Source organism: Leptosomus discolor, chromosome 4, assembly GCF_034619465.1.
Source record: "Leptosomus discolor isolate bLepDis1 chromosome 4, bLepDis1.hap2, whole genome shotgun sequence".
Classification (NCBI taxonomy): domain Eukaryota; kingdom Metazoa; phylum Chordata; class Aves; order Leptosomiformes; family Leptosomidae; genus Leptosomus; species Leptosomus discolor.
Genome location: NC_141394.1, coordinates 26,604,988 through 26,749,166, shown reverse-complemented (window position 1 = coordinate 26,749,166; position 144,179 = coordinate 26,604,988). Strand labels below are relative to the sequence as shown.

Here is a 144,179-nt window from a genome sequence, read left to right as displayed (position 1 = left end):
TTTTCAGTAGCATTTTCTGTTGATTGGCAACATGTTCTTTTTTTGCTGCACAAGCCTTTGGACCTTTATACCAGCAGTGCTCATCCAAAACAACCCAGCAAATTAAATACTGTTTATCTCCTCAGGGGAGAAGGACGGCTTCTTGCACACTGCTTTGACTGCAGCACTGTTGAAACCCTCCACTCCAAAGAGGAAGGGTGCAGGAAAGAATGTTATCTCAGTTGTACTGGCACTACAGATGTCTCCATGCACCTCCAAACAAGCAAAATCTCACAATGAGCTAATTATAATTAAAAATAGTATGTTGTGTCAGTTAATTGCAGTGTGTGAAACAGAGTTGTGTAATGTGATTTCAATAAGTAGGTACTCCAATAACTCCCATTAACCTTTAATACCCTTGATTCTCCTATTCATTCAGGCAAGATTTCCCACAGTCTGCAAACTATTCCCGTACATCAGCTCCAACCTACCACACGACTCCTGTTTTGATCTGTTTTATCAATTAAAGGTTTGTCAGGGTTCACAAACCCTCGTGCTGGTATAATACTTGGTAGCAGAGCTCAAAGGAAAAAACAAACCAACCCAAAACTGACTTTAATTTGTTGTCAGAAATCTCTCTGCGGGAGACAGGATGCACAAACCTGTGCAGGTGACACCACCTTAGCAGCATTCACTGCTTTCTGTGCAACAGTCACCTCTTATCTCCTAGAGTTGGGGATAGTAAATTTTAATGTCCCCCTCTGGTCTTTGGGAGTTCCTTTTCTGTGGGTAGTCGTAACTCAGCCTGCCTGGTTTGGTGCTTAGTGCATTTAACCAGGAGCCTACCCTAAATAACTTCAGCACGTTCACAGACTCATGATACAATCCATGATGAAATGCATTTGGAAGTAAAATCCGATGGGTAATTTAGCTCATGCAGCGTCTCTGAATGCTGACAGAGGCAGCTGACCGTGAAGGACAGATGGATTTTTCCCTGCCATGTTTAGCGATCCGGCAGCGCTACAAACTACTTTGGAAAAAGATGGAGCGGGAGCGTTTTGACCAACTCCCTGGGTCGCTCCTCTCCCCACGCGGTTTGGAGGTTCAGCCGGCCAAGCCCCCACGTGGCTCGCGCGCACGTGGCCGCACTGTTTACAAACACCTTCCTGGGCGTCCCCAGGCACCCGTGACAGGCGAGAGGGTGCCACGCCGCAGGGCCGAGCTCCCTTCGTGCTGTTCTTCACCCGCGTTCACAGCTGTCCGTGGCAGTCGTGGCCGAGGGCAGGGCTGTGATGGGCTGGCGGAGCTCGCTAGCCCTTTCAGGTTTGCTCGTTTTACGTTTAAGCAACATTCAGGGCAGGGGTTTAGAGTTAGGTCATCCACGGCGAGTCGAAAATAGAAACTTCATTGCTCGATAGAGTTGTAGCGCTGGAGAGCGCTAGCTAGGCGTATATGCAGCAGCACAGAAGGTACTTTTCTGCTTTCCAGAGATGCTGTTAGGGAATTGGGTAACATTTACAGTAGGGCAGGATTTCAGAAAGCCTGTGGAAATGAATGGGCACAGGTTTTTTTATTTCCTACTAACAAACCAGGGACCACTTTTTGTCTGGGTTTGAGATGGGTCTCAACGAAACACAGGTAGCTTGCAGCAGCTAGTATTTGAAACCACAGTTGCGTTATCGCTCGGAGAAGACTACCTTGGTTTTGCTTTGTTTTAACAGGCCATTGGCATACAGCAAGAAAGAGGTTTGAACAGCTGTGTGTTGCTGCAGTAAATGACCTCCCATAGCTGAGGCCCAGAAAGACAAAGCATGCTTCTTTCCAGCTGCTCAGCTAAGATTTTATTGACTTACTTTTTGCTGCTCTCCTCACGAGTTCAGAGTTCAAGGATTCGTGTATCTACTGTACCTTGAGTTCAGACAACTAGATATAACTACATGGAGGGAAACAAACAGAAAAGTTCTTGTTCTTCAAAGATGAGCGTTTTTCTGTACTTGTTCCCCTGTTTTGTTTCGGGGTGTGCACTGTTTATTTTTCTCCCTTTTGTTTTACTCTCCCTCCCGCTCACCCTCTGCTGCGTGCACACCCTCTTCCAGCCGCCTCTCTGGCTGTCGTGGCGGAGAAGTGCAGACTCAGCAGGGACTGGTAACACTTTAACTCTTTGTCCTATTCTCAGCTCTCCCAGCAAAGGTCAAAGCAAATGAGACTTACAGCTGCACTTGAAACAGAGTCTGTATAGGAGGGAGGGACGGCGACCACAGACTGCTCCCCCCTTCCAGCATGTGTTTTTTTTTTTTTCTTGCAGCATATAAAATGCGTGTCCAGGGTCAGACAAAACTTTCCATAGGCTTTGGGTGGCTGTATCTGCTCATTTCTCGTTAAGAGGAAATGAAAGACTTGTGACTTTTGTTTGTACTGGCCATATCTAGCTTGATGCAACCCTTACCGATAAACAGAAATAATTTAGGAGCTACTTCCTCAAATGCCTGAAACGTGGTCTTAATTTCATCAGTGCAAAGCCAGCAAAAAGCTATTATAGACACAAAGTCTCAGTTATCTGTCTTTGAAGTCATTTTGGAAACTTTGGCAACATGCCCTTATACAATTCTTTTTCCCAATAGCCATAGTTTTGCATTGTGTTGTGGGACCATGCTGGCTCCAATTTCAGTGATTTAGAGCAGAAATGAGTTTTATTTTTCTTGAGAACAATTCAGCGCTGCCATTTGCTCGTGGCTGAGAGAAGGAACCTGCTTGGACGTCATCAACATTAGCACACATCCATGGGTGCCACGTACAGGTAAAGGTTCCCACTTGCCCCTCAAGTAACCCGCCGCAGCGTTGCACTGGGTTGTGAGGGGCGCGCGCCAGCGAGAGAGCTGGTGCGAGTTGGCTTAGCGGCATCGATGCTGGCGCCAAGGCTTACCTCTGCTCGGCGCTCCAGATCGTGCTGGTGTCTCGCCACGTGCTTACACGCACATGGCAGCAGTGTTTATAAACATGACCCCAGAACTCTTACGGGCAGTTATGAAAGAGCCAGCGAATGCCGCATCCCGCGCACCAGGGTGACCTAGATCACCAGTGCTGGGAGCGAACAGTGAGGCGCTTGTACCAAACGCAGGTTCTGACAGCACATCAGACGTTCAAGGCAGGTGATTCTGCTCCCAAACTGTTTTGAAATATCATTGCCACCATGAGAGAGTTTTCCACCGTAAACTAAAAATAGCTACTATTAACTAGCAGGAGAGGCGGGTAAGTGATTCAGCAACTCGGGGATAGAAGTGACTGTATTCTTCAGCACCGTAAGTCTGTTTCTGTGTTGAACTGACTCAGTGCATAAAATTTTCAAAGCAGGAAGGAACTGCAAAGCTTACTTTGGCTAAAAGAAAAGAACACTGCGTGATCGTGTGGTTCCTGATTGGCAGTCCCTTTTTTTATTCCTTTATTAACACTTGCACTTGGGCACTAACAAATGCGTTGTAGTCAGGTTGTGACTATCCACTTAGGAGAATGATGCCTTAGTAGTTTCAAGTGACACACCTGCATCTACAAAATACAAGTACCACTGTATGGCTGACTTGGTTTTTTGACATGGGCCTTAAGGGAAAAAAATGCATAGCTGAAACACCCCTTTAGTAAACCAGGAGTTGTGTGCTCAACTGTCAAATGTCCACATTCTATCTGCATATGGTTGTTGGGGTTTTTTTTTAATCACTTTTGGATGCAGTAGATGTCTACTTAAAAAAAAAAGTGTCCCTTCCTTACCCTTGAAGTTCTTCAAAGAAGTTTGTATTGTGCACCAAATTACTCTAAAGCAGTTTCCTTCCTAGAAGTTAGCAGTTTATTGTAAAATGGAAGTATGTGGTCAGACGATTATTTTTTGAGAGATTCTAGCGTTCTTGGAGTTTTCTCAGAAGTACACGTATATGGAGGAAGACAGGGTATGTAGTGGTTGCCAAAGATAAACAGAGCTTTCTTCAAAAAGCTGCTAAACTAGCAAAAATAACCCATGCTTGTTAATAAATCACTTCCCATTTTTACTTTTGGAATCAATGAATTTAATCCCAGCTTTGCAAAATCCTACTAAATGGTGAAGGATTTTTTTTTTTTTTTCCCCTTCCCAAATAGAAAGATTGACCTTTTGGAAGCAGATGAGATGGTAGAAAGATGGTAGTTCTACTTTGTATTAGTTGCTGTGATACATCTCAGTGTTTGTAAATATCATAATGACAGAGCCCTTAGGAAAGATACACTGCTTGCTTCACCATGCCTCTTCTCCAATGTGATTCAGTCCTGTTAGTGAATAAAACTTTTGTAAGTATAAAGCTAGTTCATAATCTTCAGCTTTTCCATCCATACCCATGGCAGCTCTGCAGTAGAGTTGTCAAAGCTCCTGCAGGGTTTTTTCACTATGTAAACAAAACGAGAGGCTGACATGTCTCCACTCTGGCCTGGTCACTAACTCATTTCACATGGTCAGATAGCTCTATCCTGAGCAGGTGAAGTGTTCTGCAGGTCAGCCGTTGACCCGTCGCTGGTTTTATCTAGTCTCCTAGCTGACTTTTAATGTTGCATTCGGAATGTGAGCATCTGTGCTTGCGTCAGTTACTGATATCTCTTTCACTGCTGAATGTTCATTACAGTGTTCATTACACTGTATATAATAGACCTAGAAATAAGAATGGAAGTACTGAAAATAGGTCACTGCTGTGTTCCTATTTTAAGAGTTCTTTGTGGCGTTTCTGCTGCCTGAGGAAAGCAAATTCACCTTACTGTGAAACCATACAAGTATGAGCAGACTTGGAGAAAGGAGAACTAGAGCCTTACTGTAAAATCTTCTCTAAATGTATATAGCTTTTTTTCCTGGGTACATCATTGTCTTTCTGGAGTCTTTCTCCAGAAGCCCTGAAGCACTTTTTAAAATGTTCTGCATCAGAAAGTGCTGAGGTTTACAAGGACTGGTTTATTAGTATTTATGATGTCTGTGGGCTTTACCAGTACATTTAACTTAAACAGTGTAAGATCTATACAGATACAGAAATTCTGTGTCTGGTGAATCTTTGACTCAGAATCATCTTATTGTTACCATTTATGTTATTTTCTTACATTATATGAAAAGCTTCTTTTAGTCACCCAATAAAGAGAATATAAGGAAAGACATGCTGCTTATGATGAAGATTATTTTATTCAATGCTTTTAGTTGGGAGCAGGATGGAAGTAAATAGTGTAAGATTACCATTGTATGCTACAGGGTGAATACCACTATTGTGTCAGTTTAGATGAGTATCTCAAAATAAATACAGACTCTGTCATGGGTTTGTCCTCTAGGTAAAAATGTAATGGAAATCTTGTTTAACAAGTTCAGCGAAAGGCACACCTAAAGTTTAATTATGTCTTCAGATGCATGGGTCCAATTCTTACTTAAGCGTTTTACCTAACTGCCAGAGAACAGACTTGGGACTTTTGATTTTTCTTATACTGAGAACATATGCTGACCAATAATCATGTCAGTGCATAGTTTGGGGAAAAGAATCCCTTGGCATAATAAACAGCTATCCCCAGCCATAGCTTTCTCTGCCACGTGTGTGTGTGAGTGAGAGATGATTCACCAATCTATAATTTTCTGCCAATCCCCTTCTCCCTCCATCCCTTCAAAAGCCAATCTACCAAAACAACAGGGGGAGGAGATGGAGAAGAGATGAAACGCCGCCTGTGGTATTTACCTGAGGAATTTTTCATTGGTGTCTCTTGGAGCTGGGAATCTTGGATGGGTTCTAAATCATGCTACCAAAACTTGCAACACTGAATGAGGCAGTGGGAGGACTCTGACCTGGGAGGTAGACAGACAGGGACCACAGCGTTCCTCTGTCTCTCTTACTCATTGCTTTCTCAGCAGAACACTGTTCCTTAACACACCAACTGCTTATTCTTTTTGTGCACAGAGAAGAAAACATACAGAACACCTGCTGGACAATACATTAAGGTACATTAACAACTGCCCAGAGCACTCAAAGGCAATGCAGGAACATGCAACAGGCCTGCAGAATCATCTGTTCAGCACAAACTGCAGGCAGAAAATGCTTCCCATCACACTACATCAAAACAAACCAAGTCCTGTTAGTTTGAGAGTCACAGGAACAACAATGTGTGCAAAAGAGAACAAAACCAATGAAAGGAACAAGGAGTGGTTTAGATTTTTACAGTACTAGAGGATGTATGGGGAAGAATGCCCAGGGATGTTCTTAGGAAAGCAAGAAAATCCCATGTTACAGAGTAAGTTTAAAAAAATAAAAGTTGGCTGAGCTGTGCCAGCCACGGCTGCTCTTCTTGCTCATAGGATTAAACCAGTGAGGTGCTGTTGTTTCTTCCCACATCTTTTAGTACTACAAAAAACACTACTGTGCTTTGCCCATCAGTCTGCCTTTGGCCATGGCCAACCTCCAAAGCTTCAAAATATGGTGAAATCCTCATTTCTAGAAGCCAAATTATACATTAATGAAAAAAAAACCCCAGCCTTTATTATGTAACAGGCAAACAGCAGAAACTCCGATTTATGAATTTAACAGAGACACATTAGAAGCAGCAAAATCAGGCCTCCTCTTCTACTTGTGTTCCACTATCCTGGCAGCTTTTTTTTTTTTCCTGATTATTTTTCCTTGCTGTAGGTCCACAGGTGTGGAGAGAATGGGTGTCTCAAGCACAGCAAGTATCATGAAACTCCATATAAAGGCATGTTGTGTTCTGGTGTAAAGTTTTGATGTGGAAAACTGGGGTTTGTTTAATTCTGGGGGGAAGAGTAGTCACCGTCTTGCCTTTTTGAGCCCCTTTATGGCCTGAGCAAATTTGCTTGCACCCTCGGCCAGGAAAATGCTCATCAGGATATACTAAATGGAGTTTCCCTGTACCAGTGCACAGCTGTGAGAGAGACAGACAAGTTGTTCCTAAAAGTTGTATGAAATAGCCGTGGAAGAATAGCCAATTAATCCTTCTCCCAAGCCAGATAAATCATAACTGTCACTTTTGACAAATACTTGGATAATCTGCTCTAGAAGACCTCTGCTAGTGGAGATTCTGTGTTCTTCCAAGTCTTTTTGCTTTGATCAACTTTTTTGGTTTTGGACAGGTATAGCATTCCAGCTGAGGGCTTGCCAAGGCTGAGAAGAAAGGTAATTTGATGCCTGACAAAGCCACACAAACAGGACTGTAGCCTGTGCAAAAATTGCCTTTTTTCTCAAAAGTATTGACATGAAGTGTTCATCTTGATAGTCACTGTAAGTCCAGGAACTGCTGTTCCTCATTCAGTGTTTGTGCTCACGATTGTTCCTGCCTTTTGAGAAATTGCCCTTGGGTTACCCATATGAGAAACCCCAGAAGAACTTCAGGGAAAAAAAGCTAGTGTGTGAAAACAGAAGTTGGTGTCATCAAGGAGGAGGAAATGCATACTGGAGGAATCTTAAAATAAGTATGCATTTTGTGAGGGTCTGTGATCCACTAGACTGTGAGTTTCCTGGACAAGGACTGTGCCCGTGTTACCTGGGCATACTGCCGCTATTCCGTGCATAATGCAAAGAGTTCTCTCCCACGGAAGAAGATTTGGACAATATCATGAACAGCTTAGTGTACGCACTTGCTCAATGTGGTGGTAGAAGTGGGGAAAAACAGATGCAATACAGTACGTAATTTTAGTAGTATGTGTCGTTTTGTTAAGTTGTAGTGGATGGAGACAGAAGTGTTTCAGAGAATGCAAAACACTAGAGAAGACTTCCCATGAGCTGCAGTGCCAGAGGTGTGTGGTTTTGCCATGGGAAGATCTGGATTCTCCTCCTCTTTTTCTAGTGAAATTTTCAGATGAAATTTGAAAATTACGAGCATTCCCATGTATTCTGACTCCAAATAAAATGCCCTGTGCTGGGTCAGGGCCTCAAAACAGGCAGCACAGAGCGAGGGAGCAGGAAGTAGAGCACAGTGAAAATAATGTTGGAGGGTGAGCTAGATACCATACGTTCAAGGCGGAGAAGGGCTCTCAGGAGCTTACCTTCAGTGCTCTAGCACAGTTTGAAGAGAGTATTTGAAGAGGTAACAGCCAACATATTTCAAATTGCTGAAAGGAAACAAATATGACTGGGTGTGCTGAATCTAAGGACCTCGCTGTCATAACCTGTTGGTGATGCAGGTTCTTTTTTAAGTAGCAGGCAATTCTGTGAATTAGGACAACATCTAGGCTCCTGCTCCTTCGACTACAATCTATAGGGGGTTTTAAGTCTCATGGTTTTGGCTGTAAGCTGGAGGTTGGCTGAATGCATTACTGAGTGTTATACCTTTCTCTGAGGCATCTGCCCTTTAGCAGACTATGATAAAAGCAGACAGTTGTTTGCTCCAGTGTGGCACTTCTCAGCTGCTGCTGGCTGTTGCCCTGTGTGCTCCCTCCTCTAAAGGCTTTGTCACAGCACATTTGAGAGTACTGCTATGAGAACAGGATCAAGAAAACCTGTTATTAGGAGGAACATATACAAAGTGACCACCTACCCCAAGAAGGTATTTTCTTCATTTGTTTGTTTTTGCAACACCCAGAAAGTTGTGGTTTAAGCCAGCAGCAGCTAGTGTGGTCACAAACAGTTCTTTCTAAAGCAGTGGCACGAACTGTTAAACTATCTAAAAAGAGCAAACGAGTGTTGGGGCTTTTTTTAATGATTAGATTGAAGGAATAGGAAAAAGCTCTCTCCTGTAGTTCTCTCCTTTTGTTTCTCATTTTAATATTTAATAAACATGTGACAATGTTTTAAGCTAGTCCTGATGGTCTTGTGAAGTTAATATTTAAAGCAGATGGCTCTAGTGTTTTAATAAGATGGTTACTATAGAAACACAGCACTGTGAAAGCAATAGTTTCTGTAACGCATGGTCTCCTCACTAAACATTTTGAAGGCTTTTGATCTACACGTAGCAAGCCCAAAGAGGACTAACCAAGAAATGGAAAAGAAAGATAGTGTGCCTGTGTGGAGTATTTACTTCAGTTGGGGTCCACTTAAACCTAGCTGGATAGCTAACATTTTTGTGGCTTGCTAAAGAGCTGCTTGAAACAACATGAAACATGAGAAGATAGATAAGGAAAAATATTGATGGAGGAGATGACTGTGGGCAGGAGACAGATCATTTCAGTTATCTTTTTTTGGAAGGTGAGTTGGATTCGAACATTAATACAAACAAATATAAAAGCACAAAACACCCACAAACAGTTAGCTAATACACCCAAATATTTACTTTGCAGTCCTCAGGCTTTCTGTTTACTTCATCCTTGCATATCTAACGTTGCCTGTCAACACACTTGTTGCAGACTATTGCGTGGAGAAGGATATATCATGTACTTTCGGGGATCTGGGCTTTTAGTTACTACTTCTAGTTTTCTTTATTCTGTCAAAACTGTTCTAACCTGAAGGTACCTAAATTCCTCTTCATGTGCCAAAGAATTTTATAGGCTATGACACAGACTTTAGAAATCATTTTAAAATGTTAATTATGTATATGAATATGAGTTTGCACTAAATCAGGATATTTAGGAGGGTAAATGGCAGTCTTTTTGGCAGGGTGTGCAGAACTGGGCAGGAAAGTGCTGCCTCATCTGCCTGTGTCTCACCCTCCAGGGAATTAAGAAGTAGTTTTCAGCAGTCACAGAGATATTGGTTATAGAACCGTAGAAACTATGAAGCAAAGAATGTTTCAAAGCAACAGTAACCTGATGTAAAGATAGCACTTGTGAGAAATACCCATCCTTTCATAAAATCTGGGCATCTTGCTGGAACTCTTATCTTGTGTTATAGCTAGCAACAGTAGTGACCTGGACTAGGTTCAGAGGGAACTGGAGACAACCCAGGCATTTTCTTTGCTTCATCCTTTCTCTTGTTTCTTTCTGTTCTCCTAAACTCAGTAGGTGTTTGTGCTTGCATGTTTTTTGCTCCTCCTTGCACTTTAAAGCACCTAAGCTGGGCAAGCCCAGTTTCACGGTTTGCCTCTTTTACCAAGCTGGACACATCATCATTTAAATTTAAAAAAAAAAAAAAAAAAAGGCGGGGGGGCGGAAGTGTGAGAAACACTCAACTAATAGGGTTTTCCTCTACCCTGAGACTTAATTTGTTTCATTGGTTCCTGTTTCTGTATTGTCATATCTGATTCCTCTACAGGCTTTTTCTATGACTTAAGACTTTCAGAGGAGGAAAACCACATATGATCTAAAATGCCTCCCACCTTTCTGTTTTGTCACCATGGTCCTCACCACTATCATCCTCTACACGCCAGTCAAAGTACGTCTTGCCTTCTTTGCACTGTTGTTTAGTTTCTTTCCTTGGAAACATTCAAATATTATACCTTGTCTCACTCATGAGGCTTAGCCTGCCTCATTCCTGGTTGTATTTTTCTCTCTGACCCCTGTGAAGTATTACTGTGTGCAGCACTGCCCACAGCTTTGCAAATTTAGCAAGTCTAGAAGTCAGAGGTACTCCCTGCCCTGTTTTACATATTGTCTGCTTTGGTTTAGATGTATTTATAGTGCAGCAGTAGAGCTATAGACAAATACTCTGAAACAAATATCAAGCCCGTATTCATGAGGCTCACTGTTTTAGATAAATCTTCAGTACAGCATTCACGCTCTGTGGATGACGAAGCTCACCCTCAGACTTACTTGACATGCACTTATGCGTACACTAAACAGGCACAGCACACAAAAACAGACATAGTATCTCTGTCTCTATTTTCATAACAGGAATATTTTTAGGCATGACAGATATTATGAAGGAACTCTGCCCAGCTGCACTCAGGATGGATGGGGCAGGCTATTTTAGGTTATTACATAGCAGTTCTCAAAAAAGAAAGCTTTGTAGCATGCAGGGAAATCTGTCCCTGGGACACCAGCAAAAGGAGCCCTAGGGGAACGGGTAACCCTGAGGTCTATGTGTAGATTTAGCCCTGGAGCCACTTGGTGGCCTCAGGAGGGCTTGCTTGATGCATGAGCACCTGTTTCCAGTCCTGGTCTTTGACTGCTGCTCAGTGTAGGATTGTAGTCCCGGCACTGAAAAGCTTTTTCCCCCTTTTCCCTTCATTAACTACAGACCTGAACATGGGCGTTTTTTCACAGTGATGATTAGTTACTGCAGTCAATGACATTATTTGTGAGATTAAGATCACATGTGGTTTTAACTGCATCCATACAAGAAACTCACAATATAGCCCTTTGGGAAGAAATAGATAACAATGAGGGGAATCAAAAGCACATTGTATACCCTTACAGAGTCTAACAGAAGGAGGCCCCTAGCTCAGCTGAGGCCTGAAGACATTGCTGTGGTAGATGAATAGCACCTAAATATTTTTTTTGTATAATCTGCTAATTATTTATAAGTGCAAATAATGGGTAGAGGTGCAAAACTTAGGACCCCACCATGACAGACAGTGTAAAGCCAAGAAAATCCTTGCACTCTAGAGCTTAAAATACTGCTTTTATAGTAGAATACAAGAGTCAGAAGAGGCAGCGAGCTCTTTGTAGGAAGATAACAATGGCAAAAAACAAACCCAGGCTTAGCACGGCTTGCAATAGTAACATTTTGCCACTTGTCTGTGATGCAGTGGCTTATCGTTCACATGAGCAGAAGCAGCAAAAAAGTCTGGTGATCACAACCTCTGGGAGTACTGCTGTTGTGGTTATCTCATAGCGCTATCTGTGTTAGTCCTATAGGGCTGGCTGGAAATCTTTTACATTGATGCAGTCGTAATAAATGTGATCCCATTGCAGTCAGTGGAGCTGTTTGTGGAATTAACTAATCACCGGTATGAGTAAGGGGCTCATAGTCAGCCAGTAGTTACTGTGGGAAACCTCTGTGGGTTAAACTGAAAGCTGTCGAGAAATGTTGATATTTAAATGGCAGACACAGCAGCTCAAGAACATGGGGAATAAGAAACTCTGCTTCTAACATTTCCTGGCATATGACAGTCTTGATAAGGGGATTACTCTAAACAAAATTCTCAGTCTCAAGTATGTTCATAGCTTTAATTAGACCAAGAGTAGATGGAAATTTACAGTCTGCTTAACCTTCTATTTAAATCTCTGATATGTTCCCTTTGCACACCTGTTTGAAATAAAGTGTGAGTGGAAAGAATAAACTCGTGGTGCTCTTTCAGGCTTTCCTTGTATAAGATAGGTGGCTGTGTCTGGGTAAGTTGTCTTAGTTACTTAGTATGTAGAGTGGTTTGTTTTTTTTTTTTTTACTAGACAACTGGGATCTGTGTGTGGTGAATGCTTGTTAGTGGATGCAGCGGGCAACTTCAAGTAAGGGGCTATAAGAGGATACCGTAACTTAAGTAGCGTGGAGACTCTACACTAGCTGTCTCATAAGTTGCCATGATAATATGCAACTAATATATAATGCTGTCCCAGTTCTGTCTGTAAATTGTATTTTCTTGAGTAAAAGTATACTGTTCACTCTTCTAAAACCACAAATTTGAATGTTACAAGCTAAGGGGGTTACTTCTGATAGGCAGGACCTACCCTGCTAGGTGAAAGTATGACTCTCGAGTCTTTAAATGCAATTTCACATTAACTTTGCAATATGTTCTGTGTTTGCTAAAGGGCATCTTAAGTTTGTTTAATGTTGCAAAAAAACTATATGCAAGGGGGCTGAAGATCCTTACTACAAAATTAAAAATTCGCTGTTGTGTGGTAAAATTAAAGGCCTGGAGTGACAGATGAGAGATTACAGCATCGCAAGGATTACGCAGCTGTACCCACCACACCTCCTAGCCTGACCGAGGAGACCACAACCTGCAAGCTATGTTCTAAATTACAGGCATTGCATATGTGCTGACGCTCTTTTTGTACATAAATTCTAAAAAGACCTTCTCACAAGAAGATGTAACCACATGAGAAGACTCTTGATTTATTAAAAAAAAAAAAAAAGTGTGCTCCTTAAACGCCCCCACCGCACTCCCATAAACATGGTGCTTTTTTGAATTTAATCCCAAACCCACTGAAGTGACTGAACCAAATCTGATTTCAGTGATCTTGGGATCAAATCGTTAAGTTTGATTAAGCAAGTGGCACCCCAGTGTAAGGATATGAAGAACTTCATTGATTTTTCATTAGAAAGCTCCCATTAAAATCCCACCTGAATTGTGTTTCTAATGAGCCCACCAACCTTTCAGATCAAATTTTCTGATGATCTGTGTGTTAGCAGCAAACTTGCCTGGACAAGTGGACAGAGTATTCTCTTTTCTCTGCCTGCTGACTTCCCTTCTCCCCCTTCTCCCTCCCCCTTATTTACTCTGTTCTTTTCCTATCAGTACGTGCCACTGTACTGTACATTGTGCAGTTACGTTACCATTTATCTGATGGAGCTGAAAGCCTAGATCTTTCTCTGTAACTTTTGTGAGCCAAACTTTAAAAGCTTCTCCTTCTCCTCCCCCTCCCAGATCCCTTCAGGGAAGAAGCAATATGAACAAGAATACGCACAGATCTCTCAAGAATACAAATCATGTTCTGAACAGAAAGTTGGCTCATGCATATCAATTACTTGTTATAAAGAATAAAACATTCACCTATAGTTAACCTTTAGAGAGAATGGAAAAAATAAAGTTATTGCTTGCTGTATGCTATTTACTAAAGTGGCAACTGGCAGGATGAGCTGTAGAGGGGAAAAAAAAGTTGCTCTAGAGGATTCTGGGAGAGCAATTTTGAGCCAGTAGGGAGAGAGAAAGTCTCTCAGCAAAAGACAAAATTGATTTGTTGCCAGGGTGTGCAACATGGGAAGAAGAGACATGCTCAGCAGTGGTGCTTAATTGTCCTTTTTATACTCGCTGCACTGTCTGCAGTCAGGCAAAAATGAAGCCCAGTCCTGAGTCAACTAATGTGAATGCAGAGTTTTGGCCTGCCTGATCCAATGCCCTGCTTCAGCTCATGGCCTATGTGTGTTAATAAAACAGCTGTGGTTTTGCTCACTGGGGGATGTGCTGTGGATTATTTACTTCAGAGGAAGCTTGTTTATGGTGTATCTGTTAGTATGTGCCTTTTCAAAACGCTCTTGCTTTTTCATTGAAGAGGATCCCTCCCCTTGTATTAATGCAAGTAGTGTTTGAGGGTTGCTTTATTTATTTATTTATTGTGGATTTTTTGCCCTCTATTGCACGTTCACAAAGCAGTAATATCTTCAGGAGATTGCATTGGCCTATAGTGGCACAACTGTAAATCTGCCACTCTCATTAGATAGGATTAGCATACTCCATGACTTACTAGTGTAAACATCTGGAAAAGGAATAATTAGGAAGGCAGAGGGAACAGAAATTGCCTGGCTAGTAGTAAAAGTATCAGAGCTGTTGGGCAACGTAGTGAAACATGCTGCCAACAGAAATCAGATAAACATTTTTTTGTGAAGATGCATAAGTAGCATTAGAGTACCTAAGTCTAAACTTTTTTTGCCCAATGTTCATGAGAAACTGAACCTTGCTCCGTTCTCCCCTTGACTTCAACCCATGCTGCTCCACAGTGCCAAGGAGAACAGACTCACACCCTTTGCACTGAAGTGTTGTACTGTAAACCTCTTCGTACATGGCAAGGGGTAAAACATCCACTACAGTTTAGTGGGTAAAATAAACCTCTCAGGACACACTATAAGGTACAAATGAGTAGTGATTTTTTTTTATTTTTTTTTTTAGAACAGAAATATTTTTTGCTTGGGATCTGTCTGGTATCTGTGTACAGGTATAAAGCCTGGCTCAATAACAGAGGCCAAAGGCTTCTCTGTTCACAGTTCAGACCCAAGTGGGAAGTTGACGTGTGAAGTTATTTAGTAGTCTAGATCCTGACCTGATGATGTGTGCCTCAAAAGGCACGAGGAGTAGTTCAGTCCCACACTTGCTCCAGGCACTCACATTCCTGAGAGAGAGAGGCTGGCAAATAACTGTAATACTACCCATGGTGACAGTCAGATGATGGGGATGTGGCTGGGATTGCTCAGATCTTTATATTACTCTTGACTTCTGGTCACCTTCTGGAGGTGAAAGCAGAGCATTTGAGCCAGTCATCCAGCTAGACCACTGTGATACCAAGGGATGCAGAAACTGCGATAAGTCATTCCTGATTTGTTTGGGGTGGAAGGTGTTAAACAAGGGCATTTCCTTCTTCGGGAAATGGGTACTTGCAATAGAAAGTTATTTTTAGTCACTCTGTGCTCCAGGAGCTGATACATAGAGCCCTGACCTGTCTGCTGATAACACATTACCTCATTTGCAGCTCCACTGTTGACGTGTGCTCCACTATGTCCTTGCTTGAACCTGGCAGGCACCGTGTGGTACAGTTGTCATGGCATTGTTTGAAGGATTAAACTGCAGCAACGAAGTTGCTACCTGTTCAAACTGACCCAGAAACTCCAAACAAGCTCTCAGCACCAACCTATCTTAGCAGTCACGCATGAGGGGACAGGCTTACATCTGTGTTGTGCCAGAAATAGGTGGAATGGTACCGTTTTACAGCAGAGTAGCTAACACAGTCTCAGTGTGCTAATACCATTGTTCAGACCTTGAGCCAAAACTCAACTAGTATGGCTCTGCTAAAATCAGTGGAGCCACCCCCATCTACAGCAGTGCAACACCTGCCCTTGTCTCCTCCATTTCTTGCAAAATTACCAGATTATTTTGATCAAAGCACACAGGGCATCTTCGGCAAGTGTTCAGTCTCCTTAGAAAGCTGGTCACGAACGGCCAGCGACTACTCAACAGACTCCCTTCCTCCTCTCCACCAGGCTTTCACTGCTGCCAGCACAGCGCCGCATCCATCTGGACAGCCAGACGAGTCCCTCCCTTTGGAGGCAGCCCGGTTGCCTTTCCATGAATTGGCGCAGGGATGGCGTGGCGGCGTGCCGATCGGCTGGAAGCCTTCCGCCGGGAGTACGCGCGTCACCTCTGTGGCACGCTCGACATCCCTTGGCCTGAGGCCCATGGCCTGCAATCCCGAGTCAATGCTCAAACTAGGTTTGTCACCCAGCTGACAGTGTAGTGACCTTACTCCGTGACACAGATTCGGTTCCATGGGTCACAAGAAAGATAGCGTAGAAGCCATTTGATCGTTTTGAATGGGATGTTCATAGCAGCTATTACGAACTAGCTAGATGGGTAAATTCATCCTCATGTGTATTTTTGCCTGTATAGTCACTAGGGACCTTTCTCTCATCATGTCTGGCACTGTTACCATTTGGTAACACCGTGCTAGCTCTAGAAGTAGGTAAGAGCAACAATCATCATCTACAGAAAACTGAACCTTCCAATTTTGTTAGTGGCTTTAAAAGGAAGATAATCAGAAGGTCTTATTTCTTTATCATCTCCTTTCTTGACTATATAAACTTTGCTTCACCTCTTGCTTGCTCTGTTCAATTTCTACAAGCTGAAAAGCATCGCTGCTTTATTTCAAAACTTGCTTTCATAAGCTTTTTCTTCCACTATATCCAGAACCTCTTCTTACACATCTAGCCTTCCCCATTTCGCATTCTCACTCATCTATTCTTGCCCTCCTTCAAGATCCTTCCTTTTATCTCATTGCTGCTTTTTTTTTTTTTTTTTTCCCAAAGAAGGCCAGACATCTGATTTCTCTAATCTACCAAGGTCTGCATCTGTATCTGGATACATACAGCACTCTCCTTACTTAATTCTTTGCAGCCTGCTTGCTCCCAAAGCACCTACACATTTTCTGCTTGTGTGACTACCCTGCTTCCCTTCACATCCTTCAAACTGCTCTCTTCAGTTTCTGCCACCAAACTTTGTAACTACCTTCAACTGTTTCCGAAATAGTTTCCTTCCTAAATTAAAAATTAGGAAGGGACTTCTAACCTGCTCCCAGTTTCCTGCCCCTTTTGGTTCTGAGGCTCTCCAGCCTTTCACATGTGTGTTGCTTTAATGTGTATGAAATTATTCTCTGGGAGAAATTGTTGACTAGCACAAAATACCTACCCTGCAGTTGAGTGACTTACCATTCATTAAAACAACCCAGAATTTTTCTAAACTGCACCACCTCTGTCCTGCACCTTTGAAGCACTGCTCTGGGTGCACTGTCAAACACTTCTGATTTGCTTTCCCCAAAACGTTACCCAGTTTCCCTCCATAGAAGACAAGAAAGCTGTCAATCCAAAGTACTGTCCTCTAGCCAGTCCCAAATTACAGTAAGTCTATTGCCTGAAAAAGGCTTGCTTGGTTTTACTTCTTACCGTCTCACCTCTCTGAGTCCAAGACACTGAGTGCCTTCCATGAACCAGTACCAGCTGCCTCCAGAGGAGCTCCCCACATAATCCCTGCTGAGGCTGCAGGGTCCAGGAGTCAACTACCATCCAGGCTTGTTTAAAAGTTACCCTTCTCTGTTGTCTCCTCTCCACTTCCAGTTCTTACAGATAGTGTTCCCTGGTGTCCTCTGACTCGTGGTTAAGGTGGTACGTCTGACAGCTTTCTGCACTCTGGTTTGAACGTACTTCCCTTACCCATTAATACTATTCTGCTCACTACCACAAGCGACTGCTGTCATATGTCCCTCTTGTGACTAGAAAAATATATATTAAACTAGTTTTCCATAAAAATTAATAATATGGGATGATACTGTGCGTATTCACCTGTCCATCCCACACAAAGAGAGTTTGAGTCAACTCACTGGTTTCAGCTATGAGTGATAGATCTAGTACTCCAACTGCTGTGAAGATCGGAAGTTGGGTAGAGGAGAAAAACCCTGTAAACATCCCAAGTGAGGGAACAACAAATGTATAACTTCACATGTTATTAAATGCCAGAGAACCCTCATGTGAGACAGCCCTTATACATGTTATGGCCACAGGAGAAGCTTCTGCTGAAACTCAGTCGTGCAAGAAAAGCAAACCCATGGGACTCTCAGGCTTCCTGAGGCTTGCTGCTCCCAGAACTACCTGCTTGAAAAGCATGACCTGGGTCCCAATAAGGCATAGCTCCGACTCCAGTTAGAATCATTTAGCCATTGCATTTCAGCTCAGGAGTAACAAATACTAGTTGACAGCATTGTGTTCTTAGATCTCAAAATACAAGTAAGTAACAGTACTGAAACTCCTTGTGTGATTGCATGGCCTGGAAAGATGTTATTTCTTAGGTTAGTGTTCAGGTCTGAAAAGCTCTGTAAGTAATTCAGGGTAACAATGGGTATGTGCCAGTTCTGGAGAAATCATCAGGCTGCTGGGGTTATTGATCTACTGACTCTCAATGTCATAGCAATTCTCCAATGATGAGTTTTTTGTATCATCTGCTCACTGTAGAATAACTTACTCCGGTGGGATAGAGATAGAGCTTTACAAGATCCAATAAAGGTGTTTATTCAGTAGAAACTGCAAGACAAACTGGGAGGTTTTGAGGAGGGCTCAAACTACATAGTATTCATACAGAAATGACTACTGTACAAGGCAAGAAATAATTATTTTAGATAATGCTAAAGTGATTTAGAATAACCTGTGCAATTCTAGAGGGGGGAAGAAAAGCACATGGCTGAAAACACTTGGGAATACTCCGGCTTGCACACAGCATCACGCGCACCAATACAATTGCTCACATTTCTGTATACAGATCTGTGTAGCCCAAAGATGGTTAAAGTGTTCTGTATAGTTCATCGAAATAAAAACCCAAAGTGTAAAGATCACTCCTTTCACTCCCTGCCTTCTCCTTACTCTAAACAAAAATGTAGTTAACTGTTTCAGAGGAAGACAGCTTTTTGTGCCTGTAAATCAAGCTACTCTGTCTTTCTGTGAGGAGGGTTTGGTGCTAACATAAGGGGAAAGCGGTTTTATGTATGGAAATATGAGTCCTACTTCCTGCAGCACTTGGCTTTTCTTGTGATTGAGTTAATTTACCTGCTTAGCAAGGGAGGTCCAGTATCACGGCTCAAGGTGGAATTGCTGCTGCACTTTTTTTGGATAACACTTTGACCTCAGCTTCATAAGGCTGATTCTGGCCGATGTCCACATATTGACAGGATCTCGCAGAGGTCAGCAGCAGTTCCACAAACTACATATGAGACTGCTGATCGAATGCCAGAGGCAGGTGTTTTGGAGAGCTGGCTACCAAAACACCAGCAGCACACAGCAGGAGAGGTGTGTTCGTAAGCATCTGATCCCTGTGTACTGTGATCACCAAACCTGCATAGTTGCCTTCTGGTAAAACGGGCCCTCCAGGGGCACTTAGATGTCTAGAGAGTCAGATAGGTACTTCTGGCAGGGGGGTTGGAACGAGATGATCTTTAAGGTCCCTTCCAACCCAAACCATTCTATGATTCTGTAATTCCCATGCAGTTTCTAACTACATTAACTACCAAAATGATTCTGTAAACCCCTGTGAGGTGCCCATCTGCATATCTTTGTGCTTAAACACCGCGGCATGTTTTGGCCCATCTTTTGCTCATTCTTCAGTCTTGTACTCAAGATTTGTTGAGGTTTCCCAAGCAGTTGCTGGCAAGAACAACGCCCACCAGCCACCAAGGGTCGGCCCTGTGCCACGCTGTTGTCCCTTCCTAGCCTCGGCAGGAATAAACACAGCTTCCCCTCCGTATCCCTGTGCATTGCGGGCGCTCAACCAGCAGCCTGGCTGCACGTGGAGCGGCGAGCTGCTTCCTCAGCATGTTCCTATCGGGCAGCTGGCTCAGGCCCAGCAAGGAGGCTCCTCCAAAGCACGTGGATGCGCATGCAGCTTTTTCCAGCACAGCAAAGCTGTTCCTCTCCAAGTCTAGAGATCAAGGTCCTCACAAGGAGCCAACTTCTTTCTCCCTTGGGGATTTGTCCGCTCTGCCTACAGGAAAACTCTTACGTACTTGAAAGTTTCACAGCAATTATTCCCAAGTTTAGACAACAATGAACACGCTGCAGTGGAGTAGCAGTGAAAGCAGTTCCTCGGTGTTTCATGTACGCACAGAGCTTGTGTTAGTCATGTACAACAGCTAGATAAAAATCCAGTGTGTTGCTTCATAATCTCCGATCAATGTGGAAATTGTACTGTTGCCTGCTTTGCAGCAGTCACCTCACCATTGCGTTCTTCTCCTGCATTTGCTGGTTTTCCCCATTACACAACCCAGTTAGCTATTTTTCCTGAATTAAAGCTACTCCCATTCCTTGCATGTTTCCGTGATTACACCATGGTTATCTATGATGTAATTAAGAGCTCTGCCCATTTGGCATCATGTGTGCTTTCTGGAGTAACACAGCACTCTGCGCTCCTACTTGGTGCCTTCTGGTTTTCAAGCGAGGCCGTGGGAGGACAAATGCTCAGCTGAGCAGCAGAACCAGAAGGGTTTCCTTGCAGAGACCTAACTTTCCCGGCTTCACAGAAAATCTGTTTATTCTCATATCGCATACCCAAAGTACTTTGGGGGCAATAGAAACAGAACTGTTATGCTAAAGCATATTTCCTCCTTTTTCACTATAATTAAAGTTGCCTGGAATGACCCACCTTTCCCCATACACCTCCTCTTGCACTACTTCCTCCTGGTTTGTACCTTCCCCGCAACACAGGCAGCCATCAGGGTGTGGAGGAAGAAAGGGACAACCACCCCTAGTATTTTCTTCAGACAAAACTGTTCCTGAAGTGCTCTTTCCTTAGCGTGTTCATTATTGTTGTCCATAAAATAATGAAAGGAAGAACGTGCCTATGTTAACTTGTTGAGGGAAGGAAGCAGGGCAAGAGACTTGTTTTTAATTAGTCATTTGTGAACATTTGTACAAGGACAGAGTCTGCTGCCAAACAGCATCTCAATTAGCATGTCCCCGTGGGCAGACCTGGCTTGGGCTGATGTGTGGCTTACAAAGGTGGCAGAGGGAGAAGATGCAGAAAGGATTTGTTCGCTTTTTATATTCCTCCCCCCCTTCTTTTTGTGTTGCTAGGAGTGGAGACTGGTACAGTGGGTGGTGTCTAACTGGGAGCAATGACCCAGTTCAATAAGCCTGGCTTGGCTTCTGTGGGACTGGAGCGGGGCTGTGCGAAAGAGCAGGCTGGGACCCCAGCAGGCACGGAGCAAGAAGCTGTTTCTAGTGCTTTGTTAGAGAAAAGAGTTGAAACGTGAAGCCGTAAGACAAGGACACTGAGCAAAGACATGCCAACCCAGCCAGCAGTTTGTGTCACTTTTCGGTATTTCTTTGCAAAGACCACTGTATTTATCAAGTTCTCCAAACTTGGAGGGGATACTGCTGGGGGGATGAGTGGGGGGAGGGAGAAGAATTGAAGGAAAGGAATATTTTTTTCTTCAGAAAAAGTTCCCCAAGAGTATTTTTTCCTGGTGAAATCGAAGTGTGCATCCAGGCTTCAAAAAACACAGGATATTTTAAAGGTTTTGGCATTTTTATCACACAGCAAAACAGTGTTTTGCGTTGCTGAAACTCCCTGAGGAGTGCAGTAGCATTTTTCAGCATGTTAATTGTCAGATAATGCAGCCAGTAGCTTCTGCTCAGGAGAGGGGGGTGGCAGTGAAGAGATTAAAATGATGATTCAATCAGGAGACTCTCAGAAATCTGCCTAGTGATAACTTTTTTTTTTTTTAAAGGCTCAGGCTCTGTGGCGTAGTTACAAAGGAGGAGTCTTAATTAAAATTAGCAGGCAGATGAAGCATTTGAATGGACATCTTTCAATTCTCTTCTCTTTCAGCTCGCAGTAAACCCTCTTCTGTCTTTTCTCACAGCTTAAGTTTGCTTCAACAGTTTTGCTTGTCCGTTTTCTTTCCATCACAAAAAAAATCCCTTAAATTATACTCTGTCTAGAATGTGATGCAAATAACTTGCATTTCTATTATTCCATTCAGCCAGGAGCAATTTAAGAGGCAGTTATGCTTCTTATCAGCCTGTGAGTTAGTCTGTATATCACTCACTATCCCCTGTTACAGCTTGTGAAACAGGCACAGAAATTAACTTAGGGTCTGCATCACGATTAGCTTTTGCTGAGCATCCATAACAGAAGTTACATGTGGTTTATTTGCAAGTTTATCAGATCAGAACAGAAATGTTGTTCAGCTGTGGCTCCAGCTGCTTCTGTTTCTGACACCTGTTGACAGTTAAGGATAAAATTTCCTGAACTAGGAAAGGCAAGTAAAAAAACTGTGCAGATCATAAAGCTAAAATAAGCCCCTGAGCATTCATATATATATATATAAATAAACATGCAAGATTCTACTGTTAGTAGCAAAAATATGTCATACTACATGAATTCAGATATAGGTGTTATAAATTAAGGTAATCAACAATTTAATTTGCACCTGTTTCACTACCAATTGGTCATGCAGGAGAGCATGTTCCATTGCCTGCTTTTACCAGAGAAATGAAATGGATTTGGGTTTTCTTATTTACAGTGTCACTTCTTTCAACCAAATTGTCCTGACAGAGCAGATAGCAAAGAAAGCACATAATCTTGAGTAAGTGACAATATTTAAAGGACAAACTGGTGAAATTCATTTTCTGATTATCATCATCCTACAGTTACACAGAGCACAAAGCCGGGTAACTTGGCTTTTAAGTTTGTTACATTCCTGCATTTTGGAACAGCTTTCAGCTCAGCAACTTGCTATGTGTATACTTTGCCAGGCAGAGCAAGCCAGCTTGCTTCGTTTCTTGCTAGGGTTTGGAATTAAAATGTAGATTCAAAGCAGATGGGGATGTTTCTGCAGCAGCTGAATAGAAATACACAGAAATTGAGAAAACTTGCTCCTCCCCCCCCTCCCCCTCCCAAACAAAGTCAGCTATCATCTCGTTCTGACAAAGGCCTATTCTTGTGCAGACCACATAAAATCATCTTATTTGGTGGAGATCTGAATTTATGTACTATCGGGGGTTTTTGTGAAGTGCTGGCAGGGAGCCCTTCGGCCAGCAGCAGCCCCTTTGCTCGTAATGCCGCTATTAGAGAGGAGCAGGGCGACCTCTGTTCAGGAACTCCTTGAACACTTGTTTTACATACAAAGAGAGGGGGAAACAAAACAACAAGAACCAAAATCAGTGAAACAGAAAATGACTTCCTAGATGGCCAGTACCTCGTCGGCATTCAATCTAACCTGTTCTGTATTGAAGCAGCACAACAAAGCTGTCCTCCTGGATTAGAGGTTAGTAAGTACAGACAGCTGGTCTCCCCCTGGATCTCTCCCCTACACTGACCTTGCACAGGGAATCCCTCCCTCCTTTATCCTTAGATAAACTCCCATCATCCCTGAAACTGGAGTAACTGTGCCATCTCGCAGTCACATTGCTTCTGCATCTGTCAGGCATCATTGTGAACCACCTTTGTTTTCAGCAGGGAGCTTCAGGTCATTACCTGCCTAAACCATGATTTATTCAATGCATTAGTGACTCTGAGGTTTTTCTTAACCCAGGCACAGGAAAATTTCCTGTATTTGCATTTTTCTTTTATTCTCTATTAAATAAACATTTAATCAGGTGATGATTAAAAAAAACGCTCATCCCATCCTTTCTCTAAAATCCCAGGAGTTTCAAATCTGAATGCTGGTCTCTGCCATTCCACCCTTGGTGGTTACGTTTTCCTTCTACAAACTTCGGATTCCCCTCACACACTCTCTTTTTCTTACAGTTTTTTCAGTGTAATTGATCTCATCTGTGATACTGTATGTTCTTCTCCTTCCCCTGGGCAAAACATCCCCCCCCAAGCAGTTTCTGTCTGTTCTTTCCTTTCCTCCTTAAATAGTAACTTACCTTTTAGAAAAACACAACTGCCTCCCCCTGTGATACTGTCCTTATCTCCTCCATGCACAACAAGAACAAGAATTTCTACTTCTTCGGAAAACACCCATAAGCTCAAGGAGAGAAAAGGTCAACTGTGACAAGGATTATGCATTTCTGTAACTCCTTTTTCTCCTATCTAGACAGATTCCTGTTTTATGTTTGAACTACAGAACTAGCGTTTACACTTGCAAAAACAATAATCTTGCTACACCACTTGTATCGCCTGCTACAAGGTGAAGATACTGCTCTTCATTATAACAAAAGTGTCTTTTTCTGGATTGCTAAAATGCCATTTAAAGCTAAGAAATAGCCCTTTCCCTCACCTCTAAAGATAGCCAACAAAAATCAGCTCTGTTTTAAAATTGGAAAGAAAAAAAGAAAAAGGAATATAGAACTTTTTCTGTAGGACAGAAAGTATAAGAATGAGATTTGCTGAGATTTTCTTCCTTCCTCAACAGCTCTCAAATACAACTAAAGTTGAAATGAAAACAATAAAAACAACTGTGAGGACTGTTGAAGATTTCTGCCCATCCATTACTGATTCAGTTTGCTACTGTAAAGCATTTTGCAATTCTGCTTATAAGACAGACACTGACCACGGACCAAAGTCATATGGGATATGAAAATGCGTACCTTTCTGGTTATGGGATGTCTTTTAGGAATATCCCTCATATCTAAGACCTTGTGGTGTCCTTTTGACTTCCCTGGGCTTTGACTCAAATTGTCTTGAGCAGAAATGCAGCAGCACAGATGAGTGGGATTTTGGAATATGCATTCAGGAGCAACATCGTGCAGGGCAGGAAACTCTAATCCAACTACTTTTTAAATCACCAAAGATTTTAAGTGAAGAACCACAGTTTCTCATTTGTCATCTGTGGTGATTTTACTTTAAGTAAGCTTTGTGTCATGACTAAAAGATAATAAGTGAGAGAACTGTGTAAATCTTCCCAGCAGATGACCTGTCTGACAGAGTAACTTTGTTAAATGCACTTTCTAACTGTAACACTGAAAGAGAAAGCTGATGATCTTTGCTCTTTGGAGGTGTCAAGTGCTTAACATTATCTATCTTCTTTTCTTTATTCAGATATTAATACATCTATTTTTTTTTTCCCTTTGAGAAGATGAGAAATACAGAAACTAGACTTCAAAATTAAAGTGGTTGGATTTTTGGTTGTTTTTTGTTTGGTTTTTTTTAAAGGCTCACAGAAGAGTTTCGCTTCGAGCAAAAAAATACAAAGAATGCAAATAAACACTGTCAAGCAATGGAAGACTCAGTATTACAAAAGAAGAGCACTGTGGAAGTTACTTGGGCATGACCAATATAAAAAATACCACCACTGACTACTTTTCCTGTAATTGAAAGTAACATCTCTAAGTTACTAGTCTCTAATGTTTCTGTGTAAAATCTGGCCTCTGGTCTAGTCAATGCCAGCTTTCCTGTCCATTGGAATGGATGCAAATGTCCCTTTTTCCATTACTTTTATAGTACATGTAAATGAAAGTGTAAATACAGTAATAAATCACTTTGCACTTCTTATGTAAGTAGTTGTACCTAAAACTTAATATAAATTATGATAAAGCCACAAATGAGTACAATAGTTAGTAACAGATGTTACAGCTGTTCCTCTTTTTAGTCTACTTATTGGTATTTCTTTTACAATCAGAGAACCATAGAATGGTTTGGGTTGGAAGGGACCTTAAAGACCATCTAGTTGTCAGGGACACCTTCCACTAGACCAGATTACTCAAGGCTCTATCCAACCTGGTCTTGAACACTTCCAGGGATGGAGCATCCACAACTTCCTTCGGCAACCTGTTCCAGTGTCTCACCACCCTCAGGGTGAAGAACTCCTTCCTTGTATCTAGTCTAAACCAACCCTCTCCCAGCTTCCCATCATTACCTATCACTGCGGGCCCTTGTAAAAAATCCCTCCCCAGCTTTCTTGCAGGCCCCCTTCAGGGACTGGAAGGCCGCTACTAAGTCTCCCCAGAGCCTTCTGTTCTCCAGGCTGAACAACCCCAACTCTCTCAGCCTGTCCTCGTAGAAAAGGTGTTCCAGCTCTCTGACCATCTTGGTAGCCCTCCTCTGGACGCACACCAACAGCTCCATGTCTTTCTTGTTTTGGGAGCTCCAGAGCTGCATGCAGTACACCAGGTGGGGGTCTCATGAGGGCAGAGTAGAGGGGCAGAATCACCTCCCTCGACCTGCTGGCCACACGCTTTTGATGCAGCCCAGGATACGGTTGGCTTTCTGGGCTGCGAGCGCACACTGCTGGGCTCACGTTTATCTTAGCATCCACAATGTCTATGAATAGTTCATCCCTGAAGTTCTGGTCAGAAAAAAACACCCTGTAGCCTATACTATGTGCTCTACACTTTGCCATGCCAAGCTGTACACGGTGCGTGGCCTGTGGCCACTGTTCTACAGACACGCAAGCTGTGATTTGAACGGGCAGAGCAGCCTCCCAGTTCTCATGTTAGGTCCTAATTCTCCTAGGTATTCAAATGTAGGACCATGCGTAGATACAGACACAGTGCCTGCCAGGTGCCCAAAGGGGAGCCAAAAGTGGGAATAGCATTCTGGAAGCTGCATTCCTCAGGTATGGAAAAGGTGCTGAGGTTTCCCAGTCATGTCAGTCTGGGATGCGCTGGCAGTCTGGCCACCCTGAATCCTTCAGGGAGGGTTACTGTTCAGTGTAGCGTGCACTAGTTAGTGTCCTCATGTCTTCATGTGGGAAATGCAAATCTGCCCTTAAAGATAATGTTGGCAGTACTTGCCTTAATTAATGTGGTTCTGTATGTTATAAACATGTATCTGTGCCTTTAACAGAAAAGGTAACAGCAAGTTACCTTTACAAAATTACAAAATGTGTTTCCTAGATTTTGTATGTTGTTATGTATTGGTTACTATAATTCCCTGTGAATCTGTATCTGTGGTTGTGAGCTGTATGAGCAAAATAACTGGCGGAGGCTGATGCCCTGTTTCAGCTGGAACGTAAAATGAAGGCTAAGTGATGTTAGGTGCAAGCCTTGGTATCATTCAGTAACCTACTGCTCGCTACGGGGAGTAGGAGGGCTCTCCAGAGACAGTTAGCCTCTAAGAAGTGGCTTCATAAATCCCACAGTTGGTATCTCAGGTCAAATGAGCATGTCTCCTGCTACCAGGCTAGATTGGAGGAGAGGATTTCAGTGCAAGTCAGCAGGATCAGGGAAACACAGAGTTGCTCTGCACTGGGAGATACAGAGGGTCATGTGGGCAACTTCCTGTAAAGACTGATTTGAATTGAAGTTATTTCAGATACTTGGAAATGAGCGCCATAGTTGCAAAGCGTGAGCTTAAACTTTCAATTAAGAAGGAAGGCTTTTCTCATCAGCCATGTCTGGAGGAATTAGCTTAATTCTGCTGCCTTTTTGGGCCTGTGAATCACTGTTACAATTCTAAGCAACAGACAAACAGAGAGCACAGAAGATAAAATGCTGCAATCTATTTCAGCCAGAATTTCATTACAGTCCTCCTCTGACTCCTTGGCTAGTATTCTGTATGTATCCTTTTGCTGTTTTTTAAACAAAAGCTTTTTATAACCAGTAAAAATAGTGAGAACTTTACTTCCACAGTCAGTGCAAAGTATGCAGTAAGTTCCTAGCCGACCTGAGCAAGAGGGAAGCTTTCTGTAATAAACACCCAACAAAGGTCACTGCCTGCCAGCCCCTGGGGGGACAGGCTAACCCCGACAGGAACCTCCCAACAAGGGGAGACTTGAAGACCGGGTCAGTTTGCAGTCCTCAGTAATTTCATCTCCAGAAACTACCGTCAGTGTTAGTACTCATCAGTCTTTAGCTCAGGTCTCCAGTTGCTGCACTGCCTTCCTCCAGCTTCGACTTCCTGCAGCTCTGGGGAGCACATTCCCCATCCCCTTCCTCTTGTTAACCCTGTCACGAAAGATCTCTCTCAAAATCTCTCTCTCTCTTCCTTGCTGCTATCTGAAGTATACCAATCTTTCCTCCAACACAAATACAATCTGAGACAACAAACAGAGGGAGAGTTATTACTGCTGACCGCATATTCTAATCTTTTATAGCAATTTCCTTTGTAATCCTGATCAAGCTTTTCGGTATTCAGTAGTTGCAGGCTCTCCCTGCCAGGTCTCTTGTAAAAGGGACTGCAGATCCTTGAGCTTTGAGTATTTCCCTCCTCACAATCTAAAGCAATAGCAATGCTTACCAGCATCTAGTTATTTGCATGATAGCCTGTTTGATCAAATCAGGATTTAAAACCTGACATCGAAGAAGCGTCTTTTATATCATGGAAGTTTTATTCTTTTGCAGGGCTGTGTACATTGTTATAAAGCAGTTCTTCAGCCATCAGCCCACAATAGCAGACTGGTTTTAGTATAATCTCAGGATTGTTTCTTGAACTCATTGGCAGCAGCACCACTAGAGTTACAGTGTTTTGGTTTTCTGTTTTAGCTTTAGCATCTTTTTGCCGATTTCCGAGTATCTTGTTTTACAATAGCCTCCTTCAGGGAATGGAGTCCAGAGCAAAATTTAATCTTCAGAGAGCATAACAACAAAAGAAATCAGCCTTAGTTACCAAAAGATCAGTAAGTAGTAGCAGCTGTTTTAAGACATTGAATTTTTTCAATGAAGCCAGAAAAACTGAAGCATAGACTAAGGTTTTGTGCTGCCTGGTTATATTGTGGTGTATGAGGAAATGGGACGGGAGGAAAAAGAACAAACAAATATTTAACATCAGAGTAGCCAGTGTGCTGATTGTACAAGTCATCTGTCATATGCTTCTGACAGCTCTGAAGACATCCCTGCCTCCACACCTCCGTGAACAAGGGCTGGGGCAGGGAACTCAGGCGGGAGGGAGGTTGGGAGCTGCTGGGATCCCCATCAGTTTCCAGGAGGGGACTGGGGCACTGTGAGGCGGTGCTGACGCACACCCTGCATCGCTTGCGTGCCCCAGGCCCGTGTGCTAGACCGGCCCCTCCGCTTGAAGAGAGGATCACGGTTTTGTTGGGACCAGCCAGTGAAAGGACCTTAATGGTGCCAGAGGGAGAAGGTAGGGAACAGCATGGGCAGGGAGGCATCAGCACTCTGAACATAGACTCTGAACAGCTTCATGCTATGTTTTCTCTGAAGGACGTGGCACACTGCAGAGTTGATGCACAGCAGCATGGGAACGCGTACCCAGTTTTTAGTGCTTACCTGATTTGCTTTAGTCCTCCACATGCTCTTTTAAAGGTTAGCTACAGGTACTCCAGAATATTTTTTTCTGCCCATCTCATTTTCAGTTCTAATTTTAGGTGCAACTAACTTTTCAGAACATTTGATTAATCATCAATACCTATTATAAACTTTTAAGATCATTTTGGTTTGGGGAGCCGAGGCATGCTTCTGATTTATTACACATCAATTACATATAAGCTTTTGTGAGCTAGATGAGGCTGTTAGCAAGGGTTGTTTGCTGGGGAGTATAATAAGCAGATAAACTTGGCCTTTCATCGTTGTCCCCCATCCCTTCCCACAGTAAAATTATCATAATCAACCTGGCTGACCCTCAAATTGTTGACAAACCAAAAATAAAGTGTCCTTATATGCATTCAACAGTGGCATGCATGTTAGCTTAAATGACTGCATTAGACATTTAGTATCCCAATAGCTGTCTCGTCTCTTCTTTCAACTCCCCCCCCCACACACACCTTTTTTAAAGGAAAAGCAGCTGTTCATTGCCCCCAACGGCTGTATAGAACTAATGTTACCAAGCACAGACTGCGTTGTGTTCTGAGCAAAACTGGTTGAGTATGTCAGAGCTTAATGCCCATCATCCTTGCTTTGCCCCCAACCCTGTTCTCTCCCTGATGTGTTTTGGGGGAGAGGGGGTGAAAGAGGGAGCGAAGGTTTGTGTGGGCAAGGAAAGGAGCGACTGTGCTGTGCAATCACTTCACATACAAGGACACACATAAGCTTACAGGAACTCGACCAGCACGATGCAAGGCGTTCGTCCCTTCACCTGCATTCCTGAGCTCGAGACCACCGCAGCTATTAGACTTCTGGTTGAAGGACTTGCCTGGCAAACACTTCGCATAACCTTGCCAGCTGGGAGCAGTTCTGCAGGACTTGCAGGATCAGGTCCGCGTTGCTGGAGGCATGGATTTAAATAATGAAAAGTCACCTGACCCTTTCGAGGAGACCTCACCTGCCACCCTTCCAAGGAAGAGTGAAGACAGGCATTTAAAATGCTTCCATTAATTTTCACCAACTATAGTAAAGATGTTTACTCAAGCTGAAAAAATTCTCAGCTATGATTGATGAGTTTCATTCAAAGTAGTCCCGTATCTTAGATTTGTCTGTAGTTCCCAGCTTTCTAAATCCAGTTGAGTGTGTACTTTACATGGTGAGCTTTTCATACACACTGCTTCTTTGTGCACTAAAAGCGTGACTGTGTTATGGACAGACAATAATTGATTAGTGAAATGGTATCTCGTGACTGCGAATGTGAAGTGGGCTTTGCGGGAACTGACAACAGCTCTTTTAACTCCCCCTTTTCTGTACATCTCTTAAATATCCCAAATATCAAAGGTCTTTCATAAGAGCTTCAAACTCCCTCAAATCTATGCAGGCCACTGGATACCTTGGAAGACTATGAACTGATGTGAGCCGGCAGCAAATGGCAAGTTGCCAGAACGAAGAACAACTGACTGTTTTCAAAGCTTTGAAAATATTTGAAAAGGAAGGACAGAGAGAGGACTGTTGCAGTTCCCTTCAGGACTGCTCAAACAGCGCTCTTCCAAGTGTCAGCTGCGGGAGTCTGAAAGTCTTAGCGAGAGTTAAAACACAATCTGCCAGTCGTCCCCCACCACCACCCTTTTAGCTTGGCAGCAGCAAATTTTCTGTCTCTTCATGTTGCATCTCGCCATAAAGAGGAAAATTTAAACAGGATAAAGAATGTGCTTTAAATTATGGGAAATGAAAGGAAAGCACGAATGCCAGTTCATTCTGGGATCCCAACCCTTTCTCGGCACAGAAATCCCAAGTTTTTATCCAGTCTTGTAATTTGGTTAAAGGGAGAAACCTTCATGTTAGAGCTGTTTTTAAACAAACTTCCTATTCACAAAATCTGGATTTCTTGCTGGTTTCATTTCCCTGAAACACCAAAGGGAGATTCCACAGAAAGGCAAACACCTGTCTGCCTGTAATAAACTTTTTTCTCTAGTAGCTCTCAAATTAAATGTTTCTTGCCACAAAATACATAAAATTCCCCATATGCTGCCCATTTATGCTCAAATATTAAGAAGTTTTAAATGGCTGTAGATAAAAAACATGTTCTATGAAAGTGAGGATATAACAAGGTAAGAAGGAACTCAGAAATGGCCTCAGTTGTGTGGAAGCATGAACGGGAGCCTGTCGCTTGATCCTCAGAACAGGATTACTAGTGGCCTTCTAAAGAAAAACCTAAAAACTCTCTTGCCAAGTAATAAAAAGCTAAAATTAGAAATGGGGAAAATTACTGTAGCCAAGATGGTAACTACAGAAAATTTGTTTTTCAAGCCAACTTTCAAGCTAGGCTGTAACTCCTTGATAAATGCTGGCATAATGTGAAGTGGGTGTCTCTTGACTTAGAATTTGTTTGGGCCCTGGGCCATTTTATCTGAGATTGGTCAATGACCAAGTTCTTTCCAAGCTTGTATGTTGAGCATTCAAAATGAAGATGTAGTCCCACATCTTGATCTCCAGCCTAAAGCTGAAGGGGATGGCAGCAGTACCTATGCCAAACTCTCTTGTGTGCTTAGAACCATGGCAAGGCAGCGCCGGCTCCCACGTTTCATTTCTCTCCCCAAGTTGAGCTTTTATCAAGGTTAGATTTTGCCTTCTCTTAGGTCATCAGCTGGCTCTGGTCATCAAAACCACCTTCTCTTTCATCATCTCTCTGGTACATCTGGAGAGGCAATTGTAACTATTTTCTCAGATGTAGATTTCAGCACCATAATCCATGCCATTGTTGTGTGTAGATTGCAATAACCCACATGAAAACTGCTCCTGAAGACCACACACGAATGCAGAAAGAAGCTGAATGGCAACAGTAGCTGCAGGGAGCATCTTCTAATAGACCTCTAAAAATGCATTAGATTCTTATCTTCTGTGGTGCCTCAGCAACAGTGGAAGTCAGAAGAGATGTTTGTGCCAGTAGCTCACAGACTTAAACATAGTGAAGTCAAGTTTTAAGGAAACAACCTCCTCTATAAAGCTCTGCTAGAAGTAACAAGCCTGTTGATTTCAATGCTATTTATACAGTCCCTGTCACGCTGAGGGAATAAAACTGATGTTAGTTACTAGGAGGAAAGCCAAGTAAATTCATACAGGTGTTTGAAATGTTATATAGGCACATATTACAGCTGCTTGTATATCAAACATCTGAACTCGGGGAAAATCTAGCCGAACGTGACATGTGCATAAGGTCTCCAAAGAACAGACTGTTGCATTTGCTTTGTGACCTCTGTGCATCTGGTCAGGGAACAAATGGGGCGGATATAGATCCACCCAGGGAGGAGATTGGATGTCACGAATCAGGTTGTTCTGTCTAAGAGGGGAGCATTAATGACAGTTTTCAGTTACGTGGAGAGAAAGAAGCGATAGCACAGCAGAAAAAAAATTGCTCTGCGAGTCTGTGGTAGATGGGAAGAGATGGTCTAGGGTTATGTTTTAAATGGTAGAAGCTTTCTAATAAGGTTAATGAAGCACTGCATGTAACCGTGGGTTATTATGCAACCCTCATCATCAGAGACCTTTGAAAACAGGTTGGAGTGGACTGGTATAGGTCTGGCTGGTGCTGCCCTGGAGCTGAGGAACGGGGCACTCATCTCCTCAGGCCCCTGACAAACCTATTTTCCCTATGTGTTTATGAGTGATTGGTTTGGTTTGTATGTCATGCAAGGGTCAAATTGAAAGGAAGGGGAAAAAAAAATCACAAGTGGGCATGAAAACACATTTTTAAATCAAATCACGCAACAATGAAAACAGCACAAGATCTTTCCAAAGCAAGTACCCTTGTTTTGGCTCAACTCCTCCACCTTCACCATCTGGAATGAAATCCCCAGAAGGACGTAGGCAACTGCGCAGAAGCTGCAGTGGCACGTAGCATCGCACATTCGGACACACGGGTATCTCGTGGCTCACCGCCCCTGGCAGGGATCCCCAGCACCTGCCCCTGGGGTGCGCCGGCGCATACAGTACACCGTGTTGCGTGGGGGCTGTCTGTGTGTGCTACCTCTCATTTCTCAATGGCCAAGAATAGTAGACCAAAATCGGGTTCACTACAGCATCCCAGCTCGGTGTAGCGGAGGCATGAGAAAAATGGAAGAGGAATGTGTATAGGGGTGCGAAGGCAACCATAGAGAGGCCAGTGAAGGGGCTGAAAGCTATGCTTTATCATCTGGATGTATGGGAGCAACAGAGTAATCCTCGGAGTCATCAACCCTCATCTCTGCATTCTTCCCACTGTCCTCTCAGTGTGACCTTCACCTTCAACTTTTGGAGAAGAAATTTAAGAAAACTACATTTCATCCAAAATTCTGCTTTGATCAAAACTGGGAGACCAACAGAATTTCCTATTTGAAGTTCAAGGGATAACTGAAAACGGAGCTGTATAAACAGGTTTTCTGAGGACACTGCAGCCCACAACGTTTTACTTTCTTCTATCAGTTCTTCCACCCACATGCCAAACAGGACCATTTTTGTTCCTATTATCTAATGTTACTGTCCCAACATGATGAAACCCTGAAATCTTTAGCTTGCCAATGGTTTTTCCTTTGGGTCCTCCCTTTCTTCTTTATAGTACAGAGTGAAGAGAGCCAAGAGAATCTCTTCCAGTGCTTCTAGTTCTGAAGGAGGATGTAATACTTAGTAGTGAATTACTTAACTCTGCTGACAGCTGTGATGAACTCATCATGGATAACCGACCTTCGACTGGTGTCAGGAAGTCATCAACCCAAGAAATCCATGCTATATCCAGGTCTGAAGCCAGATGGATGAAGATCACAGAAACTGGACGATAGTGATGACACTGACCTCTTGGTAACCTTCCCTAAATAGCAGGTTGATAACATCAAGCGTGTCTTGAAGAAAGATTCAGCCACTAACGGTTGTTTGTTCTGGCGTTCTCACAGCTTGCACTACAGAGCTCCATCAGGATAGCATGAGCAGTTAGCTGTTGCTCTCAGATAGCTGATTTTAATCAGAGGCCAATATCATCATTACCATTTGACACACGGGATAGCTGAAGTACTGAGAGGAAAATCACCCCTCAAATTACACCATTTCTCTAGAAATCAAAACCAGGTCTGAGCACCAGCTGTGCACCTGGTAACTCCACTCAACCTACCTTGCTAGCCTTTGCTCAGCACACCTAACTGGCTGAGAGGAATTAAGAAAGAAACGGTTTTGTTTCCTACCCCAACATGTTTCCTGATGTTGAATCCACAGGCACTGGTGAATTACCCAAATGACGCCCTGTGTGGGTCACAATTTGAAACAATTTTTCTGGTCCAAACTTCACAGGCACGGAAGAGAAATTTCTCATTATGCCCAGGCAAAGAAGCGTCTCACTCAGCGCACACTTATTTGAGCATCCCTAGCATTTTAAGACTGTAACTCCCATCCCTGCAGCCTTCCCATTACGATTATCAACTGCAGTGACTCTCATAAACAGCAATGGTGAAAGGGTGTTTTAGTTCAGCCTCCCTGTATTTGTGGACGTTGTATAATAGTCAAAGTGGTGCTCGAGAAATTGAGGAATACTGGCCTTCGAGTATGTCGGCATACCAACACCCAAAGTAATGTTGAACAGGCTAATTTAGGAAGTAATACAGTTCTATGTGACGGCCTGTCAGTACAAATGACCTGGATCCACCATACTCCAAATCTAAACCACATAGACGAGCTTACAAATGGCAAGAAAAAGCATAGGTGCCAACCTCATCTTGAATGTCCTGGTTATTACAGCAGGAAGTTCCTTTTGTTTCTTAAGTCCAACCTAGTTCTTAAAGTTCAACTTTTCGAGGAACATGTCTAATCTAGTCATACTATGGTGGCGTTACAAGTGACCTGAAGAGTTGTGTTCTTCTGTTAGAAGTACTACATGGTACAGTTAAGTGCAAAGTTTGTATAGGACATAAATCACAAAAAAAAATAGGAACTGCAGAGCTGTGTGATGCAACATAATTCCTACTTACCCATGTTTTATGTTCCGGAATTCATTTCCTTCACATAATTGGTTTTTTCCACCCGTATTGTAGAGATACCTAATTTTTACTCCCGTTGATTTTATGCAATTGTTAAAATAGTGCAATTTTTCATGTCTGGGTAGATATTATGCAGTACTCAGTCTTGTTGACGGTTATATAATGTAGCAAGGGGAAATCACTGTGCAGACCAGTTTAGCTTTACTCTCTTGCCCTCTATATTAAGGTCAAAAATCAAACTGATTCAAATGCTTTTGCAATTAGATCATTGCATCACTGAAACGCAAGAACTGCTGTCAATAAACTGAGAGGGGTTTAGAACTGGTTGATTTAAAAATGCATGAATTATGAGGCTTCTGGTTTGGATAAGATTTAATGAATTATTAATTCTCGTACTTCACAAATCCCATGCTCTTCCTTCCCTTATGCCTGCTTATATCTATATTTGCTAGTCACCATTTTCCCTGTAAATTAAGGATAAATTAGCTATAAATTAGGTAACAAATTTTAGCCATCCCACATTTTCTTTTCTATTTGACACAGATAATGTGTAGATCTAAATGCCAGAAAAGACAATTATATTCATGTAATATGACCTCCTGCAGAATACAGTCACAGAGTCTCATCCAGCAGTTTCTAGATTAACCCCTTAACTGTTATTTAAAGCTACAATGAGAAAGCAATACGTGTATTTTAGAAAGAAATATAGCCTTAACTTAAGAACTTCAAGGGACAGAGAAGTCATGGCATCCTTACGCGAGTTTTTCCCAAAGCACTGCTGATGAATAAATATACTATCCAAATGAAGAGACAGCTGAATGCAGTGCAAAAGGACCCTATTGTAAGCCATAGAGACCAGCTAACAACAGAGTGCCCTTGTCCTTCTGGGCCCTCCTTTACATCTGCCTTGAAGTTTCACTGCGCTTTCCTCAGCCACCACACTTGCAGCAGGGCAGCAGTGTTGCTGGTAGGGAGCAGAGCAAATCCTTGGGGCGAATTGTGGAGTTCAGAGCCTCAGTTCACCTTGGGCATGAACGCAATCTCTTTTGAATCTGCTTTTGACAGCAGGGTTGAAATTCTCTCTCATGGATGCCTTGGCTTCAGAAAAGCACATCAAACCCTTATTTAAACAACAGGCCCACACGGGGTTTGGTTTCTGATGGTATTGTATTTATTACAAACTAGCAGCAACCTGGCTTGGGAAGATGGCTGTTCTGCAAATGGCAAACCACCCAGAGCCTGGGCAGGCGTAGTCCTGGTCTTGCCTCTCCCATTAGTTTCTACATGGAAGCTTGCTTTCTTTCTCGGTATATGAACACAGTGCACCTTAAGTGCGAAACATATAGGAAATCCTTAAACTACACCCCAGTTTCTACCTGTGCAACATCTTATTCCAGCAGTAATGGAAATGTCTCACTAATAAGGAGCTCTGATGTGTTACTCACCCATGAGCCATCTGAGTTAACTGCACATCTTTTCTCTTCTAGTGACATTTGCAGCTTGCTTACAGGTGTTAACCCAAGGCACAGCTGAAGCAACTGCTACTTAGGCCAGAAAAAAATGACATCCCGCAGCTATAAATCATGGTGTTAAGCATCATTATAAGTGCTTACACATCTTGTTCCGAAGTTAAAAAAAGAGAAAACTAACACAGAGTTAATCGGAAACAATTTCGTGTGTATGCAAGGCCAGAAGATTTAAAGTTTTAGTGCAGAAATTGAGGTTTCTGATAATGCCATGTATGAGTGTTACTTACTTAGGAATTACTCTAGGAATTACTTAGGAATAACTCTACTCATGCCTTTTCTTGAATTTTCATTCAATCTTGAAATAGCAAAAAAAAAAATCCCTTCACTTTAGGAGCTTTTTCACTTGTTGGAAGTTCAGGATTGAGACCTCTTTGCCAATGGCATGAGCTTCAGAGGAGAGAAGCAACTGCACAACAGCACATAATAATACATAGCAAATTAAGCCAGGAGCCAACTACTGTACCCAGGCAATAGGAACAGGAGAGTGTAAGCAGAAAATACAACCTCCCAAAGTGGAGTTTGGCGAGACATATAGGTAAATTCACCTCCTGTCTAGAAAATGCTACAGGGGTTTCATGTCTGGGAGCAATTTAGACTGCTGTGTCATCTGGTGGTGCCAGAAGGGTGCCAGCAGGATGGAGGCTGTGGCAGCACTCCAGGAGCAACCCAGCGGGTATCCAACTTCTGCTTTCTTGAGTCTCATCCTGATAATCACTCGAGCACAAGTCATCTGAGGTTATAATCTGAGGAGGTGTATTTCTGCCAGGCAGAAAAACCTCTGAGGAGATATGTTTCTATCCCAGCTAACCCCAGAAGGGGAAACAACCCATCTGACTTCCCACCTTTCAGTCCTTTTAGGGCCATGAGTACTGTAACATGGCATCCCTCCCACTTACTTCTTCTACTGGGAATCTTGCCCAGCTTTGGAGGAGATTGTAGTCCCCTGCAGTGGCTGTATTTGCCCATTCATTCATCTGAGCTGCTTTGCATTCACAAACTCCCCAGAAATGGGTGCTACATAAAATAAGGTATGAACTTCTAGAACAGACTAAAAGTAAAGAAAGATTTTCCATGAAGGAAAATGACATAACTAAGAGTACTTTTGTTGCCGCAGAAATGTTTGTCGCACTCGTAACACCACCTTCCACAGTCTTTTGGTATTCTGGTATTGACAGAGGTGGCAGGAATATGCCAAACTTGCCCATAAAAAAACCCCAAATAATCTCAAACTCTCTTTCAGTACTTGGTTTCAAATTTATATTCTGTATGTGGCAAGAAATAAATGTACATACATGCATTGCATCTGAAAAAGTCAAACGGTGGTGGACGGAATTACAACTTGAATGCATATTGGTGGGATGAGCTGCTGATCTATTTGCACAGTAATGTGCTATATTTAAGTCACGCATCGTGGCATCTTCAAAGAGGCCAAGTCATAATTATGATGGATTAGACTGCAGAGTCAGTCCTAGATGCAGTAATTGTTTCACAGATGCTGCTGATGTGACTTGAATTTCTAATTAATTATAGATGAAGAAAAATATGTGGAGAGCTTCTAAATGGTCTGGATAAAACACAGTTATGGGAAAGAGAAAAAAGGCTAACTGCTACGCTTAGGGAAAGGTAGAGTTACTTTGAGAGGCAGATGGTTCACCCCACAACAATTACAAAGACGAGCACAGAGACTTTGTCAGGTGCAACCAGGTCTGCTTAGTAGTAGCATCAAGTGTATCTTCATGGTGTTCCAGTTAAAACCAGTAATAAAGGTATCGCTGCCGTTTGTCTTTTGCCCATTTTAAATTACAAGTAATTGCTGTGATTTGTAGCTGCTTGAGCAAGATTTCTACTCAGGCGTGACTTGAGGATTGTGACTAACTGAGTGTAGATAGAGAGAGAGAGAGAAGTATAACACAAAGTCACCACAATCCTAGATGCACTTCAAGGAATGCAAATCTGGCACTTTTAATCAATGAATTGATTTTGTATTTTAAAACCCCCAAATGATTCCTGTGTCCTTTGCAATGTCTAACACCAGTGCCTTTCACCCTGGGGGTGATCAGAATTTGGGGGAACTGGTTGACTCATACCATGAGGTCTTCAAGCATACCATGAATAATAATGCATGCCACACAGTGAAGATAACCTCACAGTTTTTGAGGATGGCATGAACCCGAGGCTCTTTTCTGAAGCACAGACATGCCCCTTCAAGGGGCCTGCAAGCTAAGTTTAGAGCAGTCAGGCAGCTCCCACTTCTAAACAAAAAGAGTTTTTTACCTAGCAGTAAGGAGTTGAGAAGAAAGATTGTCTGAGAACTCTTGGAAGGAATTTGGTTGCAATTCACACGGTACACCAGAACACAAGCAGCAAAGCAGTCTTTGAGGGCCAGAGGAAGTTTCTCACGGCTCAGTCACACAGGCTAAAACTTTTTTTTAAAGAAATAAATATTTTAAAAGCAGCCTGACAGCACAGTGTTAATTACTATGTTGCCTTTTATTTCATTTCATACTTGTGAAATACAGCAGCCCACACACTCACGTCTGAGTTGTGGTTCAGCTGCAGTTTCTAGGTATGGAAGGTGTGAAGGCAAAGAATGGTTTCCAAGAGCTGCAAGCAGAGAGGATTCTGCTGGATGTAATGAATCTCAGGAATTAATATTACATTTATAAGCATTCTAGAATCATATTACTCAACTGAATAAGTCAATACTGCAGTGAAAACTGTGTAAGTTAGATGTTCCTTAGCATTAAAAAAAAAAAAAAAAAAAATCAGTGTAGGATAAATACATAAGCAGAGCAACCGTGATGGGAGAAGTTTTTGAGTATATATAGTGGCAATACCAGCCACGTGTAGTGCTTCTCCTGACTTTGCAGTCCAACCAGGGATGACCTGGTAATGGAGAACCCTTCAGATTCCCCTTTATACAAACTAAAAATAAAAGCTTCAGGACAAAGACATGCATGAGTCCAAATTTTCTCCATGCAATCTCACATCTGCAAGACCCTCTGTCAGTCTGTCTTCTGTCGTTTGTGACTGGTTGAGAACCATAAAGCCAACAAAGAATAAATTACAAGCAGAGTCGAACAAGCGCTTTATCTGTGTTAACTGGGATTGTGAATCCTGGGAAGATCCATGTGAACAGGATTAGCTTGTCATTATATGGAATTTGTTCACTGCACATTGTCAGTACTTTTATCCAATGAAAAACTTCATTTTATAAATAAAATATAAAAAGTATATGAGAAAATGGGATTTGCCATCCAAACAAAGAAGAAAAAAATCCTCCATAACTGTGGGGCTCAGTTCAAAACCCAAATACATAGTTTAAGCCCTGCTTGATGTCTATACATAAATTTCAAAGGATAATAATACCTGAAAAAATATCACTTCCATTAAACCTTTCAGAAATCTCTGGATTTGTTTCTGTCAACATTACTAAGTTGTTGATGAACTGTGAGAGTTCCTATGGACAGCAATCAAGCATGGCTTTGTCTCACATGTGTATCGTGCCATTTGCGTGGTCTTTAGGAATGACAGTTTTAAAAGACCTTGTCAGACAGATGAAGACAGAAAAAAGGAGGTTTTCCCCTCTAATTGGCAAGCTTGGGGGCAATAATCCTTCAAGTCACACAAAAGAGGTTTGGCACACTTAATCAAATAATGGGATTAGCACCGAGTCTGGGAACCATGGTTTCAGCGTGGCTTTCTGCCTTACCAAGGAGGAAAAGTGACAACAGAGGAGTCTGTGCAAATCATTCAAAAGCAGGGAATATTTTTTGCACCATTAGGAGAAATTTTTTTGGTAAAATACCTGCTCGTGTGTTAAACAGGGGTAAGGAGCCCCGCTGTATTTTCACTCTCTTTTCATCGTGAAGAACAAACCTTCAAGAAAAAGGGAGGCATGGGGCTGCAAAATGTGATAGGATAGTGAAACACCCCTCAGGTGTGCCTGCAACGTCACGTTGTGTGTGGGAGCTGGTCAGGATGATGTGTGCTTGAACGCTGCAGGCATTGTCGGTAATTGGCCATACATCAGTGGAAACTAAAACTGACTTAGATTCTCTCCCATTTCTTTTCTCTTTCAGATACGTTCAGAGGGTAGCCTTGTGGATGGCCCCGGAGCAGGCCAGATGGAACAGGACAGAACCAACCATGTTGACGGCAATAGATTGAGTCCATTTTTAATACCGCAGTCTTCTCACGTTTGCCAGGCAGAGCCTTCTGCGGTGAAGCTACAGAATGGAAGTCCAGCGACAGAGAGGCCTGAAGTTGAAGTAAATGGAGACCACAAGCAGCTATTCATTAAAAGCAACTATGTAGTGCCCCATCTGAAGGGAAGTCCAAACAACCGTGTTAGCCCCGACCTTTTACAAGAAAAGAAAGTCTATTCCAAATATATGCAAAATGGTGGGATAAAACGCACTTTTAGTGAGCCCTCTCTGTATGGACTTCATGAGAGCAAGAAAGTGAAACAAGACAAAGAGGTAAATGGAGAAAAAGCTGAGCCAGAAGATAATAATGAAAAACCAAGCATCTCCAATTGCTACAGTGAGAAGAAACCCGAGAGTTTTACAGGACAAGAAAATGAAGCTTCAGATTTGTTACAGTCTACAAGATACAGCAGTGGTGGTTCAGAAAACCCTCATGACCTCCTGATTCAGGATGAGCAGGAGCGGGAAAATGTTCATTGCCACAACAGGGACATTGTCTTACTACTTAAGAACAAGGCAGTGCCAATGCCTAATGGTGCTACAGTTTCTGCCTCTTCCATGGAAAGCATGCGTGGTGAACTCCTGGAGAAAACACTGTCTCAATATTATCCAGAACATGTTTCCATAGCAATGCAGAAGAACACATCTCATATCAATGCCATTACCAGTCAGGCTACTAATGAGTTGTCTTATGAGACAACGCATTCATCCCATACCTCAGGGCAGATCACCTCCCCACAGACCTCAAACTCTGAGCTGCCTCAAGTGCCAGCTGTAGTGGTTACTGAGGTCTACAATGCAGAAGACTCCAGTAAACCACCTGTATTGCCAGGTAGCTGTTTGCTTCAGAAACCAGAACTACAGCTACAGCAACAGATTCCAGGCTATGATCCACACCAGTTACCGGTAGGAAACAGTACTGTTCGTGGAAGTGTAGGGCAGGTTCCCAACCAAGACCTCTCTCTAAGTTCCAGCAGTAACCTGCAAGCTCAGAGCGCCTCTCTGGAAAGGTTTTCTGGGCAAGCAGAAAAAAATGGTGCTTTTTTTAAACAGAACTCAACGTTTCACAAAGATTCCTCCACTCCTCCTGCTCCGGAAATGAACAGTGCACTGTCTGTCGTGGTGCGAGAAGGACACCGTTCCTATGACAACAGATGTGATGAAACTCTTCCTGGGGAGATAAAGAATGAAGGGCAACAACAGGGACCAATGTCAGAAAGTCCCAGCCTCAGCCAACAACTTCACCCTCAGCAGAGACTTCTGCAGCAGGCACAAACGTCACAAGATGTCAGTGAAAGCAACCCGCAAGCTGCTGTGGCCGCCTCAATTCAGCAGCACCCAGAAGAAACGACGCCGGCGTCAGAGCCTCCCCTCCAAAACCTGCAAGCGCGCGGAAGCGAGGGTGAGTTGCAGCAACACTATCAGCATTTCCCAGGGCAGAGAGAACCTGAGATTCCTCCTGACAAAGAAAAGGACCAAGTGAAAGAGCCTGTGCAACAGGCTCAACATTATTCAAAACCAGCCTGGATAGAACTGGTTTCCACCCAGTTCCGCCAGGGAGAGCCTCTCCAAAAGCCCAGCGAAGCATTATTGCGATCAATTCTTCAGTTCCAGGCACACACAGCTGATACAGCCTATACAAAACAGTATGCTGGAAGTCCTGATGCATTAAAGGGGCGTTCAGGACAGCCCCAGAGCCAGAAGATAGTGCAACAGGAACAAATTCCTCTGCTGTACAAAAGCGAGACCTCCCAGCTGCACCCGCATCCCACAGCTGACCAGCAACTGCCGTTCCAGAAACACTCACCACAGCCGCAGCTCACCAAGATGGGTTCCCTGCTCAAGTCCCAAGTGCAGCAACATGCTCCGCAGCAGCTCCACTTCCAGCAACGACCAGAACAAGCCGAACAGCCTTTAGGGGCCGCGTTGAAACAGCAGCACTTGAATCCCCAGCCAGGGGAAAACGAGCAATTCTTGCATTCACACATTTTGCAACAGATGCTTCAAAAACAAGTACAGCAGGTGCAAGTGCCATGCAGTCCACAGCTAACCCCAAACCAGCAACAGGCTCTGCAAATGAAACATAAAGACCTCCCCCAAACCATTTCCCACTCCCAAAGCAATGCTGAGCAGGTGCTAGACAGGACATCCTTCAATCAGCTCAAAGCCGATGAATGTTTTCAGTCTGGGAATAAGTACATGAAATCAACTGCATTCCCACTGCGTAACCCCCGGCTAGGCCTAGAGCAGGTACAGAGCATGAACAACAAAGCTTCCCTTTACGCTCAGAAAGCAAACGCTGGTCTGCAGCATCCCTGCCCAAACAACGTGCACTTGATTTCTGAGAAGAAAGAGAATGCTGCAAATATCGAATGCTTTGGAGCCAACAAAATGCAGGACTTGCAACACATGCAGTATTTTTCAAATAACTTGACCACAAAGCAAGATGTGAATCATTGTTTTCAAGAACAAGAGCAACAGACACAACAAGCTTCAGTTATACAGCTACCACCACTCCAGCAAACACAATGCTATGGTGGTAGTCTGAACCAAGATCTCCCGAGCCAACAAGCTACACAGATTCCTCAGCGGTACTTACCACACAGCCAGCAAACTGCCCCACACTCCCAAGACCAGAGAGGCTGTAATTTGCAGTCCCAAACCCCTAAGGATTTTCAAAAACATGCTGCCCTAAGGTGGCATCTCTTGCAAAAACAGGAGCAACAAGCATACCAGCAACCCAAAACCGAGATTGGTCCCAGTGCAGCACGCAAGCCTATAAAAATTGAGGCTGGCACAAAGTCTAATGTCTGCATGCGTCCATCAGCTGGACAGCTGGAAAACAAAATGTGGAAAAAAACAATTAAACAAGAGAATCAGCACTTTAGCTGCGAGAACATGCAACAAAAGAGCATCATTGAGACAATGGAACAGCAGCTAAAACAGATACAAGTCAAATCACTGTTTGATCACAAGACTTTTACTATCAAATCACCTAAACACGTGAAGGTTGAAACAGCAGGCCCTATTACCATCCTGTCAAGAAATACCAGTGCTGCAGATTTTGACACTCAGACCCCCATCTTAGATCAGCAAGCAAATTCGTCTGCTGAGAAAACCCCGACCAAAAGAACAGCTGGAACTGTTCTCAATAATTTTTTAGACTCACCTTCCAAGTTATTGGATACTCCTGTAAAAAATTTATTGGACACACCTGCCAAAACCCAGTATGATTTCCCATCTTGCAGTTGTGTTGGTAAGTGCCAAGATGTACTGAAAACCGTGCTAGTTCACAGGAAGGAAGTGAGCCTTCCAAGTTGGGGTCGTGGGGTTAGTTGGATGTTTTTGTTGGAGGATTTTTTGCATGGATTTTTTCAGAGCAGTAATTAGTAAAGACTTATAAAACTGCAATTTTATACACTTATTCCTACTACACTTATCCAACACCACACACAGGCCCTTTCTCAATATTTCATAAAGCAATTACCTATTTCCTTTTTCAGTCAGAATGCTTATGGCCGGTAATGTATCCCCTCACATTCTCTTTGGGCAGCAGACATGTAATGACAACATGTTGATAAAACTTTATAATCTAATTTATTCATCAAGGTTAGATATAGCATTTATAAAATATGTCCTGGGTCCAAAACTTGAGATTCTTATGCCATTTTTTGCTCTAACAGTGAAATTGCTCAAATTTCCCTCAGTAAAGCCTAAGCAAAGAAGGGATGACAAATTATTCCTTGCTTGTTGCAAGGGTTTATCCTCCCTTTCACACACTTGCCTCCTGCAAGGCTGAAGAGGTCAGCAGTTTCCTAGAGAAGCTACGCAAGCAGCACCAAAAAAACAATGAGGAGGACCCTCAGTGTTTCTTCATGGCAAACTCAGTCTCCAAAAGCTAGAAGAATAGAACTGAGGGAAGCAGAGTAGAGTGACAGGCATGGCCCCGTAGCCCGAGCTTCCATACAGCACTGACACGGCACATAGCCAGGTCTAACAGGCACTTTCAGACTCTACTGGATAAAATATTCAGGCTGAGATAAAAGATTCAGCACCAAAAATGAAAAAAAAATAAATAAATAAAATCCTTGTTCTAGCTTCACTTACTGGGATTTCATACCAACTATAAAAGAGGAGAGTTGAACCAAAAGGGACCTTTTTCCTGTTTCAAACGCTTGGGGCTACGTCTTGGAGCACAGGAACAAAAAGAGGAGGTAGTTGCACTTCCAAAGCCCCCAGGAAGAAAACTGGAAGCCAGGTCCTTGCCATTCCTTGTTGTTTTGTAAGAAACAACCTACAAAATGTAGGGGTTTTACAAACACTGAAGTTGTTTGGGTTTTTTTTCTTGAGGTGGTTTCTCCCACGTAGTTGGCACAGTTTTTCTGGCAATCGTTTCATTATTCTCACTGGTTTTTTAGCCAGTACTACAACCGCTAACTAAGCAAAAGAGTGTATTCTCCACTCGCATTTTAATTCTTCAGTCTTAGCAGACCCTCTAGGAAATAGAGGCACATGAAGCTTAGTTCTGTCCTCTTTGAAGAACCCAGTGCCACAGCGTAATTCATAGAGTTTACTGCTCTTCCCTAGCAATGCTTCTCCTTAGGAAGCCTAAATTAAACCCCGTTGACACATTCAGGTTTACAGCATGCCTTCATCGTGCTTCTGGAGGCTGTACGTCAAGAGCAGCATCACCTCATCCAGCCTTTGGAGTCAGAATGGCAGAAAGCATAAAGTCAGCTCTCAGACAAGTCAGTACAGCTCCAAGCAGAGCCTGGCCATTTCTTTCTCACTGCTGGAGCCTGCCTCCTGGTATCCAACCAAACATATATATTGTGAATGCTGACATGGTCCTACCTACACACAGAAAACTGAGGCCACATTCTTAGCATACAAGCATTTTGACTAAGCCTTGTGCAGGATTTCTTTCAGCAAACTTGCTTTTTTCATTTCACAGAGTCTTTCTGTGGGTGGCAGAAATTCTCTATGTAACCTTACGGGCCACCTTCTCAAGCTGTAGGTTGCTGCACTGTAACACGTCTGCTGAAAAACAAGCACTGTACAGCTCACTAACGTCAATATTTACCGTTGTTATCCCATTTATCCTCCTCTCTAGATACTGGGAGAGGAGGAAGTGGGAGAAGGAGCAACAATTGTTTGGTGATAACAGGAAAACGCCTTGTGAATTTCTGTGTAGAGCCCGAGACGTGAAACAACTGTTTGTGCTAGCAAAAGGCACACAGTCCATATCACGGCTATTTGCAGGATTAGCCACGTGCTTTGCATGTTTTGTACAAGTTGCGTGGGCATACTTTAGACATAAGGGTTTGAAAACTCTGACCCCAGACCCATACAGCAGTATTCTAACAAGCTAGATGTAAGCTTTGCAATGTGACTTTTTACATTAAAGAATTAAACTTCAAAGTAATAACCTTTATTTTGTTTTAAACAGAGCAAATTATTGAAAAAGATGAAGGTCCTTTCTATACCCATCTAGGAGCCGGTCCTAATGTGGCAGCTATTAGAGAAATCATGGAAGAAAGGTAATTAGTGCAAAGGCACAGGGCAGATTAACGTTTATCCTTTTTGTGGATGTCAGAATTTTTCCAGCTTTTGCACATAAAGAAATAAACAATTGCAAATCAAGTAATTACTTGTAGGCTCAGCCACTCCAGTGTTGCCAACATTACGCACTGTGCTATTCACCAGAGAGTCACAATATTTGACAGGGCTAATAGTCTGCTGGCTGGCACAGACTGCGCACTTTGAGACAGATGCCAGCAAACCCAAGCAGGAACAAGTATTCGCCAGCCTGCCAAGCAAGATGGTTGGCAATGGCTGCAAAAGCAGGCATGGACCTGGTGTTCCCTCTAGCTAGGAGAATGCCAAGGTGGAAGGAAGACGAAGAGCAGAATACCAAACTCCAAAATTATCTCCCCCCTGCCAAATTGCTAAGTATGTAGTAAAGCCCTAAAGGGCTAAACCTAGCTCAGCCACATCCAGAGGAGTGCCACAAAGTTGTTGGATAGGATTTCAGCCCAAGAATCAATAAGTAGTTTTGTGAAAAGACATCCCCCTTCCTCAGAGTCTTATCTTGACTGTGGACAATCCCCGTATTGTGTTGCATCCCGTGATATATTTATTACATCAAAGCCGACCAAACCAGGAATTTTGAACAGCACAGAATCATACATGATCTGTGCTATTTAAAAATACGCCGCGTAAGTGCAAAACCCACCAGCCTTTCAAATGAATTTAAATTTAAAACTGTCACAAGAGTGACTTCTGCACTGAATTCTACATTACTTGTAGCTTTTGGCGTGCATAGACATTAACAGCTGGATTTTGAGAGCTATCTGGGAATTCAGTTCCCCTCTGAACAAACAAGCAAACAAAAAGCTCCCCAATAAGTCAGAGACAGATGGGAATTTGATTTGTTAATACCTTAAAAATCTGGACTCCAGAGCAGCAAAGGAGCTCCAGCTAGCTGCAGAACTACAAGCAAACGGGCATTATTGCAGTGCTGTGCCTGAACTAAGGAGCACGGTTTCTTAGTTCAGCTCGTGCTCATCGCTGCATGACCATGGGCCACTTCGGGTGTATTAAACCCTTCAGATTACCTCCAAGTCCTAAGGTCCTTTCTCTTTCTTAGTGCCTCCTTCCCTGTGATTCCTGTGCAGGGCTTGCCCCAATATGTGTTTTCAGCTTTGTGAGCAGCTTGAATGCATGTAAGCTACATAAATCAGCTACTTCCTGCAAAGGGGGAGTGAACACTGACCCTCCTGAGATGCTTCTTACAATTTGTTATCTCCAGAGCTCTCATTGACTGGTTAATTCTTTAGTATTTACAAATAATAAATAAAAGAGGAAAGTCATTCATGTCATGATGTCAATTATTAGAGATGAAACTTTTTTCATTTCTTTACTTTGGAATGTAATTTTTCATCCTTAATATTGACCTCACCTTTTTTCTTTTTTTTTTTTCTTTTTGTTTTTTTTTTTTTTTTGCATTTAATTTCATTTCATGTTGGCAGAAGGAAATCCTGAGAGATTATAGATAACATGCATCTACTCAGCCAGGTTCAGCAGAGTATAGCAGCAGCCACTTGAACAATGGCTAGTTTTCAACTGTTCATATGGTATGAACTGTGCGATTCCCTGACTGAAGAGCTCCAGAACTCCTCCTCGTTAGTTAATTTTGTATCCCTAAGTAAAAAAAAAAAAAAAAAAAGCATTTAACTATAAAGATACTTTCAAGAACATGTGTGCAGTTGGTGACACTAATCACAACTGAAGCACTTATAAACTAGCTTCCCATGAATATGGATTGGCTTTTAAGGTATCAGCACTGCCAAACAAACAAGATTTGGATTTAGACTTCCATTTAATATTTTAGCTATACCAGAACAAATTTCTTGCAGAAGCCATGGTGGATAAATACATTTTACCTCTTCCTTCTCCCAATCCCTACTTCATGCTCAGTGAGTTTTGCTCCAGTTTTAAAGCCAATCGGCTTTGGCCTGAAAGCAAGCGTGACAAACATCAGGCACAAATTCCTTTGTGACAGTTGAAAAGATTTGAGACAAAGTCCATTTCATTTCCAGTGTGTAATGTACAACATGTTTCTATAGCAGCATCCGCACAGTTGTCCTGCAATCCAGATTAGCAAATTGATAGAAAAAGTTCAGATTTTAAAATGGGTTTTTTAGTGTGGTTAATTAAAGAAACAAATGTGTACTAACATCCAAGCCTAAGTAGGAAAAAGTGACCTAACAGTTGCCTGCAGAACATGTGTAGTACAACTTGATTTTATTTGTATAATTTCCTGTGACACTGAAATTTCACAATGAGATCACATCTAAAAATAAGCATTTTTCATTTCCTTTACAGGACAGAAGTTTAAATACAAATATTTGCTCTTAAATATGTCAGCAAGATTTTAGTGCAAAAACAAGAGGGATGAAAGGTCAGAAGTTCTCAAGGCATCATTAAATGGCTGCATAACAGGAAAGAACTATCTTGATTGCTCTATAGGTAACAGGCAAAGAACAAGGAGACTGTCATTTAGTCCCCATTTGGTTATTTGAAAAAAAACAAAACAAAACCAAAACAAAAGCCAATGTGCACATTAGAATTCAAGAAATGATGATGGAAATGCAATTTGCCCAGTCTTCAAGATGCAGCCGAGTCAAGATGGTAGCTGGATCTGTAATGTTGCAGATACTGAGGCCTCACCTGAGACCTGGTGCGCTCCAGGGCTCGGCAGGTGGGCACCCCCCAGCTGCAGCCGCCCGGGGAGAGACCTGGCCAGAGAACTTGCCTGGAAATGGCTTCACAGGTCTGATGCTTTTTATTGATTCATGATTTGCTTCCCTTAGTATTTGCTGCAGTTTTCCACCTGGTCCATCAGAGGACGTGGAAAGTGGATCCCATTTGCTCTGGGTAACAGCACCACTTGCATGTGGGGCTACATTCTGCCTTGGCGGCATTATCAGCTTGATATAGTCTTCAGCGAGAGCCAAGCTTGGCAACCTTGGTCACAAAAAGACACACAAACGGCATCATTTGAGGGCACCTTGTGATCCTAACAAGGTATAGAAGTCAGGCAGAAGTAAATAAATAAACAATTTATGAGCAGATGATAAAGGAAATAGATATGATGCAAATTAATCATGACATAACTGATTCACACTGTATCTAATCCAGAAACAAGTACAGAAAATTGATAAGAGTACTGCATGCCAGCTGTTCCATGACAACTTAATTATATACATTTCAGAGTAATAACTTTCAGTTTAACCCAGAAATTAAAGAAAAATGTAAAATTCCTTCCCAAAATAGAGACACTTTAAGTCGACTTTTCAAAATGTGATCTATAACAAATTCTCTACAGAAACAGTTAAAAGTTTTGGAAATATTGACGTGATATGGGTAATTTTTACTGATCTGTGATGTACTAAAGACATTTGCCTCTCTTAACATATCAATCCGCCACTATAATAAAATCAGCAAGATAAACCGCATTGCACATCCCTCCCTGTAATTCATCACGTTTATTTTTTAAGATAAGACTGGCAAATGTGCTCCACCTTTTCAGTGTTCACACAGAACCAAATGAATCTGCTTATTGTACATATTTTTGTTTGTTTAAGATTTGGACAGAAGGGTAAAGCTATAAGGATTGAGAGGGTTGTCTACACTGGGAAAGAAGGCAAAAGTTCTCAAGGATGTCCAATTGCTAAATGGGTAAGTGATGTACACAAACTTTAAACCTAATCTAGCTCAGTGTGATGGTTCATGTAAGCAGATGGCAGTGACATGTCCTTCTGTTAGTTATACTATCAAACGTAAAACAGCTCAATGGCAGCAGTACCACAGGACCCCTGCTCGCACCCCTGTCTCTCACACTCCTTGTTGATGGAGAAGAGCAAGAATAAAATTTGGCTTAAAAGTATGAAAACCTGAGAAGGAAGGCAGTTTTGCATAGATCTAAGATTCACAACACCAGACATTCTTATTGCTGTTTAATTCTAGCTTACAAATAAGTCCAGTAAGTGTACTGCTGTGATGTTTTTAAAATACCCTCCCAGTTCAAGAGAGGTGTTAGGAAACCCTCTCAGCAAACACTGTTGTACTTTGGCACAAAGTACCGAGTCGCTTAGGTAGGCTGGGGAAAGACAGGATGAGGAAAAACGGATACATGATTATAGACTTCATGCATGCCAGACTGCACCTTTTTTTTTTTTCAGAAATACCCACAGTAGCCCAAGCACGGAGGAGCAAGGACACTGTTTTAGTTGAACAACATCTACTTTCCTCTCATCACTGTAATGTTTGTATGTAGTAAGGGCAGGTCACAAAACTTAGAGGCTGGTTACAAGTTTAGCTGCTGAAGTTTGGGAGGGAAATGGAGAGAGCTCCCATGTCCACTTACTTAGGCGCTTCCTTAGCTGCCTGCCTTGCCCTGCGTGGCTCCTGCCCTAAGCACCGTCCAGCTCTCTGCAGGGAGGCATCTCGCCGCTCGCTTCCTTTTGCCCACTAATCCAACTGGGCCATTTGTACCACAGAGCAGATTCAGGAGGAGATTCCTGCTGAATCACAGCACGGGGGATACCTTTACAAAGCTGGTTTCCTCCACCATGGCTTTCCATGCCCTCAGTCAAGCTTAGCCGTTTAGAATTAGCTTCATTAAACAAAATGGGTAGCTGTGGCCCAAATCACTAAATGAGAAAAATGGACCAAGTTACCAGAAACAAAGAGGAAGACAGAAGTAGAAGTAACCTCCCCACACGCACACTAATGCTGAGGTTTCCTATTCTCTTGCTCTTTGCATTAAGAAACATTATTGTTTGTGTTGGGGCTCTGGGGGTGTGTGTTGCTGTGCATGCAGGTAGTCCGCAGAAGCAGTCAAGAGGAAAAGCTACTCTGCTTGGTGCGTGAGCGAGCGGGCCACACGTGTGAGACGGCCGTGATCGTGATTCTCATTCTGGTCTGGGAGGGAATCCCAACAAGCCTGGCTGACAAGCTCTACTCCGAACTCACCGACACCCTACGGAAGTACGGCACGCTCACGAACCGGCGGTGCGCCCTGAACGAAGAGTAAGTGGAACAAAGCGTACGCTTGCCAAACTTCCCACCCCACCTTTGGCCTCAGACCTGGCACCTCCGCTCGTGCAATTACCCTGAAATACACATAACCTTTCCAACTATTTCAGGCAGTTGGAACACCCGCAAACCTTGTGAGAAAAGCAAAGCAAACGTTCTTATAAATCAGGGAAAAACATCTTCCCAGAATTGTGAAGCAGCATCTCAGTATATTTAAAGGAACTGATCTCAGCAGGGCCCAGGGCAGCAGATACCTCAACCTTGAAATAAAAACTAGATGCACTAAATCATACCGTAAGCCTACAGAAGCTAGCCTGAATCTATAGAAATTGCACTGAATTGTTTTCCCACATCTTTCTGATAGCAAAGAACATTTAGATCGAAATTAACATAGCTATCACCGCGTGTTACTTTGGCTTCACAGGTAGAGTCATGTTTCAGGAATTATTGCTTAGCCCCTGTCAGAGGGCTTCCCACATTCTTGCAGTGCCATCAGCATGTGCCCCTTTCAGGTACCATGAATATCACTACCTAACAAGGCACCACGCACACATGCTCTCTTTGGAGCAAAGCCAGGTTTCTCACAGAAGTGTAGAAACCCCACAGTCCTTGCTTCGCAACCATGAAATTATTCACTCCGATAAATTCTTTCTGTTATAATACGTATGCCTCCCTCTTTCATTGCTTCATTATTTACTGATGGAAGCTGATCCAAGTGACTCCCCAGAGCGCTGGCAGAATGCCGATGCCCACTGTGGGAGTGCCCCAGGGTGACCCACGTGCTGCTAACAGCCATATTCTCTTATTTTTTAGGCGGACTTGCGCATGTCAAGGGCTGGACCCTGAAACTTGTGGTGCTTCATTTTCCTTTGGTTGCTCCTGGAGCATGTACTACAATGGTTGTAAGTTTGCCAGAAGCAAGATTCCAAGAAAGTTTAAGCTGATGGGGGATGACCCAAAAGAGGTTGGTGTCCATTTCTAAAGTGAGCCTCATTTGCAAGGAGATGTTTTCTGTCACTCTGCAGATAGAGATACAGCACAAGAGACGAGGGGCCAGAGCCCTGCCTGAACGGCATACATGTAGGGCAATTAAATAACTGCCAGTGAAAACTGATTGATTCCAGTCACTGAGACAGCTGAACTGACTGTCCAAATTCTGACAGCTGGTAAAAGCCCTGAGACTTGAAACCATATTTGCAGGCTTTCACAATTAGAGGAGAGGGCACGGCCTGAATAATTGTGGCTGTATTAGGTCTGCCATTGGGTATTCCCCAGTGGCAAACTGGAAGGTTTACCAACTGAAGGCACATAACATTGCAACTGGGAACCAGAGCAGACTGTGTGGAGACAGACATGATGAAACTCTGAGATGACAATAAAAAAGAGGAGGATAGGAAGATTCATTCTACATATAGTCCTGCCCCACTGAACGTTTCCAGACTGGGTTCTGGGTTACAGCAAACTGGCAACCGTTGTCAGAGTAATAAAAAACACATTGACCGTACCCTGGGCACAAGATGCTTTTGAAGGTATGACTGCAGCGAGTCCTGGACACCTCCAGTTAGTCATGTGTCTGGGAGGCTCCAATTGCCCAGTTTGTTTTTGGCAAGCACGTGCAAATTTAGTCCCTTACTTGTGTACTGACGCACAGGTCCACAGCTTTCTCTGTATGCCGGTGTCTTACACAAATCCAAGCATTTCTTTCACATGATCCGAGAGCCAGCACTATGGCCTGTGCTGAGAATATTGTCATCATTAACATACACTTTTTCCTCCTCACTGCTCTTCTACAGCCTCAAGAGTTACAGAATAACTCTCCTTCAACCATGCTGTGGCACAAAGCCTTCTTTATCATAGCCTGCAATCCGAAACCCCCTAAATTTTCTAAGCTGGATACCTGGCCAAAGCCCACCAGCACGCTCTTCCAACTTGCATTCTTGGATTTACTTCCCATGGAAGCCATAGCTGGGTAGGGAAGATGGTTTTACCTTCCAGTCTTGCTGCCACATGAAGTCCGGGGCAGCCAAAGCATGCGTCCAGACCAGGGGCTGGGCCCCATGGCATAGACACAATTTATAGACACCACAAATAGGATCCTCACCAATAAAAACAAGTAGCAGCACTGACAAATGGTAACCTACAGGCCATACAGAAGCTCCAAGTTCTGGCAGCAGCCACAAGGTCACAGCAGGATATTTTTGACAATTTCATAATGTCATTTTGGAATCCCAAACTAGGATACAGTCCTATAGTAGGAGGTACAAACTTTTAATGCACCCAACACATGTCTGTCTCAAACCCATAGTTTTTTCACAGCTCTTCACGCATTCCTAAAATACACAAACTCCTAAAAACAAGCATACCACTCTGGTATGCCACTGTTCGTTATGCACTTGAAATTAAAAATAAGGGCCTCATATAAGCGAGATTTTGAATTTGGGATTCTCATCCTGAGAGAACACAAAACAACTTCAGAGTTTGTTATTAGAGTACTTCATTTTTATAGAGTCCCTCATTTTGAGACTGTGTACTTCTACTTGTAGAAAAAAAAGAAGCATGGTCATTCCTGCCTCTGTATCACTAACTGCTAGACACATCCACAATTCTTCATTGTTTAAAAATCGGGAACTTTTTGAAGCCTGAAGTATTTAAATAATTTTAAATTGCTGCATGAAAAAATATTTCAGTGTGTTGAAGTGCTGTCATTGCTATGTGCAAAACCCTTAAATCAGCCAGATTTACTTGATGGACCACTCTGATATTATTTCTCTCAAGCTTTCTGAAGAGTATTATTCTGAAGTATTATTTTCCCAAAACTCCATTAGGGAAAATAATGGGGATCATCATGCTTGGATCTAAAACATCTCCATGTTGAAGAATGTGATTCTTCTTAATATAAACCACACTAAGATTATAGTACGTGATGTCCTCTCACAAGGACCACACTACACTACTTCATTACTTTACAGGCTGTGAAGCAATAACATTAAAAGGAGATTCACAACAGGTTGCTGCCTAAATAAGAATGGTAACGGTCTAGGCCTTCACACAACTATCAGTGCAAACACAGTTGTGTAAAAGCCCTGACTTCTTAGATCCCATACATACGGTACGGAAACGTCACTGAACTCTATTTCTCCTAACAGGAAGAAAAACTAGAATCCAATTTGCAGAACCTGTCAACCCTAATGGCACCTACCTACAAGAAGCTTGCGCCTGATGCATATAACAACCAGGTATGCTGGGGAAGAAACAAATTGGAGCAGTCATGGAAATAACCTGATTTTTACCACACTTGCCAATGCTTCAACTTTGCACCAAACCATCATGTATATTTTGTGCCAGCGTTCCTTTAACATCTGGGTAAAGATGAACGGAAATGAACAATTCTACTTAAAATGCTTTCAAAAGTAAAACTAGCAGAATTTGGTCCACTAAATAGAACTAATCTTTTCACCTACATCAACACAATAAAATTACTTCACACTTGAGCAGAACTCTTCAGCTCTACAACACAAATTTCAGGATTTAGCATGAGTCACCAGCCAAACTAGCAAAACAGCCATGAAGATGATGTGAGATCAGCAACAGCGCCAGAAGGCAGCCTATCGTATTGCGCTCAAGTCCTGAAGCCGCAGTTTCAGTTCTGCTCTCGAGTGGCAGATGAATTTAGTTTTCACCAAAATAGCCATTATAAACATGCTTTTAAAGCAAAGTACCATATTCGAACACACTCAGCCCTGCACATACGCGTAAGTGCCTGCACCACCCTTCTTGCGTGAGGGGATCGTGCATGACCTTTTCTGCGAAGCAGTGTTCACAGATGCTAGCACATTCGAAGCTTTTATGAGGTTCCCAGTCTGGCTGTCTCTCATCTGCATTGCTTTACCCAACGTCTTTCAGATATTTGCATCAAAATCTGACAAAATACCCCTTGCAAATGCATAACCATAACCGTTGGCCTTCATTTTCATTGCTCAGGTTCACTACCATTACAAACATTCACAGAACTTACAGCCTCAAAACTACCAGCATTGCTGCAAACTATGGCATCTTCCTTCTTTCCTGTTAACAGCACTATGCTGTGGCAACCGGCCCAAGACAGATTTTCAACTGTAACAGAAACAGTAAACTAAGACAAAACTGTCCATTTTTATTTGCTGTAAAACTCACTCCCCTTTTCTGCATATTTAGTAGCAAGCAGATTCAGTACAGACTTACCCAATTTCATTTACCTGATCAGATAATGTTTGGAGACTCATTAGGGAGGAAACTGTGGCCGTGTGCCCACTAGCTGTGGTTATCTGTCCAAATATCTGAGAGACATTCTGCAAGAGAAGAAAGGAAGAGGAAGAAGAAAAAATGAGGGGGTGATGAACAATAAAATGGTTCTTTGCTTGGGCTGCTTTGCTTTTCCCACAAAAGTTCACAAAAGAACTTTTCTCCATGTAAGCTGTGGTCCTGCCTGACACATGTTGAAAATACATGCTTTTACAAGTTTCAGTTTTTTACCTTGTGTAACAAGGCATGTGTATGACTTGGCCTGCTCAGGAATTTCATGCATACCTTTCTGGGGAAACTCTGATCAACAAGCTACTGTCAGTGGCTTTAAAGAGAGATGATAGAGGCCTAATTTGTATGGTACTCTAAAAAGTTCTAAAACCAAAAAACCCAAAAACCAATCCACCTTTGAATCCTGAAAAGAAATTCTGAATTCCCAGATTTATTCTAATCCAAGTCTGGATTGCTACTGTATTAAAATCTAGAATTGGAAAGGGTCTGTTTGTCCTACAGAGCATCTCAGAGAAGAGTTGCACCAGCATACTTTAATCAGACAATTATAGTCTGGCTAGCGTTTCAGACCACTGTAATTTAATTAAAAGAAATTTACATGTTTCAAGTTTTGTTCTGCTTTTGTTTTCGGATTCCCGGGAAGTAAATATTCCGAATTTTAAAAATAAAGGTCTGTGAGCAAACTAGACATCTTTTCAGAGATCTTGGATCAAGACTTGGCAAAACTTCTAATTTCACCTTAACTTCAAATGGGATCCATTAAGCGTAAATTTTTTTTGCATTCATTTGAAAAGTTCAGGTATTTCAGCAAAGCATTTTACAAATACGGTTTCATTTTTAATTTTCTAAATAAAATATGAAACCGTCATTTGCCCAAGGCTTGATCTTCCATTGCAAAATATTTTCTTTTTGTGTAAGGTTTATTGTTGCATTATCAACTCTTCATAAAGCTCCTTAATAACAAATGCATGGGTAGAAAGAATTCTCTCTCTTTTTGGTCAGTGGTTCGAGTTGTACTTAAGCAAATGAAATATACCTTTAGTCTGCCAAAATATTACAAATCAAAAAGCAAATTATTATTTTTCATTAAGTCATTCTGAAGTCAATTTTCTAAACCCATTTTCCCCTAATAGCTTGATATATTTCCAGTCTACACAAACATATCACTCTTACAGTGCCAGATGCTGAAACAGTGCGCTCCATTTGTCATGTAAAAACACCAACCACTGGCAGAGAATCAAAAGCAATACACAAGGAAAAGTAACATTATTGGCCAATTTCACAATCGCGCTAGAGACAAAAGGTAACAGGGCACAAAGCAGCAAGGAATAAAGTATGGATACGACAGCTCCATCAAATTGCTTGATTTTATTTGCCTTCAAGATCGGTACGTGGCCACCTCCACAATGTTAGGAGACTTGCATGTTGTCACGGTGGAGCATTCCGCATACTGGAGCTAATTCTGCGTACCGGAGCATCCGGCGCGGTTGCAGTGATACCTGTCGTCTCTTTCCAGATCGAGTATGAACACAGAGCACCCGAGTGTCGCCTGGGTTTAAAAGAAGGTCGCCCATTCTCAGGGGTCACTGCCTGCCTGGATTTTTGCGCTCATGCTCACAGAGACTTGCACAATATGCAGAACGGGAGTACACTGGTAAGTCTGTGATGCCTATAGCCTCCTTACTCCAGCACTAATTTCATATATTTGATTCGTTATCTCCCATCTGTTTAAATTTACACTTGCGTAACGCAGATTGCTAAAAAAAGGAACATTAAGCAGTAATTGAGCTAACTTATTGCCCCCTACACAATTTTCATTCAAATGAATGAGACTTGCGGTGTATTCAAGAAAGGTTTAATGTAGAACTGGTAAAAGAGAAACTCTGGAGACGATGGAAAGAAGGTCCCAGCAGGGCTGAAATGCCTTTTTCAGTGTTCCTGGCACAAAGTGGTTTATATTTGTCCTCTTGAAACACTTTTTTTCCCTAACATTACATCTTCTAACAAAATAAAAATGGAAACAGATAACTTCTTTCCAGGAGAGTTTTGGAAGTTGTGGATGTGCTTCCTGCTTGGGACGAGCAGAAAGCCTGCAGGCCTTGCCATCCTTTGTATTGTACATGCACCCTTTACTCTCTTCAGTTCTTATCTCTAGCATGTACAGCAGAAGGTCTGTAGAAGATACTAGAACAGTGAGCTGGTTTTCATTGTGTATTGGATTACTTCTGTTCCCTCCCTACTCTGTGACAGTACAGTTGGGATAAATGTGAGAAACAATAGTCTTCTGTTCTGAATATTCCTCATGGTTGTAATTTGAGGCAACTACCTAGATTCACAGAGCAGCTTGTATTACAACCAAAGAGAATATCTACTTTTTAAATACTAACTGTTTTTCCTGTTTCCAGGGTCTGACTTAATTGACAAGTCAACCACCACCAATACAATATCTATTTCTAGCTGAGCTTTATTCCTTAAACTGGCTGATGCAACATTTTTGCTACAGAATGTGTCTGTATCAGCATCTTCTTCCACCAAGATCTTCCCAATACCTGTTTTAGCTGGAGCGAACGCAATGAGCGTGCTGCGTGACACAACAGTAACTTCCTTAAATCTTATTATTAACATTACAGTGACTTGCTCCTTTGCAAAGGCCTGGAGGTTGCTGTTGTGAGCGGGTGTGAAATACAATGGCAGTAGGTTATACTGCACACTGTTTCTAATAGGCAGCTAGCTAATGTATTATAGTGAAAAAATCTGCTGGTGAGTACAAAGTCCCAGGTTCCACTGTTTTAGCTCTCTGGCAACGGTACAATGGATCACACAGTTTATTTCACGTTAGGGTAATCCCTAACTATGCTGTTCTTTTCAGCACAAGTACAAGAAATGGATACCTAAACCTTCTGTTTCTATTAACTCTATCCAACAGGGCAATGGAAGAAATGAAATTGCAGGCTTGTTGTGATAGGCATAAATTGCACAGAAACTTACAGTTTGCAAATAGCTTGCCAGATGCCAGCACTGACAGTGGCTGGGCAAGGTAAAATGCACAGGCTAGTACTGCAGAGCTCATCTTCTCAGGCTGCTCTCAGAGAGTTACTGTAACACACCTTTCTGGCAGGTTTGCACGCTAACTAGAGAAGACAATCGTGAAATTGGCCAAACACCAGAAGATGAGCAGCTCCACGTGCTCCCATTATACAAAGTCTCTGATGTGGATGAGTTCGGAAGCACCGAAGGCCAGGAGGAGAAGAAGAGGAACGGCAGCATCCAGGTCCTTACCTCCTTTCGCCGAAAAGTGAGGATGTTAGCAGAGCCCGTTAAGACGTGTCGGCAAAGGAAGCTGGAAGCAAAGAAAGCAGCTGCAGAAAAGCTTTCCTCCTTGGAGAATGGGTCTAGCAAAGCTGAAAGAGAGAAGTCTGCTGCAGCACGCAACAAGCAAGGCAACCCTGAGGCGGCAGGTCATGCCAAGCAGCTGGCAGGTAAAGGCACAGGTCTGATCGGGACCTTTATCAACAGTGGTAAGCTTCCTAGAAATCAGGGCCGTATAACAAGTCTAAAGAGAACTATTATTCTCAGCCCCAGATCATTATAAATTAAAAAAGAAAGAGAATTCTTGAAAGTAAATAGCAGTATTGTATAGTTACAGATATTAGAGTGCCAAATTGTGGTCAACTCTGGAGAAGAAAAAAAAATGGTATGAGAAGTCCTTTATTGTTGGGTAGTTAACACCTGTAGAGATCCAGTGCTTTTGCGAACTCTGCTTGCCATCCAGTGTATTGTAAAGTACCTTTAAAGGACTAGTAGTGCTAGAAGCCATGAAGAGAAGTGTGTGATGCTGCTGCCAAAGAAAGAATGACCTACACATCACTCACTGGCTGCCACTGTTACAGAGAACCTCCTAATTTGAGGGAATTCAAGCCTAACCTCTTTACTGCTATTTATACTCTCTGCTTCAAGACCAAAAGCAGAGCAGGTTTTTCCGTAGTGGAGTAAGAGTGTAAAAATCCATTTAACTATCCCTGTCAGTTTTCATCAGTAGATTTGAGAGTCCCGAGCAAAGGAGCTCGTCATGACTATTTTATTGTTACTGCAACTTTCTCAGAGAGGAAGAAAAGCAACGTGTCCAAGGCCATCCAGAAGGTCACTGAAACACCTATGAACAGAAGTCAGCTGTCCCCTGACCTAGGCTAGAGTTGTAACCATTAAACGATGCCACTTCGCTTTAATGAATGGTGGTTTTGCTCTTATGTCTTCATTTAATCTCACTTGTTACTGAACTGTTCTCTCTATCAGTGAATGTCACCACTGTTTTTTTTATTAAAGCCGGGACATTTTTTTGAGAGAGTTCTATTAATATAGATGAGAAGAATTATTTATTCTTGGGGAAAACAAGGTCACCTTGTGCACGGCTGTTCGGGAGCACTTTGATGCTCCATTTCATGGGCTACTTAAATGATGATTCAACTCGATTTTGTGCATGTGACTGAACAGATTGCACTGTCCTCTTTTTCCCCATTGCCACTAGCATCTGATCTTGCTGGATACATGCCAAAAAGGATGAGTAGCCGTAGTATTTATTCAGCTTCTTGAAGGATGGTATTTGAGATAGAAGAAAGGAAACCTCTGTTAATGTATCATATGATATACTTAGAAATTTCATAGATATGCATTATGAAAATATAAAGGATGTAGTTTGTTGGGGTTTAACAAAAAAAAAGCTTGTTTGTTGTTGTGTGTTTTTCTTTCTTTTCCCATCTACAGATCTTTTACGTCTTTCAGGACCAGCCACACAACAGCAGCAGCAACATCCACAGCGCACTCTCCCTAGCAACCCTCAGTCAAATCCTGTTAACTCTTACTCGGGTTCAGGTTCTGCAAATCTCTATGTCAGGTTGCCTAATCCAGCCAATGCTTATCCAAGCTCTTCATACACTTCAGATCCCTATGGAGGGTCCAGTCCCATGAACCTCTATACAACCTCATCACAGTCTGCGGGGTCTTATTTGAATTCTTCCAGTCCCATGAACCCTTATTCAGGATCATTAAGTCAAAATAACCAATACCCACCCTACCAATGCAATGGAAACATAGCGATGGACAACTGCCCCTCTTACTTGGGCTCCTACCCTTCCCAGCATCAGCACGTGGACTTGTATAGTTGCCAGAGCCAAGACCGTGTGTCAAAACTAAGTCTGCCACCCATCCAAACGTTATACCAGCACAGGTTTGGGAATAACCAGAGTTTTGGTCCCAAGTACTTGAATTATGGAAGCCAAAATGTGCAGGTAGACTCCTTCACTAATTGCACCATTAGACCAAATGTACACCACGTAGGGTCTTTTTCCTCTTACTCCACCCATGAGGCTGGTGGCCATTTTATGGAGGTTGCCTCAAGGTTAAAATCTAATCTGAGTAATCCGAGCATGGATTATGCCTCCATGAGTAAAACCAGTGAACATCATCACGTGCAACCCCCTCCACATTTAGCACACGACTACCATTCTGCTCCAAGTATGTTTAGCAGTCCTCCTAATTCACTGCATCTCCAAAATAAGGATAGTGAAATGATTTCACATGCAGTTAATGGTTTGTCTAACATGCTTCCAGGTCAAAACCATGATAGGACTACTCCCCAGGGTGGTTTAGATAAAACTGATGTGCTGAATCCAGAAAAAGCAGAGGATCCTGATGAAGTCTGGTCAGATAGTGAGCAGAGCTTTCTGGATCCAGAAATTGGAGGAGTGGCAGTTGCTCCATCTCACGGGTCAATTCTCATAGAGTGCGCGAAACGTGAGCTCCACGCAACGACTCCCTTAAAAAATCCCAACAGGAACCATCCCACCAGAATATCCCTTGTTTTTTACCAGCACAAGAGTATGAATGAGCCAAAACACGGTCTGGCTCTGTGGGAGGCAAAGATGGCTGAGAAGGCAAGAGAGAAAGAGGAGGAATGTGAAAAGTACGGTCCAGATTACGTGCCTCAGAAATCTTATGGCAAAAAAGCAAAGCGGGAGCCTGCTGAGCCACACGAACCCTCTGAGCCAACGTACATGCGCTTCATCAAGTCTCTTGCACAAAGGACACTGTCGGTCACCACGGACTCCACAGTAACTACATCTCCATATGCCTTTACACGGGTTACAGGGCCTTACAACCGATATATCTAACTTCACACCTTTGTTGGTTACCTCATTTGAAAAAAACCCACCTTGTCAGTAGGGTAGTTGTTCTCTAGGTTTTGGGGAAGGCAAGGGTGGAGAAGAAAACAGTGTTTTTACGAAACTCATCAGTGGAAAAAAGCCTCAGCACACCAGCAAAAAGAGGTAATCTCACGCGCACTTGTTTTCCGCTGATTTTTAAGTGGTCACAGATGGCACGTAGGAAACAAGACCAAAGCATCCTATGCAAAAACAAAAAAGTGTTTCACAATTTACATTTGAAAACACTGGCTCCAATACTGAAAGAGATAATCTGCAAATGGATTTATTTTTTTTTTTCCTTACAGTTTTGCACATCTGTGGCCACTTTTAGTGTCATCGAGTTTGCATAGTCATGGAACAGGAGCAAAAAAAACCCTAAAGAAATAATACTGTAGTATTACAACTGCAGGAATCTTAAAACAACATCTGGTGCTGAATCTATGATGTACTGAAATACTGGAATTATGGCTTTTTAACATGCAGTTTTTACTGTAATCTTATTAGTCTCTTGATTTTATTTAACAAAGTAGATAAGTATAAAACATAATGAATAGACAGCAAAACACTGAATTTGTTTGGATATTCTAAAACCATGGTGCTATCTAAGAGAATGGTGTCTTTATTTTAACAGTCAAACAGTTAATGCCTTTATAACAAAATGTCGATGATGTAGTCAAATGTTCTTCAACAACAGGGAGGACCTTTTCATTCATGTATGTATTGAATTTACCTGGTGTTAAAATAAGCTTACTTTTTAACCTATGAGAATTACAAAGACCTCTGGATTTTACTCATCCAGTCAAGTCCTAGAAGAGGACAATAAAATATAGAGAGAGATATTTTTTTTTAAATAGTGTTTCAAAAGCACTTTGTCTACCTAAGCTTGGCAACTTGAACAATGCTAAGGTACTAAGACATTAAAAAATAAAAAAAAAAGAGTTTACTTTGATTTTAAAATGCAAAGATAATTTTTTTAAACTAAAAAAGCTTTTAAATACTTTTGTTTTAGCCGTGCATCTGCTAGTGGGCTACATATCCATTTTTAATACAGTTATGGTAAAAATGGGGCTTACTGGATATAAGGGAATACTTTAGTACACAAAACACATGTTTTTCTGGTGCTCATCTCACACAGCTATACTGTAAACTGTTTTCTACAATTATTATGACAAGTTCATTGCTCAAATATGTACAGTTTTAAGGAAAGAATTTTATATTAACCACAGGTAATAATTAGCAGCATGCGACAGACTACAACTAGTTAGCTTGGGCTTCTGCTGTTTTTAAAGATCTGTACGCTCTTCGAATACCGAATGGCAGATTGCTTTTGTGTTGGTCATTACGTACATTGTGGTGTAAGTCATTTCTCGGTGCAAGTGTCCTCTTTTCCAGGAAGATTGAGCAGACCGATGCCTACAGAAGATGAATGAAACAGGGTTAGTTCTGTGTGATTCCGTTGATTAAATAGAGAAAAAAAAAAAAATAGGCAGCTGGCTTGCTGTGGTGGTTTTAAATCATTAATTTCTATTAAAAAAAAAAAGCAGGAGAGTTGTATAGTAAATTAAATTGTAAACAAAACTTTTTTTAACGCAATGCTTTAGTATTTTAGTACTGTAAAAATATTAAATCTATATATATTTGGGTTTTGAGCTGAATTCACATCATGGTGCTACTCAGCCTGCTACAAATATATCATAATGTGAGCTAAAAATACATTAAAAGGTTTGAGTGATGTTCCTACTTGTCATATACCTCAACACTAGTTTGGCAATAGGATATGGAACTGAGTGTGAAAGTTTATATATTGTATACCATCTTTTCCCCCCAATAGCCTTTGAAAAAAACAAACAAAAAAAAAAAACAAAACAAAAAATACTCTCAATACTTGACATTTTAGCAAGTATAACTTGAACTTCAACTTTTTTTTTTTTTTGGTTCTAAAAATTCAGGGATATTTCAGCTCATGTTCTCCTATGCCAACGTGTCACCTGTGTGTATGTAAAGCTGTTGTAGGTTAAATATATTATTCTTGGGTTTTTTGTTTTGTTTTGGGTTTTTTTTCAGGGATTTAATGCTTTTCTTTTGAATCCCTTCTCTAATTTTTCTTGTACATGTATTGATGTAACTAAAACTAATTTTGTAAATTCGTTAGCTCTTTTTATTGTAATGAAAGTGTTTAAGAGATTTAGAATGTTTTGCCTGTTTCAAACGAATAAACAAAAAGAAAGTAGAATGCACTGAGCTGATTAAAGGGAAAAATGTAAGGCAGGGGTTTGGCAAGTGACTGTTTGCTAGAGTTGTTCAAGTCACTCTCTAAACAAGGCTTCTTGGATACTGTAATGAATAAAATAAAATATAAGAAGGTACAGTCTGTACAAGGGCTTCCCTAAACACACAAACCTCCATGTCCCAGCTATATCTTGTGCAATATACTGTAAGATTAAGTTTGGTCGAAAGAAATTTTATCTAACAGAATCACAACCTAACTCGAGTAAATCAAAGGAGGCCTTTGGGTTTAATGGTCAGATATTTATTATGGCAATTTTGTTTTTTTAATTCTCAGTCTGTGACTTTACCCACTGCATTGAAACAAAAGTTTCGCCTTTAAAAGAAAATTATTGATGATGGTTATATGTCAGATTAATTAAATCATTATAAATCTTCATCTTTTGGTGATTTTTTAATTTTTTTTTTTTTAAGTCCTATATTGTTCATGTGGTAGATGTTGGGTTAATATGCCATGCACCGTCATTTGCCAAACTGCTGGCAGCAGGAGCAGGAAGCTTAGCTGGTGAATCGGTTTTGTATTGTAAATACCCAAACTGTAATTTTTGGTGTACAGAACCCTGCCTCAGTTGGAACGAATGACAAAGCAGACATAAAATTGCTTGTATAGGATTATCAGGTTGACTATAGCCATACTTGAAGATGCTTCTGAGTGGTGTCAACTTTACTTGAATGAATTTTTCATCTTGATTGACGCACAGTGGTATAAAGTTCACTTCTAAAGCTAGTGGTTAACTTGTGTAGGAAACTTTAGCAGTTTGACACTAAGGTAATGAACTTCTGTGTGCATTTTCTATGCTTATGTTCTACTTCTTTTTTTTTTTTTTACTTTAGTTTCATTCATTTTCATGAAATGTTTGGTATGTCTATAAAAAAGAATCCAAGGATGGTTATAAATACTGTAAGTATTGTAATGTAATGCAGGTTATTTGAAAGCTGTTTATTATTATATCATTCCTGATAACGCTGAGATGTGGGTGTTTTTAATAAAATTTATATTTATTTAATGCACTCTAAGTCTGTCTTGCAGAAACTTGTCTTTCCCTGTCATTTTTATAAGCCAACAGCAAACCCAGCACAGTGAAACGTGAAAGGTGGCGCCAGCCCCAGGGGAGCCTGACAACGGTTACAGGGCTGGGGAGACTGCTGGGCGGGGGAGTTTAAATCTAAAACTGCGTTATGAGAATGGGAGGAAGTTGCATTTTCAGCAGCTTAGAAATTGAAGGTGTGACCTGACGTACCAGGACAACCCAAACTTTTCAATGAAGAAGGCCCACCCCCCCCCCCAGGTTTAGCCCACCTCCACCTCCCCCGACGCAAGCACCACGCTCAAACAAAACGCATCACGAGGGACTTCAAAACAGGAGATCCAGACACCGTGTTTGCTCCCAGTTCTGCTTTGGCTTGTCTCTAATGGGCTGGGATGCCAGCTACCTAGCCCAGGCTACTGCCCGATAGAATCTGTGTTTCCAGTGAAGGAGGGTGGCATTTTTATGGGCAGGAAGAGGGTGTAGAGCATCACTGGTGTTCCTGGACACAGATGATTACAGCACATTCACCGCTGGAATCTCCTCACTGCTCGAGTGACAGCTGCAAATGCACACCCGGCAGAGGCAGGACAAGGGGGAGACTTTAGAGGTTCATCGGTTTGTTCGGGGTACTCCCAAATGATGGGATGCCCCAGATGGTATTGTTGCACCAGGGGAGGTTTAGATGGGACAGTAGGAAAAACTCCTTCACTGAAAGGGCTGTCAAGCACTGGAACAGGCTGCCTGGGGAAGCGGTGGAGTCACCATCTCTGCAGGTCTTTAAAAGATGCGTAGATGTGGCACTTAGGGACATGGTTTAGTGGTGAACTTGGCAGTGATAGGTTAGCGATTGGACGTGATGATCTTAAAGGTCTTTTCCAACTTAAATGATTCTATGATTAAGAAAAAACAAAATGAGAAAACCTCATGTATAATCTAAGTCACATGTGATCTAGAGAAAAGCAGCAGCAGTAAGAAAGTGTCTGAATCAACCAGGACATACATTCTTGCAGGCACCAGACAAAAGCTTGTTTGTATATGGTCCCTTCTTTTAACTTCAAGGAATACCAGGACTGCATCCTGAAATACTCTGTTCTGCAGGAAGAGACAGAAATTGCTCTCTCCACGGCTGCAAAATGTTTCTGCGACAATTGGTACCTGGAAGCTTTTCAAGCTTTCTTTTTTAAGACCCCAAGTTTGTTGCCAGACCTGGCTGTGCCATCCATCAATGAATGCCACGCAACTTGGGAAAGCCCCCCTGCTCTGCACAGGCACATAGCTGAATGTCTCAGGGAAGCAGTGATTTAAAACTCAAAACCAGCCCCGTAATGTTCACCCCCGGCTCTCAGCATATTCCCAGATGGGAATGTCTCCAGGCAAGCTAGCGCACTGCAGCACCCAAGCGCTGCTCTTTTCTGCGCGCAGGTGCCCTTTAATGCGCGAGGCAGCTGGAAGCAACAAGTGCACTCGCTTTAACAAAGGTCTGTCACACCTTCGGCCTTTTTTATGGGAATGACTGAAAAGCCTGTGATGACAAAAAAAAATTCTTTACTGAAAGAGTGGTCAAACACTGGAACAGGCTGCCCAGGGAAGTGGTGGGGTCACCATCCCTGGAGGTGTTCAAAAAATGTGTAGATGTGGCACTTCAGGACATGGTTTAGTGGGCATGGTGGTGTTGAGTCAATGGTTGGATTGATGATCTCAGAGGTCTATTCCAACCTAATGATTCTATGGCAGGCCATGCCAGGGTGAACAAACCCTGGGCAAAATTTAAGAGCAACATGTGACTGTGCTCAAAGACATAGGAAAGTATCCAGCATGGAAGAGCAGGGAAAATGAAAACACAATTAAAGGATCTATCTTGGAGAAGTAAAGCACCTCACAGAAGAAGGCAGGGATTAAGAAGCGGTGGATAACGGTGGTTCCTCCAGACACACATTTTCAGGACTACTTTCAAGTTTGAATTAGGAATTTAAAAACCCTCAAATCTTTTCACTCAAGTAGAATCAAAGCAGGGGAACACGACCTGGTATTTAAACTTGAACCCCGTGGTTTACACCTTGCTGCAAAACAGAGCTTGCAGAACTGCCCAGTCTCGCGCCCATCGGCTGTTCAGAAGAGCACAGCGCCGTGCCTGCCGGCAGAGCTGTAAGGCAGGGCCCTCTGCTACTTCCACACTTGCATGACAAGCATCATGCTGAACTCACTGAAGCTTGCTGATAGTCCAGCAGCACCGAGATTTGAATTGATAGATACCATCATCTCAGCAGTAAATTAATACTCTGCTATTTAACTGACACAGTAAAATTTTTTTTCTGAAAAACATGCATCTGCCAAGTTTCTGTTACACTCAACTATGTTTACCTAATGCAGACAACTACTAATTTTGAGGCACTCAGTAAATGATCATTTTATTTCAGCAGACTGGCATTTTCACCCCCACCACCCCATGAGCTACAATGACAGCTCTCCTTCCACCACTCTGTGAGACATTTCATTTTTCACTAAGTTTATGTATTAAGAGGGTCCCTTTACTTTGATCTGTAAATGATTCCCTAAGTTAGTTTAATTAGGGCAAATATTGTACTAGGAGAGATTCTTGCAGAACCTACCAGTAAGTCAGTCAGCTCCATGTTTTACTTGTCTCACCTCTCATCAGCAAAGGGAATAACTGATGTGCGTGAAGTTGGCACAGAAAGTGTTGCTGACTTAAAGAAAAAAAAAATCCTTCTGTTTAGAGAGAAGAAAAACCTTGCACTGGGGTAGGAAATTGAGAAAGAAGGAAAAGGTCTGTAAAAGATCTACTGCTATCCTTCCTACTCTTTCTGATTAACAGAGAAAATTTGGGCTAGAAGCTGTGTACTTGACTTGCACATTGCAACATGAGGCACTTGAGCCCCACACAAACACCACGCTCACTGTCCCACCCTACAGCAGAGCGGGGTGCTGGTGGCCCCTGCCCACAGAGGGGAACTCAAGGGAGGGATCCCCAGAGCCAGGCCATGAGGAATGGAATTACATACTTCTTACAATACGGTATAAAAACATACCCAAGGCCTTTCAGTTTAGAAATCACCTTATTCTTGACTTAAAAGGGCCACCCTCCAGGTCTGGAGCCTGCGCCCATTTCCTTCAGGTGCAGCAACAGGGTACCATTCTTTCTCCCCAAGACCATCTTGCCATTAGTTCAGTGGTTTGAGTATTCACAAGCTCGACATTCAGGTCCTCCTTGCCCAAACAGATTCAAAGCACCATTTTACAGGATGTAAAAAGCTTAAAATACTCTGGGGCACACACAGGCACATCACAGCACCCTGCTCCTTCCCACGTCACATTAAAAAATACTTCAAATCACAATATGAAGGAGTGGGGGAAGGGAGAGCCTGCTGTTCCACTTCCTTTCAAGATGGGGTTTAATTCTCAGTGTAAAAACAGTGGCACTCTTGATTCACAATCCCAGCAGAAACACAGTACTTGCTGCCAGAGGAGGCCATGAGAGGGTTCGCAGGTTTTTTTGTTTTACAATCCAGCCAACTTAATCAAGTTTAACCTGCTTCTCCCACTCAGGATTTGCTCCAACTAGCACATTACATACTTCATCTTCATAGTGTTTTACACAAGGAAAACCATCCCAGGGTAAGCACGTTTCCTTCTAATGTCATGGCAACACAGCTCTACGCTCCTAAATCACAACAGAAAAGCCAGCCCAGTGCCTGGCAGACACAGGTTGGGATTGTGGTTCAGCTTCCTTTTAGCATCCACTGCATTAGCAACCTCATTGGATTTTCAGGCATAATCATCTTCCTCTTATTTTTCTGCTCCTGTTGTGATTATTTGTAAAAATGACAGCATCATTATCTTCTTGTATGTAAGCCTTCATACAGACCACTTTGGTAAAGAGATTTAACCGGAGGGGATGGCTTAAAGTGCAGTCTGCTCTGAAAAGGGATGGGGAAAGTGGCATCCTGGGGCTCCCAGTCCATGTTTCAATTATTGCTGTAGCTAATGTGCCTGATTTGGAAGCGGGGTGGCATTTTCTCCATCTATCCCTCCCCAAACAGATGCAACAGATCTCCTCTGACTAGCCCTTCTCCCCACCTGTGTAGTCCTGGCTCTGTTGACATTTGTCCAGACCTAAAGCTGGTCAGATGGCAATAATCCAGTTCTAATTAATGGGAGCAAATGGTTTGCTATAAACAGAGGAAGGGCTGGCGTGGGGGGAGGTGACAGATGTCAAGCAAGGGGAAAACATCTATTAGCTGTTCCCTCCTCCACCACCACCCCCAGCACATTTGTTTTGCATGACAGCCCTGCAGTTCAGGCCCTGGTTTAAAACATCCAGACTCCGCATATTGGATCTGTATTTGAACTTTGCAGCATCTGCACAGGCTTCCTAAGGCAGAAGGACAGGATGCTGGAAGGGACTGTATAAGGCAGAACTTTAAAACCTCAGGCTTGCCTGCTCTTCAACAATTTATACAGTCTTATAACCAGTAACCCTGGCAAATCACCCCTGTGTGTGTCCCTCTGCTGTTAACACTCTCCATACCAGAAGCAAGCAGGCATTTTGTCAGCGGATTGCGGTTTGTGGGCATCTTCCCAGCTCTTAAGATGAAACCGACTGCTCATTTGCACCAAGGCACTCTGATGTCTCCGGCACAGGACGCAAACAAAAGCAGCCTATTTCCACCTTGACCCAGGCTCCTGCAGCACCCCTAGGCAAGCTGCAGAAACTCCTCATCTGAACTGCTCCGGGGAAGACAGGGACCAAGGCACAACACTCTCACCTCGCAGAGGACACCCTGGGCTTCTCCTGTCCAAAACCCCAGGCAACAAATACCAGCTGATCTAACGGTAGCACAGAGGAAACTCATCTGTATGAGGACAAGGACGCTGTGAGGAGGTGCTGGGCAATACCAGCCAAACCAAAGCAGCACAAGGAGGAAAAGGCGGCCTGACAGTTCCCACAGCACTCAGACTGCCAGGTGCAAATCCCAGACACACAAGGTGAGAAGACAAAGGTGAGCCTCTCGCAGGACTACGAAGAGGACATGGAGAACACTTTAGATCTGCTATCTTGGTAGTTTTCCCAGCAGCAACACAGCTTTTTACAGAAGGATTTGTGACTCAGGATTCCTAGCCCCAGCACAGGCAGAGGCATGGTTTCCAGGTTAAATCAAATTGAAAACCAGATGTGCTTTTGTGAAGGAAACCAGGTCAAGTGTAACCATGAGGTTTCAGAGCTCCTGCAGCTGTGCCTGTTACATGAAGAAAGCAGTGCTGCCTCCTCCTCCAGCACGTTCATTATTGCTGCACAGCAGCAGCTGCTTCCTTGGGAAAAGCAGGCAAGCAGCTTACTGGAACATACTTAGACCAAAAAACCCCCCACATTTTAAGGGGGGGGGGGGGGGAAGGAAAAAAAAGAGAGAACTTCATAAAGTCTGAAGAGAACCTGATTAGTTTCTATGAATGCAACAAGTACTCCCATGTGCTTTCTTTGTGCATTTGCAGGAAGGCAATATAGAACTACTCAAATACACAGCTAAGTATACATATAGTCAGGTATCAGTGACATTTGACTAGCTGGAAATGTTAGCAGCCGTTTTCTTTCTAAGAAAGCAGTTTGCTGCCAGTTGACAGTCACCAGTTACACATGGCTGTTAGATTGCTCTGTAGGTAGATCTCCACAGTGTGATTTATGGACTATTGCTTTAGGAAAGCCACTGCCCTCTTTCAGGGAGGGTTTATGTGTTATACTTGTACTGATAAAGCAAAGAGATTTGCTGCACGTTTGATGTCTGCCTGCTTGCCTCTAGAGCATGGAGTAAGCAGTGAGCAGACACTGATCCATGGAAGGCCCTGCTGCTAGCGAGTGATCCAAACAGCTCCTGGTAAAGAGCAAACAAAGTTCTTGCTTGTTCAGTTAACTCTGATCAGTCAATTACAGTTAAGAAGGGAGATGATACATTACACAGGACCTCTTGCCACAGAGGCTGGAAAGAGATCTCTTGCCTACCACGCAGGCAAACACTTTCCAAAAATGCGGCTGGATTCCTGTGAGGAAGCATGGTCACCATTTTTAAACAACTGCCAGAAGAGATTCAAGCCTTCAGAGCAGGGCAGAGAGCAAGAGTGTTATTTCAAGACATGCCCATCCTCAAGGAAGGAGATTCCTTCTGCCACTCAACCCAAATTATTATAATGTATTTGCTGGGCCAGAGAGAGAGAATGATGCCTAAGGGGAAGCATGACTTTGTAGGATGGGAATGGAGAGCTCTGCTGCCTGTTCTCATTTCTGCTTATGGATGTGATGTTAATATTAAACAGCACATTAAAAGACAGTGCTCAGAGATAGCACTTGACCCCTGCCTTCCTCTTCATAGGCAAGCACTTTCCCCAGCAGGCCCTCTCCTTCCCCAGCTGTGATTTAAAAGCGGCCAAAACAGGCGCGATACTTGTCAGGAGCTCGGTTCCCCTGAGCAATGAGCCTGCTTTGATCAGTATTTAGGCAGAGGAACACTTTGTTTTGGGGTCAGGTCACACTTCCCTATGAGCTATGCTGTGGGACTCCCTTTCTGAGCAGTCCTGGGCAAGTATTAAAGCAGAATCCAGCTGCTTATAGATGTCAGGGAGATGCATCACCTCCAGGGGTAAGCAGTGACTGAACTGGGAACATACAGACCACAGCTATGGATTTCAGCATCTAAACTCTGCTTAGAACCTGCTTTAGGTACCCAAGCCCCTTGACTGGGTTACTTGGTCACAGTTCCCTTGCAAAAGGGTCTGCTTCAAACCACAATGGAATGTTATAGTGATAAACACATTAACAATTTAAGAGTTCAGATACTATGGTAACAGCACCTGAATTACATATCCTTGAACTGGAAGAGCTCAACTGCTTTTTTTCTGTTTAACTTTCTTCTTTCCTGCTTTAAACTTCCACGCCTTATGAGATAAGCCCTATTAAAACACTTGGGTTTTCCTTAAAAATACCTCCTTTACAGAACTGTTCCACTGTCAACCTGCAGTTTGTTAAAAAAAAAAGGGGGGGGAGGCAAGGGAGAAAGAATGAAAGAGACATCTTTCTATAAAATCTTCCAGTTCATCTAGCCCATCTCAAAGCAGGTATAGACAAGAATAGCTGCTCAGTGTGCGTGTAAAATTGTTTTACTAAATGTACAAGGAAAAGCATTGATTGAGTCTCGTGGACATGAGAAGTCAAAATTGCACAGGGTTGCCATTAGTGCTCTTGCTGCTGTGAGATCTGAAATGAGTGGAACAGCCACTCATTCAGAGGCCAACATAAAGGCAGTGAAGGAAGCCAAAATTACTCTTCTGAATTTCCTCTCACTGCTGCTATAATTGGGCACCCAAAGGTATTCTCTTCTCAGCCACAATGCTGAGCAAACTTGTCACTGCATACATAGTAGGTAGCACAGAACTGACAGCCAGGGCAACTTTTTCATTGGTTTTTCATAATATCATCAATAAAATATTTCATTATGACCCATAAAATCCTATTTGCATTATCAAGAGATGGGAAAGATGCTGTCATGTCTGAAAAAAAAAAAATATATAAACCCCACAGTGATGCAGACCTGCCCACTGCTTTTTTTCCAGTAAAAAAAGAAACCATAAAAAATGATTTCTTTCTGATTCTAATCATACCACATTAAGTACTGGCTAGCTGCAAGGGGAAAAAAAAAAAAAAAAAAACCCACTAGTCAGAATCAACTTTCAGCTAGAGAATTGCCACACAATTCAACAATGATGCTTCTAGCTGTCTCAGACAGCGAGTTCAGTGTAACAGGAGCAGCTTGCAGCATTACAGGCACGCTGTATGGCCTTGTTCGGAAGTGACCGCACAGAACACTACACAAAACAGCTCACCATGCTAAACTTTTCCAAGCCATCTCCAGTGAACTGCCCCAAAAGTAAAGCTGAGAAGTGGATCTCGCCACTGGCTTGTAGCTCTGCAGGCAAAAGGGCCACATCCCAATTAATCAGCAGTGATCTCTAAAGAGCTGCTGGGGATTGCAAATGACCCTGGGGCAAAGGGTATTGTCTACTCAAACGCACTCTCTAGTCCATCAGGGATAACATTATTGGAGGTAAAGATACTTAAACTCTCTTCCTTTAGTTTAACCTCATATACGTAGAAAGCAAACCCCTCCACACTTCCCCCCCCCCTTATCACTGTGGTTTAAGGGAAAGAAAGAAGCAACGTCTTGAAGTCTATAGAAAGTACGTGGGCAAATATGCCACAAGCTCGTGGAGCTTTCCAAGGTTTTCAGAGTGCACAGCTTGAAACCTTTTAAAGCCACCTGATTATTGGAATATAGACAGGTACTTCAGCTTCTTTTTAAAGTCTCACATTAACCATCCAACACACAGCTAGCTACTTCGAAAAGCATCTGAGTGCAGACTAACTGTAGATCAGAATACAGTAACATCTATTCCCATACTTAAACATCTTTTCTTTTTTTACTTCCTCCAATTACAGATTTACAAAGGTAGACCTTGTTTATACAATTTTTGATTGCTTGGGAAATAGTCTATGGTATGCTGCACAACCTGGGATATAAATAGCACAGATTCTGGAAGATGATTTATGAAATCCATCGTTTTCTCAGAGCCTTGCTGACAAGGCTGAGCTCAGACTGAGAGCGCTATATAAGACAGCGCTGCCCTGACCCTCTTGCCCTTTCAAGGTGCAAGAAGCCCTCACAACAGCTTAGTTCTCCAAAAGTTCTTCCAAAAGGTAATTCATAAAGTTTTAAAGCACTAAAAAAAAAAAAAAATAAAAAAAATTAAAAAAAAAAATCACACTAGATATAGGATTTGTGGGAAAGTTCAAGGCAAGACAATGCAGCCATTCTGCAGAATACTACAGAATAACCATGAAGGGGTAAGAAATGGCACAAAAGCGAGCAAACTGCACTCGCCCTTGCCTATCTGTCAGTAGTACTACAACCCAGCAATTTTTGCAGAACTTCAGCCAGGCTCAACACAGTTTTTACTCCAAGATGCACACAAGCTACACTGAACAAGAAGCACCATCTTGCAACTGCCACCAATCAAAGCACAACACGGGCTGGAGCTTTCTGAATGGATCAAATATGAGAGGAAAGACTGGCTTGAGAGAGGAAAAAAAAAAAAAAAAAAAAGGAGAAAGCTGTCTCGTTCTGTTTCCTCCTTAAAGAAAAAAAAAAAAAAAGACAGAAATAGTGAAAATCAGCATAACCTGACATAAAACAGAATGGGGGGAGGAGAGGAAGGACAGTTTGAGGAGAGAGATTGCAACACTTTCTTGCTGTGGATGCGATTTTACAGTTGCCTGTTGCAATGCTGCAGGAAGTCAGGCCGAGACAAAGAAGATCATTTACACAGCCACGATAATCTACTGAGTGTCCAGTTTCTCCTTTATACCATAGGCCTCCATCTGATAGGCTCCACAGGCAGGGACCTGAACGCAAACCGTGACCAGACAATACTACCTAGAGCGCACCCCTGGGAACCGAGCAGGAGGAGGCCGGGTGTAAAGTGAATCCAGAGGAACGGCAGAGAAATCGATCCGGGCAGCCAGAACGCATTTTTCAGAGCTGGCACCACATGCGGTGTGGGAGTACAGAGACATCAATAATGACTGCAAAAAGTCTCAATCCTCTCCGGGGCCACACGAGTTCCTGCAGCTTCCAAATTCCTCCAGGGATTTGAAGATTTGCTTCTCTGCATCGATTTTTAGGTGCTGAAGGGATCTATTTACCCAACGCGTTAGAAACAGGTTTGTCCTAACAGAGCAGGTAACTGGGGTCTTTAGTCAGCACCATTACCTGGGCTGCTACTTCTGTTTGGGATGCTCAGACCTTTACGCTTCAGTAGCAAGACCTCTTCCTCCTACTGAGAAGTTACGCTCTCCTTGTCCCTCAACAGTCTCAGCACTACTTTAAACCTCGCCATAGCTGCCTGCAGCTTTGCAGGAGCCAGGACACCCTTTCAGAGCTGTCCGCACTTCTACCAGTCTCACTGCCCTGACTGACTCAACAGCATCAGCTGGCAAAGAGAGGGGGGGGAAAAACCCATTATGAAAATTATTAGGTGAATTCTACTTGTTATTTCTGTTCACAGCACATTATTTCAGTAAATTGTTTTGAAGTCTCGCTCTGTATGCTTGTCCACTGCCCTCCATCAGTCCAGAAAAACCTGCTTATGCCTTCATTATATATTCCTGTCATGGAGCTTTATTGATATGACCGCCTATACAAATTCCAGAAAATGAACCAAAAACCTTCAGCCATTGGACAGGAGCTCACACGACTCTGGAAGGGAATATCCTACCAGGTTCTGAGGCCACTGGAATGCAGGTCTTGGAATCACATGCACTAAGTGTTTCTAGAAGATGAGAAATCATACTATGGTCTCTCTTTATTCCCCTCCTCTCCTTTGTGTTTGTTTGGGCTTTTTTTGTTTTGTTTTTTAAATCCTCTTAGCAACTCAATAACCTGTTTACCATACCTACAGAAGCCAACATTATAAAAAGAATAGTTGTAGCCTGTAAGAAAATGAATGGAAAGACTTTTCTCAGAGATGCAAGGAATGGGATCTAAGCCAAGACGCTATGTAGAAATCACAATTCATTGATATGCATTTTGACCCTTTCATCTCTTTCATTTTAAGAGAAGCACAAAAATATGAAGATTAAAGCCCCTCACTTTGGATACTTTCAAAGGAAAGTCAGTGAAAAACAAATCAATCCAATCACTTCAAGTACTCCTACATAGGAGTCACAACCAAACTGCAGGGTTTAATATTTGCTTTTAAGGCACCTTGAAAACAAGAAAGGAATAAAGTGAGTTGGGGCTGACTAATCCCCTTAGCCTGGAAGATGGCATGATGACTGGATTGCTAATAAAAAGAAATTATATTCAGAAAGTCAAGACAAAAAGTAATACATTTTAAGGTAACAAGCAACCAGGAGGTAAGGAAATCCCAGGAGTGAATGCCAGAACTTCCGCACACATTAGAAGAAAGTCTGTCTCACCCCTTCTCAGTTTCTTTCACAAGAAGAAAACGCATACGCTTCTGTAACCAAAACAGACATCTTGTAAAGTGACCTGACTCATTCTGGATACAGTCAACATGCAAGTTTGTTTATTTGGTTGGTAAATTGGCAGTAAGTTGTCTAAACAGGTTAAGATCATCTAGTTCCTCCACCTGCTCTGGTGCCAGCCTTGCTCACACAGGGCTTGTCCCCACTGAACCGAGGACCTATTCAACCGTTGCTAATAAGCACTCCTTAGCCTCCACCCAACAACCCGGACCTGTGTCTTAGTTTGAATAGCTACACTTCTAACACGGTTTGCTCCTTATCAGCTGAAGGGAAAGGTTTCACACTGCAAAGTAAACGCTTGCAAGCTCCACAGGAAGAAAGCGTAAGCTATGATTTCTTGCTGTAATGCAGTGAAAGCATTAGCAACATAAGTAAACAGAGAGAAAGGTCAGTAACAGCCAGTTAATAAACCAATTCAGACCTCCTAGCTGGAACTCAGTCTCTTAAAATTAGTAAAAATCTGGCTGAAGGCTGAAACATTTCCAGATGCAGGTAGTTTCTCCTTTGCTGCCTATCTCAAATTTCTCTTTGGTAACCCCAGATTAAATGGCATCATTCCTCCTGACAAGAGGTTCTACCTGTTTTCTTGGGCCCCAAGACACTAACCTGGTTTAGCCATAGAAGCTCTTGTGCTCAGCCACATATTTACTTCCAAAATGTGTTAATTATTACACTAACAAAACAGTCCTATCAATGCTGTATAAAAAAATATGAGACAATCATTAGCTGTAAGAACATTTAATCGCAGCCTAGAAACGGTTCAGCACAGGAGTGGACTCCTCCATACATCACGAAATTCCTTTTCTGATTCCACTGGTAACACACAAGCCTTTTACTTTCTCACAGCATGTCACAAGAGCCTTGATCACAGCTTCACATTCATGCCCCTGCCACATCAGACCATAACACACCCCACATCACAGCTCATCTTTGGTTTTGCTAATGGAACACCTCCAGGCAAGGAGTTGGGGACACAGGATTACAGACACCCTGCTCTCTCTCCCAGGTTATTTTATCACATGTGGAGCTCTGTGATAGAACAGAAAGAACATGGACAGTTACACTATGGGACACAGCAGCACAACCCAGAATGCTTTTACCATTTATAACTGGATTGTTTTTTCATTTAATGAAATTTTCTTTTTTTTTTTTTTTTTTTTTTGGGGGAGTCATATAGTAAAAACAAGCAAACAAAAAAAGAACCCAACTGTCCCTTGTCAGTTGCCAGGTACTCTACTACACAAAGTATTTTCACGTTTCAGTGATTTCTTTCCTGGCAGGGCTGACAGCAAGGAACGCAGCCCAAAGAGGGACTCAAGCAGCTCCACAGGTAGGACTGCAGGATCTAACTGATCGCCAGGCCTTGAGCAGAACTTGTGACCGTGTTAACAGAACTGCAGAGCTTGCCCTAAGCCCTGGGACAATCGTGTGCCTCAAGAGAAGCTGCAAGGGCAGACAAGTGGAACAGCCAAGGATCCCTGGCAGAAGCTCCTACAGCCTGCCTGGGGCCTTCGGGGGTTTATTAAGCAGCAGCATCACTGGTTCATGATGCACATCCTCTGATTAAAGGTAAGCACCTCTAGTCCTACTCTTAGAGCAGAAGTAATTTCCTTCAGACCACAATTAGTTTGGCATTTAGCTGAGATGTGGCAGATTAGGCCTTAAATCCCCTCTGTTCTGGAGAGGATCCAAATTTATACTTTAGTTCCCAAGAAAGCGTCCTAACACTTAGCCTAACAGTATCCCAGAACATGAGCTTTCCACTCACTTCCAGCAGCTGCTCATGCATTTATCATTACATGGAGAAGAGCATGAATCACTAGAGCCTCCCTCTTTACTTCAAATACAGCACTCAGACTACAACTCTCTCAGGTCCCAAGATGAACTCAAAAGGATGGACGAAGGCTGCTCCCACTGAACATCAACCCCTTCCCACCTCACCCAGACGAACTCCATTGTGAGGCATGAGGTGGGGACTCCAAGCCCAGAGCCCAAGGAAGAAGCTACACTTGCTGCACCCTCACACTCACCTCCTGCCATAGTCTCCTTTCACTGAGCTTTGCATTTGAGCCCTGCTGGGAAGTGCTGAGCTACAGCTGCCATTTTATGAAGTTAATTACACTTCCATAGCACCAGCACAACGATATCTGAGATGGCCATAAAGTACAACAGTCCTATTAAATCCTGTCAGCCCAGTTGCACTACAAGGAAAAGCAACACATTCTCTGAGGTGTAAACATGGCGGGAATGGTAAGAGGCAACAAAGAGACAGCTGTTAGTGCCCTCCAACATACACTCCTTCAAGATTTAAGCATGAAGTTTTCTTGCTAGTTAAACTTCTCAATACTTTTCAGACACACCAGTAATTTAGCCATGTCCTTTAAAACAAAATTTAGCCTTAAGTGAGCCTTAACAACTAGGCTGACCTGAGATCTCAGGAACAGGGCGCTGCATTCAAAAAAAACATCGAAGCTTTATGAAAGCCAACAGTACCAAACGGAACTCACCTTCTTAACTTGTTTCCCCCTAAAGGCTGCTATAATCTACACTGAAAAGATTCGCTTTTGTTTTGGGACCTGACTTCAGAGACATGGCCTTCGCACCATGGCCAGCCAGTGCATCCTGGGAAGGGGAACCCTACCTACACCTGTGGAGAGCAGCCCCCCACCCCAGTGCTGAGGTAGTCCCAGTCACACCCACTCCACACAGCTGTGAACACTCTCAACCAGCCCAAGTCAACAGAGAGCAGGTGAACACGTTACTAAAAATCTGTAGTATTGTGTCAAAACCAGAGCGGCTTCGTTTGGATGCTTTCCTCCTCAAGGCTGCCTGTGATTTCCACCTATAACTTGAAATACTGTGCCCTTAAATGATTCTGTCTCATAGGCATGCTGATTTATCTTAAAACAAGTAGAAATGACAGAACCTGCTTTTTGCATTCCTCCCAGTTAATTGGATTTATCTGGGTGGGGAAGAAGGGAACTCTCTCTCCACTGACTTGGTTACTTTCTGTGTAATGCTGTAATTCAGCTTTTCCCTGACACTACAGAAGCCAGCCATCCCTTGCTCGACAGCAAACTCCCATTCCTGCAGTCCAGACGGTTTCTGTGGCTCCACAGCAGACTGTCTGAGATTTCTGACTAGGGCACAGAAGCATAATTATACTAATTATGGGAGAAAAAAGATAATAGATACAGAAGTTCTTTTCCCTCATCAGCTCTAGGTCAAAGCTTTACCTACAGCTAACAAGGAAATAATCTATTAATGAGCCCACATCAGGAACCAGCATAGTCACAGCAATGCAAACACAGAAAGCCGTAATTTGCAACAAGTGGGTTACAGCTACGTTTTAAAAAGTGTCAGAGTCTGGGATTTATTTAACTAAAGACGTTATTACCTTGAAACTGCGATTGCCTCAGTGCTTGGTCTTAGCTTAGAAAGAAAGCAGGCATCCATCCAAAGCAATGAATGTAATCTACTGAAATTTCCGAGTTCAGAGCTACCAGAATAAATGCTGGGAGTCCAGAAGAACTTTGAAAACGTCAATGCATTATACCAGCCATTTGGAAACACAATTTTTTTCTTATTTCTCCTGCTAAGCATGCTACTTATTCAAGAGAAAGATGCCATCCATTCTTGAATTGTGGTAATGCATAGATCACCAGGACTCTGGGTGTTACACCACCCCAGGCAGCTTAGAGCTTTCTAGAGAAACTGGACTGTTTTTTTCTTGTACAAATATTTTATTATGTATTTTATATACAAGCAGGATACTGAGAAATTGATTGTTAGGTCCACAGAAATATCAGTGCAGGCTTTGCATATGCTACAGCTGGATTTTTTTCTTTTTTTGTAACTGCTGGTAGATGTCCCACCAGCAGCAGAAGTGCAACGAGATGCAAGGAACTGGTTTTCAGCACTGTCATCTATGCTTCTAAGAGCGAAGTGGTGCAAGTGTTGTAAGCTACCCATGCTATGCCTTCGCTGTCGCTATGACTGACAAGCTTTATCAGGCTATCAGGCTGGAAGGAAGCCTGCTTTTTGTCTTGCTTTTTTTCAGGAAAGAAACCATCCCGCAGATGCAAATCATGACTGACACGTGCTCCGACAGCAGCCTGCAGTGCAGGGGGGACGCAGGGTCTGGCTTTACGTTAGGTACTCTAGTTCTGTTTCAGCTGTCATAATTGAGTCGTTATTGGGGGGGAGTTAATGTATATTTAATATGCAGACTGCTGGGAGGAGGGTTTGGGAAGAAAGGAGTCCCAAATGCTACTTTTTCTCTGTGCAAGCACATACTCCAAGAGTACTGTGCTGTTGAAACCCCCTAAGGAACAAACTACTCATCTATTTGCGGACCTAGGTTTTTGGCACAGCAGCGCTACACAAATGCACTTAACTATTTTAGTCTCTAGATTTTGCAGTAGAAGCAACAGTTGTGATTTCAGCAAGTTCGTTCCCTGTGCAACGTGCCAGAAAGGGCTTGATGCTTCAGAGCACGATCCACATGAAACAGCTCACTGAATGATGAGCTGGTTCAACCAGCACCGGGGAGCACTGAGAAGAGAGAAGCTCCTTAAACCCACCCCTTCTGGGGGCTTGGGCTCTTCACGCAGGGCAATAGGAGGCTCTTCATTTGCAGTTCAGCACGTTGAGCTCTGCCCTGCCTGCCCCTCTGCTCTCATGAGGAAAAGCAACATCTTTACTACACAGCATAGCCAGAGGAAGCAGCAGTTTCCTTGCCTTTCCTTAGCGGTTAGAGCGCTCATTCAGGATGTGGGAATTAAACATAGTTCCCTGTCTACTTGCTGGGACTCAGCTCCATCTGTTCAGTTTGGCAAGGGCTGAATTTCCTTCGAAATTGGAGCCCTGAACACCCTAACCTCTGAGCCATCGTGTAAAAAGACCGCTCTGAGAGCTGCCTGAATTGAGCACTGCCGGGAGAGCAACGTGGCTACGGCTCAGACAAGACAGATGTGCCACACCACTTAGCCCTGGAGAAAAGGGAGGTGTTTCTGAGAATGGCAGTAGAAAGCATGTCTGTGTCTGAAGGAGTTAAGCACGAAAAACTAGGATCAAATAGCTTCCAAGTTTAGATGATCATGAGCTGGCTGGGACGGAGGTGTACTAGCTCTTCCTGCAGACCAGTGCCTGTGACAGCAATGCTCCAGATCAGAGATAGGAGATATGGCATCTCTTGTCCATGATAATCACACCCACCAGAACAGAGTCCACGCACAACAACTGAGAAATAAAAAAAACAAAGGACTATCTGCCCCTTCAGGAAATTACACAAACAATATCCAAGGCCACACTCATTGCCCTGTGACTTATTAAAATTTCCCAACAAAAAATGAGGCTAAAACTCTATCTGTCTGCTAATTTTATTTGCTCATTTCCTCCCACTTTGTTGATTTGCTGACATATGTGAGAGCACACACATGGTACAGTTGGAGCGGTTTACTTTCCATCCTCCGTGGGATAACGTTCCATGTTTTATGGCTGATCAGCAACCCAGGATCATAGCCTGAGAAACACTGATATAATGAAGGTTCTTCAAATACCACCATCCTTTTTTAAAAAAAGATTTCATTTCCAAAGATAATGGGCAACAGCTATGCAAAGCAAGGCAAGGCAGTATCCCCAGTCTCGTATTAAGAAAAGTCTGACAACCTCACGTCAAAGACAGAGGTCATAGCTGTTTTGTTTGTGATCGTAGTTAGGAGTTCAGAGACAAAGGAGGAAAGCATTCACTGTAATGAAATTGGTAGATTCAGTTGTGGGAATGGGAGAACTAGCTTACACTCTAAACAGGATAAACCAGCTCATACTGGTTTACATAAAACACCCTAAATAACAATGCCAGCACAGTGTGTCAAATCACTGAACCAACAGAGCACGAGATCAAATTGCTGTTGGATAATCAACAAGTTTTGAGACAGACTGTGCTTATCTTCAAAGAACAGGTATTCACCTACTGATCCTTTAAGGTGTCTCACACTCTTACACCCTAATTTTCTTTATAAAAACTTACAATGATGGTAAAGGGAAGGGACAAGCAATGGCATGGAGAATGTCTAATCCCTCCCAGGATGCACCACCTGTGGCTACGGCATTCACACTGCTCTCAGTGTACACTGGCTGGTGCAAAGCACTACTCTCCTTCCAAGTCCCCTCCTCACGACTCTGCTGTCTTCACTTATCTTCTAGACACCCATCCCCTGCAATCAGCCAGCTGATATGGCCTTGGCTGGCGTACGTGTGTGATCACAGACATCATCCAGAAGTTACTTGGTGTTGCTACATCCCAAATTTGAACACCTCTGCAGCGCACTGGGTTTCTGGTCTGGGTGAGTCTGGCAACTGCCTCAGTATGTCCCTGTGCTTTTACTTCTGTAAGGCAGCAGCAATTCAATCACAGCACCAATCTCAAATACGGTTCTAGAAATGACACAGCAAAAATCCATTTATATTTGTCCCAGCAACTACAGATCACAGCTGCCTGCTTGTCAGCTTTTTTTTTTTTTTTGCTTGTTCCTGAGGTTTTGGTGATTTTCAGGGGTAGGGTTCTGTTTTGATTTGGAAGCAGCAGAAAGAGAAGGGAAAGTAACTGCTAACCTTAACAATCTGTGAACATGAAAGTTGTGTGTTCTTTTTCAAGTAATGCATGTTATTTCCTGCCTTTTTATTTGTGATTGCAATTATTCTTGTGTTGCTAATGTAGGAATCAGAAGGCAGTCTGCTCGCTTTCAACTGTGTTGACCAATCAAAGCAGATTTTAATCTAAACAATAAGCAGATTCAAGCCAGAAATAAACATGTTGGTCTCCAAGTAAAGAAGGCTACAGGATATTCTCAGAGTAAATTTTTTCAGGATCGGTTCCACTGATATTTGTTAAGGGAAATAAATTGGCAAGAGACCCTTTATTGACAATAATGACACAAAACACAGCAATTCCAATCATGATTGTCATTTCTTACCATTTAGACGGGCCACCAGTTTTCTAGGCTTTTTTTGACATTTGTTTTTTTTTAAGCGATTACACAGCATGCATGTAGCTAAACAGAGGATCCAAACTGCATCTGCTCACCCTTACCATTGTTGCATTTCCCCTGACCTACTTACTAAAGAACAAACACCCTGCAGATTTATGGGGTCTGAAAAAAGCTATTAGTGAGAATGTTATTTGCATAATTCAAGTATCACCAGTGAAAAGTAAATGTTATTTATTACCACAAAAAAGCAACAAAACTGAAATGGTGTTATTAGGTGGTCGATTGCATTGCAATAGGGAGAAAGGTCAAAAACATTTAGCATTTTTAAAGATGGAAAAAATATCTTCAAAGTATGCCACTTCCAAACACCCAATTCATTCCTAACAGCAATTCACTGTAGCTCCCATAATTTATGAATCCCAAGAATGCACTTAAACATCTGCAATTTCATTATTTCATTTTTTTTATACCGTTAGCTTAAAATTTTGACGAGCCATTGTGCAGGTAACAAGTCGAGAAGTTGAGGATTACTATTGCAGGAGAAGCAATGAACCCAGCTGTTCACCATGATCAAGAAAGGATTATTTCCTGTGACAGGTCACAGCGGAGGATTTTCTTGCTGTTGTTTAATACCTGCAACAGCTGAAAAAACAGCTGCTTAGTTTGAACATTTCAAAATTCCCCAGTGAAAAAAATAACCTCTGATTTCAGGGGGGTTTGTGTTTTAGGGGGTCGTTTGGTGGCGTTTTTTTCAAGAAAGAAGAAAAAACTGCAGATCTCACAACCAACTTGTTCGAGATCGCTCAAATTCATATAATCCCACTCCTCTTTTACCAAAACATAGCAGTCTTTCATGAATAATAGCAGAGTAGGTGTGTCATAACAGCCTCATGAAATAACCAAGGCTGTTGTAAATACATTGAGCATAAGGTACTGAAGTCTTGGAGCATTTCCAGAATGGCAGAGAAATATTATGTAGCCAGTAGTGAGGAGCCTCTCACTTCTCCTGCCCTTCTACAGAAGCAGCTGTGGCCACCCCTGACATGACAGGACAAGGTGTAATAGTTTTAAACTAAAAGAGGGCAGATTCAGACTGGATACAAGGAAGAAATTTTTTTACACTGAGGGTGGTGAAACACCGGCACAGGCTGCCCAGAGAGGTGGCAGAAGCCGCTTCCCTGGAAACTTTCAAGGTCAGGTTGGACGGGGCTCTGGGCAACCTGATCCAGCTAAAGATGTCCCTGCTCACTGTGGGGGGGTGGACTAGATGGACTTTAAAGGTCCCTTCCAACCCAAATTATTCTGTGATTCTATGGCAGGGCAGGATCCTGCCTTACTGCCGGCCCAGTCTCATCATCCCTTTAAGATACCCTTTGCCTCGTAGATGACGGACATGCCTTTAGGCAGGGTCTGACCCCTTGTTCCAGTTTCCTCTCTCCTTGTAACTACAGGAAGCGAAGCTGATGTCTCAACGACTTTCAGATTCACACACTTTCTCCGGGAGTTGCTCCATCACCACATCCAGCCACACGTGCCTCTCCCATCCTTTTCTGATGTGTTCCGTGAAGCCAAAGGATTACGGCAACAGAACTAAATTAAGGTACCTCCCTGTCTGCTTTCGCCTCCTCTACTTGATTTTTACACTTAGTGTTGGACTAAATTTAGAGAATGCAAGTAGCAGCTCTGATTCAGCAGTTCTGCTAATAATGAGGTAACACCACCGCTGGCTTGCTGCACCTTACTCACAACAGCTCCTTTCAGAAGCAACAATCACTTAGGGGACTGTAGTTTCAAACAGGCTGAGAGCAGTAATTCACTGGCTTCCCTTCTTCTAGGTCAGGACTTCCCAAACTGTGGTACACACACCATGCATGATGTGCAAAGCTAGTTTGAAGAGATATGCGCTAAAAGCAGACCCACCCACAGTTGTTTCTCTGGAGGAAATGGGGACAGTAAACACTGCCCATGCAGCTGAATGCTTCTTCCTGCACCTGCCACCAGCCCCAGACCTGCCACCACATTTCTTTGTGTGAAAAAAGTCAATGCTGGAGGTAGAAATTGGCAATCTTTGAGCATTTACTCATCTGCACAAGAATTCTTTGGGCTGCTTTACCCCCTCAACCTGGGTTTTCACACAAGCAGGCTCTGTGCACAAAGGTACTTCACTGTTCGCTATCTGTACTTGTCCCAGCATGAAGCACAGCACCAGAGACCCTCCCGTGCCACATGACAGTCGGTCCCAGAGGTCCCTCTGCCTTCCCCTTCCCTGATTTGGGAACAACAAACTACTTAGTGAGGATGTGGATAGTGTGACCACACAGCCACGCAGCTGTGCTCAGTCATCTGACTGCCACGTGGCATTAACGTGGAAGCAAATTTGGATGAAACTGTCATTTCTCCTCATCTTACCTTCTCTCTTCCCTCACCTCCTGTAAGTCTAGATATTCAAATGGCATTTTTCCATTCAGGGTATCGAAACAGTTGTCACAAACTCATTTCAGTATCCAGAAAGCAGGATATTGAAGAAAACTTCAGGCCATTTGACCAAAAGCCTTGCATTGGCAGGGGAAGAAAAAGCAACGACAGGAACTCCCACCTCCACGCACAGCTCCGTAGGAAGCAGCACGCTTCCAGGAAAGCAGCCCTCCGAGCTGACACACCGCACCACTTCCCCTTTCCTGTCCCCGTCCCAGCGCAGGCAGCGAGGGGGAGAAGCTCTGTGGTTACTCTCTCGGCCCCTTCTGCCAGGCCAGGGAGAGGGAGGAAAGGGAAGGAAGAGGGCTGCCAGGGAAGGCGGCAGCTGAGCTACCCCTGCCGATGGCAGGCAGAAGTGCGGGGCGGCGGGCGTTACAGGGCAGCCCGCAGCGGCGGCCGCCCCTGCCCCTCTGCGTGGGTCTTGGCCAAGCTCAAGGGGAGCCCAGGGAAGCTGCAGCCATTCCTCACTGCTCAAGATCAAGCTCCGTATGTAGGTGTTTAACCAAGAGTCATCCAAAGGTCACTAAATGACTCAGTCTGCAATAAAACTTGAAAGTCCTGATGCTGTAAATCTGCCACTTGCCATAACTGCTAAATCACATCTAGAAACAAACATCTGTAACATGTCTTCAGTTTCACAAAGCATGACTGCACTTTAAATTTTGGATCTGGAATGCAAGAGACAATTTTCCAACTACTTCAAGAGAGAAAATTAACACAGACTTAAGCCCACTGTTTGCTTTGGATAATGTTTTCAACTTAATCTTTATGCAGCTCCCTCCCCCCAAACATATTTTCTTAAGGTTTGAGCGTCTTTTCATTTACCTGCACCACTGAACAATGCTTGCCAACCAACTTCCACATGTGATCACCTTCATAAAAAAAAAACATTGTCTGTTCCACTTGTTACAAGGAATTGGACAAAGTCACTGAAAACAGGGGGCGGGGGGTGAAACACATTTTAAAAAGTTTGGAAAACCACGGTAAATGCATGACCAAATGTTTCTGCAAACACGGAAATACTCCTTCCGTTCCTCCTGACATTTCCAACTACTGTTTTCCTTCTTGGATCAGTGCCTGCATCCTACAGGATCTTTTCTTGAGAAGATACTGTAACTAGGAAAATAACACAAGACGGCTTGAGAGCTTGATGGCTTTAAGAAGTGAATTAATCAACTGTTCCCCTAAAATCATTCTCCTTTCAGAAGTGGTTGGGGCCTAAAATAACTGGGGAAGTTGAGGCTACCATCTGTATAACCCCTTTCTAAGCATCACCACTGTGTGACCGTAGTCTCAGAACGAGAAACAAGCTGCTGTGGTCAAAGTGTGTGTCACAGGGTTTTGCCAAGTGATAGAGAAAAGCTGACGGGCACTGAGAAACAAACAAAGGAAAGAGGGGTCTCATTTGCTCCTGCTCATGAGTATAAAATTAGAGCAGTAACATACAAGTTGGGGAAAAAAAAAATCCCTCAAAAAAATCCACTTATTTCTTTCATCTCCACAGTTGTCTTAGAACCCTAATCTCTCTCTCTCATTTTCATGTCTATCACCTCCATAGTGCATATCCCCTCCTCTCACCCTGAGCACCCAGACAACTGCAGTTCCAACACTTTCCTACATATCTGTGCTCTCCAAAAGTGATTGCACAAGCCCTCACCTTGCCTGAACACCCACCATTCTCAGCCTCAGAAAAATCAGCTCAGCAAGAAAAACAACTGTCTACAGCTCTATTGCTGCCTAATCCCATGTGGCAGATCAATTTTTCCTCCGTCTAAGTTCCTCAGCTTTTCATTCTCTGCTCCGTGCCCCTTCTGCTGCCTTCTTGTCTCAACACAAAGGCAGAACTCCTCTGAGGGCAGCCATATTGCACACAACATACACATGGGATGCCGAAGGTCCATCTTCTGCAGAAACACACTTGTGGCTGGATCACACTACAATGCTAACTCCCTGTCAGCCCTCTCCAAGATCACCTGGAATGGGCCTAACTAGAATTAGCAACTTCGGAAGGGGAAAGGGAAGGAGGAAAAAAGAAGAAAGAAATAATAAAAAAAAATGGCCTAGTGTTTGTCAGCAAACAAACCATAAAAGAGTCGTTGAACTTCTCCTTTCTGTGCTCCTCAGATGGTTCTCTTTTTCAGATGGAAAGGGGAACTGCAAGAAGAAAGACTTTTCTCATCCTCTTTCCAAACTGGCATGACGAACATCCACGGTTTGAGGTGGTTGTTAGGGGTTTGGTTTATGGTTTGTTTTTTTTTTCTTTGAAGGCTGAATGCTTATTCAAATTCTGAGCTTCATGTTCGCATCATCCTACCGCTAGCTGTGACTCCACTAGGCAACAACCTGTTCATTACTGTTTAAAACAAAGCACTGAGCTTTTATTCCTGCATTGCAGTCCCAGTTGTGACACAACCTATGAACAGACCATTTCCCTGGGTGCAGCAGAGCAGAAGAGACGTCCATCACTAACTGTTCACGCCATGCCTTGCACAGAGTTACCACTTCCTCAAATCTGCCGACTTGTTTAGTCTGGTTATCCCTCTGTTAGCTGTTTCTATCAAAATACCTTCGGTTCAGTTATACAATCAAAACTGTAAACCTTTGCAAGCCTGAACTAAGAGGTGGAAAGCTCATGAGGCATTTGCTACAGTTAGATATTGTGCATCTACAGCCTTCTGAGGACAATCTACTCGACTGGCTCAGTCTTACCTGTAGAGTCACTCTTCCAGAAACCACTGCTTAATTTAACATAGCTAAATCGTGCATTGTCAAAAGCAAGCACATAACATTTTCTAGTCCCCTGCCAAGAGGGAGGGAGAATGAAGTAAAATCCTGGATACACGTACATTCCTATCCCTCCCTCCCAAGGGTTTCAGGTCCAAGCGGAATGGCTCTTGGAACCCCCTCTACCTTGCTGCACTAGGACTTAAGATAGTAATTAGAGCACAACTTCCAACAAGGGCAGATCTGCCTCAGCCTGTTTGGAGAATGAAAGAGGGAAAAAAAGCAAGAGATCACTCAATTGATTATCACAGCTGGTTTTTGCTGATAATACTGTAATCCAGTTAATAAAGTTGCAACCGAGTTTAACTTGGCTCCATGTCCCTTAATGTAAATATTCTGCTCCTGGCATTAAACATGTTAACATTTGAGCATATGGTCGAAACACCACACTTTTACTGAAACAAACATCATTAGCTTGAATAAAACACCAAATACACAGACTCCCACACCAGAATGTCTTACTAATGGAAAACTACTAATAAATATGGTTAATTATTGTGACTGTATGAATAGTTCAACTTAAATAGCTACAGTCCCATCACACAAATATTTTCAGTCACCCTGCCAAAGGAACTGTCTCTAGTTCACGCTTTCATCTACATGACAAGACTGGAAGTAAGAAAAACAAGACATCAGTAGGTCTGCATTAGATGCAGAAGTTTCTTCATGCAATAAAAGGATTTTAACCTCCTACCCCAGCACCAGGTGTGAGGTGACAGCTCTCTGTCAATGCTGTGGAAGTGTTTTACAGTAACGTAGTGTAGGTCAGAAATCTCCAATGCCAGCTCAAAAGGTTTGTAAAAACAGTTCAAGTAGTGCTAGCTTAACTCCTAGAAGGCAGTAACTCTTCACAGTTTGGCTGCATATTAAAGAAATACATGTTGGCATTGTTTGTGGAAGCTGTAGGATTCAGCTGGCAAAAGGCACAAGAGACAGATTTTAGTCCAGGGAAAAGTACTTCCTCAAGGTGAGTCACACTTCATTTACTTTTATCTCGTTGGTGAACACAAGGCTTCCTTTTCTGGGCCTTATCAACACATGGTATGTAGACCAGCAAGACATTAAGATACAACAGCATGGATCTAAGGTCCCAATATCCTACTTTTTTACTGTTCAGGGTACGCTAAATTCATCACTTAAAGTTTAGTCTTGCTTACATGACTCTTTTGTGTTACAAGCAGCCACTGTCACTCCACATAACATGTAACTTTGTCAAACACCACCACCACGGTATTACAGTATAGAGGCTGCGGGGTCAGGATGAGTCTCTGCAGAGTTCACCTCCTTCATGTATCAGCCACTACCCTGAGTAACTCACTAATGTTCACTGCTCCTCAAGTTCTCTCAACAGCACAATAGGAATAGCATTTAATTCTTCTCCCATTTCTTAACTGTTTTTTCTACTTAAGAGTGTTAGCCCTTTAAGGCGCCAAGTGTATTTCAACATACCTACAACAATGCTCTCTGCTCATGATTGCAACAAGTTCTAATAGATGCAGAAAACTGTTATGGCTGCAAAATGAGTTCTCTATTCATATTCTGGAAAACAGATCTTTAAAATCAGAAAAAGTAGCTTCCTCGTTTACAGGGAATGATCATTTCATTTTTATGGATACTCTGTATCATTTGATGGGTCAAAAGACTTCAGTGTAACACTGTTTCAAAATGAAGAATTTTCAAATAGGCATTTTTAAATACGAAAATTTACAATTCGAACATTCAGAAAGCAAAAAACGATTATTACAGAACAGAACTGAAAATGAGTCAGCTACCTCTACTCACTATGCAACTAATCACCATAAAGAAACAATTTTTGCTAAACTTATTTTAATAAACCTATAGTTAGAAAGTGATTAGGCTTTTAAGTCAGAAAGAAAAAAAGATCCTGAAGTTTTAGGAGTTGGTGCGCATATGTACAGCAACCACTAAGGTTTGCCTGGTCCCTTCCTAGTAAAGGGCACTTCCCCCTCCCCCCCCCTTTTTTTCCCCTTCTCTGAAAAAATAACTTTTGTTTTTACACGAGATCACCAGATCACACATTCAGGGAAAAATATCACACGCTGTGCAACTTGCATACATTACACTTTCAGGCAGACCAGAAGCATATTGGTATGATTCAGATTAGCTATATACTATGTATACAACAAAGAGCTTGCACGTCACAGAAACACCATTATGATATTTTCAAGAATTGTGTCACTTCTTCCAAGAAGTGTGAATTGAAGAGAGACGTCTAAGGCTAATTTGCATTTCAGTTGGAGGTCCCACAAACCATTCCAGCTCAAGTTAGAGAGCTAAATGAAACAGAGCTACTTTTACAAAGCAGCACCTTTACATGATTTGTAGCTAACAGACAAAGATGTTCTGATGACACTTAAGTCCACAGAAACCCGAATCTCAAATCTCTTTTCATATTAGGATAGGAGATGCCATTTCCTTTCCCAGATTTGGGTCCTCTTGTTCTCCCAGTTAGTTGCACTACAACTTTCTTTTCATATGCACCTCACAATGACTCCTGCTTAGCTGCCCCCGCTCTTACCCTGACTCCTTTTCTCTTGCAGGATTTCCCTTCCACACACACAGAGCTACAGAAACTTTATTTGACCGGCTTGTGAAACTCCTTTTGCCTGAACACTTAGAAGCTTTGTGCTACCAGCCTACAGGGTCTGAGACACATCTGTCAGTAATAAGGCTTCCTTGATGTTTAAAGTTTTTAAGCAACTGATGCCTACACCACTATTGTAACATAAACAGATTGTGTGCCTATTTATAGACACCAAAAGAAAGAGGTTTATGTGGTTTGTCCAAGTCAGAAAACTGCCCAAGTAAAGGGCTAGGAATTCCTAAACTCTTGATTTCCAAATCATCACATAAGAGGAATAAACAATCTAGCTAAAGCAAGACAATAATGAGACAAGAAGTAGATTTCAGTGAACAGCTCTGTCGGGAATTTTGTCCTCACCTGACTGTGCCTTCCATCTCATCCCAGCTCTCCAGGGAGAGCAGGCTGCCAAATGCTGCTCAGCTAGCCGTGACTTTTTACCATACGGTACGTCTTCTAAATAGCAGGAACTAGCAGGATATTTTCACTTTGACTCTTAAACCATTTTTGTTCCCAGGCCTCCTATGATTTAGTTAAAATGCTGAGAACTCCCAGGCGGTCACGAGTTACACTTTGAAATTGGCTTTTATGCACTCCAGAAACGCCATACACGGGCCATTAGGGGACTTAAAGACCTCCTTAAGAATTGAGTCTAGTCTCCTGCAGAACTCACAAGGATGAAGATGCCAATTTACACCTTGAACTTTCACCACAGTTAATGCTCTTTTCACTGTTAAGGTAATTACACCATCCAACAACCCTCGGGCAGATTAGTCTGACTAGCAAAGCCGGCATCTTCAGTCAAGTCCTTCAGAAAGCCTCTGAGTATAGCTAATCTTCTCACTGTCAACAAAGCCGATTGTATCCTACGCTTTCCTGGACACTGGAAGGAGTCCCCCTCTCAATGCTGGGGAAATGTTAGGTCTCTCTTTGGTAGAAATCAGACCACTCACAGAAGAAACTTTTCTACCCATTTTACAGGTAGCATAAAGATTACGTGGCCTGCCCAAGCCCCCAAGGTACACTATGGAAAAGCAGAATTTAAAGTTAATTCTTTGTATTCTAACCCAGGGCCTTTTGACACCGAATAGATGCTTACTCTTTGTACATTTAAAACGTGAAACACAAAATGGGTAAGAAACCCCCCAAACCTGTAATTGGTATAATAGCAGCAGACAGCAGTCAGAGATACAGAGCAGACAAAACTGTTTCATAACACTCCCATATCCCTGTCCTGATACACACACCAATAAATGAGCATAAAGCTAGGAACAGCTACAAAGTGCAGCCATTTCAGTGACTACGTTTACTTTCTTCATCTTGAAAGAGAAGCTTACAGGACCATCCAGTGATCTCTTAGCACTGAGCACTGCACATAAAACCAGATCTTCAGGTTTGAAAAAAACCAACCCCGTCATTTCCAGGCAGGCATTAATACCTATACAGATGCAAACCACAAGGAGTGCAACTGAACACACAAATTTGCATATGTGCTGTAATACCTGTAATGTAAGCTTCCAAAGATAATAAAGTTAGCATTAAACTCGGTGACATCTGTGAACAATCTAGAAACTTTATGAGGATGTTCTAAGGGAAAAAGGTAACGGGCAGCAGCGCTCTGGCACATTAAGACATATTCTTCATGCACAGAATAGTGCAATTCTTTTTGACTTCTGCATTTTCCCTTACAAAGGGAAACCCTTTTTTGACCCTTTCAGTAGACCAAATCATCAACAAAAACCTTATTTTGACCTAGCATACTGAATCACTGATAAGATTGATTCAGTTGTAACTTGTAAGATCACGAATGAGAAAAAACATGCAGCACTATCTGAATTCCGCCCATAGCTCCAGAACACTTCAAGGCTTCTGCCACAAGAATTAGCAATGAATTAATTACCCAAAGCAAACAAATAGTCAGAAAGTGGCAGTGAGCTTGGCTTTTTTTGGTCTACCCTCTAGACCCCATCTGTAGTTTCATGAAGAGCGCACTGCATACATTCAGCATCCTGCTGCATGGAACAGTAAGCTGTGAGAAATCAGACTCTGTGTGGAACAGTCAGTCAACATTGCTGAGCACCCAGGTCATCCCTGCACAGCCCAAAAGACTCCCAGAAAGTCAAGTCAACAACAAATACAATTGATTCTATCCATTGTTTCCCCCCACTCAGGAGAACAAAAATTAAAGTACTATTTCCAGGCACTTAGGGGATGCAATTCCAACTTCCCTGTGGTAGGTAAGTGTTCTTCTTCCTTGGCAAATGCATCTATCAACCTTTCCAGTCACGTGAGATCAGCATTGTACATACTGCTGCAACATCTAGGCAAAATTATTTTAAAGCATTTCAGTCACTCCTATTTAATGTTCTATACATTACTTTTATTTGCCTGAACCTCCTAGATGTCTTCCATTGTTTCTATTCTCTTCCAGTCAACTTTTCACCTCTGTTCTCTAAATGCCGGATTTCCTATCCTCAGCAGGTGGAACCCAGGTTATCAAACCTGGTAAGAAATCACCTTAAGCCTTACAGCGAGGGCAGAAAAGAAAAAATTTGTACCCTACTGCCTTAACTTTGTTTTCGCCTTTTAACTGGACTAAAATTGAACTACAACCCATTAAAAAGACTCAATACCAGTAAAAGCAAAGAGAAGCATGGTCAGCTCAGGACTGCTTCATGCTGTAGATCCCAAGCGTTAATACAAGTGGCAAGCACAAGCAACTTACGGTAAGGCACGCTCCTTGCGTAACATCTATGAACAGCTCTCCCAAACACACTTGAGAATAATTTTCTGTGCTTTTGGGGGTTATCAGAGGATGTCCGTTGTTACTAACTGCATGAAAATAACATCCTAACAGCGACAATAGCACACAATTTTCACAATCCTTTTATCTTCACGCTTTAAAGAATAATGACTCTTATTTCCACTGAAGTAAAACTCAGACCCCATACTCAGCTGAGGGGACTGACGCGCGGACTCCATGTCAGCAAAAGGTACTGTTTAGAGGAGCAGCTAATGATTCACATATGTAAAAAAGAATCTTCACCGCCACAATGGTGGGTAGGGGGAGGTGCGGGAAGTAACCTCTCCTTTCTCTCCAAAACAGACAAAAAGAGGAAACTGAGATGCAAAGTTATCCTGGAAGGTAATATATACATATGTGTATTATATATTCAACATAGAAAATACAGTTAAGATGGGTTTATTTCCTGGGAAATAGAATAAAATAAAAAATATTTCTTTCTCTTCAAGAAATCTTGCCAGGAAATACTAGTATCAAATATGTAAAAGTTCTTTCTGTAGAACTACTGAGAAGCAGACACTGCTACCCTAAGCTTCCCACTCCAATGAAACCAGTTTTAAATACAACAATATAGGCATATAAACACAAACAGAAGACCTACCCTGAGAAAAAAGCCAAAATAAAATTAAAAATGTGTTTATTGCACAGACTTGTTTTTCCTGAGGAGATCTAAAAAATACATTCTAGTTTCTCTGCCCCATCCCCCTGATCCTCTTACTAGCAGACATTCTCTCCACAGCTATTTCATTATGCTTCATTTCCGAAATCCACACGTCAGTAGCTTTCAGTACATTTTAGCAGCAAGGCCACACGTAACAGTACATCTTTTTATCCCACTTGGGAAAAATCTTTAAAATACATACATAAACACAAGTTCAAAGTGGTCTGAAGACAAGGCAATCATCTGTTTATATACAGATGTAAGAAATATGTTAACATTTTCAAATTTATGATGGTATTAAGCACTTCCAATCACTTCAATTTTCAGCTTTCCCATGTACTAATCATTTTCTTGAACAAAGTCTAAGCCGATCTAGAAATTTATTTCTCCTTCTGAATTCCTAACCACGTGCCATCAATACACTTCTAAATTAAAAAACACTTCTAAAAATATGTGAAGTAAAAATGAAGTAATTTCTGACCTACTCTTGATAGTTCCACGTGGGTATGTTTGCAATTGATACTTGTTTTTCATATCCATACAGCTCTTCATTCTGTCTCAAAAAAAAAAAGACAGCACTGACCACTGAATAGGGAAGATAATTTGATTTTACACGGTGTCGTTCATTGTCCAGCCGACCCTAAGCACTTTACAAAACAGTAAGCCTACTAGATGTACCACCATACGGGCAAATACAGCAGCTGTTCTGCACCCTGTAAGTGCTCACCTCTAACCAGAGTAATTTCATACTGAAGGGCTGCACATGAACCCAGGACACTAGGGAAACATTTACTCTATTTAAAAAAAAAATAAATCCATTATATCTGTAGGTATCATGTTGCACATACTTATAATTCTAAAGTATCAAATAAAGTATGGGAAAACAGTACTGTAAATCTATGTTGGATGTAACGTATCTCTTGACTTAAAAAAAAAAGTCCTTAATTTCTGAGGTTTATGTTGTATTTTTCATACCACACCTAAACTCTGTGTATAAAACAATGCAAAACTATGCAGATGGGAGAACTCTATCTGCTCCTAAGTGCTGAGGCCCAAACTGAGATCTCCGAAGTGACTTGTGCTTATACACTTGACAGTATTCTAGAGGAAAGTCTCTAAAATCATCTCCTAGAATTAAAGAAACATTCCCAAAGGCAAAAGCTTTTGTACTAATAACTTATTCTTTGTAAGGAACGGTTAGTCCTCCATGGCAAGCCACAGAACTTTTTCAGTTCGTTCTTCCATTTCCACCGTGTGTCAGCAATACTAACCTTTTGTTTCAGTCATCATACAAAGCAGACAACGCTCATCTTTGGTCTCAGTAACAAGATGGATAAAGCTGTCTGTCTACATTATCATTTCCTCTTTTTCTACTTAACAGCTGCCTTTTTTGTTTTTAATGAATGCCATGGGTACAGACAGGCCAGATATAATCCTGCAGTAGAAAAAATGGCAGATATTTCTACCAGGAAAACATAAAGCTCAGCTCTATTTTATTAATCTTGTCTCACTGAATGAGGAACTATCAAAAGCCTTCAGGCATACACAATTCCAAAAATGGAAGCTTTCCATAAGGAAAGTCCTTCCTGTGTGACAAAACAGACAAGTTATCAAAACAGGATGTAGTACAGAGAGCACACGTGCATCCTTGCTTCAATTGTTATGGCATTAGCCCTTCCTAGTTGAATTACTCTTTGGAGTGAAACTGCATTTGTTTTTTTAAAGCAAGTATGATCTGTTTGTAACCCTACAAAGCAACTAAAGACAACTGGGCACAAAAGTGAAACGAGCCAGGAAACAGCACACAGTCACCTATTAAGAACATGGTACACTACTAAGCCTATTACACAAAGATGATTTTCTACTTGAAAAGGATCACTGTCAGGGTGGCCAGACAAGCTAAGATACAAATTAACAGAGTGTTCCGTGCACCTGATAGCTGGATTACTCCAAAATCTGGAGAACAAGGTTGAAGACACCTTATTTCCCAACTCATTTGATAGTACACCTCATGAGTGGGTAAGAGCAATTCCGGAGTTCTGAGATTCAGAAACAAACAAGCAAGAAAGTTCTCCTCTTCACTCTGCTCCACCCTCCACAAAGATACATAGAAAGGAAACATTCATTTTATAACATCAGTGTTTATTTACATGAGAGAAGGTTTACACGAGTTGAAAAGATGATTCAACAGGAGCCCAACAACGAGTGCTTTTGCCTGTCTTCAGAAAAGGGATGACTCTAAGATTTGATGATGCAGGTTCAGAACACTTTGACCATCACTTGGGAAAAAAGTGCCAGGAATCAACTAAAACAAAAAATACACATAAAGAATTACATTAGTTCTACACAACTAGCCAGACACAAACACTTCAAAAAGCAATGTTCTGCCCTTTCAGCTATCTCCCCTCCCATAACAGCACTTCCAGGTGAGCTCTATCCCCAGCCTATGGACAGCGCGGCCTCAAAATAGTATTTGTTCGCTTTAACAGTTTGGCTGAAACAATCCTGCAACGAGTTACACCACTGACGTGGCCATCCCTGGAAAACATCACAAATCAGGCAGATTATGTTCAGTTGTCTGTCAGGGGTCTGAGACGTAATACTTCAGTAAATAAATGCTATTTATTGGCATGCCATATAAGGGCAAATGAATGCAGCTTGCTTTCCCATGACATGGACTACACAGATGTTACTCTGCAAACAATCTGGAACTCGACTCATGACTAAGTTTCTCTTAGTGTTTCTGTAACTCCCTCCATCTCAAAAAGCACGTATGTCTTCTCTATAACTCCTGCCAGTAGAAAAATCTCTTTTTTTTAAAGTAGTTAACAAAAATGAAAACGTAGGATGCATTCTTATTTCTTGATGAAAACCACATGTTCTGTCAACGTAAAAACCAGTCATAACAGTGAAAGGGAGAATTTTTTTCTTCAAAACTTACACTTGAAAATTAAGTACGGTTATGTCACTTAAAAGGGGCTGTTTATTTCATTAGTCAGCTCCTGTGAAGAACGACGAAGACTAAGGCAAATCAACCTTTCTCCTTTAGAAAGGATAAATATCATGCATTTACCTTCCATGATCAGAGACAGAAAAATTTGGTCTTATCTTTTTATGTGGACTACACTTTCACTCATTCTCAAAAATAATCTTCTCCCACAAACCATCCATTAATTTCTGCTCACGTGCTATTTAACAGGGGACAGGCATGACAGTCTGACAGAATATAACTATTATCATTCTCATGTGCACAAAATCACCTTTTTTTCAACACAACAGTTATGATGTCAATTTTTAAAGCAAACAATTAAAGAAACTGCATGGCATTTGGGGAAGAACATACCTTCCAGGGAAACAGAATCTCCATTCACTGGCACTGGTGCCTAAAAAAAAAAAAAAAACACCAAACTCAAAAAACGAACCAACATATCAATGTTTAGTTAAAGTTTCACAGGCAGCACCCAAACGCAAAGCTATTTTACTGCAGAAGTCAAGATACATTAATAAAAACAGAACTTTCCGTTGCCCCCACAGGACAATGCTCTACCTTATAGACTTTCCCTATTTTTCCCCGCCCCTGTAACTACTGTACAAATTTCCTGGTTGCTCATAAATGACAAAACGAACACACTAATAATGAGTGATAGATTAACATCTTACCTAATGTAAAGGAGATTTTCCTACTGTATTGTCTTTGAGGACAACATGATTTACTGTTCACATACTAAGGAGTAAAAATGCCTTTCCAATTACATTACTATACATATTTCAGAATAAAGATACACATGTGAATATATACATACACACACAATTTAAACTACATATATGCAATCATTTTTAAGTAAATGTGTAATTAAACCCTTTCACAACCACATTTTGATAGCGTAGGATTCAGTTCTGTGGAAAGTGACAAATAGTGTTAAAATGCAGGCCTGTAAGTCCACTTCAAAGCTGGATACATCACTTTTCAATCACAGTATTACAGTATGTTTTGTCCTATTACTTAAAGGACAAAATTAAAGCCAGTTTTAACACTAGCTGGAAGTAACCTGCCTCACAACGAGGATGCTAGTTACTCGCATAGCAACAATCCTCCACTGCCCTTCCATCAGCTCCTTACAGACAAGTTTTCCAACTCACGTAACTCATTGGAAAGCAGCAGAGCGCCTCTCAGCACAAGGAATCGTGCCACGCTCACTCGCACACAGAAATGAAGTGCAAAAACCACGTGGATGTCAGCCTTTGCCATGACACAAGCCCACCCCAGCTACGCTTACCAAGCGGATAACCCCAGGAGTAACCACTTAGGTGAACCATGCAAAAAAAGAAACCACCTCAAAGGCAGAGTTTACAGCTGTTTGAAGCTTCAGGAGAACAAAACTGCACAGTGACCACCCATGTCTTCCACACCAACAGGTGGAACTTCCTGCTACTACTTAACAGCACATGCGGATGCTAAGGAAAACTTTGCAGTATCCTGCAGGCAGGCAAACTGACCCAGAAGCTGCACAGCCAGGCTTAGCACAGTGCAGCACTCAGACTGAGACGTGTTGGTGTGAAATACCCTTGTGAGCCTGCCTGCCTCCGAGCAAGCACAGAGCTCAATCCACTGAAGAGCAGGTCAAAGCCTGTGAGGAGGGAAGGGAAAAACAGTATTCTTTTTCCCACTTTGCCCAGGATAATTACCTGCACCAGGGGGTTATATGACTGGCCTGAAAGGACGTGCCAGAATGACAAATGTAATCCAGGTCTTAGAATCACAGAATAGTTTGGGTTGGAAAGGACCTTTAAAGGTCATCTAGTCCAACACCCCTACAGTGAGCAGGGACATCCTCCAACTAGATCAGGTTGCTCAGAGCCCCATCCAGCCTCTCCTTGAATGTTTCCACGGATGGGACACCTACCACCTCTCTGGGCAGCCTGCTCCAGTGTTTCACCACCCTCATCGTAAAAAAATTCTTCCTTGCATCTAGTCTGAATCTGCCCTCTTTTAGTTTAAAACCATTACGCCTTGTCCTATCGCAACAGGCCCTGCTAAAAAGGTTGCCCCCATCTTTCTCATAAGCCCCTTCTAAGTACTGGAAGGCTGCTGTAAGGTCTCCCTTGAGCCTTCTCTTCTCCAGGCTAAACAATTCCAGCTCTCTCAGCCCGTCCTCATAAGAGAGGTGTTCCATCCCTCTGATTGCTTTTGTGGCCCTCCTCTGGACCCACACCAACAGGCCCAGAGCTGGACACAGTACTCCCTGTGGGGTCTCACCAGAGTGGAGCAGAGAGGAAGAATCACCTCCTCGACCTGCTGGCCACACTTCTTTTGATGCAGCCCAGGATGCGATTGGCTTTCTGGGCTGCGAGCATACGCTGCTGGCTCACGTCCAGTTTTTCACCCACCAGCACCCCCAAGTCCTTCTCGGCAGGGCTGCTCTCAATCCCTTCATCCCCCAGCCTGTATTGATACCAGGGGTTGCCCCAACCCAGGTGCAGGACCTTGCACTTGGCCTTGTTGAACCTCATGAGGTTCACCTGGGCCCACCTCTCCAGCTTGTCCAGGTCCCTCTGGATGGCATTCTGTTCCTCAGGTGTGTCACCTGCACCACTCAGCCTGGTGTCATCTGCAAACTTGCTGAGAGTGCACTCGATCGCACGGCCTATGTCACTGATAAAGATATTAAACAGTACTGGTCCCAGTATGGACCCCTGAAGGACACCACTCATGACCGATTTCCATCTGGACATTGAGCCATTGACCACTGCTCTCTGGGTGTGACAGCATCCAACCAATTCCTCACCCACTGAACAGTCCACCCATCAAATCCATATCTCTCCAATTTAGAGAGAAGGACGTTGTGGGGGACCGTGTCAAAGGCCTTACACAAGTCCAGATAGATGACATCTGTAGCTCTTCCCTTGTCCACTGATGTCGTCACTCCATCATAGAAGGCCACTAGGTTGGTCAGGCAGGACTTGCCCTTGGTGAAGCCATGCTGGCTGTCACGAATCACCTCCCTGTCCTCCATGTGCCTCAGCACAGCTTCTAGGAGGATCTGTTCCATGATCTTCCCAGGCACAGAGGTGAGGCTGACAGGTTGGTAGTTCCCAGCATCCTCCTTTCTACCCTTTTTAAAAGGGTGCAATGTTTCCCTTTTTCCAGTCGCTCAGGACTTCACCTGCCTGCCGTGACTTCTCAAATATCATGGAGAGTGGCCTGGCAACTGCACCAGCCAGTTCCCTCAGGACTCTGGGATGCATCTCGTCAGGTCCCATAGACTCATGTATGTTCAGGATTCTCAGGCGGTCACGAACCTGATTTTCTATTACAGTGGGAGGGACTTTGCTTCCCCAGTCCCCATCTTGCAGCCCATCCACTCGAGAGGTGTGGGAAGAGAGGTTGACAGACTGAGGCAAAAAAGTTGAATACCTCAGCCCTCTCCTCAGCCGTTGTTAACAGTTTGCCAGTCATGTTCATCGGAGTGGGTACACTTTCTTTATCCTTCCTTTTCTGGCTGACATACCTGTAGAAGCTCTTCTTATTATTCTTTGCATCCCTTGCCAAGTTCAGCTCCAGCCGCACCTTGGCCTTCCTGAACCCATCCCTACACAACCAAGCAGCATCCTTATACTCTTCCCAGGATACCCGTCCCTGCTTCCAGTTTCTGTGCATTTCCTTCTTGCCCTTCAGTTTGACCACCAGGTCTTGACTCAGCCATGCCAGTCTCCTGCCATCCTTTCCTGATTTCTTACACCTGAGGATCGGGAGCTCTTACACTCTATGGAAAGCATCTTCCAGGACTTAATACCAGACTATCCCCTCTCTTTCCAGTAAAACCAACGTTTTATCTCCTAAGGCAGGGAGAACCAGTGGTCACCACGTATGTGCAGGTGCCTACCACTTCTGGGATAATTGCTCAGAAAGTCTGAGATAAGGACTCAGCACCTTCCCACCAGGAAGAGATCAAAAACTCATTGCACTGAACCAGGAATCTCTTCACTATACGACCCTTCCATTTGGAACACCATTTAAAAACAAACAAACAAACAAACAAGTAGAATAATTGGAGAAAAAAAAAAAAAACAAACACCCCCCCAAAACAAACAAACAAACCAAACAAACAAAAAAAGGAGGAAACCCCCCACCAATCTTTTCTTTCACAACCAGCCGCTGAACAGAAAATTCTGCTTCTACTAAGTCCCAAATGAAAATGTCCTCACAGAAAACATGTAGGGAGAAAGGCAGTTAACAGACTTTTCTGCTCAGATCTGAATTATTTAAAAGACATTAGTAAGTATACAGATTCAAATTTTGTTTGAGATTTTTTAAGTTGTCAGGAAAAGCCAACTATTTTCCCCTGTAAGAAATTGTTCTGCGTTTTATCAAAAGAGACCTCATCCAGCAAAGCTTTCCTACTTCACTTTCCAGTATTATAAGGGAAGAACTATGTGAAAAGTCTGAGAAACAGTGCTGTGCTAACTATATATAGATTGTCTTGGAGATTTTCCAACTTGCAAAGTCCTCAGCAGCTTCTTCACAGAGCAAGTGAGCAAGCATTTCTCAGGATTAATGTTAAACAAAGGTTTTGGCTGTCCTGGTTAGTTTTACAGATTGCAACACTTAAAAGCATGAAATAAACAGTACATCTTAGCACTAACACACTCAGCTGCAAAGCTCTATTCCTCCTTAGTTTAATTTTCAACATATACTAACACTGGAGCTGAGAAAGAGATGAAACAATTTTCAGAGGCTAGAGAACACTAGAAATTTTTACCACCTAGTGTTAAAACTCAACTGAGTTTGTAGTTGCAGGGGGCTGCTGTAATTTTGGCTGGTTCAAATGTTCAGTATGCACTCCCATATGCACAGATTATCTTCTGTCTCTTTGGGATTGACTGGACATGGCAACTTCACCTGCTGTAGAATCATTCCTAGTTTGCCACCAATACAAATGACAGTACACATGCCCACCACCTAGAAACTAACTCAGTGGAATGGAAATTCCCCAACACAGACAAGCCATTCTAGTCCTGCATCTGTAAAATAATGAAAGGTTGAACAATAGCACAGTAAATCCTACTGAAATCAACAGGACTATCTTGGGAACTACCCCATCAAAATCTACATGAAATTCTGATTAATGCATAATATAGTACACATTTGGTAAAGATTTGCTTAGTTTCCATTTGATTCTTAGTTATAGTTCTCTTCCTCACCATAAAAATCGGTTCATAACAATATTGAGTGTTGCCTTTTGGGGTTTTGTTTGGGGTTTTTTTGAGAACTCAATATACCTGATCTAAGGTAATTATCACCCACTCAAAAATTCCATAATTGGAGTCTGACCCAGGAAACAGAATTGTAGGGAACCAGCTCTCACTGCACAAGTAGCTCACAAATTCTGCAGAAGCTGAAATATGTTTGTACTTTCATGTAAAATCTCTACCTCAGCTTTCATTCTTCTGTTCTTACGCAGAAGTCACTACATGGACATAAATTAGAAGAAAATGTATCTGCTTTTAGTTTAAAAAAAAACAACAACAAAAAAAAAACCAAAAAACACAAACCAAAAAATTCCCAAAGAGACAAACACAGGCAGCTTTCATTTAAAATTACCACAGCCATTAAAATTCTGCAGCCAACACTCATGTACTTTCACTTCAGTTTGAAAGAGATGAATGCCTGACAACTAAAGTGGGCAGTGTAATGTACTAGACAAAAAGATACCTGCTTAAAATGTGCAAGTCAACCTCTCTGCTTATATTTAGAGTTTGAGTGTCCACCATTCATATTCCAAAAGCATTTTACTTTTTTTAGTTATCATAGATTGAAAATTGCATGCAGTATGAACAGTATAAGAGTACTGTATCTTTTTCCCTGTCTGAAAAGTACCAAGAGACAGTACTCTCCAAAGACACAATTAAAATACTTCGACTGAACTGAAACAAAATGATGGAAAGGAGTATGCAGTGACAACTTCACAAAACCAGTATCACTTAAAGAAAATCATGTGAGGCATAAAAAAGCCAGGAAGTGATAATATTTGATAAGGTGACAACGCTCATAATAAAAAAAGACATTGAAGTTTGATACATTACCTATTTTATGAACTGGTTTTACTCACCTCCCTCCCAAAAACCAGGAAAAATTTGTTATTGAGAGACAAAATAACAGATACTGCTGATTTAAACAGGTAATTATTTACCCTATATGCTTCCAAGTACAAACAGCACAGAACACAACAGGAAATATTCCTTTGCAGGTTTGTCACCATGCATGTATGTTTGAACTTGAAATTTTAATTGCATTTACACTCTCGCTAAAAGTTATTGCAAATTTGAAAGTATAGAGGCGGTAAATATTTGCTTATAGCTGTGACTGACATGTCTAAAAACATATTTGAACTCCAGAATGAGTTTTTCTTTCATTTAAAACTCATAGGCCATTAATAAACATTCACAAGTACAACCATAAAGGCACTTTCTTTAGAAGTGCCGAAAGCAAAAGGCCTGAATAGGGAAAACAGTTCAGTTTGACACCTCTTTATAACTTAAACCAATTTTTCTTTGTAACTGACAGTCTTATCTCCTAGTGACAAAACACCACCCAGGACAACACATTCTCACTAGAAATGCTGTTGGAATGTTAACTGCACAGACAGTGCATCATGTCTCCTTCGACACCTGAACTTGTGACACCTGAACTTGCGTAACTACTGAGACTACTGGGGCAAAACACTGGCTGCCCATGCTCACATGGTCATAAGCACAGGCTCAATCATGGCATATGTTATAAAAAAAAAAAAAAGTAATACTTGGGCGTACTTTTCTTCATGTAATTTCTGGTAACTTTGCTTAATTTCTGGCATCCAAATTAGTATATTTTAAAGTGGAAGAAATTCTCCTCCAGTAGCATTTGCACATGAAAGCATCAGACCTGCAGGACATTCTTCTTGCCTGAACAGAAAACCTGCATGTTTTAATTTTATGTTAATTTTCAGAATATGACAGGCATTCTTTAAGAAACATTCATAAAAAAGCATCCCCCTCTTTTACAGCAACGCATTTAATTATGAAAGTAGACAAAGGATCCCTTTAGCGATTAGGGACTGCAGTCAGCTAGTCAATGAGTTCTAACACTGGGTGGTAACTCATAGCAACAGGGGAGACAGAGAAGACAGCAGGCTGGATACAAATAGCAGACCATCTTGCTATTCAGGATCAGAAGAAACAGCACTGCAGAGGGAGAAAAAACAAAATAAAACCAAAAAACCCACCAGAACAGTAATGAACCTGCCAAAAAGCACTCTTGGACCACTGCAATGAAAGGTTTATATTATAATGCTTACATTTCCCCAACAAACTTTGTGCTCTTCCTTCTACTTCATGCCTTAAATTTTTGTTTAAGGGCCATTTCAGTTCAGCCACTTTATTTCAGTTTCGGAGCTCTGAATCGTCTTTTCCCATTGACCACTTAAAAAAAAAAAAAAAAAGGGTGGAAAAAAAGCAAATATTCTCCTTACCGACTGCACAATCGACCGGGCATCCTCCTCACTGCAACAAAATGGGCTGCCACTCACGAGAACATTCGTGCTGAAAAATAAAATTAAAAACATGTTTTATCAATCAGTGGAAAAGAGAACACAATTAAGCACCCACGGAAAACACCACCTTCACATAGAGAGATCAGAAATGTGTATCTGCAACAAATGAGGACGTCAAAACCACAAAGTAATCAGTGATGCTGGAAGGGAACAGAAGTGCAGATGGGTGTTCTTTGTTTCTTTGGGTTTGAGGGGGGTTTTTAGGCTATACGTTCTATATTAATGGAAGCAGCACTCACACTCAGTGCTTCTGGCAGATAACTTGTGTACAGTTCAGAGGACCACAGTTAACGAACTAAATCCCTCAAAAAAGTCAGCAGATAGAAACTAGCTCTTCCTGAGGGAGCTGAAGAACACCTAGATGGCTAGCACAGATGATGTGAATATCCCCAGCTCTTGTGCCTTGAAGGATGGCCAGATTCTGTGGCAGGCCACTGTTGGTTTGCAGTAACCTGCCTGCAGTACCGAACAAGGAGGAGGGAAAAACAGGTCAAAATTCTACTGTTACATACAGCAACAGATACCTGTACTGCTTCCAGAAAGCAGACAAACTCTGTGACCAAAGACTTTAAAGAAATATTTCCCTGTGAATATATCCTTTCACACCAGAAGTGAGTTCCGTCATGAGTTTTTAAGGTCCTACGCACTAAACGGCAACAAATTAAATTCCTCAAAGCAAGACTGCAACTTTTTTTTTTTTAATTTCATCAACACTAAGCTCAAAGTGCCTCTGAAATGATCAAGACCAAAATCTGAGTATTATCCTACAGTATTCTTGCCATACTGAAGTAGAACTACCAACCTGTCCAACCGCTAACATGTTCAATCAGCTCCAAGACAGACAGAGAAAGTCAAATTTTCCCAATAAAGCAGAAGATGACAGTAACTATCCGAGCACAGCTTCCCCCACAGCCTTTGCCCTCTGGTTTAGCTAATGGCAATCTACAGCCCTTGGAAAGCACCAGGCAAAGATAGCTGCCTGCTCTTCAAGGCCTCTGGTGCCAGAACTGCCAATGCAAACCAGTCCAGAGAACTTTAAATAAACTCCATTTTCATTTAGATCAGGCCACAGGTTAGTAAAGAACAATAATTTGGTTCTCTCATTCCAGAGAATAACTGAAAAATATGGAATGCTAAGCTGCAAAAGAATTTTGCAACACAGCAAAGCAGCACTAAAGGATGGAATAAACAGTGGCAAGAGGATTTCCACCGGAGATCGAGATTCTCCTAAAATGATCCTGAACTAACACTCTGGGGCCATTTCTTGAAAGTCAAAGTTCTGTGTCACTTTTATAAAACTGATATATTTTTGGAACCACTTACCAGTAAATCGTTGTCATACAAGGTGCAATTAGTCAATCATAGACTATTATCAATTAATTATCAATCAAAACCATGAGTATTCCTGTCATCTCAAAGTAAAAAATCTAAGCAGTTCATGCACTGCTGACACGTGTTGAATACCACCAGTACTAGCACAATACAAAGAGGAAAATATGTGACTGGATACTTACCACTTAATAGTACCTCCATCAGCTTTTTTATGAAGCAAAGCTTTCCAGTATTCATGGGTGGACTTAATAATTTCAACAGCAAAATCCTAGTTTACATCAAGGAAAAGTTTTATGAATTAAAATGTTATTAAACAGGAAAAAAAGCCACAGAACTAGTCTATTAAAACATACTGTTTCATGTGTTATTTTAAGGGGTCTCCTTCGAGGCCTCATTAAGTTTCTGGAAAATATAACACCCTTTTTATGAAAAGAAACAAACTTCACTATCTGTCAAATACACTGGCAACACATTCAGGACTTTCCCTCAGTCCACAGCCAGAAAACACGAAGGCTGCACGAAAAAAATAAAATCAGCACTGGATGCTAAGCAGACATCTACAGCTGTAGAAAACCACACCGCATCCTAAATGGGACAAAGTGTGTGAGACACAACTCCTCTGCTAGCCATGCACATCACGGTCAGAGTTATGGTTTCCCCTCTAGTGGTAAAATTCGCATTTACTTCATTAATTGCCCAATCATGTACTTTAGCATTTGCAACAACGTAACACATCAGCCGCTTAACAGTTTTTGTTTGTTTAAAACAAAAGTAATATTGGGGGTGGGGTGCGGATAAAAAAGCTTCAAAAAAATAAAGTAAAATAAGGCCTCAGTGTCCAGATGATGATATCTAGACTGGCTTGCAAAAAGCTGCCAACAGTATATTCACATTTCCTAAGAAGGAGTGACTTGGCAAAATGCCACTGGAACATTGTGAACCTCACCAGAGCTGCTGGAGCTCAGCCACGGCCGCCTCGCCACATCCTGGGTCTCTAGAAATGCCTGAGAATTATTCAAGTGCTCCAAACTAGCTATCTCGGGGCATTTAGTGCCTCAAGTCTGAACTCCAATGGCCTGACAGGGATACACCATTGCTACAGAACATCACTCTGCTTTACAGAGCAGGAAAATCTCTAAGAGCAGCTCCTGGGAGAACAGGGGAGAGATCAGGTCATCAAGCCTTACAACTCTACATTCCATTGATTTAGAAGACAAGTTTTACTGCAGAGGGGAGTCAGGGCATCTCTTCAACCAGACAAAACATGTAAAGTTGACTGTGCTGGACAGAAGGCATTTTATAAACTTTGGTAGCACACTGCAAGGCTGAACTAGCTGACACATGGACATCACTCACTAGGAACCTGCAATTCTTTGCCAAAAATAGTTTACAGAGAGTGTGCAATACACTATTTGCAAAGCACTTTTACTCAAATCACACCAAATTCCCTCTGAAAAAATCCAGGTATTTTCTTCAGCGAGGTCTATTCCCAGGTCCACCCTCCTTTCAAACACTGGTCGTTTTTACTGCAGATAGTTTAAAACGCCATTCATTTTTTCTAAAAAAGGAAAAAATATTTTTTCAGCCTTCAAGCCAAAAACAGTTTAAATGTTTTTACACAGAATTACCAGGAAAAAAGTATAACTTGAGCAAATACCAAATATGAAAAAATCTGCAACCTGCTGTCTTTAACTGCATAGCCTTAAAAAAAAAAAGTCAGGAAAACTTATCAATCAGGACTGAAAAATACCTGAAAAGACAATCTGTTTATTCTTCTGACCGGGAGAATGAAAATGCTGTGAAAAAGACCTACAAACACACAAGTGTGTGTGTAAGTCTTGTCAGGATTAGGACTGAATGTGTTTTTGCAGGCTTCCTTTAATAACCTATGCATTTTCCCTGAATAAAATGGAAGATGGCAAACATTATTTATTCCTAGTCTAATAAATTGTATTCAGAAGATTCCTCGTATAAAATTTCTTTTTGTTAAACCTCCTCCTTTGCAATTCCAAAAATTCTAGGATGCATTAAAGAGGCCACATGACAGAAGTATGCATCTTTAATTTTGGATTATCTTCACCTTGTCTTTAAATTCTCCATTAAAAGCAAACTGATTTTCCGGTTTACCATCAGGCACTTTATATAATCTGAACCAGTCAACCGTAGCCTCAAGGTAACCTGGTTTGTGCTTCCTGACATCATCAATATCTGTAGGTTTAAAAAAAAAAAAAAAATATATATATATATATATATATACTGGTCATTTTTACTCACAGGTTTTGTAACATTCATTTTGTAAAGGCTCCTAAAGGATCTGCAAGCAATCTGATTTCACTGAGCACTTTCAAAGTCATTGGGGAACTTCACTTTATTACATTAGCTGCCCATAGCGGATACCTTATCATTTCACAACCACACTAAACAGGTAAACCAGTTGCCTCCTGCCCTTCATTAATTAAGACCCAAAGGGACAATGAATGAAAGAACAATACTTGTGACAGGAGAGGAAGAAAATTCCGTTATTTATAGGCTTTCATCTCAGTAGGTACCTCTTGCAATACTTAAGATTATTCAGTGAGGTAATTTTTTTCCCCAGCAACTGCAGGGACGACAGGCATTTTTTGATAATGAAAGAATAGCTAGTAAAAACAATTTCAACACATGGATTTTTAAACCAGCACCTCAAAACAAAATACAGGCTTGACTTCTCGAAGTTATATTAAAGGCATCCCTTTGCTCGCATTACTTCCAAATCAGCCCGTTAGATACAAGACAGATACGTGCCAGGAGCACTAAACACTAACTCTACTGATAACCCTGTGATACCTGCATACTTACAGCGATAAGCCAATTTTACCTTTACCTCTATGATCCTACTGTGCAAAGACGGAACAGGGCACAGAGAGGCACACATGCCATTCGCAGGACACCCTTGGGAGGCAGAGAGGAACATTGCCGCAGTGCGTACAGAGACTGAACAGTCACACATTAATTCTGCTCGAGGGCTATACTGCTATAGCAAAGACATAGTTCATGATCTCAAACGTTTACTTCTACTGTGCCTATCAAATTTTATCGGGTTGCCCTGTGAGACTACCATCACTCCTGTCACTTGCAATGAGGTGGTCCTATCAGCCCCTCGGCAACTTAACTCTCTGGCAACATGTTTATATGGAAAAGCCCTCAATACAATCATAATTGATTTTGATACAATAAAGGATTTTGTCCTTTCTGGAAGTCAAGTACTTTCTGTAGCTGGTGTAATCCTTCTCTTTCCATCTATTTCCCTCCTACAGTCACTTCTGATGGAAATGGGAGCTGACTTTTTATTGCTGTGCTTTGCATGCAGTCTTCCGGCTATTTCATAACCTCACTCTACCCAGACCAACTTCCATGGTGTTATTCTCCTGCCCTAGAGTTCTGCAAGTCACTTGGTCATTTCTCCCTTCCCAATTCCCTCTTGTTCTCTCTCCATACTGCTTGGCTACTTCATTCTCTTCTCCCATAGATACGCCTCACTCACTGACATTTCACGGTTGGCAGTGATTCCTGATGGATACTCTTCTGTCTATCCAGTCCTATAAAACAGATTTTCAGAGTTGCTTAGTCCACAGAATTGACACCTAGTCATGTGCTTCCCATCTTTTAGGTGCCTAAATGTCTTTTTAAAATCTAGTCTGTGAACCTGAACAAAGACATTCAAGTATTTCTAAACAGAACTAAGAAAAGGGAAAAAGTCCTGTGCTACAGACCATTCGATTCTCTGTAGACCACCAAGAGAGATGACATGTGGACTGAACTGTGAGACCAAATTGATGTGAGAAGATATGGTGAGCATTCATAGCCATCTGACAGATGCCACTCCCAAATTCCATTGGATCACACATCATCCAAAGAATAAAACACAAAACTTTGAAGAACCCTATGTAAATTTTCACTTCTGCATGCACTTAATAGTGCTACGTGTTTATGGACTCAAGAGTAAAACACATTTTGAACTTGGCTGCTGGCCATTTGCCTGTGGAAGTTCAGGGATTTTCATTGGCAGAATCCCAGAAAAACACAAGGGCACATAAGGCTGTGCTAGAGGCAGGTCTTCTAGCTGTAATACACGTTTTAAGAGTACAAGAAGCCTTTCACTGGAGTGGGTGGGCGAGACCAACCAAGAAGGAATGATTCAGAAAAGGGTGGGGTCTTGGTTGGAGGCAGGATGCTTCATTTGGGCACTAATAAAACTGCAGCACCAATTCAAATTGGTTTCGGGACTCCAGTGTATCACCCTGTTCTCCCCAAGCAAGGGAACATCCCTCCGCCCATCTTGAGCCCTTATCATCTCCTCCTCTTGCAAGGAACTCACAATTTCTAGTACTTGTTGAAGAGACAGTTACCTCCTCAAGTCTGTAATGCAAACCAGGCTGCTGCCACAATTTCCTTGACTCCTAGCTGTGGATGAACTCCAGATCTCCATCTCCAGACACTACTTAAATTCAAGCATACTTTCGCAGACTGCTGCTCCTTTTTTCTGGTTCCTGTTCCAGCAAACTTCTTTCCTAACTCTGCTTCTCCATTCCTCCTACTTGGTTATTTGCCTCCTAGTCCCAAAAAACCTGTTCATCAAGAGTGTTTTACTGTCTACTAGCTGACACTTGGGCCCTTCCCCATCTGTTGTTCCTTATTTATAGGCTTTGTTTATACTTCTTTAAAGGACTCAAATATCAGAATAGGGTTTGGGGCAGGCTTTCATTATGTCCTTAAGACAGGGCTGACCATCTTCATCGATACAATCATCCCTCTGAATTTCATGCTCTCTCTGCCAGAAAATACCTTGCCTAAGTAAATGACTACACAGAATCAGGCTACAGCACTATATGGCTCCTAAAGTACTGGCTGCCGTATTTTCTGGTTTTGAGGACTTAAGAAGGGAGATCATGGTCTCCCTTCTTATTTCCTTGGTTCCTTGCAGGTTACTCTCCTTCATCCCCACGCTTCACTCCACTATTCTTTATTATGAAGGACAACTACTGGGCACCAAATGAAGCTTAAATGGTTGAAGGAAAAAAACCAAACCAAACCAAAATCAAAACGATCTGTATTATAATGGGAGTTGGTGGCAAGAAGCAGGAAAAAATCCAACAGTGCAATCAAAAAAAAAAAAAAAAAAAAAAAAAAAATCAATCCTGTTGCTGTGCAGTCAGCACACTGCACGAAATATAAGGAAAACAGCAGCTCTCACATCACTCAACAGCTACCTCTTCAGTTCATTAAAAAGCACCAGAGAAAAGCTTGAAAGACAGCTTGTCCTCCACTTTGAAATCCGAAGAGCATCTTTGGGATATCAGCAGGAGAAAGAGAAAAATATATGCAGAAAACAGAAGAGCAAGCAAAGAAAGGTAAAAAAAAAGATCACTTTAAGTAGTGAAGTGATACACTGCACTAGCATACATAGAAGCTAGCTCGTATTAGCATTAAAAAAAAACCCAAAACCCAAACACTCAGATGTCTTTTCTGCCACAGACACAGTTAGACACTTTTTTCTCACTCTGACTGCTTCCTTTCACTTAGAGCTACATACTCACACTGATGTCAAAAGGGGCTGAGCAAGTACAGCAATACGAAGCATGTACCTGGCCTAATGCAGTTTCATCTCTGCAAGCAAGCCCTGCTCAGAGTGACAAAGCAGCAAGGTCAGGCTCCTGCAGGTACATTATCAGCACGTACCCACTGGGCTCTGGGCGGTATTTCTTTATACTGCCTACATACAACCATAGGTCCCATTTTTTGGGGCACCAAAGTTAAGTACCAAGGGTTAAAACGAGATGGCTAATCACATTAAGGGTTGCAGTTTAGTCTCAATAAGGAAAATCTCTAGAGGATGGCAGGAACAACTGCTGCTAGCTCTCTGTCAAGAGAGTGAGCCAATGCGAACACAGATCCCAATTCTATCTGGCTTTACAAAAGAAAGCAACAAAAGCATTTGTACAAAACTACCATTTTTAGTACAACAGATGCTGCTTCTTGCAAGCAAAGCTAAAACAACATGCTTGCAGCAAGCTTTCTAAACAAGGTCTGTGGGAAGAGAGGACATATGTTTTTAATAACATCTTATAAACATTTACAGGAAGCAGCAGCTACATTCCATATAAAGGCATTTAGTGTATTTTGTGAAGCATGGTGTAAGGGGGTAGGAGGAGGGCCTCAGTACAGACAATTAATTTCTTCGTATTGAATGCTTACACAAACCCACAACAAAGGTTTTCAGGGCCTCTGCTGCTTCTCTGCATATAAATACACTCATATGCAAGGGTCTATAACAATACATGGTACCAAGTACGCAATACACTTTGTGTTTTGCCATTTAGGGTTTGATCACTTAAAAAGCCAATCTTGAGTTGCACGCTGGAAAAGAAGCATGGCAGCACAGCACAGTTAACTATACCAGTGCCAGCAAATGGTAGCACAGCAAAGCTGGCAGACATCACCAACTGCTGTTGAATAGACTGAGGCACCTTCCCAGTGAGCAACAGCAAAAAACGGCTGCTAAGATTCCAGGTCGGTAAATCACCTCTCAAATGCCATCCAGCATACGTGATTTGTCCAATTTCTCAGGGAAGGTAAGGTGACCTTTTGAGAGCCAGACGTTTCACAAGCTGCTTCAAACACACTTCCTGCTTCAACTGCCAGTGATTTAAAACTTCTTGTGCAACATGAAGATGCCATATATATCTAGACCAAATTACTGCATGAAAATATTGCTCAGCCTTTCTGAACCCAGCCTTGTAAAGCAGATCAGGTATGTGAATTCCAATATATTAAATTCAATCCAAATTATGAGATAAGCAGACAAGCAGCCTTTCCACTCCAAGAATCTGATGCTCCTCCTGTCTAGTATTTTACAAAAAACAACCAAACAAGAAGCCACAACAACAAATAAAAGCAGCCAGGCCTATTACACCACCAAGATTTAGTGTTTCAGTGTGCAGGGAGTTTTTAAGCCCTTTCCCAGACGTGTTTGGTCTGAAGTTGCTTTGCTGGTCCACTAACAGCCATCTGCCTAGCATCTGTCCGAGCATAAAGACAATACAGTGGTTTTCAGGTAGCCACAAAGACAATCTCACGGAAATAGGTATCTCTGAAGATGTCTAGTTTTAGTCTAAAAGAAACTTTCTCATAGCAATACCTGCATCTGACATACAGCTTGTATTTGGAGTGAGATTGTCCCCATGCCCACCAGTATTAAGTGCTATAATTTCAAACAGATGACCTTCCAAAGTCAGTCCAAAAAAGACACTAAGCCCCTGCTATTCCCACTGACGAAAGAGTTCCCACTTGAATAGGTGCTAAGCGTTGCTTATCATTCCTGGGTATTGTCACTATAAACTAGAGTTTCTTATCGCTCTGTGTGAAAGACAGAATTCTAGGCAGGGTTTCCAATTTAAACCAGTATTTATCAATAAATGCCTGCAGGACATAGTACAGCAGAGCGCTATGAATAAACAATGAGAACTGCTCAGAAGTTGGGACTGCTCAGTTTTAAGTTCTGTGAAGTCTCAGAAAAATCAATTGCACTTACGAGAACAATCACAATCCCAGAAGGACAATACACAGAGTACCTGGGGTGTGCTTAAAGCAGCAAGAGGAGTTAGCACACTGCACAGGCTCAGGATGGGGTTTGCAAGTAATCACCACTCTGGTGTCTCGGAATTATCTTTTCCAAATGTTCACTGGGGGCTGTGCACATACCGAGCTGAAAGCAAATGTGATGATTCTCAGTCCAATTCAAAATGTTTATCAAATGATATAAAAATGACTGGACAAACTTAGAAGGCAACACTTAGCCTCATCTTTCCCTAGGAGGCCACCACCGGAACACAGCAGCATGTCAATTACTGAGGCAGATACCAGTTTTATCTGTAGCTGCTATCCCTTTATGCTGAAATAATCAACATCTTTGGGAAAGGGGGAAAACAACTATAAGAGGACATATTGTACTGCCTACTCCAACAGATTTGTTTGTTTTCCGACTGAAGAAGGATTGCTGTTAAACACTGCAAGATAGTCATGTTCTGTGAAAGCAGATGGGGCCTTTTTTTTTTTTTCTTTTTCTTTCCTTTCGTAAATCCTGGACTGCAACTCCAGTCCCAAAGGGAAATCATATTAAACTGGGTAAGCATTTCTGCACTTCTCTGAATCTAAGGAGGACAGTTCTCTTCTTGCAGTTTTGCACCTATTCTCTGATAAGAAAGGATGCACGCAGGAATCAACTACAGGCAATGGTTTGCCCATTTTTTCTTTTTTTTTTTTTTTTTTAAAAAAAAAAGCAAGAGCAAAAGTCTTACTCCCCTCCCAAACAAACTAAAGCTGTAACACAACTGACACAAAACAGTCACTGCCTGAAAAAAAAGGAAATGAAAACACAGGGCTTTCAAATAGAGCTACTTAACTCAGTGGCATAAACCATCCCAGTTTTGCCCCTATTTAGTGGACTCCTTTTAAATTCTCTCTCTCACTTTTCTGATTAAATTCTCTCAGAAATTAAGGTAAAAGGAAAAAAGGCAAGAGTAAAACAGAACAGCGTATAGAAATAAAGTGCTAATTACTTGTCTTTTAACTACTGACATATTTCGCTGCACATTACAGAGGGGTTTAAATTGACACTAACATTAACAGCAAACTATTACTTACTATTTCCTTAAGCTGAACTTCTCTAACTGTCAAATAGTTAAAGTCATAAACACTACGTAGGAATTCATCTGCCCAATGATTTTAATCAGCATCAAACCAAGAGTTTCCTTTTCCTCATTTCCTCTTCTCCCCTTCTTTCCCCACAAGCCAAGTATTCTCCACATGAAAGCAACCTACAACAAAACTGAGAATGGAGGGCCAGTTCTGCGATGTACTTACTTTATATTCAGAAACGAGGAAAAAGCCTTAACGGCCAAGAAACATGACTCCTTAAAAAGCTACTGGATAGCCCTATTCCCACAGAAAGGTCATTCTGTGCCTTGGTAATCCCTACCAACAAAGAACAGTCTCTGATCGTACATACCTGACTGTATACATGGTTTTGGTCTCATAAAAATGACTAACTTTTAGATAAACCCACTCACTTAATTCTCATGATTCCCAGTAACATTGCATTTGAGGACATGAACCTCCATTTATCCAGAGAGAAGCTGCACTTCACCTGTGCTGTAAAAACTTAACTCCCTGCAGTTTTAACACACCTGTATCACCTTCTTATCGAACAGCCTGCAAGCAGAATTACACCTCAGGCGCTATTCACATAGACATATTTTAGTACTTGAATTCCATTTGGATACCAGAAGCACGGTCACAAGAAGGACAAGTCTGGACAGGGTACTTCCCGCCTGCACAGCTAGTCATCATCAAGGCTGATATTAGGATGAGCAGCATTAGCAGTTTACTTTGCAAATTGTCAAGCTAAAAGGTGAAACCCAATCATTCATACTAGGCAACAAGCCCTGGAAGTAAATCCAGTTACAAGTAACGAAACATTGGAAACATACAGCCCTTTTCAGAATGCAACATAATGCCTGTGAATGTAAAAGGAACAAACACTTACAAAGAAAATAGCAGTGTGCTACATAATCCGAGTGGGTAAACACGTACTATTACACAAGCAATAAGACCGTAATTTTAAGAGGTCACTTTCTAAGGCAGTTGGTGTTTCAGAAGTCAAAAGACTTTCTGCATGACAGATCCTCTTGAAAATTCAAGTGAACCTTTCAAAAGCTTAGTGTGAAAGCACGTAGACCCTCCTTGAAGGAAGCACCTGATTTAAACAACAACAAAAAACAACTTGCCTTTCCATTGTCTGCCTCTTCTTGTCCTGTGTGGCCTAAACTCAGGTACTGTTACCATTCTACTCTGCAAGCTGCTGACACAACTTGCATTAAGAAAGATAAAAATACTTGCCATGGATTTTCTGCGCTTCTGGGTCATCCACGCTGATAGCAATTATCTTCCAATCTGTCTCTCCTTCATCAACAAGAGCTAAAACACCCAAGACCTTCACCTGAACAATCTCACCAGAAGAACGAATCTGAAACAGAACATAATCTCACAAAGATTTGGAAAACACAATTTCTCTTTTACCTTACAGACAAAACAGTTCTACTACGATTTTCACCAGCACCTAACAGAAACGGAAGATGAGCTGTAAACCCAGTACACATCTGTTTAACATCACTAGTCTTTCTCCCATCATTGCTGTTCTTCAACCCTCAATTCTCCAGTCAGCATTTATTTAAGTAGACAACAAGCTACAAAATTTCTCCCTCTCTTCTAGCCTACCTCTCACACACCTTCTTGATCTTCACCCCAAACTGCAAGTCAAAAGTATCAAGTATTCATTTTTTAACTCCTTCCTGCCTCTTGCTCTCTACTTTCAACACTTGGTCTTAATCTATCTCTTGCTGTTCCTTTGTCTAGACCCTAATGTCACATACAAACACATAGCCCTTCCCCAGAAATATCAGCACAACTCTTTTCTTGCATTTTCTTGGGAACCTTCTCCCTACCAGCTAATATTCCCTTTATAACACTTGCTGGATCCCTTGAAATTTAGTTTTAGGTTCGTTTCCTCAAACAAAGCCACCTTTGCTGAGGTCACCCATTAACTTTCCCCTTAGCTAAAACATCCCAAGAGATCCCTCTTCCAAATGCATCTGTTTCATAACCCCATCTTTGATACCATGGAGGAGTGCTCCATTCTTTGCTGCTTCCAGATATGTAGAATTTTCTTTCAGTGAGCTAAACCTTTCCCCTATAAAGTTTTCCTACTAATGGTGTTTGCTGCAACGCTTTTTCATCCGTCTACTCCGTATCTCATAACTCTGCAATGGGTTCCTATCTTCTCCTCTGGAGAAGGTGGATCTACTTCTGCTAGCGCCCATGAGAAAACTCAAACCTACCTCCTTCGTGGGTCTGAGCTTGTAATTTCACGTGTGTGACACTGCCATACTTCCTCATCTTTCAGAAACCTATTCCTAGCTCCCGTACTGCCAACAGGGGAAAAAGAAAGAAATCTTTTCCTTCCCCAAAAATCTTAACCCCCTCCTCCTTTACCCAAAACTCACTGTCCAGCCATGGAAGTTCGGGTGGTGTTCTCTTATTTTGCCTTTTATCCAGTACACAGACTTTACCAAATCCTGCTCTCTTTTTTCCCCTCTTTTTTAAAAATCCACCATTTCCTTACCTTCTCAGATCCTCTGTTCATACTTTTGTCATTCCCTGAGACTATTACCATCTTTTGTTTTCCATCTGCCCTTCTCTTCCAAAAGTTGTTACCAAATTATTAAATTAACATTGATAAATTGAATTAATCCTGGTAAAGACAAACCTTTGAACCTATTTCACAAACATCAATAGGATCATTATCCCCACAACATCCTGTATTGTTATCTGTATGGTTTGGATCTTCCCAGGTCTGTGAAAGGAAAAAGAATTATCAGTTACCAGCTAATCTGCAATTACAGTTGTCTAACCACTAAATAACTAAGACTAATAAAAACGTCAATAAATACATCAGCTTTCTGAGAACAGGCTTGCTCAATGCCAAAAGGAACAACAAACAAACAAACAGCCAACGGACTGATGTTGAGTAACTCATCCTCATACTCAGGACAAGTAACATGAGGATTACTGAGGATGTAGTAACAGAAACACTAACTGCATTGGTGACTCAACAGATACACTTTACCAAATTGCAGGGATTAAGGCATCAGGGGAGCCTGAATATGTATTTTTCTGGTTACTAGCAGTTGTGGGATTAAACTAGGACATCCTACAATTACAGTCTCATCATACTCTTTAAATACCATGGCGGTAACATGGGTTGTTTTCAAAAACATCTAAGCTTTGAGCTAACCAAGCTCCTAGGTATGGATTTGTCAGCACTCAATTAGCTTTTTAAAGTTTTTAGATTTAGGTATGAAATATTTCTGAGTATTTTGAGATGTGTATGTTCCCAAGAACAACCAGCAGCTAAAGACCAAAGAAGCTTCTCCAGAAGGCAAGTTCATATCCCTGCTTTGAGCTCTGTACAAGCAAGGAATCATAGCCAAGTGATACTAACTTAAATACTAAACCACTATTTGTTCTGTCTCTTACTGGCTAGTAACGAGTAACTCATTTTAAAGCTGACAAGTTTTCCCGGTAAGTTGAAAAGGTGTTAGAAAACTTTTTTCCAAGGAGCTACACTGTTAGCTCCTACTCTTCATGGTCAAACCTCCACTTCAAACTTGTTCTTGAGAATTTGACTGATACTAAAAGGCAAGATGGCGAAAAGCAAATGCTCAGGGGTTTAGGTAGCAGAATCGTTACCAAAATATTGCTGAAGTGGAGTCAAGAGAAAATTTCGAGTTAAAACTTATTTTTCCAATATTCTTCCAAAGTGATTTTTATTCAAGGCTGCATTACATCGGTACTATTCTCCTGCCCAGCTGCACCCCTCCTCTGTAGATTTGAAGGAAAGCTTGCTAGGAAAGGTATAGTACTCTGGACAGTACAGCAACTCCTGCAATAAAGATAGTCCTACTGTCATTTTCTTCTTTGTTCCACAGCATAAAACAGCAGCCACAAACACATATCTTTAAGCCATATACTAGGGTGGAACTTCTGGCAACTGCTGATCCTGATTAAAAGTTCTCTTGTGATCATGGAGACACTGAATTAGATTTTGGTTTTTTTACAGCTGCTAGTAGGAATCTGGAGTATCATCTAGACTTCAACAATTGGATGTGTAATGATCCAACTGGTATTTTAAAGTTATTACAGAAAATAAAAATTACAATTATCTCCAGCCCTCTCTGACTCACAACGTAACAAAGGGAGCTGAACATTTCTCCTGGAGAAAGTGTCATCAGTCCAAAATAATGCACTTTGTTAGGGAAATAGTCGAATGTTTAATTTTGGCTTTGTACTAAGGCACACATGAATTTCAAAACATTAAATGGAATTCCCAACTATACCTACTTGGAAACTGTCTACTGAGACTGTTGACTGGGTAAGAACTTCATTGCTATACCCCAGCACCTGCCTGGTAACTCCTCTTCAGCTATCAAATACATAAGCAGATTTTCAGGAGTAAACTTTCATTGCTTATGCAGTTAAGTGTAAAGAAAATACATCACTGTTTTCTAGCTCCACCATGTTCTTCCATACTAATTTAAGTCCAATGTGTCATTCACAGAAATTAAAGAAGTTTAAAACTTTTAATTACGCTCAAAAATTCAGCCATTAGTTGAGCCTTTTCAAGGTACGAAGTTTTCAATGTGTCATGGTCAGTAAAATCTCACAGTTCAGAGAAAAGTTAACTAAGGCAGTTGAGGTTTAATCTAAAAAAGAACAGCCCTTGTGTTCCTCTTTGTTAAAGATATTAAGAAAACTCAATTAAAATTTATGCTGCAATACATGAAAATCCTAAATTAGTTTTTAAAAAAATGCCTTGTTTAAGCAGAAAAGGGCTACTTGCGAAAGTATTCTTGAATGGCAGACCATGACAGTTTAATTCTGTCACTACAGTACAGAGACGCAGACTGAAGATTTGAGATTTCTTGATCATTTAACTCCTTCCTGAAACACAGCACATATTTACACCCACATCCAAATCCTGATCAAAATTTATGGACATAATAAAGCTCAACACAAAAAAATCCTAATTTACAAATGTATCAAAGAGAAACACCCCTGTTGCAACTAATCTGCATTCAGGCAGTACCCAAGATTTACAAGGCAATTTACAGAGAAGACAGAAAACTTTCACCATTATAACAAAAATGTTACCTGTGGGAGGGCACCATAATTCCATATATAACCCTTGTGAGGAAAGATATTTGCCACATATCGAAGCTTGCCTTTCTTTATATCTTGTTTAATGGGATTCAACGGCTCCTCAGTGGCAATCTAAGGAGATGGGGGGGGGGGGGCGCAGGGGGAGAGAGAGAGAGAGAGAACAGTAAGATGGAAAGCAATTCATTCTATACCCAAGCAGTTAGAAAGATCCATCCGTAAGCATGTGCTTGCGGTTTGAGAAGTATTAGAAGTACAATGGTCTCACTCTAAATCTCAAGGGTCATGTTCAAAAAGCAGAAAAGCAGCTTATTAAGGTTTTAAATAACATTGTGAAGTATGTAAGAAAAAAATCTAGAAGAGAAAGTCATAAATTTATAAGGAGACTGTCATAGTCAAACATAAATACTGAAAGGAACTCAAGTTAGAAGCTCTTGCACTTCAAAGTACAAGTTTAACAGACATGCAAATGGTGGCACAAGTTCTGACAACAGGGGATTTCACAGCAACAGGGGAAATATTTCATTTTCTTCTCACTCTCTGCTCATTGCTCTCCTATTGCATACATCCCTTCTTTCCATCACCTCTCAGCACACAAATGCTTTTCAGTAAGCACAAGTTCTGCACACTCACCAAATGCCAGTTTAACACAGATTTGGAACAAGTTAAGACAGCACTAGAAGAAGACATTCTTATTCCCAAAGAAGTGCTCACAGAAGGACTGAATCAATTAAAGCTGAACAGTTTATTATTGTCATCATCCTCCCCAAAACCTCAAATACAAACCCACTGCCATACAAGATACCTGCCACACATCAACTAATTCACTGTCACCATCCTTCTGACACTCCACACCACAATCCAATTCATGTTAGCTCGGCTCTTGCTTACAAACTCTCATCTGAATGGCATCACACCTGTTACAGGCTCGAGCGGTACATAGCTTGCATGCATAAGCACACAGCCCTTAGTCCATGTTCATTTTACAACCACCTTGTCATTCACCTAAAGCACCACCACCAAAGCCATCCCAAAGGAATTCCACCTTTTTGAACCACAACAAACTGTCAATAGCATGCACTTACTCCGCAAGTAAACCCTCCCCCAGAGCTGAGATCATGGTTCACACTTTTCTGGTTTCACACTTGATTCTATCTGCCTCTGGCCGTAACTTAACAGTGAATATGTCACCTGGGACTTTGACAGAAGTGGAGCTCAGCACTGCTTTTCCTTGATGTAAACCGGGACAGAGAGGAGTAACTGACAACAGCAGACAAAAGTCTCATGAAGAGCACCTTCAGTAAAATCAAGGGAAGAACAACAGATACACAACAAACTGATGAGGAGATTCGGCACTGGGGCTGTAACAGTGGGTAACATTCATCCTAAGGCAAGGTTTGTTTTCCTACAGTCTCCATTCCATGTGAGGAATCTGAGCACGGAGATGCAGACAAGACCTAGTATTAGCACCTTACCCACAGTCTAGACTGAAGGACTGCCAGGACACTGGAAGGCAAGACAACTGCCTTAACGATTCATGCAGTAAATTTCAAGTACATTAAGTGTTACAGTTTAAAGGACTACATCAGGTCTCCACTATCAAGCCCGAAAAGTCTAAACCCATTGATTTCTGAACCTAACAGGACAGCAAACTTTTCTACCCTTGACATAATGTGCCAAGACAAGGGAGGAAGAGCAATCTGAGTTTTACACAGAGTTTAAATAGCGTTGTCAGAGGGAAACTCTGCAGAAGAGAACTCAGCTTGCACAATAAATCATCATCTTAAAATACAAGATAAATATACAAGGTAACTCTGCTTGCAGAACAACTGTGGTGGTAAACACAATCCAAATGATTTTCCAGCATCAGAGAAAGGAGAAAACAGGCTGAGGAGGATCTTTGGTGTTATTTTTAATAATCAAAATAGTTAATAGCTCAACGACGAACTTCCTTGCAAGCATCTGGGAAGCTTCCCTAAAACTAATACAAATGTTCAGGAAGATAGGACATATCCTGGTGAGATCTGTTGTTTCACGAACACAGATGAAGCATTACTCAGCTTCTATACTGTAACTGCAGAAGAACAACCCACTAGTGCTACTTCCATAGAATCATAGAATCATTTAGGCTGGAAAAGACCTTTAAGATTGAGTCCAACTGTTAACCTAGCACTGCCAAGTCCATCACTAAAGCATGTCGCCAAGCACCACACCTACACGTCTTTTAAACACCTCCAGGGATGGTGACTCAACCACTTCCCCGGGCAGCCTGTTCCAATGCTTGACAACACTTTTTGTGAAGAAATTTCTCCTAATGACCAACCTAAACCTCCCCTGGCACAACTTGAGGCCATTTCCTCTTGTCCTATTGCTTGTTACTAGGGAGAAGAGACCAACATCCACCTCACTATAACCTCCTTTCAGGTAGCTGTTGAGAGCAACAAGGTCTCCCCTCAGCCTTCTCTTCTCCAGGCTAAACAACTCCAGTTCCCTCAGCCGCTCCTCACATGACCTGTGCTCCAGACCCTTCACCAGCTTCGTTGCCCTTCTCTGGACACATTCCAGTACCTCAATGTCTTTCTTGCAGGGAGGGGCCCAAAACGGCACACTATATTTAAGGTGCTAAAACGGGACAACTCTACGCAGCCAACTCTGTGCAGGTCCTGCAGATTCCGCCAGTCCTCCCTGCCACACAGTGAGCTCTGCAAAGCCCTTCAACATCGCTGGGGGCTCCGCGCAGCGTCATGGGGAGCCCCAAGCACCTGGCAGCGAGTGGTCTCTCATGGGAGGCAGAGAGGGGACCGCCTGCGGGCTCGTTCCTGCTGCACCTCCAGTATCCATTACACTAGTGGGAGGAGGAGGAGGTGGTGCACAGGCAGGGCTGTGAGCGGCAAGCAGCGGAGGGGAGCAGCTCCATACACAGAGTGGAGCCCCACACAGCCCCCACCAATGTTCCAGGGCTTTGCGGAGCTGACCGTGCGGTGGGGTGGACCAGTGCAGCATGGCACAATCAGGGAGGACCAGCGCCGCACTGTGTGGTAGGGAGGACTGACGGAATCTGCCAACCCGCAGAGAGCTGCCCCCATGGTTGTCCAAGACCCTTGCAGCCTCACCAGTGCCAAGAACAGGGGGACAATCACTTCCCTACATTTTAAAGTATCTCCCTGCAGGAGTGGATATTTTCAATCAGTGAGGTCCCCAAGTATTTTTTTGTCAGAAGGAAATGCTTTTTCATTTGCAACTCCATTTGTCAGGATTTGGCCAAGACAGGAATTAAATCCTCTAAGTGGAATGCTCTATAAGCAAGCAAGAGGAAGACCAAATGTTGGACAACATCCTATAAGCAAGTACTCTAGGACTCTGTTGCAGTTATGCCCCACTCTGCAATCAGAAAGCGTCAAAAAACAGTGCTTACCTGCAGAAGTGAAACAGAATTAGAACCTCAGCAGTTTTTATAATCTCAAGGAAAGTGTCTGTATGCACAACTTCAAATTAATTTTTTAATAGAGCAAATTTCATGTGTAAGCAGTAACTCACACTCTGATTAAACTCTGACTATTGGAAGCCACTGCATTGTCATAACTTTCATATATACCTATATAAACAAGGTATTTTTCTTAATTACCTCCATTTTTGCATTTGTCCATCGAGGCACTTCTACAATCATATTAAACAGGACCTAAAACAAAAAACAATGACAGAACTGAAAATAAAAACTACTTGGCAATTAGTACTGTACAATGAGACAAATTCTCTCCTCTGTATTCAGCAGCAACTACATCACCTCTCTCTGTTCCACCTGCTTTTACATTAAGTACAATTCATTTAGTTCTGCACAATGATATTCAGCCTCCTTGGTTCATACTTTCCTCACCCCAGCCCTTTGAGAACACGAACAACTACAAGTAGCGGAAACCCACATGATGTTTTTTATTCCTGTACCAATATTACTGTTCATGATATGTTCAGAAAGTCCATGGAATGGATTGCCACAAGGCAGCGGTTCAGTCTACTACTCAAAAGGACTGGACATTTCTATAGGTCAGAGTTAGCTTCCCTCAAACACTGAAAAGAGCAATGTTTTGACTTTTCCCCCCCGAGGATTTATTTCTTCAGGCCCTCCTCTTTTGCCTCATTCGTATTTTTAAAAACCAATGCAACTACAACAACCACTGACATTTCTGATTCTTAGTTAAATCTGGTTGAAGGGACACAAAATTAATCCAAAAGTGATGGCAGAGGAAGGACATGGACACAGACACCTCATGTTTGCATTGGCCTTCTTCCTAATAGAAACAAAGTGAAAGTTGTTTTAAGAAGGGGGATGTGGGAGGAATAAACCTAAAACATGTAAACTTTCATGTTTTTAGAAGAAAAATAAGTAATCTACACCCTTCTTACTGAGGAGGTTAAAGTGATATTTTCCATAGATAAAAACCCTGTGTAACTGCCATAAGGTTTCTTCTTCTGAAGCTGTCAGAATTAAGCAGTACCAAGGAGTAGAGTATTAATCGAAATGGGTAACCAGATCAAACAACCCAGCAATGTCTATAACCTATTTTCTCCTAGATTGCTAAAATAACCCCAAAATATCACATTGTCTGGGATATCTCTTCAGAGCCAAAGAAAACTCACACTGGTATTAAAAATCGCAATAGTTCAGGAGGGGGGAAAAGAGGGGCAAAAAGAGAAAGGTGCTTCAAATCAGTTTCATAACTGTAAGAACAGCTGAAACAGAGAAGTAATCAGAAAGAGAGCTCAAAGATGTCAACACTAAGGAAGCAGACAGAACAAAGCAACATACATGCAGCAGCAGGTAAGGGAAGGGTTGGAAGAGCGCCAAATAAAGTCTGCACATCCATCTGGGAAACAGCTGGAAAAAAGAAATGCACAGCATGAAAGCCAGCGCTGACAAGAAACTCTCAGGGAACTGCCAAGCAGGTCAAAGAATTGTTCTGACTGGTAGCTACATGCAGAAAACTTACAAACTACTGGAATTATACATGATGTCTTCCCCTCCACCACAATCCTGTATTTTTGTTGTTTTGATGCCACCATATGTTTTCTGACCATGTCTAATACAATGGCTTCAGCAGCCTGTAAATACTGGATTTGAGCTTTAATTGGTCAAGAGTTACTCCAGATCTTCACCAAAACAACTCTCAGGGCTGGACAATTGGACTGAAATGAATACAATGCTGTTCTCAAAAACAAAAAAAATCACTTGGATTTAACTCTGCTCTAGGACCAGGCCTTCATAATTTGTGGTATCAGTCAAATGTGAATTGCCAAGAGTCTGAAATGTGACAGCCTGACAGATTAATTTGTATGCAAAAAAATCCCCAAAAGTACTCTCTCTAATGCTAAGCTGCCACGAGCATTTACAAGAGATTAATAACTTCATGCAGTGCTTACATTTTAAAAATAAAAAGTTTTATTTATAGGGCAATCACATTTTCACAGCAATGAGACAGAATTCACTGGTGTGGAAAGGAGAGCACATACTAGATAGTTTGACAGACAGAAAGAGAGAAATAGTATATGCTGCTTATTTAGGGGTTTTTTCCTCCTCTTTGCTATCTTCTTTCCCTCCTTGCCTAAATATCACCCAGGAATTTTTCTATCAATTACACTTATTTTCCCAGACCAAGCACCTACTCCTTCTGACTACTTGAATGTTCTCCCTCATCCCTTGCTGCAAGACTGTCCCTGCCTCAGCTGCAAACAGAAATGCAAGTGTCAGACACCACCTGTCTTCACAGATTACCATCTGCATATGCCATTCAGTGGTTAGTTTCGGATGGTGAATGCATCTGGTAATTGATTTTTTTATCTTTATTTTAAATCAGTAAAACAAAATATTCCACCTCATCAAATCCCCAAGTGAGCACTTCTACTACCTCAAGCAATGGTGAGACTGTTTCAACAGCCCATTTGACACACCTTCCAGTGACAAAAAAAAAGAAAAAAAGCTCTCTTGTGAAACAAAAGCTATTGCTTTGGGAAGTTTACCATTTAACTGCCTGAGTAAGAGAGCAGTCAACTAGTCTGCCTATGAGATCGCTGCTTGCTATAGTCCAGATTTAATCCAACTCTCCAAGAGCCTAATGTAGAAGGGACTCCACTTTGCGACAGCAGATCGCCCAATGGGTCAGATGGAGTAGTTCCTAGAGGCTTGCCTCATGCTAACTCTGCTGGCTGACGGCTTCTTCAGGACAGTCTCCTGGAGCACACAAGAGGAGGAAGCAGCTTCCTAGATTCAGAAAAAGGGACAGAACTCATCTGCTAGGTAAGTGACCTGAGAAGAGCCCAGAGGGACTTTCAAGACAGGGTATTACGTAGCTTGTTTGACTTTGGGTTAATGTGAACACAAGACAGACGTTTGCACTTACACTCTATTATAACTTGAAGAGGTGATGAGGAAAAAAAATAAAAATCCATTTGCTCAACACAGAGAAGTCAAAAGCGCACTTCCTAATTCCTAAAACTGACTATGAAAATCAGCAGAAAATGACATCAGAAGGAACAACCAGTATGTCTAAATTATATCCTTTGTTTCCTAAGAACTACTAAGTACATCACATAGGAACTCACGTAGGATATAAGTGTTTGCTTTATCAGGGTGTTTTCTTTAACGCTGCTTGGCAATTTCCTGCATTTCATTTCAGTTGAACATAATTTTTAATGCATCATGATACCGTTTTTGCAGAGACGAGCAAAATGTCTCTTTTTTCACAAAAAAACAGGAACAGTTTTTTGGTTTTGAAATAAGAGAACCACAGAAAGATAAAAAGATATATAAATATACTTCAGCATATTCATACAGCAAGTGTTGAGAAAAGCAAGGAAAATACAGCCTGTTGCACCCCGGTAAACTGCGAGTCAGCATTCTCTCCACTAAGACTGGTGGCCAAAAATAACTGGTAGCTCTGGCTGTACAGATTCTTACAGAAGACAACTCATTTTGATCAGAGTTATTATTATAAACCTGAGTATCACATGAAGAAAAAAAAAAAAATTAAGCAACTTTCTGACACTATTTTTACAACCTGCCCTTCTGGGCTCCCATACACCCTTCTCAGAAACAATTCCTCCAGATCTAACTTTCCTTTTCTTGTTCAACCATTTCCTTTCCCAGTCTTCCCAAGTTCCTTAGCTGGTGCATTTGATGGGAGGGTTTTGAATAGGTATGATTTTGCCCAAGGATTGCAATACTTAATGCTCAAGTCTGAAGGTTCAGCTAATTTAAAGCAGAAGTGGAGCAACCAATGCAGAGTGAGGAAAGGGACAAAACAAGAGAAAGAAAGACAGGAACAGAAACTCTGTGTAATTTCATAAAATCACAAACATCGCCACTTCTTAAGGCCTGACTGCCATTCACCATGACCCTTGCATGACAGGGAGAAGAGATATGCTACAGTTTACAACTACTTTAATCATTTTTATAGTAGAGTGCTTAAAAAAAAATATCTGAAAGGATTAGAGGCAGTATTTGGGGGCTGCTGACCCTTCCTCACTGAGAGAAGAAAAAGCAGCTATCATTTCCATTTCTTTTCTGCCTGCTCATTTGCAATCTTGCAGGGATTCTCATCAGCCATCACCTGAACATGGCAGCAGGCACCTGAAGACTAACGAGAATGAAAAAGATAAGCTGCAGTCCAGCAACAGTGTAAACAAAGGATGATGTTTAAAAACAAAAAAGAAGAAAAAAAGAAAAGGTGATGGGGAGGAGAAGGAAAATAAGGAATGTCATGAAATACACCCAGAAATAAATGGAGAGGGTCTTGCTTATAAAATGAGTACCCACGTTATAAGCATTCCCAATGTAACACTTGCTACAAGGTATTTGCCAACGAAAACAATAAACCAGATACCAGCAACATCTGGAGACCAAATATACTGTAGCTAAATGAGAAGTCAATGGAACCTTTCCAATATAAATCAACATGCCACATAGCAAAAAAGGAATGCAGTGCCTAGCATAAATGCAAAGTGCCTGCAGCCTCTTCAGTGCACTTCCCTAATGTTACAGTGAAAAGGGAATCATGAACACTATGTAAGTTTTTACCCACAAGTATCCCAAAAGCGGTGTCTGGCATATTCTCTGATAAACTAGTTACTGGACACATTCACCTGCAAAACCACTCCATGTACAACCATGACATGAATGAAAATGAAACACTGACTTTCTCAAGTTTAAGGAACCATTTATTTGAAGTTAAGCTTGATCAAATCCCTGATGCAACTTTCTCAGTAAACCAACCCTACCAGTAGATTCTAACTGGAACACTAAGCAAAGACTACTTTTATTCTCAGTATTCGCTAATCTACAAGAACACAAAGCAAGGTTGGCAGCTGTTGGACACATCCACAGAAAAAGGAAAACTTCAAGCATCAGGATGAAAGCTTCACCGATAATCTAAAATTTGGAACACACAAACACCCTGAACACACACAATGGACACACTACAGCCCAGGTTCCACGTACCGAAAAAATGTTTAACGTGCCCAAAGGAGGTTACAGAGGCTGTAGTTATGACAGAATACAAAGTCAGCACAAAGTTTGTACCTGTACTGCATGGGAATTGATGACAGCTTTTCCTTTCTTATGAAACGTACCTACTTCATCATAAGGCAACTCTGACACCAGTTTTGAACATTGCTCCAAGCATAAGGCTCTCTAGCAGATCGCCTATTCAGACCGCATAATGACTCTGAAGACTCCTTGTATCTCACCTGATTAGTTAATTTATTAGAAGTTTTTGCCGGACAGAAGCAATTCAGCTGAAGTCCACAAGGGCATTCCAGCACTGTGTAACCCACAGGATGCAACAAAACAAAAGTAGTCTTGCTTCTTCCTTTGTATTTTTTTTCAAATGCTCCTGTGGGTGTCTGCAAGTTAAAGGACTATAATCTCTACATGCTTGGACAGATTCCTTACCAAGACCAATATTTTAAATAAAACTTCATGTTCGAGAACACCTGGGTCCTCTGAAGGAGATGACATATGAATACTTTACCAAAGACACACAATGACAAGTAGATCAGAAACCCTTTCACTACAGCTGGGAAGCAACATGTCACATTCGTCTTGAAAAGAAAACGATGACCTCTTCAAACCTTCTTCCTGCTAGACATAGAAGACTATATTCAACAATCAGCCTCTGACAGTTTTGACTGTAACCATAGTAGGAACATCCACTCTTCCAGATAGAGATGTGAAACTTTTGATACCTTTCACAGAGATTTACTTGGGCAGGAGTGGATTCCAAGTGCTTGCAATGCTTAAGACAAAGCAGAGGTTCAGAGTGCAAGCTGGTAATAATTTTGAGTCTGAAGCTAAATATGATTTCTTTCAGCATAGTTTCTCCCTCAAAATAACTTCTCTCTCGTCTTCAAAGAGCCAAAAAGCATCTGTGAAAGTAAAAAAAGATCAGTTGTGAACAGTGGCTGCAAAGCTAAATTTAATTGAGATTTGGGAAGGTCTAAAACGTTGCAAGAAACAGCTGCACTACTGAGAACAGTTCATACAGAAACACCACAGCATTTCCCTTAGAACTACAAGCCGACACTGCAAAACAGCTAACAGAGACTTGTACAATGTGCATTTCCCCCATCCCATGAATGCTGAAAACTGAAACTCCTCTATTTTGAGACCTTCTTTTCTGGCATCAGGAATGCCAAGAACAATTTAAAGTAGATTAGACAGACTGAAGAGACTCATGCAGAATTATCTTCATTTTCCATAGCTAAACTGCCATCTGATGAACACCAGTTCACTATAATCTAACACACTCTTAAGAGGGCGTGCTCTTGTCAAGAGTAACAAATAACTGCCACCCTAAAAGCACAAATTTTAAAGATGCCACTGTGTTTCCAAGCCAAAAGGAACTGTCACTTTCGAATTCTGGCCGAACTCAGTGCAAGGATTAACCGAACACCAAGTATCAATAGCAGCCTTTGCATCCCTAGACAAGAGTAAGGAGTACAGTACTTCAAAGGTCCTTAGAAATCAGTACATGGCATTAAATTCCACATTTTCCCTTTATCCCCTGATTAAGCTATGCTTTCCCTACGTGCAAGCATGCAGGGTTGCATTTCTCACCAGGCCGAGGTGAAGAGAGCTGCTGAAGAGCCCAGTGTAAGAAGAAACTGCTTTCCTGAACACTAAGATCCCCCTATTTTCTCTCTTCTCCCTAACTCCCAAAGACGATGATGAAAAAGCGTTTTCTAAATTATTTGCATTCTCACACTTCACCATCTAAGTGAAGACCAAGCATGTTTGGGAAGCCTATAGCCTGCACATTTGTTTGCTTACTCGCATTAGAAGCCCACGAAGACTGGAATGTACATTTGGCTCATTTTCTGTAGTTCTACTAAACCACAGTCCAGAGCTCTCTCATAGCAGAAGTTATGTGAAGCAGCTCTGGAGTCTACACTGGCCCAGGAAGCTCAGCCTCACTGGCATTTCCTCCCCTGCCCCACTCCATAGGCTGGTCCAGAGATCAGAAAAAGGGTACTAGAAACATAATTTTCAACAAGCTACCATGCTTCCCACTACACCAACAAATGCAGTTTTGAACAGTTTTAGACACTGCATAGAACAGGCTTTGCATCTTCACAACTGGCAGGTATTGTCACAGTATTCATAAGCAAGTAAGAAACTTGACTTCGAGCAAAAGCAGCAATTAAGAATTTATGTTGCAAGACAATGTTTTTTGAGAAAGGCTACTGGCACATACTCCTTCTCCTCAACAATTCATCTTCGAAGCATGATTGTACATCCACTGAATAGTGCTTAAGTGGGCATCAAGCAACAGCAAATCTAAAAAGCGCTACCTAGGCATTGTAGCTTGAACAAATCACAGGACAAAGGGAGAGGAAATATATAGCGCAGGATTACGGGGGGACTGTTGTACAGTAGAATAATCACTGCACCACACACCAGTTGCAAAGCTATGAGAACCCAGACAGTTACAACAGTTCTTTCACATCGCATGGGTAGTTACAGTTTTGCAGTATGACTGGCCAAACAGATATGAGAAAATAAAAAGATTGGGACGCACACCCACATGCCCACACATCACAGCCCTTTGCATCCCTAGACAAGAGTAAGGAGTACAGTACTTCAAAGGTCCTTAGAAATCAGTACATGGCATTACATTCCATATTTTCCCTTTATCCCCTGATAAGCACACTTTGTTTCATTTTCTTTTTTCACTTTCTTCCACTAAGTTTTAAGTACTCCTATGCTAGGGAAAGCACTGCAAAAAAATGCTACATTTTGGAAAAAGACACTTGCGTAAACAAATCTTGTTTCACAGAAAAAGCCTGAGCAGGATTTCCATGGTTTTTTGGGCTTCTGTTAAGCTTAACTTCAGCGCTGGTTAATGCTGAACCATTAGCAGATGTGACTTTTCTCTCTTTGGACTTCCCAGATGAGTACAGAAAATAACATATCCTCAGTTTTAAAAAGACATAGTTAAGTCTAATTTCTGCCCTAACATGTTTAGGATTTCTGAAGTTTTGTATATATACACCGAAGATTACCCACAGTCAGAGCATACCGAGTATTTCATTAACGGAAGTTTTATTGCAAATGTTTCTGAATGCAATAGCAAAAAAGATAACATATCTCTGCTGCAATAGCCATCATGAACCTTTCAAACAGCGATATAAAAGTGTTTGCCTTTAAGAACATCTTGATGAATAAAAGAATGCTGACGTTTCTGGCCCATTCAGAGGAGAATATTAAATCCCTTTAAGCGTTCTCCTCCTAGAAGACTTGCATTTGAAGACATGTCAACTACATTCCGTGTGAGCAAGTTCACTGCAGAATAGCAAAGCGATGTTGGAAAGGAAATAGAGGGAATAGTTAAAAAAAGATATACATTTTTAGCGGTACCTCAGTTCCAGTAGTCTTTGACCTCTTTGCAGGAATCTCTTTATCCTATAGGGAAAGAATGAAGTAAAGAAGTGTATGCAGAACATTACAGAGCAATACTGTATTCACATAAATACAGACAACAGTAGTTTTCAATGCAATTGAAACATCCCTTTGTGAGCGCAAAGGCCTAAACTATAACTTTTAAAAGTACTAAGTTCTGTTTCACTGTGTAATTATAATCTTCCAGATGTCAACAGAGGAAGATAAAAATGTACAAGGACACATCCACTTTCTCCCAGCTACTAACAAAATTTAAGCAGCAATTTAGGCCTGTCCTCAACTGATTAAAAACACAGCCATCCTTCTGTTCAGTTGAAAAAGATAAAAACCAAACCAAACAAAACCAGTATGGAAAACAAGGCCAGAGTTATCCACCATAAAATAAAAGTCCACAAAGCTTAGACCAGGGGAGGGAAAGAATATATAGAACATACAACTCCTTACATCCTCCTCTTGCAAAGAAGGCAAAATTAACACAGACCTTCAGACTGACTCCCTTTCTTGTTCCCCACTCAGGCCTCTATATCCTGTGGAATGCTCTTTCCTTGCTCACACCTAGATGAAAGCCTCTCCACACTGACGAGACAGCGCTGTACAATGATTTAATCTATAGAAAAACTGCAGACTACAATCCACCCCTCCAAACCTTAAACTCAAGATGCAGGGACAGCAAGACCCCCAGGGAACATGTGATGAAAATGCCCGTTGCTTTTCCAGCAATAGCACTCACTGAACAGAGCATCTTAGTAATGACTCTCTGAATGAGACCAACCTCTTCCATTGAGCAGCATGCTTAGGGTCTGCTAATCAAAAAGGTTTCACACGTATTTTTAATCTCTCGGTTTAAATAACTCAAGAGATTTATTCATTAGTTCAGAAGTCTCAATCCGAACATGTTACCACTGCTGACCTTTCTCATCATTCGTATCACCCACAGAGACCCAGCAACAAATCAAGAAAACGGCCGAAACCCTCCCAACTTGTTTGTGTAACAGGCATACCATAATAAGCAAACCTAAGTCTAAACCAAAGACTGGCAGTTCCCACCAGTGACACATAAAACAGGCGTTTCATTATTGCTATAATGAAACTCCAGGGAGTGTGGCTAACAAGACGTGAAAGTGCTCAGCTGCACCTCACACCTTGTAATTCTCCAAAGGTGTGATTACCACTTCTCTCTTGGGCATTATTGTTGACTTCCAATTATCATGCTCCTTTTGGGAATTAAAAGAAATACACCGTAAGTTATGTAAGCATGTGCTGTACATCTCCTACTGCAAGGAAATGTATGCTTTTCATTGCAGACGTAGAAGAATGCCAATTTAAAAAGAGCAATAGCAGAAAATTAATTCAAGCACACACAAACACAAACCTTAAACACAGAGGGGAATTAACTCAAGATACAGTGAGGGTTCCCCCTGCCCTCAATCACCTGAGGCCTTCGAGAGACACCAAGGCTTGTCTACACAGTAATCATGATGTTTCACTGCAAGTTACTGAACTCAGCAGAGAAAATTTGGTGGAGTTATTGTGCCTGTATTACATAAGTAATCAGCCTGGGTTAAAGTGGTCCATTCTGCTGCTATACATTTGTCTGTTAATTGCTAAAAAAAAAAAAATATTTTAAAACCTGCATTTTTGCCTAAAGAATACCAACAAAACTGTTATACCTTCGAAATTAATTGTATTTCAAGGGATAAATACATACCTCTCTAGATCCAACAAACAGTGGAATGTCATGAAATGGGGAAATATATTTATCATCTGCATTCTCTGAAAAACAAAACAAAAAAGTAGCATTACAAATCTAAAGATATGCCATAATATGTTGGTATTGCTAACTATTATGCATGACTGAAATGTACAATACGTCACAATTACGTGCCAGTTAAACTTCTGAAGTTTAATTTCAGGGACTAAAAAATAACCTACTCACAGAGCAAGTAATTTGATTTGTTTGACAAGGATTCGCTAGAATTAAAATTATTGCTTTAGTATTCAATACTACACCTCTCTTCTGACTACCTGGCAATACAAGCTTATGTGAAGATGAGAAGATCCTTTCATTCTCTTTTTCTCCTCCTCCTCTGCAATACACAACCATTAATGGAGAAAAAATTACCAAGGGAACTTCATTTCCATGAGTGGTCAGGGAATTCATCTAGGTTTCTAGCAATGATGCCCTTGTGACTTCACTGTATTTCTAATAAACTGAGTTTCATGACCACAAAGAGAAAATCTCCCAACATAGCAGGCCAAAGCCTGACCAAAAGAATAAGTGAGGGATGGGATAATTGCTCTGGCAGAAACTGGCATTAACTTAATGGCGATACAGTCTTCAGTCTTGCTCCCACTGTAGAATAAAATTCACTGCAGTAGATGCTCAAGCTTTTCAAACTACTCCGAAACTTTTCAACAAACTAAAAGCCCACGTACTGTATCAAAACAGAAACATCAACAACAATAAAAGGCGCTAACAGAAATCCCAAGAAATTTCTTCTCTGCTAGCACTCCTATTCACAGTAAAGCAAAAAGCAGACAAGGGATCTCATTTAGTTTTGGACTGTACTTTGACCACCCCAACAAAGAGGAGTAAATGGTAGTTGATTTTGCAACTCCTGGAAGCCTCCCAGATGCTCCTCCCAAATAAAACAAAGTTTAGTAGTAGGCTGCTTATTCCCACTAACTAAAGTGACTCTCTCTTGATGAGCTTGTGTGCTGGCAGCCTGCTGGTGACTGAGCAGAAGGGAGCTCTGCCAGGGTACTGGTGACAGCGTAAGCGACACCTCCGCTTCTCTCACACCAGCGGACGTCAGAATTAACTGCTTCTAAGTCAATGGACCACAAACCATACAAAACCGCTGCTAGAGAAAGGGCTTACAAACAGATAACATTGTTACTAAAATGTGCAATACTGAGACTGCACATCACCAGTTCTCACTGGGTTTTGCGAAGCCTCCTGGAGCACTGCCCATGCCCTCCTGGTGCCACTTGCTGCTGGCCCCACAGGGCCCTCGGGGCTGGAGCCCCATGGTTCAGATGCCAGCCTCCCGTCACCGTGACGTTTCTGGAGGGAGGGCTGGCCTGGTCACAGGGGACAGGCCATGCTCCCACTGGGCTGTCGTACCGCAGCGGTGAGGCGAGGCAAGGCTCCCACGGCCAAGGCTGTCCCTGGGGTCCCAAAGCGCCCCGTGGCCTTTGTGCCCAGGCTGCCATAACACTGCACCGCGACAGCGCTTCACTCCCGGCGCCCCTAGCCCCTCTTCACCCTCCAGGGGCCTTCGCAGGGCTGGGGAACCAGGACTGAGCAAGTCCAGCATCCCCTCCAAAAGCGGATCTGCCAAGAAATCCCCTCACTCTCCACAAAAAAAACCCTGCCACCCTGGAGTGAGGGGGGATGGCTCAGGGGGTACACCTCAGCCAGCCCAAGGGGCCTCAGCGGGAGCGCGGAGCCACCGCCGGCCCTCCCCACCGTGCACTCGGCAAGACAGGGAAGGAAGGGGTTTATCGAGCCCGGGGGGCTGCTACTTACTAAAGTAGAGGCGGTAATCGGGAGAGTTGGGCCGCCCCCGCTGCTCCGTGCCGTAGCAGGCCATGGCGCCGAGGCAGCGGCGCGGCGGCCGCCCCCACTCCCGCGCCGCCAGCAGCCGCACCAGCCCCGGCGGCGCGCGCATGATGGCGGCCGCCGCCTTCCCTCCCCTTCCTGCAGCCGCCGGGCCTGCGCTGCTCAGCGCCGCACCGCGGCGGCCCCCTGCCCCGCCTGGCCGCGCCGGGAAACCTCGCACGGCGGCGAACGGTGCTGGCAGCCGCCGGGGGATGCTCCCGGTCCCCTCGTGCCTCACCGGCGAGGAGGGAGAACCGCTGCCTGGCGCCCAGCCGCGGCTGCCGCCCGAGGGAGGGCACGACGGTTAGCTCCCAGAGGCCCAAAATGGCGGCGTCGGCCCGCAGGAGCTCCGTGGCAAAGGCATGCGTGTGGAGGACGTTTTCCCTGAGGGGCTTGGCTGCTGGCAGGCCCAGGCGCTGCCCCGTTGTCCCTGCGGGCCCCGAGAGGTGGCTGCTTCCCCCTGCTGAGGCCAAGGTCAGCACCTCAGAGGAAGGAGGCTGCAGGTTGCCCTGCACTGGCCCAGCTTCAGAGAGCTCCACCGAGTTGAAAATAATCAAAAAAACCCCTGCTTGAGGTGGCAGGTGTCCCCCAGTGGGAGCCAGGTGACCCTGGGCAGGTGGTACCCCAGCTGTACCCACATTGAGGTGCTTTCAGGCCACCAGCGTTGCCAAAAGCGTGTATGCAAAATTAGGGGTGATGGTAGCAGAGTTATTATCCTTACCTGAAGCCCACACTGGGTGTGAAGACCCTACCCTGGTGCTCCCTAGGGAGGGAGCTGTTTATTTCTTCTTGGCATGCACAGTTTTATGTCACTTAAGAGACTCTGTGTCTACACGGCTTAGAGGTGGGCTATTTGCATGGGTTCCCAATGGTAGATGTGTTTTTTTATTGAACCCTGCGGATACTTAAATCCGATTCTCGTCTGTATTCAGGTTCTGCTGTTTTTAAAGCTTATTACTCCTACAGATGATCTGATTCCTTTGAATTCTCTTTTTATTGATCCTTGAGGAGGATTTCAAATGAATTTCATTTGTCAGTATGTGTAGATGTTCTTGGAGTAGTGCTTCTTATTTGTGAATCTTTCAAAAATTCCTGCAAAGGGGCAGATACCGCTATTTGCATTTTATTGATGAAGAAACTGAGGCAGAAAAACTTTTGTTGCTGTCATCACTCTTAAATCCCAAGCCAATCATCTTGTGTATTCAGCTCTAAAGATGGTCAATATTAGCTTTGAATTTTAACTCTAATTTGAATTACCCTGAAAGATTTCTGCAGGATGACTGCACGTTACCCTGATTATTTTATACAGCATTTTAAATGTTATTGGGAATGATTTATTTGCAGCAGAAAGGCTAAGTCCATCTCTTCCATCAGATTTAAACAGCATATGACTTCTTCTTCCCTTTATTTGTCCCCTCTACTGTTTGGTAGATCAGGCTTCAAAAGTGTCAGGACTGTCTGTTCAGTGTGTGCAGTAAGGACCCAGCATTATTTTATACATTTCATGATTTTCATGATGGCCTCGGTCACTGTTCCCCTATGTACTCCCCTGAAATGTGTTAGTTGCTGCTCTGGATCTTGGAGAGAGCTGTATTCTAGAGTGTGGATTTTCTGTGACAACGAAGACTCTGGGGGAAAAAAAATGCTATGGTCTCCTCTGATTTGTGCCACTGCTTGCTATATTTGTCACAACAGACTTATCTCCAGGAGAACAGACAGGCTATTTTTCAGGCCCATTACCCACCTCCGCAGAAGCTGCAAAACCGTAGCTGGTGTTTCACCAGAGGAGTTGACGTCTTTCTTCACTGAGTTCACCAAACACAAGGTTTTCAGGGGTAACCTCCTCAGCTGGACATGTGGGGGTGAAATTCTTCATGTACCGTCTCTTCTTCAAATTCTTCATTTTTTAGGTTTGCCAAGGGGGCAAATACTCATCATTTCATGTGGAATATTAAAGAAAAAAAGTACAGCATTTCTTTTCTATTACTAAAAATAAAAATCTATTCTGCACTTTCTTTGAGCTGACCTGCTGCTGAAACAGGCGAGGTTAAAAACAAACATATGCTACAGGCCTAGCCTTCCACCTCTGCTTAGTTCTGAGGAATCTGCATTTCATTTATGGAAGGTCAGAGTGTTTGGAAACCACTTGCTGAGCACGCACATGCAGTATTTTTACACTTGCAATGTTGGCAGTCGGGTGTAAGGTTGTTCTAGAAGGAGTCCAATATATATTTATTTCCCCATACAAGCTGGGAAGTGAAATACAGTGCTGTGGCCAGGGGTCCCTGTGAGAGGCACAAAGTCTGAGTGCAGAGTTCTTCATTGCCTTGTGTGTGAACGTGGTCTTATCAAAAGCTTTCTCACCTGTAATGGGAAATCAGCTGTGAAACACTTGGAATTTATGAAATATAGACGAGTTTCTGTGCAGGCACTTTTTAGGTGCATAAATAGGTGCCATCATGTTACTTAGCAAGGGTAGATGACGCAGCAGAAAAACACACAGAAACCCTGTTAATGCTGCTAGAGCAGGGAACATGACATTTTAGTACTCTAAAGTATCCCAATTTCTCTTGGTACTGCAGAAATAATAATAATAAAGCTTTAAATATATTTTTTTCATTATATTCCACAGGATATGGCAGAAGTATGCACAGTACTCCTCAAGTCAGATCCTGGTTAGAATAAATTTACTTAACATACTTAAGTCTTTGAAACAAATGAATGTTTTGGTCCCAGTATCTACCTTAAGAAAACCCTCCAGAATTACCAAGGCTTTTACTACGAGGATGTTGTTTCACTTGTTTTTATTCCCAAGCATTTTACATCCAGCTCGTTCAAGTATCATTCCGATTGGGCCAGCAAAGGCATGTATAGAACTGTTCCCATTTGTTGACCTTGAAACAGCTCCCACTGAAAGACAATGAAAATATTGCTATTTATGTCAATGGAATTAGAACCAGGTCCTTAAGACTTAAGTAGGACTTACATGGTACTTGGGTTTTATGCTTGCCCTTTGCACAGGGGTGAATCTCATTCCAGCAGAATGCCACTGGAGTATAGCAAAAAACTCAGCAGCGGTATAATCACCTAAGCCTGAAGGACATCCTTACTTTAGAAGTTTGTACACTGCAGGGTACATTTATGTGTTATTGATACATTTTTTTATATATGTACACACAGATACATGTATATATATAAAAAATGAATGTTTTGCCTGGGAAAATGCTGTGCAAATTAAATGTAGAAAACATTATCTATACTATAGTTAAAAAAAAACCCAACAAGTTTCCCTTCCTCATGAATGAAAATCATTTTCACCTTTTCAGCTAATAAGGCTTTGAAGAATTTCATTAGTACCACTATGTGCTATTTCAGTGCATTTGCTCTTGGCTGGTGATCACATCATTATCATTAACTGTTGGTGTAATATAACTTCTATCTCCATGGCTTACAAAACCATTAATCTGAAGGAGTCAGTTCTTGCCAGTCTTCTGTTTTGCTGCTACCTGTGTGCAAAAGGCCAGCAGTCACCAACAGCCGCCCTCCCCGCCCAGCCGCCTCGGTGGAACAGGTCTGCCTGCACTTGCTTGCCAGTGCTTACTGGTTCAGCCGTCACTGGCTCACCAGTGCTGATGGATCAGCTCGTATCAGCGCTCACTAGCTCAGGTCAAGCCAAGCAAGGTCAGCTGAGGCGGTTCAGGGATGTGGGCTAAGTTAGTCAGGCTGCTTCTCAGCCGAAGCACGTTAAGGAGCATGAACAACTCCTTCTGCTGATCTTTGCACTGACAGTCTGCAGCAGGAGGAGAATGGCAAGGCGTTGGAGTCAGTAAGCTCTTTCACTGGCACAGCTGGATTTGGGAGAGGATGTTTACGCGCAGCCTACTCACCCACGTGTTTGCATTTTACATGCTGACAGATGCTTGGTGACAGCAAAAGGTTACATCATCTAAGTGAAGGAACGAATTGTGTATTTCAGTAGCTAGATTTAGGTTTATCGGGTTATGTTACTTTCCATCTCAATGTGAATAAAGACAGAGGGTCCTGTTCCAAAAAAATTTAGTACCTTGGGTCAGACAGTGAACCCTTTTTTGTAGTGGTGGCTCACTTCAGTGATGCTACAACTTAAAAAAGACCTATCCTCTGTATTTATGCAAAATTCAGTTTTAGTCATAATATTCACTACTGTGTACAGGAAGATGTCAAGTTTATACCCTGTTTTTTGTTTTTCTGAATAAATTGTTTCTCTGAGCTGTTAGTTTCATTTTTAACCATGCTTTTCATTAGGCTCCCCATAATGTATGTTACTATTTGCTTGCCAGATTAACTTCTCTGGACCTCTGCCTAGAAAGTGTTTTGCCTATCAAGAGGCCAGGACACTGTGGCTGAGTCAAGCTTTGTAGGATATGCCCATTTCTTTGCTCCTGGGCATCTGTACTGAGTTCATTTTAAGCCACATGAACCAAGGATTTTCAGCCTACCATAACCCCTACCAAAACTTGTTTGTGAGTATGAACTGAAACTTTTTCTTTTTAAGACTCTTATCTTTGTTACCCCAAAGCAATTTCCCCATCACAAAACAGAAACCACCAAATAGTCTTCTTTTCTGTTTGTTCTTTCATATACGTGCACATACACAAAAAGAGAGAGAGAAAAGGTTCCAGTTCAGCTATAAAAATACTGTCTGGAAACATGAAGTTTCAGTGTGAAGCTTCAAGTCTATAATCGTTCAAAATAGGGACCTAGAAGGTAAATCTCGCGTATTGCTCATGGTATTCTTTTTTAGGCTCCATTCCCCTCTTGATTTGTGAATTGCCAGACATAAGGTTCTCAAAGAATCCCACAGAAAATATTTCATCTTTCGTAATTTCTACACTCCCCTATTTTACATTGAAAAGTAACAATAATGAAGATTCATTTTCTTGTCCTTTTATCTGTGCCTCGCTCGCTTGCTTGTCTTTCCTTATTAGCTTTGATATCACAGTGCCATCTACTTGATCAACAGAGTCAGGTTATTTCCCTTAGAAAATAACTGCGTGGCTGTAACCCCGAAGAAATCAAAGGGCTGCTCAGTTTCTTAGCGAGTCCTCCTCTCCTCTGCACCTACTAGGGCTTTCAAGGCAGCACTGCCCTCAGATGTGTGCCTTTGGGAGCTGGCCTGGCTCCGAGCCTGTTTCACAGACTGACACGAAGCCCTGGCTGGGCCGTGATGGATCCACTGGTGCTGCAAGGACAATTCAAGCCCTGCTGACCCTTCTCTCAGCATCCCCTCTCCTTCCTGGTAGGTGTTTCGTTTGAGAGCCAGTTTCCCTCTCTATCGGCAGAAAACACATCAACTTCTGTACGTGTAAGCTGGGGCAGAGGCTTTGTTCAGTATAAGAAAGCATCGCAGCAGTTGGAGGAGATGGATTGCATAGTCTGATAGGTTGAGCCGTCCCTTCTTAAAAATATCTGCGGCCTAGCCTGAACCCCGGCAGGCATATGCTGTATTAATTTCTCCTACAGATATTTAGACAAGAAACACTACAGACAGGGCTAAGAGAAATTATTGCTGGGCGCTTACTTCGAAAGACCTGTTTCTCTACAGGAATCACCAGTCTGGCAAGATCGACAGTAGGAGCGAAGGTGACACTGCCACGCTAAATAACTTTTCACCCTCAAGACCGGCTTTTTTCTCTTTTTGTACTATTGAAAGGTGATTGAAGGTTTTTTTTATATATATACATTTCAAAGTAATTTTGATTCATTCATTGTGAAAATTCAATGTGTAAACTCCAGTTTTACCTGTCCTTAAGCCTTCCCTTTTTGTTGCTTTTATCCTCGCCTGTCACTCTGTTCTTACCTTACCAGTATAGCTGCAAACAGGTGGGGTGCACCTACTAGCGACTCCAGTGCTCAAAGTCCTTGGTGGGCCTTACGTGTGATTGTTCTTATCAAAGCCTCAACTCTTTGTCCCTCAGAAGTCATCTGTAATATGACTCGTGTATACAGGCAGAGTGACAAGAGCTACGGGCTTGCTTTTGTACGCGCCTAGGCTTCCTTGTGTGGAGGCGGGGAGCTGTAGAGCCATCGATGCTCTTTGCTGTCATGCTCCACCTGTGAGGTGGATAGGACAGCTTTCTGCAGCAGTACCATGGTACCTTTCTGCTTCTCCGCTGGCTGTCGAGTGTAATCACTTTACGTAGGCAAAACTGGTGCTGGCTGATGAAGTCCCTCTGCAGCTGCGTATTGAGACTCTCTTTTCACTCAGTGGCTATGCTGGCCATTGCAGTGAACAAACTTGAAAATGGCAGTCTGGTGTCATTGCCGCAAGACTCCAGCAGTGGTCTGTGCCTCCACTCACAGGGAGCAGGCCTGGTAGTCAGCCCACACTAGCATTTTTCATATATGCTCTGGGATACTAAGTTATAAAGAAATCTTCTGTAACAGCTGTGAGGTATTAAAATGAAACAAATAACTGTTTGCTTACTTAATGGCCATCAGTCTTGATGGTGCTCCCGGTTTGTTTATAGCTTAGGATGGAGATAAAGGTTAGCATTGACCGTAAAACAATAAACTGTTGTATGTATCTAATACAGTTGCTTGGGAACACAATGCCAATATTTTCTGTGTTGACACCAGCACCTGTTCTGTCTCTTAAGCAGGGTGGCTTCCGTGCAAATAACTCCTATGTGAGTGCTCACATCAACTGGGTTCCCATTTGCTTTGTAGAATTAAATGAGCACAACATAGAGCAGTTAAAGAGATTTTCACATTAATTGTAAAAAGAGCGTTTTGTCTGCATAGGTGCCAAATATTCCCTCTTGTCTTATGGTTTAGTGACTGTGATAGCGCTTGACCATCAGTTGTTGCCAGGGCCAGAAGGGAGTAGGAGTAATTTGGAAACAGAGAAGGTTGCTTGTACTATTGCGAGTGGCAGCTGAAGTTGAGTACTTCACATGCAGTTGTGACCATGCTTTCTGTGGCATTTTGTTATAGTCCAGGTAAAGTACAGTAAACAGTAATTAGAGTTTATAGGGGCATCTCACTCAAATATACATCTGATTGTTTTTACATTTTCCTTCTACTGACTGCACTGGCACAGCCCACTGCTGTAAAACAATCATTGGATTTAACGTGATGATGAATAAACCAGGATGCGTCTCAAACCTATCTCCCTCCAGAGGGAATAGGGAAGTCACCAGTCCTGAATGTGTCCTCCTCACTTGGGAGTGTTATGGAAGACATGCTATTTTCAGCCTTTTCCATACTGAGTGGCACAGAGGAGATATTTTGAGGTTGCAGAAAGTACTCATCTACATTTCTGAACTGCGGTGTAAGCTAGCTCTGGGCTCCTGGCTGCCGCAGAAATAGTGCTGCCAGCTGAAGCCAGATAAACCATTGCAAGCACAAAGGCAGCAGTAAACCACAGCCAGCTTTCCCTGCAACTGTTCCCTTGCTGAACGAACATATACCTTTTCACACCCTGCAACCAAGTTGAGGAGGAAGAGGAAGACAACTTTTGCATGTGGGTAGATTGCTGTCGTAATGAACACCTGAGCAAACTTTACTGTATCCTATCTTGGCTGTAACTGTGCATATGTGGCAGAGAGCCTACAAAGCCAAGAATTTCATAAAGTTTATGCTTCCACCTCCACCCAGCCAAAATACTTTCCCCAGTTCTCCTCCAAATCGTCTTAATTTAAATAAGTATAATGAAATCTCATATAAATGGTGGGACCCATGTGTCCTGAAAAGCACACCACCATAAAATCCTGGCCGGGGGAAATACCTTCTCTGGGCAGTGCTGGCTTAAGCAACCCTCAGCCCTACCCCCAGCTGCTCACATGTGCCCCTGCATCATCCCCTGCCTCACGCTGCCACAACTGCTGGCGAGGCTGGGTGATGAACTAAACGGGAGCACAGCTCCAGATGGAAAATAGCCCAGGGGAAGGGAGGGTAGGGAGGGAGTTTTCAGCCAGATCTGTTTCTCCTATCTTGTCTCAAATGCGGCTGTTTACACCCTGCAGCAGTAGTGGGAACAAAATTATCTGGGGAATGGGGGCAGTCAGCGTGGCGGCTGTTTAAACCAGTTTTACCACCCCTCGCTGAATGACAAGCCATTGCTTCGAAAAGAAACCCCTCAGGAAGTCCCCAGTGGAAGGAAATGGGGTGGCTGATTTCCCTTAATTCCCATCGTAATCTGTTTACTTGTTGCTGGGGCTTTGATGCTTATCACAAGGGTGGGTCAGTCCCTGCCCCTGCATATGCCTCTCCCCCTCCCTGCTGTCACCACTCACTTCTCTGCCTTTCAAGGAACTTTTGTGCTCTGACTTGCAAAACAAAGAGTTTCTTAGGGAATATCAAAGAGGAGGCGAGACGTAACACATGAATTGCC

At 42.3% G+C, this 144,179-nt stretch overlaps 2 protein-coding genes across 2 annotated transcripts; one reads left to right on the top strand and one right to left on the bottom strand.

The window, feature by feature from the left end:
- Positions 1-40,565: 40,565 nt before the first annotated feature.
- Positions 40,566-61,778, top strand: TET2 (tet methylcytosine dioxygenase 2). Its single transcript, XM_009960637.2, has 9 exons — positions 40,566-43,941; positions 46,135-46,225; positions 49,835-49,928; positions 51,073-51,281; positions 52,101-52,251; positions 54,434-54,523; positions 57,097-57,234; positions 58,699-59,059; positions 60,342-61,778. Exons 1-9 carry the CDS (start codon positions 40,605-40,607, stop codon positions 61,745-61,747), a joined length of 5,877 nt encoding a protein of 1,958 aa, XP_009958939.1. The 5' UTR covers positions 40,566-40,604; the 3' UTR covers positions 61,748-61,778.
- A 34,864-nt stretch (positions 61,779-96,642) lies between these two features.
- PPA2 (inorganic pyrophosphatase 2) lies at positions 96,643-135,890 on the bottom strand. The gene is made up of 12 exons (XM_086463746.1): positions 135,734-135,890; positions 133,910-133,974; positions 132,160-132,204; positions 123,880-123,933; positions 120,249-120,368; positions 117,805-117,891; positions 116,379-116,505; positions 108,523-108,650; positions 106,625-106,710; positions 105,030-105,099; positions 97,865-97,904; positions 96,643-96,826 (listed from the first exon to the last, which is right to left on the bottom strand). Exons 1-12 carry the CDS (start codon positions 135,873-135,875, stop codon positions 96,798-96,800), a joined length of 993 nt encoding a protein of 330 aa, XP_086319872.1. The 5' UTR covers positions 135,876-135,890; the 3' UTR covers positions 96,643-96,797.
- Between the last annotated feature and the right edge of the window lie 8,289 nt (positions 135,891-144,179).

Coding starts and splice junctions, on each gene's coding strand:
- TET2 (XM_009960637.2), top strand. CDS start 40,605: ATGGAACAGGACAGAACCAACCATGTTGACGGCAATAGATTGAGTCCA. Junction 49,929..51,072: donor GATGTCCAATTGCTAAATGG/GTAAGTGATGTA, acceptor CTGTGCATGCAG/GTAGTCCGCAGAAGCAGTCA. Junction 52,252..54,433: donor TGGGGGATGACCCAAAAGAG/GTTGGTGTCCAT, acceptor TTCTCCTAACAG/GAAGAAAAACTAGAATCCAA.
- PPA2 (XM_086463746.1), bottom strand. CDS start 135,875: ATGCGCGCGCCGCCGGGGCTGGTGCGGCTGCTGGCGGCGCGGGAGTGG. Junction 132,205..133,909: donor TGTTTGTTGGATCTAGAGAG/GTATGTATTTAT, acceptor CTTTCCCTATAG/GATAAAGAGATTCCTGCAAA. Junction 116,506..117,804: donor TTTGTGAAATAGGTTCAAAG/GTTTGTCTTTAC, acceptor GTTCTGTTTCAG/ATTCGTTCTTCTGGTGAGAT.